The 115,774-nt window shown below is 34.5% G+C and overlaps 2 protein-coding genes across 3 annotated transcripts; one reads left to right on the top strand and one right to left on the bottom strand.

Moving 5' to 3' along the window:
• Positions 1-3,325: 3,325 nt before the first annotated feature.
• Positions 3,326-56,413, bottom strand: LOC117344993 (Golgi integral membrane protein 4-like). 2 transcript variants are annotated; one of them, XM_033907902.1, is made up of 11 exons: positions 43,153-43,236; positions 35,944-36,006; positions 31,375-31,714; positions 30,827-30,860; positions 30,228-30,319; positions 25,357-25,416; positions 21,828-22,121; positions 7,818-7,898; positions 4,788-4,845; positions 4,445-4,588; positions 3,326-3,847 (listed from the first exon to the last, which is right to left on the bottom strand). In XM_033907902.1, the coding sequence occupies exons 2-10, from the start codon at positions 35,988-35,990 to the stop codon at positions 4,452-4,454; spliced, it is 1,143 nt and encodes a 380-aa protein (XP_033763793.1). In that variant the 5' UTR covers positions 35,991-36,006; positions 43,153-43,236; the 3' UTR covers positions 3,326-3,847; positions 4,445-4,451. The 2 variants fall into 2 exon arrangements, with proteins under 2 accessions (XP_033763793.1, XP_033763794.1); XM_033907903.1 differs by lacking the exons at positions 3,326-3,847; positions 4,445-4,588; positions 4,788-4,845; ... (4 more) ...; positions 30,827-30,860; positions 35,944-36,006 and adding exons at positions 34,740-34,811; positions 37,328-37,390; positions 40,562-40,624; ... (3 more) ...; positions 47,315-47,364; positions 56,130-56,413 and having other exon boundaries at positions 31,415-31,714; positions 43,153-43,235.
• Positions 56,414-62,536: 6,123 nt separating this feature from the next.
• LOC117344638 lies at positions 62,537-95,982 on the top strand. The gene is made up of 11 exons (XM_033907465.1): positions 62,537-62,613; positions 78,198-78,473; positions 86,069-86,236; positions 87,292-87,468; positions 88,077-88,201; positions 88,788-88,969; positions 89,988-90,141; positions 90,448-90,513; positions 90,798-92,325; positions 93,282-93,373; positions 93,817-95,982. Exons 2-11 carry the CDS (start codon positions 78,211-78,213, stop codon positions 93,930-93,932), a joined length of 2,871 nt encoding a protein of 956 aa, XP_033763356.1. The 5' UTR covers positions 62,537-62,613; positions 78,198-78,210; the 3' UTR covers positions 93,933-95,982.
• Positions 95,983-115,774: the final 19,792 nt, after the last annotated feature.

The following is a 115,774-nucleotide window of genomic DNA, read 5'->3' as shown; positions in this document are numbered from 1 at the left end:
GTACAAATGTACCTATTAAAATCGTGAAATTAAACCCCCACGGAAGTAACCATGTTTACGGTATGACACCGAGACCTTTTGAGTGAATCAACAAACAAAACATAATATCATTGGTCTATACAGTATTTGGGATCATTATGAAAACAGAATTTAATATGATCAAAGTATTCCACATGAAACAAAAGGAAATCAAGTGTAAACCATCAATATTAAAAATAAACATTTTTCAGACTTAGAATACTAAATACATAAAAATATTAAACTAGCCATATTAAAATAGTGACAATTACAACCTCAAATCCATTTTTTTTCTTTTTTGATTTACACAAGCATGGAAGTTAAATTCCAACTAAATGCATTAGCAGACCGACATTTCCATTTTTAGAAAAAAACACTACAATTTGAAGCAATAAAAAACATTCCCATTCCATCACAACCTCTAAATCTAAATATTGTTAATACACTGTCCCATTTTTTCAAAAGGTGATTAACGTAATCACTTGATAAGTATCACCTTTTGACCAACTAATGGTTAAAAATATGTCAAAATCAAAAATAAATGTTCTAAATTCTCCAATAAACCACTTTAAAAAATATCATTTTGTTTATTTCTTGTACGACATGAAAATAAAAAAAAAAAAGAAGGAAATTACTGCTATGCCACCATCTATGCAAGAAACCTAAATTATTGTATACACTATAGAAAAACTTAATGCTTAAGGAAACTGTATGGAAACAAGCACACCAAATATACCCTACCCACATCTATTATGTTTCTAATAAAACTTGATAGTGTTACATTCTACACAGTACATAACAGGGCAATTCTGCTGTATAGTACAAAAAATTAACACATTAGAGTGATCTTAATAAAATTTCTGAAAGTAACAGTAGCTGCTGCAGAAGTTGAGTATTTCAATTTGTGACAATTCTTCTTAATGAAAAAGGCATTTGGCTTTTCTCTTTTTGAATCTAAAAGGATGTTTAAGTGGTTAGTAATAGCAAATGCAGCTACATAAATATAATAATATATTTTGAGCTTAATACGTGTACAAAGGCTGACATGAACATTTTGATGTACACATATTATATTCTTTATAGTTAGAAACTACAACTTTACAATAAGTTTACAAATGCATGACAAAGCGTTCATAAGAACACAACATATACATTAATCCAGTGATGATTTAAGTCACCCTATCAACATAGCTGGTGTACTAGGATCTAACTGCTTCAAATCTAAATGATCTGGTCACAACAGAAAAAACAAGTGCAATCAATGATTGCGAAAGCTCACCGACGGCAGCAATCACACTATGCATTCATTTTTTTATGTATGTATAAGCATGTCATTTTAAAATTGTATGTCACATAATATCGCTCCTAGACCTCTAATGGATGTATAAACCAAATAAGAAGGGTGTGGACTTACAAGCTTTCCAAAACTAACCCCCAAAATCTTTAAAGTGGGTTTTTGTTTCAAAAAAAGTAAGTCCACTAAATGGTAAAATGCGAAAAAATCACAATTTTTGTCTGCATGATTTTGTCATAACATCACTCATCGACCTCTAATGAATGTATAAACCAATTAAGAAGGGCATGAGGTGTATACTTTTGGACTTACAAACTTTTCAAAAACTGAACCTAAAAACATTAATTCAAAAGTGGGTTTTGGTGCCAAAAAAGTTAAGTCCACAAAATGGTAAAATGCGAAAAAAAATCACAATTTTTTTCTGCATGATTTTGCCATAACATCACTCCTAGACCTCTAATGAATGTATAAACCAAATTAGAAGGGCATGAGGTGTATACTTTTTGACTTAGAAGCTTTCCAAAAACTAACCCCCAAAAAAAGTTTTGGGGTGGGACGCTGACGCCGACGCCGGGGTGACAGCATTAGCTCTCGGTTACTCGTAACCGGTGAGCTGAAAAAACAAACCAAAAAATCACTCAAATCAGGAACCAATAGTAGAAAATAAACATAAACTGTTAAAACATAACAAACAGCAGTAGCAGAAACTTTGTGTAGCACTCGTATTAATAATTAAAACATTTACAGAACAGTGAAGATCACATCCAACTCTCTTTACTCCTTGCATACACAGTTATTGCAGTGGTAATGATAGACACAGAAATAACAGGTGCTTCACTTTACATGTGATTCAGCAGTGTAACAGAAGCATATTATCACTGCATCCAAAAAGGCACAAAAATAATTAGCTATGATGATGTAGATGATATCCCGTCACAGTAGGACCGTACAACTGATGTTATAGATGATATCATCCATCACAGTAGGACCATACAACTGATGTTATAGATAATATCCTCCGTCACAGTAGGACCGTACAACTGATGTTATAGATGATATCCTCCGTCACAGTAGGACCGTACAACTGATGTTATAGATGATATCCTCCGTCACAGTAGGACCATACTGCCAGGCATATTAGATGGTGTTTCTAATTCTTTATAAATCTAATATACTGAAGTATTACAAACATTGCTTCATAGACATTTTTTTGTTTGTTTTATTTACAAGTTTTATATTGTACTGTACACACAAAGTTAACACACAGTATAATACATACACTAGACATATTTGTACTACATTTATCTGACATACTAAAATAACCACAACAATTACATTCTTTCTGCATTTGAACATTTGTGTCAATATTTTTCAATCTTATCACAGATAGACATTAACTTTCTCCAATACACATTTGTACCAGTATATCATACATCACAATGGCGAGAATGAACCCTGATTAGTCTTCATTTTAAACACTCATGTTGGCTTGGTTTCGTCTATATGCCAATAGTCAAACTGTTATTGTTTCTCTCTCGATATCTATTACTATGAAAGATTGCGACAATATGCACACACCACTGTACCATGTAATTATATCTGATTCATATTCCCATGCTCTATGAAAAAAGTCTATGTTAAACTGATCAAATGGTTAAATGTTTTTCAGAACATACATCAAAATAATCCATTATTCAGACATCATTATTTAGACATATTTCTTCAATTTGTTAAATTTACATGATAGACTTACTTACTAACCTATGTATACTGTAGATAGAATATAACTGTCCCAATTAAACTAAGACACACAAAAACTACTAGATTACACTCCTCTCACACAAAACAATTATCTCCCCTTCTATAGAAGAGTTACCTCCCCTCCTACAGGAGTGAGATTCTGTTTACCACCAGTCGGTTTGAGCTAGTGATTGAAAATGATATCATCAAAGTGTGATAGAGAGAAAAAAGGAGTTCTGTACCAACAATGTAGAGACTAGAACTCACTTTTAGCTCTATAGAGCTGTTTTCTCAACGTTTAAATATCACAATCTCGCATTATCTCGGACCTATCAGATTGCATGAGACAAGGGCAGTACATTAGCTTTACTTACTGGTACAATTGTGTATCATTTATATTTTTTCTCTTCGTTGATTGCATGAACATTGGAATAAGAAATGACTTTGATACTAGCATACACACATAGTTCCATAAAACATAATTTACATATAACGGTATCGCTTTCAAATAGAAACAGAATTATAGAATATTCTGGGTTCAGCAGATAAGTACTGAAAACTGATGATATTTTTGCTAATGATGGTTGATAAATCTATTGTATCAGACCAGGAAATATATGGCACCATTTTGACCAGCAACACATTAATGTCAGAAATTAAACATTTTTTTCTTATTTTGGAACAAACATTTTGACCTAAAGATACTGGTGAGTTATGAAGATTATGTATTGTGGTGTTTCTGATCTTCATGAAGTTTTGCCAAGTGTCAATTCCTCCCTGGTGGTCCGGTAATTTCTGTGGAACAAAAATACAGACCATCATGAATAATATTATCTAGTGTATCAAATACAGGCAAGAATGAATATCATTTTCTAGTGTATCATGATCAAATACAGGCGAGTGTGAATATTATTTTCTAGTACTGTATACAGGCGGGTGTGAACATTATTTTCTTGTATGTCATGATAAAATACAGACGAAAATGAATATTATCTTCTAGTGTATCAAATACGGCGAGTGTGAATATTATTTTCAAGCATATCTTGATAAAATACAGGTAAGAATGAATATCATTTTCTAGAATATCAAATACAGGCAAGTGTGAATATTATTTTCTTTTTATGTCATGATCAAATAGAGGCGAGAATAAATGTTATTTTCTAGTATATTAAATACAGGCAAGTGTGAATATTATTTTCTAGTATGTCAAATACTGTACAGCCAATATGAATATTACTCTTACTAGAGTGTCAATCTACATGGCGAAGAATCAAGAAATTGAAACATAATTTGGTGTAAGGTGTTGAAATAAGATAACCACTTATACATGACCATTTTAAGTATCCAATTGATGCTTGATAAAGATGGTAATACCAGTGAGTGTAATTGTACCTGGGTATCACTGGTTGTTGCCGAAGGGCATCTGAGGCTTGTTGGCGAATGGGTCCGGAGCATTGTCCTCTCTGTTCGCTGGTTCATCTTCCTTGTCCTCTCCCTTGTCATTGTAGTCATCCTCATAATCCTCGTCCTTGTTGTCTGTTAAGGTTCAAAACAATATTTTACATAATGACAATATTGTAGGTACTGGTTAGTTTTAAATTAAAACATTGTCCCAACCTGTTGCAGACACCCTACTCAAAGTGAACCTTCTAATAAGGATCACCTGATAAAATACAGCCTGGCCTCAACAATAGACAACCTTCTATACAGTCCGCCAAAAACTCTTTTAACATACCTTCATCTTTTCCATCCTCTTCATCTAAGGCCTTTTTTTCATCCTCGTCTGCATTATCCTGGAATTTTGACAGTTTGAATTACAAACTTTACTTATCACAGCGAGTGTCAATATTATAAATTTTGGCAGATAGTGATAACAATTTGATAAATTCAAAATAACATCAAAATATCTAAATTCTACAAAATGTGTATTGAAAACCATGGAACTGGATACAAGATAATGAAGCGAAAGCTGTTCCATAGAGCGATGTACACATGTGCCTCACTACAATTCACTAGTGCAAATAGTTAACTACACTAAAAATTAAAAGTCTGCCAATAAGGAAAAAAATACATAAAGCTATAATCACTATAATAAATAGGAAATGTTAATAAGAAATGAAGAAAAAACACCACAATAAAACCCACTTAATAGACAGGTAAAGCAACCTTATGTGTACATGTAAAAGGAGATTCCTCAGAACTATGTGTGCATGACATCATCAATTTATGTGGTTTTGTATCTGCTACACATAGCAACATCTTGTAGCACAGTGATTACAATACATAAGTCCAAACGTGTAGACAATTATGTTTGAATGACAGATTTTCGCAATGAAATTTTGTGCAAATTATCTGTCTGAGCATCAGTATTTTCTGACACAATTAGATCTTAAATCTTCCTTTAGTTACAAAATATCGAAAAATTGAGCTTTAAACATTGATGCTTTAAACATCGATTTTGAACACCCGATTTCTCGATACTTGGTAACTGCCTTATTGGTCTCCAAAAAGTATGGCATGTATGTTCTTAAACAAACCTTCGCACATGCACACATGTCGTAACGTCCTTTTATGTAGACGTTCCAGACAAGAATGGACATGTATATGATGCCTACACGCACACATACAAGTAAGGTTGCTTACCGGTAACCTCGTTAATACAAAATGTATCACTTAGAATTAATTATCATTTGTTACAGTATTAATCTAAATGAGAAATTTAAAAGGTGTTTTTTAGAAATGAATGTACAGAGCCATTAACCTGTCATATGTGACCTTCCAGTAAACAAGGTCACATGTGACAGGTCGTCTCTTTATCCAGGTTCATGTAACTAGTAGAGTAAATAACACTGGGAGGGGGAAATACGGTCACATATGAGAGGGAGTCGCTTAATTCAGGTGGTCACGAAGGCAGGTCTGAATATTGAAATGACCGAGAAATCCAACCGAGAAGGAAGCTAATTTAAAGCTTAAATATTGAAATTAACTTTAATTTGTGATCAAAAGTTTAAATATTGAAAACTTTAATTCCTGATCAGTAATATTGAAATTATCTTATTTTATTTGGTTTATCTATTTGATATTTGACGAACATCTTGTATCATCATATTCATATCATAATATTATACTTGCCCTAAGCTTGTACAATCATACCATACACTTGCCCTCTTGATCAAATTACTGTTACAATTCTTAATTAAAATCATTTACAGGCCTTATAAAAAACTGTATTGCTAAAACTATACCATATTAATTCAGAAATATACTGAATGTCGGGCACAAACAGGTCATTTTGAATTTATAGATCATGTATTTATAATTTTCTTTTATTGGTAAGATATTTTAAGGAAAATTTGAACCAGAGCAATATTGAATAGTGCAATAGTTGAATGTATGTAATAATTTAAAACAATACAATTACAACTTAACACAGAGTGAACAACACAACAATACAATGTACATCACAACAAAAATCTAACAAACATTGGGGACAAACCTAAGTGACATATGGATAGTTTCAACAAAGGGCTTGCAAATTGGCTGTATACTAATTAACAAATCCTTAAAGTTACGATAAATATCATCTGTATCTCAGAAAAACTCTGACAAGTACAATTTACCATAGAGTATGAAAAAAGTCTGATAATTAATTACAGAACATAAGAAACCTATACTAGATACGGTACTCAAAGGTTTACTTAATTCACTCTCTCTGGAGAACGAAAATTGTAACCCTCTGAGAATTAGAGGATGTAAAACATCAATTACCGGCCAAAGTGTCATTAACAAAAATCTGTCATTTGTACAAAATTTACAACCAAAACCATCTGTCTGGGACTTTCTGATACAATGGTTTGGTTTGATTTGGTTTGGTTTGGTTTGGTTTGTTTAACGTCCTAATAACAGCCAGGGTCATTTAAGGCTGTACCAGGTTTTGGAGGTGGAGGAAACCCTGAGTACCCAGAGAAAACCACCGGCCAATGGTCAGTACCAGGCAACTGCCCCACGTGGGTTTTGAACTTGCAACCCAATAGGCGGAGGGCTAGTGATAAAGTATCGGGACACCTTAACCACGCGGCCACAGATACAATTGAAATAGTAGTAAACACTATGGATTACAGGATCCAAGTCATTTATGTTGTTATAAATTAATTCTTTGTACAATTTCCCTATTAAGTACCATTCAACATCTAATTCAAAACATACAGCAACATGTCAGACCTTGCTACACAGTGTACTTTTGACAGTTTATACCCCTGTTTTTATCGGTATCTTTAGTAACAGGGACACCATGATCTTACTAGGTACTTGTTTAATCCTTATTGACAAATGTACTGCCGGTATATGTAGTTATTAAACACCATGATGAATTTCAATTTAATACTCAGATTATGAGAAATTATGGAAAAGAGGTGTGGATGGACAGACAGAAGGACAAACAGACAGACAGGCAGTGGCACATATGGAAACACTAAAAAGTTTTAAGTATTTTAGAACTGGAGATAATACTTTTGGAAAAATGTGTTGGTGCAAAGTTGAGAAAAGATCTGTGTCAACTCTTCCTTAAACTCAAATTTTCTGGCTATAATCTCACTGTAAGATGACTGATGGGTAAAAACCTTTAATGCTTGTATACTGAAAGACTTATAAGTAGCAGACTCAGCAATCCTAATGAAAGTGTTAACCACTATTTCAGGAACTTTAAATTTGATTCTTTCTCTGCATAATATTAAGCACCTTTGGATATGTTTACTTAAGGATCTACCTGAAATCGATCATCCACCAATGGATTGACCCCGTTCCAGTGATCTAAGCCTTCATTGTCCTGGCCAACAAATGGATCATTCTGAAATCCAGAAGTATAAAGTAACTCGATGTTACCAGTCTGGTCAAAGTAAGGGAGATAATTCATGCCAGAAAAAGGTGAAATTCTGAAATCCAGAAGTATACAGTAACTCGATGCTACCAGTCTGGTCAAAGTAAAGGAGATAACTCATGCCAGAAAAAGGTGAAATTCTGAAATCCAGAAGTATACAGTAACTTGATGCTACCACTCTAGTCAAAGTAAGGGAGGTAACTCATGCTACAAATGGGTGAAGAATAACTGAATTATGTATATACCTTAAGATTGCAGATTAATGTAAAGCTATGTATACAGTTAAATAAGTAGTAAAGCTAGTCCTATGATAAACAGGCTTAACAGAAATATGTGTACAATCAAATATTGTCAGTCTAAAGTGACATATTATTGGAGAAATTTACTTCCGTTACCTGGGCTGTGGTGGTATGTATACAAAATAACCCTAAGTTTCAGAAATCGCTTTCATGCATCACAATGAATGAATGGCATGTATAAATGTAGCTCATCCAAAAGAATGGCAAATTCATATACAAGTCTTTAATCTTGTTAACTACCTGTATTGGCATTAACTGGAATGATAAAAATATTTAGTTTTTAATGAAATCAATGATCAAAGTTAGCAACATGAAAATTTGACTGTACACTACAGCATCACTTTACATGAAAGATTTGATATAGATGTTCATGCAGATCTCATATTTTTTAACTGACAGCCTTGAAGCTTGTACAGCAAGTGTTAGTCAAGGTAGCAAGGGACTACATGACCCTGGTAATTGTCAACAGATAAAAAGCATTACTAATATATCTATTAACATCCAAGTAGAATAATTACAACACAGCATTTATATATTTCAAATATGTATATACAATATACTAGCTTAGTAGTAAAATTAATGTCTAGCAGTTAATTATATATATATTTCTGGAAGCCTAGTGACAGGACAGGAAATTATAAAACATGCTTTTGAAGAAAACTTTCGCCAAGCCTACACACAAAATCAATCTGATCCACAACCTTCTCTATCAGGGAAATTCACCAAGTCTTCATGCAATTATCATAGCAATTTGATCCACAATATTCTCCAACAAGCAAACATGCAACATATGTGTATGTTCAGAGTTCTGACCAAGTCCTTATGCAAAATCACCAAAACACCAGGTACATGTAGGGTACATGTTTTAGTATGTCCTGTACAAACTCCATATCTAATACTCTATGTATGTATTTAATCTGACATAAATTGCTATTAGATGTACTAGACATGCAATGATTTAATGTATATCTATTCCTTTAACCTTAACCGTGTTCAAGCCATATGTATACATTACATTTTGTAACATAGTTTCAGTCAAAAACAAAAAAAACAAAAAACAAAACTTTTGAAATTAAACCCTAACTATTTACAGGAGTAACAAGTGAATCAAACCAATGGTTACAAAAGTAAGTGATCATTAAAAGTCAACATTAATAAAAAAAAAAAAAGATTATTGAGCCTTAAATTGTTTTATACATGCATGTGTTTGTCATTATAAAACAGATTCATGGAATTTATAACAATTAAAATGTTCCCCATTTCCATCAAAAAACATTATAGATCAAGGAAAATCTTCTTTGGAAAAATTTCCTCTTAAAAGCAAGGTGACCAGAGGTATGTGGAAATTCTGTCATATTTTTAATGTCGTTTTATTTTTTATGTGGGTCCTACCACTACAAACAAGCTTGACTACAATGTAGCATAACTAAAACCTACTTGAAAACAATACAAACGTAACTATACCTACTCGGACACTGTCCTTAAACAACCATAGCCACTGCTACATTAAAACAATATAAACAAAACTATACCTACTCGGACACTGTCTTTAAATGAAAACAGCCAATGATGCGTTAAAACAATACAAACGTAACTATGCCCCAGATAAATCTGGAAGTTTATCGCAATGATTCAAAACAGAGGTCATATGAATGTCATCATTCTAAAAGCAATGGGTGCCAAAAACAAAAACAGTGAAATTGTAATAGGTAAAAACACTTATTTATGTCAGAGCCTTAGTCTAGACGAGTCACAGTAATCTAATACTGTCAGAACCTTAGTCTAGACGAGCCATAGTGATCTAATACTGTCAGAGCCTTAGTCTAGACGAGCCATAGTAATCTAATACTGTCAGAGCCTTAGTCTAGACGAGCCATAGTAATCTAATACTGTCAGAGCCTTAGTCTAGACGAGCCATAGTGATCTAATACTGTCAGAGCCTTAGTCTAGACGAGCCATAGTAATCTAATACTGTCAGAGCCTTAGTCTAGACGAGCCATAGTAATCTAATACTGTCAGAGCCTTAGTCTAGACGAGCCATAGTGATCTAATACTGTCAGAGCCTTAGTCTAGACGAGTCACAGTAATCTAATACTGTCAGAGCCTTAGTCTAGACGAGCCATAGTAATCTAATACTGTCAGAGCCTTAGTCTAGACGAGCCATAGTAATCTAATACTGTCAGAGCCACAGTCTAGACGAGCCATAGTAATCTAATACTGTCAGAGCCACAGTCTAGACGAGCCATAGTAATCTAATACTGTCAGAGCCTTAGTCTAGACGAGTCACAGTAATCTAATACTGTCAGAGCCTTAGTCTAGACGAGCCATAGTAATCTAATACTGTCAGAGCCTTAGTCTAGACGAGCCATAGTAATCTAATAGTCAGAGCCTTAGTCTAGACGAGCCATAGTAATCTAATACTGTCAGAGCCTTAGTCTAGACGAGTCACAGTAATCTAATACTGTCAGAGCCTTAGTCTAGACGAGCCATAGTAAATCTAATACTGTCAGAGCCTTAGTCTAGACGAGACACAGTAATCTAATACTGTCAGAGCCTTAGTCTAGACGAGCCATAGTAAATCTAATACTGTCAGAGCCTTAGTCTAGACGAGACACAGTAATCTAATACTGTCAGGGCCTTAGTCTAGACGAGCCATCGTAAATCTAATACTGTCAGAGCCTTAGTCTAGACGAGCCATAGTAATCTAATACTGTCAGAGCCTTAGTCTAGACGAGCCACAGTAATCTAATACTGTCAGAGCCTTAGTCTAGACGAGCCACAGTAATCTAATACTGTCAGAGCCTTAGTCTAGACGAGCCACAGTAATCTAATACTGTCAGAGCCTTAGTCTAGACGAGCCATAGTAAATCTAATACTGTCAGAGCCTTAGTCTAGACGAGCCATAGTAATCTAATACTGTCAGAGCCACAGTCTAGACGAGCCACAGTAATCTAATACTGTCAGAGCCTTAGTCTAGACGAGCCATAGTAATCTAATACTGTCAGAGCCTTAGTCTAGACGAGCCATAGTAATCTAATACTGTCAGAGCCTTAGTCTAGACGAGCCATAGTAATCTAATACTGTCAGAGTCTTAGTCTAGACGAGCCACAGTAATCTAATACTGTCAGAGTCTTAGTCTAGACGAGCCATAGTAATCTAATACTGTCAGAGCCTTAGTCTAGACGAGCCATAGTAATCTAATACTGTCAGAGCCTTAGTCTAGACGAGCCATAGTAATCTAATACTGTCAGAGCCTTAGTCTAGACGAGCCATAGTGATCTAATACTGTCAGAGTCTTAGTCTAGACGAGCCATAGTAATCTAATACTGTCAGAGCCTTAGTCTAGACGAGCCATAGTAATCTAATACTGTCAGAGCCTTAGTCTAGACGAGCCACAGTAATCTAATACTGTCAGGGCCTTAGTCTAGACAAGCCACAGTAATCTAATACTGTCAGAGCCTTAGTCTAGACGAGCCATAGTGATCTAATACTGTCAGGGCCTTAGTCTAGACGAGCCATAGTAATCTAATACTGTGTCAGAGCCTTAGTCAGGATGGGCCATAGTAATCTAAAACTGTCAGAGTCTTAGTCTAGACAAGCCACAGTAATCTAATACTGTCAGAGCCTTAGTCTAGACGAGCCATAGTGATCTAATACTGTCAGGGCCTTAGTCTAGACGAGCCATAGTAATCTAATACTGTCAGAGCCTTAGTCTAGACGAGCCATAGTAATCTAATACTGTCAGAGCCTTAGTCTAGACGAGCCACAGTAATCTAATACTGTCAGAGCCTTAGTCTGGACAAGCCATAGTAATCTAATACTGTCAGAGCCTTAGTCTAGACGAGCCATAGTAAATCTAATACTGTCAGAGCCTTAGTCTAGACGAGCCATAGTAAATCTAATACTGTCAGAGCCTTAGTCTAGACGAGCCACAGTAATCTAATACTGTCAGAGCCTTAGTCTAGACGAGCCATAGTAATCTAATACTGTCAGAGCCTTAGTCTAGACGAGCCATAGTAAACTAATACTGTCAGAGCCACAGTGTAGACGAACCATAGTAATCTAATACTGTCAGAGCCTTAGTCTAGACGAGCCACAGTGATCTAATACTGTCAGAGCCTTAGTCTAGACGAGCCATAGTAATCTAATACTGTCAGAGCCTTAGTCTAGACGAGCCACAGTAATCTAATACTGTCAGAGCCTTAGTCTAGACGAGCCATAGTAATCTAATACTGTCAGAGCCTTAGTCTAGACGAGCCATAGTAATCTAATACTGTCAGAGCCTTAGTCTAGACGAGCCATAGTAATCTAATACTGTCAGAGCCTTAGTCTAGACGAGCCACAGTAATCTAATACTGTCAGAGCCTTAGTCTACAGCTCATCTTTCCATTTTGAGAACAGAGCTATACCCACACCTCCACATCCTTGCCCTTCACCATAGCTACTTCACATATACAAGCAGGCAGCAACTGACTGAAAATTAACTTACCAAACTTGGATTCGACATAGCAAACAAATTAATGCCAAACTCCTCAAGGTGCATTTCAATACCTGGCCGCACACATGGCACAACTTTCTCAGCCAGTTTTCAGTGCGAACATGAATTTACTGATCCAGACTTCAAATTTGTACTTTTATAAGTATATTTCTGTATTTTTGGAACAGATGGTTCAAAATAATATATTCTGAACAAGCTTAAGCATGCTGGGTATTGCTAATTAAAACATGTCCCCTAGCTCCTGGCCCTCGCTAAAAATAGTAACAGTGACCTCGACCTTGACCTAAAAATCCTGAAACTCGTACTTGATCTGTAGCTACTCATATTGAAGTTATATACTAACTTTCATCAACATACCTTGAAGCACGGCTGAGAAAAGTGTGGATAACCGAGTGGACGGACGTATGGTGATACGGACAAGATCAACTTATGGGGTGAAGTCTTTTGTCTGAGAACTAATATAATGTGGGGTGCAGGGCACAAGTTTTATTTTGATAAGGACATCACATTTAATTTCCATTCATTCCGTCGCTAAAAAAAGCACATGCGCAGCGAGATTTAATGATGAATTATGGGAAAAAAGACAAATTTACATTAAATTTCCTTTCCTATAGGCGACGAAGATTTTTGCACAGAATGAATCGTTAATTCACCCCACAAGTATATCTTAGTGAGTGCGGACGGACGGACAGGGAGGAAACCTGTAGTCCCCCTGGTTTCACTTGTAGGGGACTAATAACTGGAGTTGTTTGAGTTATCATTGATAATGCCCATTATTGACAAATGATTTTAAGTTATGGTGTCAATGACTGCAATCAGTCTCTGAAGAATCCACAAAAAATCTACAGATATTTTAAATTCAGCAGACAATCTGTGTCAAACATGTTCTTGTGTTATATCTAATTGGTGAACCAATAAGAATCAGTTGCTGTTAATTTCTAGTTGTGAGGCAGACTTAATTACAGTTCTTTAATATTGAAGTGAACAACGTACATTACATCCTTTTTTATATCCAGAAATAACTGTGTTCATAAGTCAACTGTCAGTCTGGGTTTTTTTCTAAATGAGCTAATAGAACTGACAGTAGATTTACAAAATGGTGATAAGCTATAGACTAGAGTAATGATTTGACAGAAACTTTTTTTAGTTTCAGTTTACATGTAGTAAAGTAAGTCACACTTTGCATTTCCTTGCAAAAAACTTTTTCAAACACAACTCCAAAATTAAGAAAGACAAATGGAGAATGACAAGCTTTTTTGAAATCTTTTACATATTATCATAATGACTTTTCATGTGTTCTTCTCATCACTAAATCTATCGGTATTGTCAGGTATGTTAAATCATCCAATTTAGTCTCAATATCAGACAGACAATGCGATATATTCTACTTATAGTTATCATTAATCAACAACAAGACATTTGCATTACTTTCACATGATTTTATTACCATAATTTAAATACGATGTTTATTACAAAATGTTTCTAAAGCCCTTTCCCCTGCTAAAAAACTACCCTAACTATAACACTACAGTTTATCCCACTTATTACCAGATTTCTCAATTTCTGGCAAAGTGACCATCTTCGTATCAAGCTGAACTTCATTAATGCCTCATTACTTTACCCTAATAAGCTGTGCAGTAATAAACTCATTTTTGTTAACATTTAAGAGGAAAATCTTATAAAAAAAATTTCCTTGCCCCACGGCAATGATTCACACCTAATTTGTGTTGGAGCTCTGGACTTCTTACCATTAAAAAATTATGTTTAGTCTCCTATCACTTTGTTGCCCTCCAACAGGAATTTGACAATACCTTTGATTTAAAAAACAGGCTCCAAAAACAGGTTAGAGATTAATATGTTGTAGTGTATATCTGGTTAGAGATTAATATGTTGTAGTGTGATATCTGGTTAGAGATTAATATGTTGTATCTGGTTAGAGATTAATATGTTGTAGTGTGATATCTGGTTAGAGATTAATATGTTGTAGTGTTATATCTGGTTAGAGATTGATATGTTGTAGTGTATATCTGGTTAGAGATTAATATGTTGTAGTGTGATATCTGGTTAGAGATTAATATGTTGTAGTGTGATATCTGGTTAGAGATTAATTTGTGGTAGTATGATATCTGGTTAGAGATTAATATGTTGTAGTGTGATATCTGGTTAGAGATTAATTTGTGGTAGTTTGATATCTGGTTAGAGATTAATATGTTGTAGTGTTATATCTGGTTAGAGATTAATATGTGGTAGTTTGATATCTGGTTAGAGATTAATATGTTGTAGTGTATATCTGGTTAGAGATTAATATGTTCTAGTGTTATATCTGGTTAGAGATTAATTTGTGGTAGTTTGATATCTGGTTAGAGATTAATATGTTGTAGTGTGAAAATATCCTTAATGGCTGTGTTTTGGTACAAATGCAAAGACTCTGACTGGCCTGACTACCCAATGATATTGGTCTGTCAGTAACGACTCATTCTGTTTGTCTTGTTAATGACTTTGAACTAGTTAAGCTTAGCCGCTGTTTGCCTGGCCTACAGAAGGTCATGTTTATTGGAAGGCAGGGCTGTATTTTGCAAATTTGAATAAAAAGTTTGACTTAGCAGATTTGATTTCATTCCTAAGCATTTTGCTGTGTTGTCTATGTTAACATGTACATTTCCATCTTGGGCCTCACAGCTCTGCCACTTAGCAGGCGTGATCCATACCAATTAAGTTTGGCTAACATTGCTTCAACCATTCTTAACTAGAAGTCTTCAAAATGAAAATTTAACAGCTGACACCATACAACTCGGCAAACCTGTGGACCACGTTTGACAGAAATTGAGAAACAAATAAGGTGGACTAGACTGTCATATACTAATCTGTAATGTGTTTGAACGATAGAGTGATGGTAAATCAGACACAAATGCAAAAACAAATATCAGTTATAATCGGAAAGGCCTTCCAAACAAATATAATCGGAAAGGCTTTCCAAACAAATATCAGTTATAATCGGAAAGGCTTTCCAAACAAATATCAGTTATAATCGGAAAGGCTTTCCAAACAAATATAATTGGAAAGGCTTTCCAAACAAATATCAGTTATAGTTGGAAAGGCTTTCCAATGTTAAGTCAATCGATGACATAATCAGATGACTTTGTATATTCTAATTTCTAAGTTACTGTGTCATATCATCTTTTTGTAAATTTAACTTAAGTATGCCCAACTTATCTAGGATTCATTTATGAAATATAAGCATGCTAGGTATTGCTAATGCAATACATATACCCTACTGGCCCCGCTAAAAAATAGTAACAGTGACCTTGACCTTGACCTTGACCCAAAAACCCTGAAACTCGCACTTGATTTGCAGCTTCTCATACCAAAGTTACAAATCAACTTTTACCAACATACCTTGAAGCATGGCTGAGAAAAGAGCAGGAAAACTGAGTGGATGGACTGATAGACGGACGGACAGACAGATGGGCAGAAAGTCAGAAACCTATAGTCCTGGTTTCACCGGCAAGCAACTACCAAGTAATAATACAGTTGGAGTCCAATTGATATCTTTATTTTGCACAGTTCTAAATAGGCAATGAAATTTGTTTGATTTAATTACATACCGGTATATCAACTACAGGAAAATATCAATTATGAAAAATCACTATTGATTATCAGATCAATTGATGTTAAACAATTAATTAATCAATTACATTTGATCATCATCCCTTTACTTATACATATATAATTCTACTTTTGGTATGATTATAAACATTATCAAAACACATGGTCATTTTAATCTAATTTAATTTTAATTCATTTTAATATCAAACAACATTCATGGAAGAGGAAATGATACTACAGAAAAAGGTGAAACAGCAAAAAATAAAAAAGAGAAATAATGATACCATGGAAACCAGCTCTTAAAACAAAACATAGATATAGAGGTTAATAACTGTTTTACATCAATAACGAGCCTTTTAAAATACAATGAAAGAAGGTAATAGTAACAGATATATGTATTATTATACCAACGCTACCTAACAGAAATGAGTGCTAATCATGTATGTTCCGAATATAGAGAAAATATTTTTTATTATAAGTTACACAAGTTCAACCACATTTCTACATCAAAGACTATATATAGGTCACTGAGATTACCAGGATATGTAATACCTTATTAGGATTTACCTCACATCACAACAGGATATGTAACACCTTATTAGGATTTACCTGATATCACAATAGGATATGTAACACCTTATTAGGATTTTACCTGATATCACAATAGGATATGTAACACCTTATTAACCTTATTAGGACTTTACCTCATATCACAATAGGATATGTAACACCCTATTAGGATTTTACCTGATATTACAATAGGATATGCAACACCTTATTAGGATTTTACCTCATATTACAATAGGATATGTAACACCTTAATAGGATTTTACCTGATATTACAATATGTCTATAGAGTTGTGATAGAATCTCTAGACTACCTAATTCCCTTGTTATTTAGCTATTATTATAGAATTCCTCAACTCCTGAGATTTAGATGATATGAGCATCCCATAATTAATGAGATCAAATTATACATGCACTTAACAGATATATAGCATCCCGCAAAACTTAAGTTTATATATCATGTCATATTTGATGTCCAATATGGATGTTTATCATTATAAAGCAGCCCACAACAAAGCAATATATCAAATGTCAACATCTATATGATGCTTTAAAGAAAATAATTCTAAACATTTTATCAATAGTTTATGAAAGATTTTCATCAAATAATCGGTAAAAAAATGTCTAAAACTGATTTGAAAATATTTAAGATCTATTTACACCAAGGTAGAGGAGGAACAAAAAGTAACCGTTCTCGCACCAGGGATGGTTAACACATTGGAACATGTGGGTCGCTGTGGGTATAAATCCCAAGCTACAGGACCAGTGTTGTTCTAATATTTCATTAGTATCAAGAAGCTGGGTTCTATGAATCAAAAGATACAAACAGTTCTATATCCTACAAGTGTCTCTGCAAGTAAATCAAAACAAAACCATTCAACATTAAGAAAAAGACATCAATGATAAGATCAACAGAAAAAGACAATTTTGATAAAAGAAAAAGAAAACAAATAAATAAAAATAAAAATTCAGGAAAAAACCCCAAAGAAAATCCCCCAATTCAATTGTTCCTTTCCAATAATCACCTAGGACTAGTACATTATAGGTAATTTTCATGAAAGATACCTTAGTAAGTAAAAGTTTTGGAAAAATATTCATCAATAATTATATAATATCTCCTATGGACAATTTTAAGTTAAGAAATGTTCTGTAAGTTTATAATCATTCACCTAGGACTAGTACATTATAGGTAATTTTCATGAAAGATACCTTAGTAAGTAAAAGTTTTGGAAAAATATTCATCAATAATTATATAATATCTCCTATGGACAATTTTAAGTTAAGAAATGTTCTGTAAGTTTATAATCATAAGATCGAATACTGATGAAACTGGGGCCAGTCTTTCGCTAGGTATCCATCGTACATACAGTTGCTTTTAAATGTCTTACGGACAGTTTATACCTACAGCATCTTATAAATTGATATAATTCCCCCTTACCATGAGCCCTAACTGATGGACTTCGGCCTGGAGAATTGGAATTACCGGTTAACCAACCTGTCCATGAACAAGATCTTAGGAACAGGTTAATTAACCTGTCCATGTATACCTTAGGAACAGGTTAATTAACCTGTCCATGTATACCTTAGGAACAGGTTAATTAACCTGTCCATGTATACCTTAGGAACAGGTTAATTAACCTGTCCATGTATAACTTAGGAACAGGTTAATTAACCTGTCCATGTATACCTTAGGAACAGGTTAATTAACCTGCCCATGTATACCTTAGGAACAGGTTAATTAACCTGTCCATGTATACCTTAGGAACAGGTTAATTAACCTGTCCATGTATACCTTAACAATCCTGCATGGCATCTCTCCAGAAGTGGTTAAAGCCTGATGAATCTAGACTTATTTTGAACAGCATTGAATATGGCTATAGCAACATAATATGTATACATAGAAATCACAAATATATTATCTATCTCCCACATCATGGACTTAATTTGCGACATAGAGAACCAGTGCCAGCTGACTATACAAAACACCAGAAATACCCATGATCATTAACAGCTTTTAAAGCGGTACAAAATATCTTTCTTAAAACCATATTATATACAAATGAATAATAACTACTTTCCCCACATTCACATAAACACGATTTAGACACAGACTTTCTCACAATTACACATAATATGAACCAACTATCAGAGTGAGACATGCTGCTGTAAATTCAAATTTGGAATCACACATTCCAACATTTTCTATCCCAATGGTTCTCACCTATACAAGGAACAGTTTTTACAAATTTGAAGTCACAATAAATGCATATGCCTGACCTTTTTGTATGGTCAAAGAGTCAAATTTTTTACCATAGTTATATACTGATATTTACAATTATATATGACGAAGGTTGTTTTACAGCCAGGCCACTTTTAGGTGTAACATCATGATGTTTATAATTACTGTATAACATGTTTAAACAAACAATTTATTGAATTATTGTTTACAGAGTAGTCTTACGAAGGTCAAACTCTACAGCAATTCAGGACGTATGAAGGTCAAGCGCCAATATACCTTCTGTCTGGCACCAACTTATTTCCAGCTCTTGGTTGGTAACTAGTTTCCAAACATACATGCTGACACACACGCACATTTACACAAGTTCAGACAGCACATTCCATGAACAACTTTAGGTACATCATGGCACTTGAAGCTACCAATTAGGTAACTATGAATAACCCTTTCAACCCTAAGAAACTTTAGTGGACTCTGCCATTCATATATCCTTTGAAGTCCAATATGGTCAGTAGGGTTGAGAGGGATAATATTAATTAATTACAAACAATAAACATCAATAGATATGAAACATGTGCCATTAGTCGACTAGGACATCTGGTTGAGCTAAGAATTTTAAAATACATTCAATGGGCAAGCTGAAGACTTTCCAAAGGGCTGCATATCCCGAGCCAGTCCACAATCATTGTAAGAAAAAAGTCATTGCATAGAAAATCGGTCATTAATGTGCAAGTCTTCAACTGGAGGTTTACTGAGCGATGACCTCCATTATGATTCCTTTAAAAATAAAAACTTGTAAAAAAACCTGTACTTTAACAATATGGCATGCAATACCTGCTTGCATTACCTGTGCATGCTAAACTGGAATGTTGGATATTTAGCTTTAAGCTAGTCACCTCATTTGAATATACATAAAATAATAGAACAAAATCATTAAATTCATAAAAAAACATTAATACTTCTTGGAATAATTTCCATCTGTTGTGATATTCTCTATTATAATATGTGAAATAAAAATTTCAACTTTTGTGACTTAGATTAGTGAATGTTCTCGACAGCTTGTTATGAGCATGACAAGCCTTAAGGAATTAATGATTTTTCAAATTTTTCCTGTTCCTTTTATTACTTATTTTTTAAAGGAGTTTTCTTGTTAGAAAGGTCACTATCTATCTCAGATACACTAAATCAGGTTGTGGCGAAAGTGGAATTTTGGGTCTTGGTTAAGCAATCTGGGCCGTCGGCCTGCAGCCTTTTGACTGTTTGCTTTCCCACTGTGTCGGTGTGATGGAGTGTGGTGTTGATGACGTTCACTGTCACCTAGGTTGGGTGGATCAACATTATCATCTAGTGGAGGAGCAGGTCCCACATTTTTACCTCCCTTCCCTTTTACATCAGGCTCCATCTCCCCAGCCTGGTTGGAATCATGACCCTTGTTCTTATGATGGTAGAGAGTTTTGTCCATCTCATCCGCAATATTGGAATCTGGCTTTTTTGTCTTGTCCACTTTGAGATGACCACCAGGGGGAGCTACCTGGTGTCCTTGTTGTTCTGCATCAAGGAGACGGTTATTCCTATGTCGTTTTTGTTGTTCCAGTCTCTGTAGAGATGAACCAATCAGAAGACTACACCAAGCAGGCAACTGTCGTCAAGCTAGATGTAGCCCTATCAGGCACCTGTTTATTTAATTTCCTATACAGGTTGTAATGCCTACTTCACCTATTGCTCCAGTTTATTTTTAGTACAAAAATAGTTCCCGCTTTTTTTATTTACCATGATATGTTAAGAAACTTTCAACTATTTTGTCCTTAATAAAATTCTGACTTTGACTAATGAAACGGTTAAAATATCCCCTTAATGCCTTAAATGCTCACAGATTTATTCTTTCAATTCTCTTTTATTTTCATAGAAGATTTTTTTTCCATGTTATCAAAGTACAAAGACACATATGACATTGTTAATTGTATTTTCAAAAATTATTTAACCAAATTAAGTTGTAAAGATAAAATATCAATAAAAGAGATCAGAGACAGATGCTGCAATATGATATAAAGTATAAAAGAGTACCAGGCCACTAACCAAGCAGAAATTAGGAGGCAAGTCTGAGAACAGTATGAGAAATAAAACGACAGTAAAGGAAAACATGAATAGATCAAACAGCATGAACAAATACAGGTAACACATAAGTCACAGACAAATTATACAATAAACATGAGGGCTTATCATGAAACAGAAATTTTCTTAGACTGAAAATTAAGATTTAAAAACAAGAAATGTGGAATACATTTTAGTAATATATTCGCATCAATTGTAGTGAAGGACACATGCGCATAACTTACGATTTTGTTCAATTTTTTTCCAATCTCACTCTTGCTGTTTCTAAAATTTTGTTCAAGTTTTTTAATCTCAATCTTCATGACAAATACATTTAATTTTTTAACATTGATACAGAATTTTCTTCAATTCAATTCCATTTTAAATCTTTCTGTTTTCTCTATCAAATAATAAATTAAATAAATGAATCTTGTAATCAATAACAATATCTTTGGTTCATACTTGGAACTCATTATTACAAGGGAAATGCATATGATAAAAACACTATTTACATAACATTTAAACAACCCCAGAGTTCCAATACAAAGGTAACACCACATAATTCACCACACAACTGGATTAGCAACATTGATATCGCCTACCTCTCGGGGAGGTGGAATATTTTGCTGGGGATTGTCCGCTACAATGGGTGGATCAACGTTGTCATTAGCTGGAGGAGCGGGTCCAACGTGATTATCACCCTTCGGGTCCGGCTCCATTTCCCCAGCCTGGTTGGAGTCATGTTTCTTGTTTTGTCCATTTTTATCTCCAAAAGGATTTTTATCCATTTCGCCAGCCATATTGGAATCTGGCTTTTCTATCTTGACATGGTCCCCAGGGGGAGCCACCTGATGTTGTTGTTGTTCTGCGTCCAGAGCAGCGTTATCGTTTACATCCTGTCAGACTCATCTCAGGAACATTTTCAGGCAAGTTTCAGCCAAACAGTACTGGTGGAACTTGAGAAGAAGTTTTAAAATGTGTTCTAAAGATGGTGGTTATGGCGGCCATCTTGGATTCGGACCGACTCGAAAATAACAACACTTGTTCGGGATCATATCAGGATAATTTTCAGGCAAGTTTTCAGCTCAATAGCTCTGGGGGAACTGAGAAGAAGTTTAAAATGTGTTTTTCAAGATGGCCGCCATAGCGGCCATCTTGGATTTCGGATCGGCCCGAAAAATAACAACATTTGGTGGGGATCATCTCAGGATCATTTCTGGTAAGTTTCAGCCCAACAGCACTGGTGGAACTTGAGAAGGAATTTTAAAATGGTTTTTTCAAGATGGCGGGCTGCCACTGGATTTTCGGACCGACCCAAAAATAACAACACTTGGTCGGGATCATATCAGGATCATTTCAGGCAAGTTTCAGCTCAAATAGCACTGGTGGAACTTGAGAAGAAGTTTAAAATGTGTTTTTCAAGATGGCGGTTATGGTGGCCATCTTGGATTTTGGACCGACCCGAAAAATAACAACACTTGGTCGGGATCATATCAGGATCATTTCTGGTAAGTTTCAGCCCAACAGCACTGGTAGAACTTGAGAAGAAGTTTAAAATGTGTTTTTCAAGATGGCGGCTATGGCGGCCATCTTGGATTTCGGACCGACCCGAAAAATAACAACACTTGGTTGGAATCATATCAGGATCATTTCAGGCAAGTTTCAGCTCAATAACACTGGTGGAACTTGAGAAGTTTAAAGTTTAAAATGTGTTTTTCAAGATGGCGGTTATGGCGGCCATCTTGGATTTCGGACCGACCCGAAAAACAACACTTGGTCGGGATCATATCAGGATCATTTCAGGCAAGTTTCAGCCCAACAGCACTGGTGGAACTTGAGAAGAAGTTTAAAATGTGTTTTTCAAGATGGCGGCTATGGCGGCCATCTTGGATTTCGGATCGACCTGAAAAATAACTACACTTGGTGGGGATCATCTCAGGATCATTTCTTGTAAGTTTCAGCCCAACAGCACTGGTAGAACTTGAGAAGAAGTTTAAAATGTGTTTTTCAAGATGGCGGCTATGGCGGCCATCTTGGATTTTGGACCGACCCGAAAAATAACAACACTTGGTCGGGATCATATCAGGATCTTTTCTGGTAAGTTTCAGCCCAACAGCACTAGTAGAACTTGAGAAGAAGTTTAAAATGTGTTTTTCAAGATGGCGGCTATGGCGGCCATCTTGGATTTTGGACCGACCCGAAAAATAACAACATTTGGTCGGGATCATATCAGGATCATTTCAGGCAAGTTTCAGCTCAATAGCTCTGGTGGAACTTGAGAAGAAGTTTAAAATGTGTTTTTCAAGATGGCGGTTATGGCGGCCATCTTGGATTTCGGACCGACCTGAAAAATAACAACACTTGGTCGGGATCATATCAGGATCTTTTCTGGTAAGTTTCAGCCCAACAGCACTGGTAGAACTTGAGAAGAAGTTTAAAATGTGTTTTTCAAGATGGCGGCTATGGCGGCCATCTTGGATTTTGGACCGACCCGAAAAATAACAACACTTGGTCGGGATCATATCAGGATCATTTCAGGCAAGTTTCAGCTCAATAGCACTGGTGGAACTTGAGAAGAAGTTTAAAATGTGTTTTTCAAGATGGCGGTTATGGCGGCCATCTTGGATTTTGGACCGACCCGAAAAATAACAACACTTGGTGGGGATCATCTCAGGATCATTTCTGGCAAGTTTCAGCCCAACAGCACTGGTGGAACTTGAGAAGAAGTTTAAAATGTGTTTTTCAAGATGGCGGCTATGGCGGCCATCTTGGATTTCGGACCGACCCGAAAAATAACAACACTTGGTCGGGATCATATCAGGATCATTTCTGGCAAGTTTCAGCCCAACAGCACTGGTGGAACTTTAGAAGAAGTTTAAAATATGTTTTCAAAATGGCGGCTATGGCGGCCATCTTGGATTTCGGACCGACCCGAAAAATAACAACACTTGGTCAGGACCATCTCAGGATCATTTCTGGCAAGTTTCAGCTTAATCCCACTGGTGGAACTTGAGAAGAAGATTGAAATGTGAAAAGTTTACGGACGGCGGACGGCGGACGGCGCACGGCGCACGGCGGACGGCGGACGGCGGACGACGACGGACGAAGCACGATGGCTATAGGTCATCCTGACCCTTCGGGTCAGATGACCTAATAAAAGAGATCAGAGACAGATGCTGCAATATGATATAAAGTATAAAAGAGTACCAGGCCACTAACCAAGCAGAAATTAGGAGGCAAGTCTGAGAACAGTATGAGAAATAAAACGACAGTAAAGGAAAACATGAACAGTTCAAACAGCATGAACAAATACAGGTAACACGTAAGTCACAGACAAATTATACAATAAACATGAGGGCTTATCATGAAACAGAAATTTTCTTAGACTGAAAATTAAGATTTAAAAACAAGAAATGTGGAATACATTTTAGTAATATATTCGCATCAATTGTAGTGAAGGACACATGCGCATAACTTACGATTTTGTTCAATTTTTTTCCAATCTCACTCTTGCTGTTTCTAAAATTTTGTTCAAGTTTTTTAATCTCAATCTTCATGACAAATACATTTAATTTTTTAACATTGATACAGAATTTTGCTTCAATTCAATTCCATTTTAAATCTTTCTTTTTTCTCTATCAAATAATAAATTAAATAAATGAATCTTGTAATCAATAACAATATCTTTGGTTCATACTTGGAACTCATTATTACAAGGGAAATGCATATGATAAAAACACTATTTACATAACATTTAAACAACCCCATAGTTCCAATACAAAAATAACACCACATAATTCACCACACAACTGGATTAGCAACATTGATATCGCCTACCTCTCGGGGAGGTGGAATATTTTGCTGGGGATTGTCCGCTACAATGGGTGGATCAACGTTGTCATTAGCCGGAGGAGCGGGTCCAACGTGATTATCACCCTTCGGGTCCGGCTCCATTTCCCCAGCCTGGTTGGAGTCATGTTTCTTGTTTTGTCCGTTTTTATCTCCAAAAGGATTTTTATCCATTTCGCCAGCCATATTGGAATCTGGCTTTTCTATCTTGACATGGTCCCCAGGGGGAGCCACCTGATGTTGTTGTTGTTCTGCGTCCAGAGCAGCGTTATCGTTTACATCCTGTTTGATCTTTATCCGACTGGTATCAACCCCTATCTTCTTCAGTTGTCCGTATTGATTCTGTGGGGTAGAGTCACTAATCAAAAACTTTCTAAAAAAATGTTGCCAAAATGCAAGGTATCTTATATGTTCTATCAATGTCCTATAGTAATTAAGGTTCCTGTAAGTATATAGCCCCCAGACCATATATGAATGTTATATACATATGCTATTGCCATCTTTGCAGGCATTTCATCTGAGCAACATGACAATTGCATTTCTTGCAACTTAAAAATATATTACGCAGACATCGAAGATTTAAAATTTCATATTTCAGTAGAATTTCACAATACTTTCGTCTGAGTACAAACAATCCAAGACAAACTGAGAGTAACAGAAATGACTAGAATGACTATAGATCAAGGATAATAGATTAGATGTAGCTAGGACCCATTTGAATATATTATAATCCTTAGATCTTAACGACAGACATTTGTAACCCTGGGCCACGAAGTAATATACGCCATGGAGACAAGATATATATCAAATCTGTCTGAAACTTTTTCAATTTAGTTTTCTGAAATAATATTGGTGATTTATTTTTGTGATTTTGATACTACAGAATCTGAAAATGTTGCCTTTAATCTTAAATGAGGTTACTTAAAATTAAAAATCCTTAAGACTTATTTTGTAAATCTCACATGAACTGAAACCTCCTGTTAGGCCATCTACACCTATCCATCAAATGCAGTATAAAATATTTAACAAGAGGCCCAAGGGCCTTAACGGTCATCTGACTCTAAATTAAAGAACATTATACTATTGTAGTATGTATTCTCTGTAGCAGGTATAGTGGCACTGTTGGCCATGGTGGCCATTTTGGAATTTGGATAAACACGAAATATAGCACTTGATCAAGACTATCTCAGGATCATTTCTGAAGTAAGAGCTGAATCCCACAGGTGAAATTTGAAAAAAAGTTTGAAATAGGTGTTGTTCAGGAAAACCATGATTGCGCAATCATGTTACAAAATGGCTGCCGTGGCAGAGGCAAAAAAATAACAACACTTTGTTGGCTCTGCTTCCTTAACATCCTCACCAATTTCAAGCTCAATCGCACCAGTGGAACTGGAGAAGAAGTTTAAAATGTTTTTCAAGATGGTTGCCATGGCGGCCATCTTGGATTTCTGACTGACCCATAAATAACAACACTTGGCCAGGATCATCTAAAGATCATTTCTGGTATGTTAAAGCTGAATCCCCCTGGTGGAATTTGAGAAGAAGTTTCAAATAGTTCAGGAAAACCATGATTGCGCAATCATGTTACAAAATGGCCACCTTAGCTGCCATGTCAAAGTTTTCACGATGCCGAAAAATAACAACACTTTGTTGACTATCTTTCCTTAACATCCTCACCAACTTCCAGCTCAATCGCACCAGTGGAACTGGAGAAGAAGTTTAAAATGTGTTTTTCAAGATTGTTGCCATGGCGGCCATCTTGGATTTCTGACTGACCTGAAAAATAACAACACTTGGTCAGGACCATCTCAGGATCATTTTTGGTAAGTAAGAACTGAATCCCACTGGTGGAATTTGAGAAGAAGTTTCAAATAGGTGTTGTTCAGAAGAACCGTGATTGCGCAATCATGTAACAAAATGGCCGACGTGGCTGCCATGTCAAAGTTTTTACGAAGCCGAAAAATAACAACACTTTGTTGGCTCTCCCTCCTTAACATCCTCAACAATTTCCAACTCAATGGCACCAGTGGAACTGGAGAAGAAGTTTAAAATGTGTTTTTCAAGATGGTTGCCATGGCGGCCATCTTGAATATCTGACCGACCTGAAAAATAACAACACTTGGTCGGGATCATCTCAGGATCATTTCAGGCAAGTTTCAGCTCAATAGCACTGGTGGAACTCGAGAAGAAGTTTCAAATGTGTTTTCAAAATGGCGGCTGTGGCGGCCATCTTGGATTTCAGACTGACCCAAAAAATAACAACACTTGGTCGGGACCATCCCAGCATCATTTCAGGCAAGTTTCAGTTCAATCCCACTGGTGGAACTTGAGAAGAAGTTTGAAATGTGAAAAGTTTACGCACGGCGGATGGCGAACGGCGAACGGCGGACGGCGCACGACGACGGACGAAACATGATGACTATAGGTCATCCTGACCCTTCGGGTCAGATGACCTAACAAGAAATGCTGTGAAAAATCTTTGTACATTACATCAAATTTATCCAAATATGCATCATTACCCAGGTAAATTTAATTGCAATCCAGATATTCATTGGTCAACTAACAAAAAAAATAATTTTTCTTCATATTAGATGTAGATAATGAAAAATTAATCCTGGTTCTAATGCATGGTGACTATGTAAAATGCCCAGCTTCTAATTATAAAAGAAATACCAAATCAGATGAGGACAAGTGTGAAACCCTGACCAGATTCTAGACATGCATTCCCTATAATATTATAATCATGAGCAAATTCCTGATACCAAATTAAATGTGAATTTCTGATGAGACCCCTGACAATGCCGACATACAGCACCAACCCAGATTAACTCAAGACATTTGTACCAAAGCATGTGAATCCAAGTATACATTCAATATTATTCCTCACCCAGGTTAGACTGAAGCCTAAATACATCATCTTCGCTAGCCAAGGCTTCTGATTACGTTACGTAACGTAATCTGAAGCCTTGGCTAGCGAAGATGAAATACATAAGCTTGTGAATCACCGACTAAATTATTGACATGTGAATCCTGGAGACAAGATCATATGGCATGTGAATCCCTGCTTAAATTAACGCTTTTTCCCTGCTTAAGTTAAAGATATGTGATTCCAAAACTGAACAGACATGTAAATTTCTTACTATATCTGTTCAAAACTTGTGAATACTTCACCAGATTATGAAAATGTGAATCTTTGGCTTGAGTTTATCAACATGTGATCAACTCCTGACCAGAATTATAAACATGTGAATCTCTAATAGACCTATCAACATGTGAATCCATGATCACATTATGGAAATGTGAATCTCGATCTCATCTGATTATTTCAGTCTGAGGTCAGATGATAGACACCGGAATATATAATCAATATCTGACCACGCTACAGGTGTACAAATATTTCACCTGTGTACAGGAAACCTTAGTTAGTAAGATTATACAGACAATTTCTCATTCATATCCGAATCAGATTCTTACCAAAATCTTGCACCTGAACAAAAATGTTTGCTATTTCCAAATTGAATGCTTTATATATCTATAATTCTATAAAGGTAAAAAAACATACACAATAATATTTTTTGATAAATTTATGACATCACGCTGTTGTGTCGACAATGATTATGTTCCCTGTCATTTGTCACTATATCGAGAGAAATACCTGTATGCATTGACAATGTATTTGTAATCATGCTTTTCCAGTAATAAACATGATGTAAGACTAGTGTTTATGTAAACTGCAGCTCCTCAGAATGTGAAACCAGAACTCACCTAGCCTGACCTTTTTGGACTAGGTTTTTTTTTCATTAGCTTTGTTTAAACAGCAAACTTGGTCAAGGGAATTTTATTTTTCAGTTTGTTTATGCAGCACTGATGTTTAATCCCAAAAGAATTTTTATGCAAAATATTAGCACCAAAACACTAAGTGAGTAAATGAAAAACACTGCTGCAGAACTTCTCCACCAAATTTTTGGTGAATGAGAAGAGAGACTGACCGATGGACAAACGAAGGGTAACACTAACTATATATATATCAATCTGACCATTTGTGGAGAGAGACTGTGCTTGAGATATATATGACCTGGGGTTTCTTGTTTGTCATACAAACAATCCTGTATCACTACAATCTTGTAAACCTGGACATATTTTGATAAAATTGTAACCCTGGTTTGTTAATCTTGGTGTTACATGTACATGCAACAGAAATCAAGATACCTAAGTCAGCTAACAGTGGGCCATGTTTATTTTGTTCATGCAAATACTGTAAAATTTAATTTGACAAAATTTTCATTTCCACATTTTTTTTTCTTATAATAAATATGGATCTAGATACAATATGGTAATGATGGATTTTTTTCATGAGCCTTCTATATTACAAAATATATTTATCATCGAAAATATCCTAAATTTGCAGTTAGTAAATTTATAAAATAATGAATTAACTGCTAAAAGTATGAAATTTGCAGTATTTGATAGCAAGAACATAATATGATTGGTTGACTAAGTTAAAAAGCAGGATGTTAAATGAGTAGTATAAGGTTATCAGGTAGGACTGGTTATTACTGTATCGTAAAACAAACGTGAGAAACAAGCAACTACTCCATGCATTACTAATTATGTGTTTAGAATCATGCAACAACATCTCAATAAATGCAGAAATTAAATTAATTTGTCAATTAAATTTCTAATTTTCTTAACAAAAACTCCATTCTGAATCCATCATCAAATTTAGTTTTATCCCTCCGAGTCATTAAAGAATCCCCAAAAAACTTCATGGATACAAGTAGGACTTGTATAGACCACGTCTACATTCCTGTCAAATCATACTGGCTAATAAATTTGAAATTTAACTAAATCCTTCAGGTTAATTTGAAATTCAATTGAAAGATAATGATGTTTTATAAACTTTTGATTTGACTTTTTCACCATTAAAATCTACTACATTAATTTTCAATTTTTTGTTAAATGTCCTTTCATTCATAATATCTTATTTACTTACTTGCTTACAACTCTCTCAACAAAATTCAAACCAGCACAAAATATTAAGATCAAAACAAATAGAAATGGTGATAAATCTAAGGAAATCCACTTTATATTGTATCAATTTCCTGCACAGGGTAAAAACTAAACACGTGACCATGCTATACAACAGGACCTACCTTATCTCCTGCACCCGCATTCAGGTTGGGGGCTTGCACTTGATGTTGTTGTTGTTGCTGTTCCATTAAATTATCTGATATTTTTTTATCACCTGAAAATTTAAACAAATTTTAGAAATTTGATATAATTGATCCTGAACTATTACATTCCGTAGTTTAATTATAAGTTTTCAAAGGTTTAAAATAAGGCATTTCCTTTTTGTTTGTTTGCTGGGTTGATTACCCCGGGTCATTTTCAGGCGGGCCTCCTTGTAGTAGTTGGTGACTTGCTCAGACATTGAACCAAGTATGAGAGGTCCATCGAATCAAACCAGAGCAATAAGAATAAAGTGTCTTGCCCAAGGACACAATCATGACAACACAGATTGACCCATTTCTCAGATTCCCGAGAAACATAAACCGAGTAGAAAGCATTAAACCATAGCCACTAGCCTCAGATCTTCACCTTAGGTTAAATGGCAAGCACTCTTACCAACTGAGCTATCACAGCCCTTCCTTGGCATCTGAGACAATCCGTTATATCTATCAAACTTCCGAGATTAAGTATACCATGAAGGTACTACCTGATATACAAGGTATACATTTGTTAAATATCGTACCTTCAATATTCTGTTGCTGCATTTCCTGTACACCCTGTAAAGATAAGTCAAACATGTTTGTTTCAGATTTCTTATAAAAAGTACAACTTAAGTAACCAATTTTTTTCCACAAGAACACTTTGTAATGTATTTCTCTTTACATATTTGAAGAAATTCAATTTTAATTTTGTAGATTACTGATATTTGATTACAAAATTCTGTATTAATTGTCGTTGTAGTTTCTCACACCAGAGATATCTGTGAAATGACATTTGTATATATTAAAGATATTATCATATTTATCCAGGAATAAACCCCTGCCAACAAATATGCCACCTTCTTCATTTTACAGAATCCTGATCGATCTTAAAATAGTAAGCTAAGAGTGATTATCAAAAAAGCCCTCCTCAAAATTTAATGTAAACTTTTATACACATATGGGAGGGGGCCGATTTGAGGATAAATATGTTATATATTAATTTTAAAACATGTCTACTTTTCTGTAGTGGTGGAAGACTAATAAAAGACTTGGGTGAGTTTGTATTATACTGCAATACCATTTAGTATACCTGATTATGCTGAGCAGGCAAATTGTCGCCTCCTAGATGCTGATTATCACCGACCAAAGGGTTATTAACATTCCCCATAACGAATCCTTGACTTTGCTTGGGTTGCAGGCCCTGGACTGGTTGAAATTGAAGACTTTGCTGGACTTGTTGTCCTGCTACCTGATTAAGTTGTGGTTGTTGCACAACAGCCTGGTTCTGCTGAAGTAGTCCCCTGTTGTTGGGGTTGTCCCCCCTGTTGTTGGGGTTGTCCCCCCTGTTGTTGGGGTTGTCCCCCCTGCTGTTGGGGCTGTCCCCCCTGTTGAGCTTGAGCCAGTTGCAAATTCTGCTGCCTGATCTGTTCCTAATAAACAAAATGAACATAAATATATATTTCAAAATACATATCTTATTAACTTTAAGCAGAATGATGGAAAAAAAAAAGTATAATCAATTTAAAATATTTGTATTAAATCTATCTTAAAATAATAAATCAAGACAGCAAACAGATTTTTTCTTCCAGCAATCTGTATGCATTTTCACAAAATATAAGTAGATTGAAAGAACTAATATATTATTATTACAATCAGGACACTAATTCAAAACTGAGTCAATCTTACTTGACCTAATTCCTTTTTTGTATGATTATTTCAGTTTGATGATCAGATACAAGTTTGTATTCATGCTAATTTATACACAGGATACTGGAAATATACAGGTTTGCATGAGCTCTGATCTACAGATATGAATGCAATATTATATAATGAACTGTTAAAGAATTTACAGTGGGACGGTCTCTGTTTTCAGCACTATGCATTGCTAAACATGTAAGCTTGGATTATATCTGGGCTTGTACATCTATAAAATGCTCATGGCAAAATTACACATGTAGAATGGCTGGCCAAAAGTGTTTGCATTTTTTTGTAAATATGAAGAAGTTTTTGAAATGGATAGAGATTAAAGAACTATCCAATCAATTTTTAGTTACTTGAAGAGAACACACAAAAAATGAAAGAAATCGTATCAGATTAATGTTTTTGCATTCAACTTTCAGTATCATGATAACAATTAAAAGTCTTCATATTAGAATCTATATTTGAAGCAACCAATCAACGAAGTTTTGCAAGCTACAATTAATAAGTGCTACCGGTATACAATTTCACATGCTGCACACAAATTAGTACCATTTAGGCATGTGCAGGCAAAAATATTCTCACCCATGCAAAAGACAAGGTTAAAAAATTATATATAAACAAATGCTATTTTGTAGATAGAAATTTTTATTTTTTTTGTCAGTCTCAAAATATACTTTCGTTTTTAAACTATTATTTATGGTATTGAATAAGTCATGATCAATAAACTGAAATCAATACATGGAGTTCTCAAGACAGTCTCAATTATATTATATAATTATAAAGAATATACTCTAGAGAATTTGGTTTTTAATACAATTTTCTATATCAAAATAAAATACCCCAATGTGAAAGATATACAACAAAGAAAAAACGTCACAAAGAGATATCGAGAAGTAAGGAAAAAATAAAACAAAAAGAAATCACATATAAAACAAAAAACTAAATTTGACAAATTCATTACTTAACACTGCAAAAGAAAACTTGCATATTTCAAGTTTAAATTTATATTCAAAAACACAAAAAGTGATAATTAAGAGACAACTGTAGAGCTGATAGTGTAGTTTATGAAAGATGGATTCCAGCTGATTTTCATCACATTTGTAATCATAAATGACATGCACTTCATATTTTAACATGATAGATTTATATACATTTAAATGCAACAGAGAAGGAGTATGATATGGTGAACTCAAAGACTTTGTTTTTATCTTGATGGGATATAAAAGTTAACCAACACATGATCTCATATCATACAAGGCAACTTTCAAATTCATGATACACTAGTACACAAATCTGGTATTAATGAAAATGTTTGGGAAAGTTTGCCTTTCCCCAAGATTTCAGAATGTTGTCTTTCCCAGGGATGTCAGAATGTTACCTTCCTGAAGATATTTTAGAATGTTGCCTTAAATTCCCCAAGGATTTAATCATTTTGCCTTTCCATAAAGATCTCAAAAGTTTGCCTTTCCCCAAGGATTCAAAATTCTGCCTTTCCATCAGGATTTCAGATTGTTGCCTTTCCATAAAGATCTCAAAATTTTGCCTTTCCCCAAGGATTTTAGATGGATTTTAGAAGGTTGTCTTCCCGAAGTATTTCAGGATTTCAGAATGTTGCCTTTCCCAGGGATGTCAGAATGTTACCTTCCTGAAGATATTTTAGAATGTTGCCTTAAATTCCCCAAGGATTTAATCATTTTGCCTTTCCATAAAGATCTCAAAAGTTTGCCTTTCCCCAAGGATTCAAAATTCTGCCTTTCCATCAGGATTTCAGATTGTTGCCTTTCCATAAAGATCTCAAAATTTTGCCTTTCCCCAAGGATTTTAGATGGATTTTAGAAGGTTGTCTTCCCGAAGTATTTCAGGATTTCAGAATGTTGCCTTTCCCAGGGATGTCAGAATGTTACCTTCCTGAAGATATTTTAGAATGTTGCCTTAAATTCCCCAAGGATTTAATCATTTTGCCTTTCCATAAAGATCTCAAAAGTTTGCCTTTCCCCAAGGATTCAAAATTCTGCCTTTCCATCAGGATTTCAGATTGTTGCCTTTCCATAAAGATCTCAAAATTTTGCCTTTCCCCAAGGAATTAAGATGGATTTTAGAAGGTTGTCTTCCCGAAGTATTTCAGGATTTCAGAATGTTGCCTTCCTCAGGATGAATCATGAATGATGCCTTTCCCCAAGAATTTTAGAATTGTGTCTTTCTCCAAAGATTTCAGAATGTTCCCGTTCCCAAAGGATTTCAGAATGTTCCCTTTCCCAGTGGATTTCAGAATGTTACCTTTCCCCAAGGATTTCAGAATGTTACCGTTCCCCACAGGTTACAGATCGGAATGTTCCATTTCCCATAGGATTTCAGAATGTTACCTTTTTCCCACAGATTTCAGAGTGTTTCCTTTCCCCAAAGATTTCAATGTTTTTAGGTTTAAATCCCATCACCATACTCCTTTTAACCATTCATTAGTCAAACAACTACAGCAACATATTATGGACCCAAACTTAAGTGTGACCAAGACTAATTCTAAACTACACGAACACACATTATTTGTTGTTAAGATGAAAGTACCTATTCATAGAGTTTTCACATACTAGTGGTGTTATGAAAAGAAAACTGTTAATTGATGGCGGGAGACAATTTTCAATGATGATGCAAAATGCTTGGCTTTATTAATTGAAAGAGAATGCTGAAAATCAGAAGGAACCAATCTTTAATCTAGCTGCTAGATAGAAAAAAATAGTGATTAGATCAAAATGGCACCTTTTCTGTTTCGAAGTTTTTCAATCGTTGTTCTAACTGTGCAATAACAGTCTGTTCTGAGAAGAATTTGTCCTGTAAAATAACATTACATGGTAAAGAGGAAGAGAATACTATTTCTATGAATCTGTAATCACTGGTCTCTCCTTCAAACTGCAATTAACCTCACCTATCTGTCTGTGAATAAAAATAAATCTATTACCATTAAAACATTACATATAGCATCTGTGTGTGGATATGTAGTACAACCAACAAATTCAGGTATGTGGTAACAAGCTTCAAGATTCATCAGAATATTCTGAGCTGTGCAAGTGTAGATGAGTTATGTTTGACAGCTGTAGAAAATGCATGAAAAAATGTGCAAAATCTTACTATTTATTGACCAGTTTCTCTTTTCCAAGTTGTGATAATTTATTTGAATTTTCTTTTTTTTTAAGTCACAACAATTTTTATTTGGATTTGCTGTGTCAGTATTAAAATCCAAACATCCAGTTTGATGAATTGAAATTCCAACCCCCACATTGCAGACATTATCTACAGCATGTGTACATGATACATGTAGATATTGACATTGTTATATTTATCAGTCACAGTTATTACGGTAAACCTCCGGTTAGTTCGAACAAAATTAAATAAATATTGATGAACCAGTTCGAATTATTCGAAATTATGCTTCAGAAAATAAGCATGAGTTCGAACTATTCGAGTCGTACCTAAATTGTGGAGTGAAACGATATAGACCTCCAGCTATTCACCACATAACTTCTACAATCTACTACATTCTGAACATAAATAACTCAAAAGAAATATAACTATAAGTTATGAAGCATGACATATTTTTAGATTGATTGGTAAGTTTGTTTTTGTTTTGTTTTTTTTCTCTCTTTTTTTTCTCTTTGAAATAATTATGAAACTGAACATAATAACAGTTTGTTTTAGTACTTCTTTTTGTGTTCCATGTTCCAAATGTCTGTAAATAAAAGCAGTGAATTAAGGAGTACTCAGTTAATCGTTTCACTTAATTGTAGCAAGTTTAATTTCATGCCAACTGCCTATACACCTCGACAACTGCCAACTATCCACACACCATGACAACTGTCTCCAGACAAGTTGTGCATCTAGCAGGCTTACTAATATATGTGCAGCTAATTGTTATATATGTTTTTTGTGAACCTCATGTAAATGCAATGGAAATAGAAAGTAGAACCTGATACTGCTGTATCTGCTGTCGCACAAACTGAAAGTTGTTTTCATACTGGTAGAGTGTTTGCTGAAGAAAATATTTACACAATGTGTACAAAATCTCATTTATTTGACCATTTTTCATCTTATATCACATACTACACAAATAATTTGTATCAAGCATCCTAAAAATGGAAATTCAATGGAGGACAATACATTGTTTTATTTTGATTTAAATTTCAAACAGAAACTTTGCTTCAGACTCACAGTTCTTGAGCAATACCTTGTTCTGGACTGCTGCATGTGTATCAGTTTATTTAACATGCAGTAAGTTTGTCCATGATGTGTGGTACTATATAAGTTTCAGCTCTATAGCACTGGTGGAACTTGAGCCCTTTTTTGTGGATGGGGGCTTACTTGTGGACATGGGATTATTTGGCTTATTTGCAGATGTGTATAAGGAGCTGATAAAAAAATTTCATATATTTCCTGGTCTTGGACTTTAGTAGCTTATCACAAGACTCCAACCAGGACCGTCTCAGGAACACCTTCAAACCACATCATTCGATATATTCCATGTAGCACTGTCATCTCTCCAAACTCAAACTCACACACTTATTATATTAAAATTAAGGCAACAATTTAAGGATTCAAGTGCATATATATACCGCAATGCAAGCACCACAGAACAAGTCAAATAGCTTAAACATGATCTACAGGAAATGTATTAACAGGAAGAAAATCAGTATTGAATTACACAAAGCCAGCCCTACACCAAGATCTTCAAACTAAAAACATTTAAAACTACAACACTAATAATATTCTTCAACAGATCTGTATCATTCATGTTATTATTTTATTTCTCATCTTTTTCTGTTTTTTTTTTTTTTGTTTTTTTTTCAAATCCCATATTAAGTTAAAGCTGAAACACATGTGATGTATGCAGAGAAAAGTATTGTTACTTATTTCATTAAATTTCTGACGATGTCGGTAATTATTTGCAAATTAGTTAATTTAGCAAAATGGCTTCAAAACAACATAATTAAGAGAATAAATAATGTAATTACAGATCCATGAAAGCAACATTGATCATTATCACCATTAAACCATACTAAGAAGACAGGGCTAGCTAGCGCTATTTCCATTTTTCCAAACGGCTGCACTAGTTGGACCGGAGTTGTTCGTTTATGAAATAAATATGGATCTGGTGATTTTATGTTATTTTCAGACGAGCTTTGACAAAGACTTTCAAGGCCTGTATTAACATCTACAGGTCCATAAAGATATGTCTGAAATATTAATTCAGGATGAACCAGTTTGTCCACATAAACGAACAGGCCCCAGGTCTAGATCTAGAGGTGTAACAAAAATCAAGCACCCACACCCAAGGGAGATAACTGAGCTTAAACCTTCATATCAGCATTCTCCTTTTCTAGGTTCCTTTTCATCGCTTGATCTAAATTAAGTTGTTGCTAAGGAAATGCAAAAAAATCAAATTGAAAGTTAGGGAAGATTATATCCATATATTACATGCAAAGTTTCCCATATATCTACTGCAGAGAAACTACAACTACAGATTTTAGTAGTAACAGATTACAAAGAAAGATTTTATAATTAATATAATTGTACATGATGTAGCTCAGATTTTTTCTTTACACAATAAAAAGTTAAAGTAAATCACATACATGGATTAAACACTTTTTTTATGATAAGTCAGTTTTCCAGATGTTTTTTTTCCTGCATATCTCTTTATTTTTTATCCTAAGACACTTCCCAAAGATGATTAATGAAATGACATTACGAGATGAGTCAGTCCAATGAGACAACATGTTTTCATTCTTGGTTCATAAACAGTAAAGAATAAACCTAAGGCGTTGTACAATGAACAATAGGAAGGAATTTTATAACAGAATAACAAAGAACAAAAGGAAAAGGGAAGGACATAGAGATACCATCTCACCTCTAACAATAATACAGGAAATTAGTGGAACATGTCAAAGATAAATATTCAATGATTCATGCTGAAAAAGGAAATATAAAGTAACGTCTACATTGCTTTAGGAAAAAGGTGATCAACAGATCATATTTACATTTCCACTGTGTGTTCTTTATATGAAGGTACTAACAAAATTAGCGTTCATTCCTAGGTGAACAATTAACCTGCCGCGTATGAATACATACAGTACATTGTTGACGGTGCCACGTAGAATGCAGAAGTGTCAATATAAAATCGTGTTTGATTACACATGAAATAATGTTTTATCAACTTTAAAACTTGTTAATAATTGTAAAATTGAAGACAACATTTCAATATTTTTCTTTCATGATGATTAAAATAATGAATTTGTGTGGAACTATATTTTGTGTACTTGTGTACTTGATTACCTTTCCCGCCAAATTGGAACTATCTGTTACGCTGTTACATCGATCATTCAGCTGTTTCGTCACTACGTATAACGAACGTAGAATATTGTTTCTTATGATTTTTTTCAAAGATTACGTTGAAAAATAGTTTTGAAATGTAAATATAAGAAATAATTGTTATTTTTTGTTGTTCACTGGTGTATGAACGGCTTTTTTTGACAGATATTTCAACATGACACGCGTCATTTAAAATATCTGTCAAAAAATGCCGTTCATACACCAGTGAACAACAAAAAATAACAATTATTTCTTAATTGACAGCATGTATATATACAGTGGAACTTCGTTAACTCGAACTCGGATAACCCGAATACCCCGCTTAACTCGAAGTACCTCGCCGGTCCCGGCCGAATTCTCTCTTTATCTTAGTAAAATAAACTCGGATAATTCGAATTCGGATAACTCGAAAAACTCGGATAATACGAAGTAAAAATTTGGTCCCAACAATAAAAATCCTACTTGAAATGTTCGAATAACTCGAAGTATAAGTTTCGTCGATCGGTGGCAAACGCCGACATTTTTTAAGAGCTAAATTCCGTTTGTAATACTGAACATATCGGCACTACTAACCTACATGCTATTATAAGTGTTTCATAAATTCATAAAAGAAATTGTCGGTTGAATCTTATAACAACAAGTCTTGGTGATAAAAAGTACTGCTTTACTTACATCAGGTAATTTCCCAAGGCGGTCGCCGATATCAGTACACACGATAGTCAACAACTCATCTACCCGTTCGCTCAAGCGGAACTAATCTCTGACACACCGGTAGATCTACCCGGCTGATGTTTTTACAGGTGTAGAAATGACACAGTCACCGGCGCCTATTAAATCTTTAAACTGCTGAAACAATAGCGTTATTTCTGCCGAGGTGTTCAGAGTACAACTGTAACGGTCAGTGCTGTCTATAAATCGGGTAAAACGCCAACTCAGTTACAGTAACATTTTATACGCACATGCGCAGCACAACTTCCGGTGCTAATACACATGGAAATGGCGTGGTTATCAATAAAAAGTAAGTAGGCCGATCAAACAGTATTTTATATATGTCCAATAAAAGGTAATGGTTCTGTTACGTTTTGTATGCAATCTGTGTTAAACTTAAACGGTTATTTGTTTTGACATTAATAACTTGTTATTTTGTCGAATTCCGTTTTATCGTTTACCTTTTGTAAACATGACTTGCACATCAGATCGTTATTGAAGTGACTAACTGAAAGAAACTTTATCGTGACTGTATATCGGCAAAACTACACCAAATTACAAGTGACATAACGAAACATTACATATATATTTACATGTATTGACCAGTCTTCACACTAAACTGATGAGCGACAGAGCGAAGTTATAATGATTATATAATGTTGACAAATATTGACCAAACTTTTCACCAAAAAACGATAACTCGCTTAATTCGAACACTCGGATAACTCGAAGTTTTTTCGTGGTCCCGTCGACTTCGAGTTAACGAAGTTCCACTGTACTACTAAGTACCAGTTTCCCCACAAGATAACATTGATTTCAGACAAGAGGACACATGCACTAGAGAAAGCAGGGGAAATTGTGTATGACTATTGCTGAATAAGCTAGTCTGATGACAATCAATCCAATCATCCTTCATTATAAACTCATATACATGTTCAATAGTGTTTTGGATACTGCGGTAGTTCAGATGGCAGCTACCATGTTGGCTGAATGCAACCTTGGGTATGTATATACTTGGGACACTCTTGTGTCCTTGAGCAAGACATTACCCCAACTGCTCTGGATTGCATGCATTTGGGCCTTTTGTATGTCCTTCAGTGAGGAAGCTATACAAAAATACCCTAATGGGTTTCTTAAGGGTGCATATATATATATTCATTATATTAATATCAATATACACTATGTATGTACTCTTTAGTTTTTGCAAGGGGCCCACAGAGCATACATGAATTAAACATTTATGTAGAGACAAAATAATTACTACGTAATATACCCACTCTGCTGAAGGAGGTGGGGGGAGGGTGATACAAAGTTCAACATCTAGAAGCTGCCACCTGGAATTACTATTACCAGCCAGCCAGATCCCAAAGTGTGTGGTTACTGATAAACATGTCGTGTGGTTACTGATAAACATGTATGTATATGAATGAAATGAAGAATTAGGTTTGAAATCAGATTGGAAGGAGTGTCCAGGTAACCCAGGGAAAACAAAGCAAAAATATCTATATCTACACCTTAATGTCCTCAATCTGCTTCTCAAGTCCAGTTCTCTCCCTTACACCTGAACCAACTTGTTTCTGTATACAATAATATATGCTCAATTTTCTTACATTTCACATGTACATGTAATACACACAAGTATGCATGTAGCTTTTGTATTTGTCAAGAAAACGTGTCAAGGAAAATGAATTTAACTGAAATTCTTTTAGTCTTCCTAAGGAAAATGTGTGTATGTGTATAAAGCTGTACTATAGTACTAAGGCAATTCAGTTTTGCAAAATCTAACACCAAAATCCTAAATATTTAGCAATAGAATAATTATTAATGTTTACAATACATCAAAGTTTATACATTATTTCTAATTACTTAAATTGTGGATATCTGTATAGATAGTTATTCAAATATAGATTGGCGAAATAAGCTTAAGATGCATAATGATGTGAACCTGTTAAATTTAATGTTTTGGGGTTACCAGTATGATTACACAAGAAAATGAAATAATTTGTTAATTATACAAAATACATGTACAACAGCATTATCATCTGCTGGCAACTTTGACATTTTCCAAACCAATATTTTTCAGTCCAATAGCTGATATGACCTGTAAATGTGTGAATATGTGACGGGAAGATTTATGCTAATTATGTAGAGTTATTTTGATTGCGAAAATTGAACCTACACGTATTATTTTGATAACAATTTGCATAATCTCGAACTACACACAAAGGTGGATCAATCGTGAAAATTAGCCTCTCACGAAAATGATCACTTTTACAGAATATCTTATTTGATGGTCACACTCGAAAGTATTGTGAGTTACACAATAGTTTGTACTTGAAAACATATGTAGCAAAGGCCCTGCTCACCAAAGGAATGGGTTAAAACTAAAACTAAACCTTAATTTCCTGAATCTGCTGTTCTAGATGGACTCGCTCTGTCTGTTCTAGACCTTGTTGTTTCTACCCGCAGTGAAAAAAGTCATGCAATTTGAATAGTGTATCAATCAGAAAAAGCAGCATCAACACAGATATAGGGTTATGATATACAGGTCTTAGCCTGGAATACAACTTTTGATAAATCTATTATGAGAAACATAGCCACCACCAATAAACAAAATCTTCAAAGATAAACCTGTCCTATGAAAAGATTTTAGAAATTATTAACGACATATTAATGGTTTATGAACTGAAAGAAACTTCGGATCTTCATGATTTTCTACTCAAATTATTACAGCTGAGGTGAAAACTACCTAGCACCAGCTTACATATAGGAAAAGTAAATTAAAGCTTCAATTTCTAAATAAGCTTAAGTATTGGAAAAGTAAACTAAAGCTTCAATTTCTAAATAAGCTTACGAATCGGAAAAGTAAATTAAAGCTTCAATTTCTAAATAAGCTTACGAATCGGAAAAGTAAACTAAAGCTTCAATTTCTAAATAAGCTTACGAATCGGAAAAGTAAATTAAAGCTTCAATTTCTAAATAAGCTTCAGTATCGGAAAAGTAAACTAAAGCTTCAATTTCTAAATAAGCTTACGAATCGGAAAAGTAAATTAGAGCTTCAATTTCTAAATAAACTTAATAATTACATAACGGAAAAGTAAATTAAAGCTTCAATTTCTAAATGAGGATACGCATAGAAAAGTAAATTAAAGCTTTAATTTCTAAATAAAACGTCATCACATTTATGCCAAAGCAAAAATCAATATTCATATAACCATAATAACCATTCTGATGCCTTCAAAATTTAATTGAGTGAACAATTCAATAGCTGGAGATTTTAAATCTATTGAGCTGATACTAGTGGGACTAAAATTTGATGTGAAAACAAAACACTTTAATAAATTACATGTGGTGGGGTGGGTTCAAATTAAAATCACATCGATGGCTCAGTGGGGTTTGAAATAGATTTATTCTGTTGTTGGATGCATGTAATTGATGTGTCTGTACCATTTTATACATGAAAATTGCTTCTATACCAGGGTATATGTACCGTTCACAAGAAAGTGGATATGGGGGAGAGTCATCAAAATTTTTAATTGTTTCTATAGGCGACCGGGTCCCCTAATCTCAAAGTGCCTTAGCTTTCCCCCATCCCATATGTTTTCCTGTAACAGCCCTTACTGAAGATTTATGTAGTTCAATTCACAACTTTCAGACAACACAGTAAAACTATTCGTGATGCCTACACGAATCCAAGGGTTTATAACCCTAGGAATGAAAGTGTGGTTGAACACAACAATAATCTGTATCAGAAGTATATGTTGGCTATTTAAAGACTTCCAGAGACTATTAAATGCTGCAAATATTTTTTTCTGAAGAAAGAAATATCTTAATAAGCAGGATATCGCGTGGAAAGTTTTGGGACATCAAATTTCTTACAATGAAAAAAACTGAATACTGATTTTTTAAATGTACGACCCATACAAATGAAATAACTAGAGGAAAAAAAATGTGTTGACCTTTGAGCTGAAAACAAAAAGTATATATCCTTAATTCAATTTATTTCCTAATCTTTACCAATTAAGAAGCATCTACACACTACTTAATGAAACACCTGGTAAGGTTCACCATATTGGAAAACTCACTGTAAATGTATTGTAATTACCTGGCTTTCCTTGAGCTGCGCTGCCAACTTGTTAATTTGGTCAGTCAGATCTTCTTTATCTCTGCCCAGATTTGCTAATTGATCTGTCAAAATCAGTAGACATTGTTTGTAACACAGTATCCTTAACACATGTTTGTAATTATACAAAACTAATATTAGATATGGATTTCAAAGCAATACATTGTTTGGTGGGTTTATCGCCCCATGAACACCCCAGTTCATATCACGTCCAGGTTTCCTTGTAGAAGCTGGTGGCTACCTCACTGAGCAAAATATGAAAGGCACTTCGATTCCAGAGCAATTAGGGTAAAGTGGCTTGACCAAGAAAACGACGACAGCTTGCCCAAGGGCAAAACCACGACAGCAAAGATCGGTCTGTTCCTCAGCTTTCACGTAGGCAGAGATTCTAACCGAATGCGCTATTGCAGCCCCTTGAAATCAATAAGCCCCTTTTCAAACTTTTCCCAATTTTTTTTCTCAAAATATCAAATGAAGAACACCACACATTATAATAAATCAATTCAACATGAATGCCAAAATTTGACACAAGAATGACAAAAATGTTCATACTTTAGATAAATTAAAATAAAACTATCGAAGTTTTACCCAAAAGTATCAATTTGAAATTTTACCAACACTGATACATTCCAGTATGTATTCTTACCCCTTAAACTGGAGATTTCTAATTCTTTCTCCTGTTTTAGCTGCATGTACTCCTGGTTCCTCTGAACTTCCTGTAGTCTTGTATCTTCTTTGTCTTTCTCTTTCTCCGATTGTAGTCGGCTGTAATCTGCTTGTAAATCATCATGCTGACTCTGTTACAAGGAAAAAATATCAAAATCAGATTCGCGCTATCACAAGGATACAAACACGAACTTATAACAGCATCCTCCCAAAACACACACACATACATTACATGCATGGCATGCATTTCACACACAGGGGAGGCCATCCTTCAATGACCATAGCTGTTGATAGGACGTTAAACAATACAATTTTAACCACATATAATTTGCATTCACTTTATTTTTGCAAATGTCCAATTTATTATACTACTTTGCCTGTACATGTGTATTTATTTAGGAAACAATTTATCTGTGATCATGATCATGAGTACAAACTAAAAAAACTTCCATGTAACCAGTGTTATTGCAGGGGAAGAAAAACCCTGATCCCCAGGCCCGAGGCCATAAGTTCAATCACATGCAATGAACCGTTTTCCAGTTATCATTAATTGCAATGATCTACAACATACAAGTGAAAGTTACTTCTTTTCGAAACTTTTAACGAAATTTTAAACTACATATCTAAAGGCTATCTGTCTGTACCACAATATATGAGTAAGCATTTTATGCACATTTGTCATTTTAAAACACTGATATGAGATAGTACTAAATAAATATACTTTTACATGGTTTAAATATCACTTTTGTATGATGTTGTTTTTTATGGCCCTAATGATCTTTATAGTGTTGAAAGGGGCCAATAAGACTGTTATTAAGCATTGAACTGTAGTTGGCAGTTACGGGCTGATTATGCTAACTGGACAAAGGCAAATCTGATGACGCCGCTAGCACTTCATGGTAAATTTACATTTTAGCCTATAACAACCAACTGAAAGCAGTTCAATGCTTTTATAATTTTGAATTGGACCTGAATGTTTAAACTTCAGGCTATATATAGTTCTGTTGAACAATATAACTTGGCCGACGATTCAGTGATGTTAAAATTAATGAAAACTTCACAAAACTTCCCCTAATTTCAATAAAGGGAATAAATACTAATTGTAATGGGTACCATTACATATGGCCCACAAATATATGCATAGGGACAAAGTAAAAGTGTACATTTAAGTAAAATTGCAACTATTTATTCAAATAATTTTATATGCATTCTCCGCATTTACCACAAAAACAGTCACACTGCCTCCAGAAGCACCTGTCACATTTAACCTAGGTGTAAAATGTCAGCATGCGATCATGTTCAAATACATCTTGACTCGGGAAAAGCCTTACACAGAATCTTATGTTTTATATATTATAACATAATTAGCTGTGAACATTTTCATCCAATTTCGTCTTCGCCACCCTCATGTTTGTTCATGGGTAAATGAATTATGCATGTGCACCATGACCCTAAATGACCACAGCCGTCGATGGGCAGTTATAAACCCATACAAACAAACAAACAAACAAAGATTTCTGGGTACAATATTAGCATGCTAGCACTGCACATACACATACATTACTGACCCAAAGCCTTCATATAACTTACCCCAAAAACTTTAACCTGTCCCAAGCTTATGTTCTTCGAACAGACGAGCTAAAAATACATTTTTGATCCTCAAAACTAGTAAGTGACCTTGTTAATCGACCTTCAGTCCTATCCACTAGGTCCTATAATTATTTCATTTATATCGACCATTGATATATTCAGGCAACTTCATTGATTACAAGAAGTGAAGACGTAGGTTTTTTTTTGGCAATATTTTCCTTTCAAATGGTTGTGCCTTTTAATTAGCTTTTAATTATATATCAATTACCATTCATATCCTAGAACATTTGATGATATCTAATCTAGAACATTTTATGATGTTAGATCTAGAATATTTTATGATGTCAGATCTAGAACATTTTATGATATAAGATCTAGAACATTTTATGATATTAAGATCTAGAACATTTTATGATATAAGATCTAGAACATTTTATGATATAAGATCTAGAACATTTTATGATGTCAGATCTAGAACATTTTATGATATTAAGATCTAGTCTAAGAACATTTTATGATGTCAGATCTAGAACATTTTATGATATTAAGATCTAGTCTAAGAACATTTTATGATGTCAGATCTAGAACATTTTATGATATAAGATCTAGAACATTTTATGATATAAGATCTAGAACATTTTATCATATCTGATCACTTTTGAAATTTATTCAGGAGAAAAGAACATGATATATATCTAGAATCTTATTATGGTTAATTAAAAGTGACCTTGGCCTCTGACCAAGTCTCTACAAAAGGAAGGTTTCTCTTTAATATTTTGGCTCAGTGAATAACAGTATACTGTATAATATATATGTGATTATTTACTGAGGTTACAAGGTTAATGTCAATCAATATTTGGAGTTTTAAATTGAAAGCTTCAAAGACATTAATACTAGTCAGGTGATCTCCAGATTTTGAGCTCTGATCTTGAACAGCTGAAGCTTTTACATGTACACTATGCATAAATATGTACAATTATTACAAGTTAAGTTTGGTTATACAAACGAGGTTAATTTAGCAAGGGTTTAATATTGTGATTTCAATGTTGGTTAACCATATTATATATGTATACCATGGGGGTATTTCCATGAATTTTTCTTTTGCACCTGTCCATATATATGACATACATCACAAATATGTTGCAAAAAAAAAATGTTCAAAGACAAATTTATGGCCTTCACATATTTAGCATAAATTTCCCCCTGGTGTAAATCCACATTAACAGCTAGCATATATATACGGTATATAATTTGCAATTGTGAGACTGTTGTGAAATATAAGCAATAGGAAAGAAATAGGAAAAAGTTAACGCTCCAGCTACTTTTTGTATGTGTAGCCATATTTCTAATGGAAGAAACCCTTACCTTAAGCATTTTATGATGTTGATTTAATGTATTTAATCTGTTAATAAATTCTTTCTGAAAAATAAGAGAAAAATATTATTGACAACGAATACATTATATATATCTATGATACAAACTAATTCAAACGAGGATTAAAACCATCATTTTTAATGCATAATATTACACCAATGGTGTTAAGAACCACTTGAAGCTACATGTACAGTATAGGTAAGATATATCACACATTTATTAAACTCCAATATTATTAAAAGTGCTGTTTTCCAATTACACAGCTTTAAGATTTGACATTTTCACATCTCCAATTACAACATATAACTAGAATTGTCCACCACAGAAATAGTCATTAAATGCAAATATAATATTTCAAAGTCCTACAATTACTGTGTATATATATATATATATATATATGACTCTAACAATTATGGTATTATGGGATAGAATGTTGGAACTTGTTTATATACCTAGATCAGGTAATATAAAGGCTAAATTGTTACATTAACAAAGTAAATATTTTCAAACTCACTTTTTCATTTTCACTCCTCTGTTGCATATCATCTTTAGCTGATGTTAACTCTGAAAAAAATAATATATATATATCAATAAGTTATACCTCAAATATTGAAATAAAATATATATATAAATATTGATAATAAGTTATACCTCAAATATTGAAATGAAAAATATATATATATATCAATAATAAGTTATACCTCAAATATTGATATAAATATATATATCTATATATATCAATAATATGTTATACCTCAAATATTGATATAAAAATATATATATATATATATCAATAATAAGTTATACCTCAAATATTGATATAAAAATATATATATATATATATCAATAATAAGTTATACCTCAAATATTGAAATAACAAGGAGCCGCAAAGCCTGGCATTATCCCCCGCGCCCTGCAGTTGGTATGAAAACCCAAATACATGTATAAATTAAGCTCATTGTAAGAGTTATTAAGGAAACAGTAATTTGGTATTTTTGATTAAGAACCACTTTTTGATTAAGAACATGGTGACAGAAAAAATACCGAAAATGGAAGGTCCGCAATAGCAAAAGGCACAACTAGTCTGATATATTCAGAAAGTTTCAAGGAGCTGCGTTGAACAGTTTTGGAGTTGTAGCCAAGAAACAAAAGGAAACAGTAATTTGGTATTTTTAATTCAGTTTCCATGGTGACAGAAAAAATACCGAAAATGGAAGGTCCCCAATAGCAAAAGGCACAACTAGTCTGATATATACAGAATGCTTCAAGGAGCTGCGTTGAACAGTTATGGAGTTATAGCCCGGAAACAGTAATTTGGTATTTTTGATGAAGTTTCCATGGTGACAGAAAAAATACCAAAAATGGAAGGTCCCCAATAGCAAAAGGCACAACTAGGGCACTAGTCTGATATATACAGTAAGTTTTAAGGAGCTGCTTCGAACATTTTTTGAGTTATAGCCCGGAAACAAAAGGAAACAGTAATTTGGTATTTTTGACTAAGTTTCCATGGTGACAGAAAAAATACCGAAAATGGAAGGTCCGCAATAGCAAAAGGCACAACTAGGGCACTAGTCTGACATATACAGAAAGTTTCAAGGAGCTGCGTTGAACGGTTATGGAGTTATAGCCCAGAAAAGAATCTCGGACGGACGCACGGACGGACGGACGGAGCCCAATTTAATATCCCCCGCAAACGCGTTTCGCGGGGGATAAAAATATATATATAAATATCAATAATAAGTTATACCTCAAATATTATAATAAAAATATAAATATCAATAATAAGTTATACCTCAAATATTGATATAAAAATATATATATAAATATCAATAATAAGTTATATTATACCTCAAATATTAAAATAAAAATATATATATAAATATCCATAATAAGTTATACCTCAAATATTGATATAAAAATATATATATAAATATCAATAATAAGTTATATTATACATCAAATATTAAAATAAAAATATATATATAAATATCCATAATAAGTTATACCTCAAATATTGATATAAAAAAAATATATATATATATCAATAATAAGTTATACCTGAAATATTAAAATAAAAATATATATATAAATATCAATAATAAGTTATAACTCGAATATTGATATAAAAATATATATATATATATATATATATCAATAATAAGTTATACCTCATATATTAAAATAAAAATATATATATAAATATACAAGTGTATCAATAATAAGTTATACCTCATATATTAAAATAATAAAAAAAAAATTCCTAGAAACCTTAACAGTATAATTCTATACATGCATATGTATCTGAAAGATCTATATATCCACATATATGTGTGTACATGTATAATAATCCGTAATGGCATGCACCGGGATGTACATGTCACCATATACATAGTGTATAATCCTATAGAATATATCAGATACATGAAGTTATATAGCTCATTCAAGAATAGATACGTATACGGTACATATAACTTAAAACTGTTATTTGGTTTCAATTGATGGAATATTTTAATAAATCTATTCAGGATATGTACATCTCATTTTGTATACAAGCTACTGTACATCTTTAATTTTCTTCCTTAAATATGATAGTCAAACAGCTGGTTAAGGTTAGCTTAGTTATCAATACATGATGATGTACGTATTGCCAAGGCAAATATATATATGTGCTTCCAGAAAAGTATGCAAACAGAAACTTATTTTAAAACTAAAACCAGCTGACAAAAATTAAAGATGTTTGCAGCAGACTCATTAAATATGCTTGAATTTAATCAAGCACTTACTCTGTGTAACAGACTCTGAGGAAATTATACCCAGGACAAGTAATCTTGAAATATTTTACCGACCATGGCCACAAGTAATTATAATTCCACCAACTTATAATTCTCTAATTATTATATGATATCACACAGAAACTACCAGCAGTATATAGAACACCATTTCTAAATGTTTGATGTCAACTCAGTCCCAATACAAAGTGGATATGGTACATACTCCAAAGATTTTTGGTTTGTTTGGTTTGTTTTTGTTTAACGGCCTATTAACAGCCAGGGTCATTTAAGGACGTGCCAGGTTTTGGAGGTGGAGGAAAATACTCCAAAGAACGAGTACCATATGTACATGCACATACATGTACATGTACATGAAGCTGCAGGAGTTTGTGGGACTACAGTCCCAAAAATCACTGGGATAATATAATCAGTCATGATCAGATGACACCTGGCATTGGAACAGGTTTCATCAATGTTCTTTTACTCAATAAAAAGGAAATTTCTGATCTTAAAATTTTGCATAAGAAATCATGACAAAACTAAGGAATTCCTTTTACTTATGCCCATTAAAGGACATTGATGTACTGGGACAAGCTTTTTTTTCAAAATTAACCAAGCAAGGAACTTTAGTGATGAACTAGAGTAGAAATTATACCAAAGTTTTCAGCAAAAGGTCTTGATCTAAGTTACCATTTGTAAATACCCGGTATATCTGACTGATAAACTGTTATTTAGATTAAAGTTAAGAGTAAACTTTAGAGCTGAGAACCTGTAAAACTTGTTTAAGTAAGATTTCAAAAACGCAAAAATATCAAATCATTCCCTTAAGAGTTATGAATTCAAAATGAATTCAGATAAATAAATTATCAACTTGAAAGAGTAATCATGGATGAAATAAATTATAAGTAGACCAAGTTTAAAATAATATTTGAGCACTGATTACTTCAAGAATTATGGTATGACACCCACAATATTAATGTGTGATTTGCTTTACTAATATAAACAGCAATATCAAATGAATCTACAAATCTATAGGATATACTTACCTGATTGGAATTTTAGAATGACTTATTGCCTAAGGGTCATTGCAATTGAAAATGATCTATTCCTGGCAAATAATGTAGTGGTATATACCATATACTAATACTATACCATACATATATGTATTTTCAGGGTTTATATATATATTTATTACATTTTTACCAGTGAAATATCAAAAATTATTCATTCTATAAAAGTGATATTTTCACTAGAAAAGGAAAATGATCTATTCCTAGCAAATAATGTAGTGGTATATACCATATACTAATACTATACCATACATATATGTATTTTCAGGGTTTATATACAAAAAAGTAAAAATGATACTTATTTAATTAATAAAATGATTTATGGATGAAAAGTATCTTTTATTTTGTTGTGTTTGAATTAAATCAACTTAACGTTTCAATGTGAGTCTGACAGGTGACGATCGACACTACGACATCGAGGACATGTAACAGCTATATAAGATTTATGGTCATTATCATAAAAAAGTAGACCTATTGTCAACCATGAATAATTCGAAGTCCCGCTGTATCGAAGTTTTTCTGCAAGTCGAAGTTTGACTGTATATATATATATAAACTTATATTTTTAGTAATATGATTATATATATTATCCCACCAATGTGATATATTTGGACATATATACACACCTGACAATATACAATAGAGTATCAACATGTTCAATCATGTCATGTATCCCCATTTCTAGCCAAAATTTGATATCAAACACGAGCTCTAACGTTAACTCTATCTAGTCAGATGGATCACGGCATTAAAACGGCCGGGAAACAAGACACGGCATTAAAACGGCCGGGAAACAAGACATGGCATTAAAACGGCCGGGAAACAAGACACAATCTAAATATAATCTTTTATATGAATCTCTATTACATACAAAAGCACAAGCAGAATTCGGTTGTTGAATATATCTCATTACCAGTGATCAGGTTTGACCTTAACATGAGTTGTAAAAACATAAAACTGTCCTTATTGAGATTCCCCAAAAGTTAATTTGTGTATAGTAATATCAGGTACCGAAGGACATCATTCGCTTTGTTTTGTATACGTATGTACATGTACATGTAATTGCTTTGTTTTGTATACGTATGTACATGTACAGGGCTTTTTCTCAATGGTTAGGAATTCGAAGGGGCCATTTTGTCTGATTTAGGGACGAAAATTAATGAATTGAGAAAGATTTGTTCAGCAGTAAACAGCAAATTTTGGGAATTTGGTTTAAATATGAGATGATTTCAACTGGGAATGGGGCCCATTAAAGGCCTCAAAAAGCCCACAGAAAAAACCCTGGTACTTAATTAAATGTATATATATAATGTATATGTATATACAATACATATATATATGGTGCATAAACTGTTACATCATTTCACAGCCTGTAGACACTTTCTCATAGCTGATAAAGTAACATGTTGGCTTGACCTCAAGGCTTTTTTTTTTACTACTTATAATTACCCGGCCAAGCACTACATATATACTGTATAATGTTATACACAGGACGCTAGAACACTATACAGTATATTATAATTAGAGCTAGTTACCTGTCCCTCTGCAGTCATTTGAGTCTTAGTATAAGCTTTATTTAAATCTTTTCGTTACATATATATACATTAGGTACCCTCAATTTTTCTTATATAAATCAACTCATGTCATACTGATAATTAAACAATAAAACTGATCATTTTTCATAGAGATTTCAATGTTTACTGTGGTTTGTATACATACACAGGAAAACGTTATTGTTACACTGCAAGCCATTTGTTATTGCTGATGTCTTTTTCTGTCGTCGTGCACACAAAACGACAGTAAAAGTCAGACAAACAGCATGGCTTCCTAGATCAAAGTGTATCATATACAATACAACATGGAACGTTGCAAAGTAAATATATCCTAGGACAAATATATTGTGGCAAAGTCACAGTTTCAGGGCTTGTATTTGTCTCCTGATGTATATGACTAACTTTTAGCAATTTCAAAAGTCAGCAATATTATGTCAAATAGATATGTCCTTTCTAACCCCCGAGTGAAATATTATTTAGGGAGAAATTAGTTTCTAAAGGGTTCGTATATCTATAGCCCTAAATTCTGGGACAACAAATTAGAAGTGTTTTATTTATAAAACTTGAACAAAATAAGACACTTGTTATATCATAACAGTTTGTATTCTGAATGTTAACTTTATCACTTGATTATACCTAGAAAGTGCCAAGAGGGTATATATTCAGGGTTGGGTCACAAGTCATGATCCAGGACCCAAGGTGAAAATTGTTCACCTGTGACAGCACTAGTACTAACCTGTACAAGTATATGATGAGAGAAGTACTTGAGAACATACATATGAAGTGGAACTGGACTGCAATGAACGCCAGCGACCAGGTAGATCATCTGGTTAGTGTTCTTAGGTTTTGGGTTCGAAACCATGGCCGTGCATTTTTCTCTCTCCTATTACATAATACATATGACGCACTGCCTAACTAAATACCCAAGGAGGTGGTATAGAGTCCCGTGTCAAAGGCTTTATCGAAAGAGCGAAGAATCTAGAGGAACTCGACTTGGATGAACGCCGGCAACTATATGCTTATAGGTAGATCAATTGGTAGAGCATCTGGCTAGTGTTCAGAGGTCCCGGGTTTGAGTCCTGTTCTGGCCGAGCATTTTCCCTCTCCTATTACGCATATATGTCCCAGACAAGGTGCACGTGAGAGATAACAAAAAAACAGCTAAATCTCTGTACAAGGTGAGGAACATGTTTCATAGCATTATATACTGGGTATACTTTCATTCCACAAGGATATATATTCACATACAAAATTTAGCAATTGCAGGTGAGTTACCCAGTAGTCATCTACAAGATTTAGCATCTGTACAAAGGTATACATGCATGCCATAGTGAACAAAGGGCAGTAACTCTGTTCATGAAATGGCAATTTTGCCAAAAATAAGGTGATGCTGCAGTCTGGGGTCGGGTAATTATGCAAACCGATTGTGACAGGTGATACATATACAGTAACCATATATATATGCAGTATGTAATTTGTACCAATACAAATATTGTGAGAATAAATATTTTAGTGCATATGTACTGACCACTTGCAATCAGAATTTTGAACTGCATTCTATAGATACACTGGACATCTAAAGCTACAGAGGTTCTGATCGGATGCAGATGAAGCAGAAAACAGGTATTTTGGTACAGCTTCATTACATACATCAAGAAGTTTTAGTAAGCAGCTTTTATTTAGAATGATACTACTAGCTGGTACCATTATATAGAATTACTTGAGAATGAAATACATGCATAGATCTACTATATATATAGCTAGAGTAGAGTTATAGAGGGACTTTATTCTGGGTCTTTCACTCATGTCAGGAGCCAATATTTGACACCCAGATTATTTTCAATTTCAATCTATTATACATTTCCCAAGCAGACTTTCCTTAAGTCTCAAACATTCAGTGTCCAAGCTTTTCTAAACTTTGATTTTAACTATCTGCAGATGCAAATTGTACTATTCTATCTTTTGATCAAATTAAACAATTTATGATTGTTATTAAAATATAATCTTTTGTCAACATGTCTTTATACCTGGTTTGCATATAGCCAGCGATCATGACCCAAATCTCAAAATAGTAAATTTAAAACATGCTGCAAAATTTCCCAACTTCAGGTCTCATCACGACGCCGGCATAGATATACAAGTGAATTTATTAATCAATGTCTGCATGTGGTCATCACACCTACAAGGCTAGATATATATAGATTTATCCTGCAACTGCCACCTCATTGTCGGGATACACCCAAAGTATATATTTTTGCTGTATAAGTCAGTGACAGGAAACAGCTGTGTTTTGGAATCTTAGCATATGTGTCAATTCGACTGACCTATAGCTGCTTCAAAGTGAAACGTTTAAAAGGCGAACATATTTCTGTCATTTTTGACACTGTTTCACTTCAAAATGATTTTTTTTTTATTGTTGCAGAATAAATAGAATACATGGTCAGTGTCTTAAAATATAAGCTTTATTTTTGGCTCAACACTTTTGTCTTTCTTTACCCTCGCCAAAATACAGCTTATATTTTAAGACACTGACCATGTATTCTCTATATATCCCTGGAATGTAACCATCTAATATGTATACAATGGTACAAATGCAACCATCGGTCAAGCATATATACCATACTTTGCATTTATAATCCTGTTAAAGCTGTTCATCAATGTATTTTCTTGAAGCAGTCTAGTTTTGACCAATATTTGTCACAATTGATTTAAACAACACTTAATACTATAGCCCTGTTACAATAATTAATCATAATCAACAGTATTTACTGCAGTTGCATTATTAAGACTATAGTCTACACTGCAATTTTCTTACTAGGCCTAACGTTAACAGGCCGGGGAAACCCCTAGATCGGCGTATAATACCTCGATCGGCCTATTATACGCCGATTGAGGTATGGATTTGTTACTAAAAATAGCTCAAATCAATTTAAACTCATCTTTTTAAAAATTTCTATCCAAGTCGCATTTATTTAGCCATTAAACGTTATACAAATACAAAAATTAAATTTATTTGAGTGCGAGAAAGAACTGAAAACAGATGTAATACTTCCGGTCTATATGGCCTATGTTACGATGGTAGTGTTACTACGGCGGCATCAAGTTTCTAAGTAGCCACTGCTTCCATTAAACATATTTCAGCAAAATATTATTTATTTTGTCATAAATTCATGCGACTTGGATAGAAAATTTTAAAAAGTTGAGTTTAAATTGATTTGAGCTATTTTTAGTAACAAATCCATACCTCAATTGGCGTATAATAGGCCGATCAAGGTATTATACGCCGATCTAGGGGTTTCCCCCGACCTGGTTAAGTACCAATTTCTAACTGTTCTCTAGATCTATTACACCATTGAAGATCGTGCCTGACTACCTATATAAATTATGCATTTTATAACACAGACAGACTATTTAATATATAGATACTTAGGTTCTAATATAGAAACTACAAATGATGATAAACACTCTATACTACACATGCTATAATTATTGTAGTAGAGGGTGTGTCATCGTAATAATTGTTTCTTGTAGAACAGTAGTAAGACCTGTGGGTTTGATTGTATAAAATTAAATATAAAATCTATTGTTTCATGCAGTTTGATTGTACAAAAACAAATATAAAAACTATTGATATAAGCTTATACGAATACTGGTCCGTGTTATTCAGATCAACATATTAATAGAAAAAGTCCTAAATTCTATATAATTAGCAACGAACTTGACAAGTGTTCCGCTTCGTCACACATGAACGACACTCGTTCTTGCTTCCTCACCTTGACTGTTTACAAAATGGATTTCTACTAGATATATAGCACACTCATGACCGATACCTATGCGAAATACAATAAAAATACAGAACTAATTAATGCGTCACCGAAAAATACATCACGAGAAATAAATCCAAAGAGTAATATTCCTGGGAATATATAGTCTACCTTGCAGTTGTGTACGTAGAGATTCCTGTTCCCTGCGGTACCTTTCTGCAATTCGCTCTGTCGATTTCAGCTTACCGCTTGTATTGTTATAAATATAAATAAAATAGACACCACACAAGAGTGTTGCAGAGACTACAACACCCTTGAGAAGGTTGCCATTCCGTCGACTCATGTTATTCATCTGTGCACAGCACAGATCTGACTGTCACTTCTCAAGATTCCCTGCCAACACGACACGTTTTCATCATCACCATCAAAACAATATGGCGACGTGTCATCGCAATGCATTCTGGGAAAAGTACCTGTACCACTTCCTCAGGTACGACAATTTGACAAATGGCTCCAAGCTACAAGGCGTAGAGAAGCTCTTACACAGAAGTCGATGTAGTTGACTATTTTATGAGAATAATACATGACAACAACTAACGAAACGTTATTTTTGCTATGTTAGGTTGCTGAAAAAATAAAGACCAAAACTCTGTTGTTGTGAAAGCATTGTTAGCTTAAAATTATTGGTAGTAGAAATATACATAAAGGCAGGGACGAACAGATGTGTATCCTGATAAAAGTGTAAGGATTTAGCCAAGAATTTTTCACCTAATCGCAATCATGCACGATTAATCACAATTTATGCTGATACAGACGGTACGCTTATGTGCATCATTCTGTTGTTGTTTGTTTGTTTGTTTTTGTTTTTTTTTACAATTTGTATATGCCCGATGTCTAGCTATAACAGAGCTAGAACATGATGAAAAATAAATCACCTAAGGGCTTCAAGGGTACTTTATAGACAATTTCTTTTACTTATACTCCAGCGATTTGATTTTGAGTGAATATTATCGTGCTTATATTTTCTAATGAAACATCTTGTCTGGAAAAAAACCGTATCGACTGTCTGGTGACAATGACAATGACAATGACAATATTTTATTCTCATAAACATATAAAGTGTAGAGAATTATATACATACAAAATTTGTACAGGACATATGATATAATACATCGATACATTTGTTAAGCAAGAGATTATCTTAAATATTGTTGAGTCGTATACTTATTTCTTTAATTAATTTCACAAGTGATTTCAATTCATCGACTACTACAAAATTAAAAAGTGTATTAAATTTGAATGTACTTGGTCTTTCATAATAGTATCTAGATATATATTTTTTTCTGTTTAATGCTATTTGATGATCGCTACAATTAAATAGATAATGGAATTCGTCTCCTATTTCATTCAGGTTACACAGACTACAGATTCTATTTTCTCTTGGGATGTTATTCCATCTTCCGTATTCGATTGGTAATTTAATGTTACAAGTTCGAAATTTACAATAGGAATTAGCTAGCTTAGGAGGGAGGTCAAGTAGATATTTTTCTAAACTTAAATCATGTTTATAAATTCTGTAATTGGTCCCTTTCGGAGAATTGAAAACGTCATTTTTCCAATTACATATGAACAAATTTCTTAGAGTATGAAAAACAGTATTTTTTAAGCAGCGTATACTAGTAAATTCATGGTTTTCAAAAACATCTAATAAATTACATTCTTCAAAAATATTTTTAATATAGTTAGACCATTGAGTATTATAATGTCTTAAAATTTGGAAAAATTTGTTGCTCAATTTATTATGAGTTGAGACCATCATTTTGGCCCAAAATCCAATCATACGAACTTTTATATTTATACTTAATGGAAACCTTCCCAATTCTCCATATATCACAAAGTTTGGTGTAGATGTTTTTAATCTAAGGATATGTTTACAGAATTTCAAATGCAGACGTTCTAAGAGTTTGGTGTCACAAAACCCCCAAACCTCACAGCCATATAGTATAATCGGTTTGATTGCTTTATCAAAAATATCCATTTTACAATCGATGGACATATTATGATTTATGCATTTTGAAATAGCGCCATACATGGTCCTAAGGCCTTTTTCATATAATTGTTTGATATTCAAATGTGTAAAACCATTTCTAGTGAAACAAGCCCCGAGATATTTAAAATTTTTCACAATTTCTAAATTATTGCCATTATAGGTGAACTGTATATTTCGTGACACCGTTCCTCTCCCAAAAACCATTATCTTAGTCTTGTCAATGTTAACTTTAAGATGCCACAATTTTGAGTAGGTGTGAAATACGTTAAGTTGTGTTTGTAAATCTTCTACTGACTCTGCAAGTAGAATGGTATCATCGGCATACAACATTACATACAACTTGAGATAAACTTGTAGCTCTGACAGATTTCGACTGATATTGGATCAGAGACTTGTATATCCGTCCCTGATTAGATGTAGCGTACATCTGAATGTAAAAATATACAAAATTGAACGTCTTTCAATATAAGATCATATATGCAAAACGGCTGTTTTGTTTCTGTACGACAAACAACTCAACTTAGTGTGTGAGGGAGGCTGAAGGTAATATAAGTGAACAATATTGGGAAGAAATACTCTTTAATGAGAGTTCCTTCCCTTGGACCTATCGTCTAGGGTACTGGATTCTCGCGCGTCTCACGATTTTCGTCTTCCCTTAGATCTAGACCATATGTCGGTATATAAAGGCCAGGAAGCAAAGCAACATCGGAATTGTGCCACTCACGAAAGGAACCAAATTGCTTTCTGACAGCAAGGATAAATCAGAGGCACTTAACAGGCCGTTTCAGTCTGTGTTTACTAGGGAGCCAGACCGGGGTTCGAACCCGGGACCTCCGAACACTAGCCGGGTGCTCTACCAATTGAGCTACCTGGTCGCCGATGATCGACCCGGTCCAGTTCCGCTACATACCAACATTCCTCATACACAAGTACCCTACCACGAGAGACCTTAACATAGAAGTGGGTATGGTAAGCCAAGGTGTCATTTATATTCGTGGAGCAATGTACGTTGATCCAGTATTATACCAAATTAACTAATTGGCTTGCCAAAAAGAGAGTAGCGAAGCTGCTACATGACGTCAATGTTAACAAAGCAAACAGGGTCCTCTATCAGTGCTCAACTAACTGGCACCAGCAGTTACCTATTAATCGCGTATAGTGCGCACTTTTTTTTTCTCCAAAAATGACAAGTGAAAAAATCCACTGCGCACTATACGCAGGTACAAGCCTTTACCGGTCAGATGCATTGGTGTCATGAATGTGATGCGAGATTCGTAAGATTGTTATTTAGATGTTTAATTCATTGAAATTGTATGTATCTACTAGCAATTATGTGGATTTATATGTTAGTCGATCGTGTGCCACACATGTCCCGCACACACTCAATCTCACTTGAGCGAGTTGCCGTATTCAGGTCCAAAAGGATGTACAATGACTCAATTAACATCAAACACAATTTTCATCTGCCGTCAAGCCATCAATACAGGTGATATCCCGTACGACTGGAGTAAGTTACCGTCATCAACCGAGCAACCAGGTCAGTGTCACTAACATGTGTTAGCTGCAAACTTATGGAACACATCACAGGGGCTTGGCACGATTTTCTAAATGATGTTCCACATATATATATATTATAGTACACTCCTGTGAAAGTCAGTCGCTGATTAATTACCACCCATGACATCGTACAATGTAGTCATGTACGACAGGAAGGTAAAGATAGATACAGCCATCCTAGATTTCAGCAAAGTCTTTGATAAGGCTCCCCACTCCAAATTACACTACAACTTAGAGTACTACGGCGTGAACCTACCAACCCTACAATGGACCAAGACCTTCCTGACATCTAGGACGGAGCGCGTAATTGTAGACGGCCAACAGTCATCAGAGTTGAAGTAGAATCCGGAGTCCCACAGGGGGCAGTCCCCCGACCTATATCTCTACGATATCTACTGTACGCCTTTTCGCGGATGTCTGTTTAATTTATCGACCAATACAGTCTCTCAATGACCATCTAGATTTTAAAAAGACCTTAATTCATTGGAAGAATGGGTGGAAACTTGGGGCATGTCCTTCAATGCAGACAATTGCTATATCCTCAGAACATCGAGATCAAGAACCCCAAGTAATAATAACTACCAATTAACAGGCCATATCCGTCGAAGAAAATCCATATCTAGGAGTAACACTACACGATTCCATGAAATGGGATTCCCACGTCCGGAAAGCCTCCAACAAAGCGAACACCACACTAAGCTTTCTAAGATGGAACCTACATGTACGACACTATCCATCATCGCTAAAGCTTTGTGCATACCAGTCGCACGTAAGATCTGTATTGGAGTACAGTTGTACAATCTGTGATTCATACCAACAACATAATATATATCAATGCGCTGGAAAAAGTACAAAGAAGGGCTGCACGATTTATATCATCTGACTATAGACGAGGAAGCAGCCTAACAACGATGATGGAAAACCTGCAAGAGACCCTCGTTTAGCTCTATTTTTAGAATTAGTGGCCATACCTGTAGCTGCCATCCTGTATTCTACAAGTTTGAGAACTCGTGCTAAAAACATTTAGCGGATTCATACAGTTTTCAAACAAAATTTGTTTCATACCCCGATGAAACTAAAAAAAAAAAAATGAAAATGGAAAGTAATTGTCTTCGCTTGTTACGTCATATTTAGCTCGGACCATGTGTCAGCACATTGTTTATGAAATTAACGTTGGTGTGTAATTTAACGGGGTTTGCACAGGGGCTTGTCGCGGATTTCCAACTCATAATAAATATGATATCTATCATACATATACACAGTGTTTGGATTGGAAATTCGCGCCAAGTCCCTGTGGTTATTGCACTGTGTTGATAGTGACAACGTTTTCCATGTTCCTTATTCTACTGTCATTAATAAGGTATTATTACAATTAAATGAATTTATTTTACAACAAGCGCGAAACAATGTACACCACCTTATAATAATCACTTTTATTGGCCCCCGGATGAAAGCGCGCGAATAGTCCTACTGTAGGAGGAATCCGGAATACCAAGATCAATCGACAATATACATGTACGCGAGTTAAGTCAATATTAAGTTAGTGAATGCTGTGTTTCAAACTGATAACTTCCCGTGCGTGTTATAGAAATCTTCTCATTTTTCACGGAGATCGATATCGTAGTATTCTATAGAAATGTTTCCAATAACCACGATTTAACAATATCTGAGATGATTTTAACTTCACATAAAGCTTTGTTTTAACGAGTTCACTCCATCAGTCTTAAATCTACAGCATGATCCTGCATGACTTTGCTGTACTAATTGCTTTATGTCAAGAATAGTGATAGAAAATTTAAACTAAAGCGGGAATAATGATGAAAATACTCCCTAAAGGATAATACAAAACACACAAACGAAAAGTTCCTCCAACTAACTATGGAAATAGATAAATGTATGGGACGAATAATGAAAACTCATCCTTTATCTAGTTCGTCCTTCTAGCCTTAGAAATAATTTACCCTGTCGATTCACTCGGGTTTCCACTTAACTCCCCCGTAAGTCCATTGTTGGTGCTGTGTTTTCCATCCGATGTGGCAATGAAAAGGTATTATCTAAAACAAGTTTAACGTGATGCATACAACAGAATTAATTGCCCTATATAATCTTTTATAACTGATTGTGTTAGAGGCGGTGCAACATTCGTAAATCAATATCGGCACTTTTCAAACAAGTCATCTACCAGACTGATGCGAGTGAACGTCAGAGAAAACTAGTTTTCCGAAGTTAGGTTATGTTATACAACACAGAAACATAGATGTGAGAGATTTGGACGTGCTGCATGATGACCGTATCGGTAAAAAACATCACTTCCAAACACGCAATTTTTAAAACTGCTTAGAGAAGTGATACAGTAATATTGTATAAGAGTTGTGGGACGTTTGTATATATATCTCGAACTTATCACCCAGTTCGACACACCAGGCCGAGGCATATACTGGATACGCCAGAAGATGCCACACAGACCATGGCTTTTACGAGATAAACACTGATTTCAGTTACGATAAGGATGTTTGGATGCATGTTCAGTATTACGGGCATACGCGAGTGTATTCACAAGTTACCTTGGCTGAATGAAAGAAGAAAAAAGTGTTTGTTTTTGTGGATGTTGTGCCTTTAGACTGCTTATAACACTGTAAAATCTCGCCTAATGTACCTCCCACCCTCTGATCACAATGATACCGACGACAGATACAGCGACACTCTGTTAGTTCATTAAATTCCTATGGTAATGATATCAATTAATCACATTTGAGGGACAATTCATTAATGCTGAGGTACAAACGAAACATCTGTACAGCGATACATACCACGATATGGTATATAAATCAGGTAGCGAGAAAACCATGTTTTTGTGTTCGGTGTCTTTGTACATAACCTTTGGTAGTCGTCTACTGCGGTAGAGTGATGTTATAAACAGAGGATAATGGTATGAAGAAACTACATGTGTATTGGATTACGTCATAGTGAATGACATCCTGTTGTTGTTCATGAAGTTAATGGAGATACTACGCTTCTGTTTGACGATTTGAAGCCCAACAGTCAAAGGTAAGTACATAATTGACTAAATATGCATGTGTGATCATTTCATTATCATCAGTTGTGCTTCATGAAGTTTATGGAGATATTACGTTTCTGTATTGCGATTTGAAGCCCAACAGCCAAAAGTACGTGTGATCATTTCAATATCACCAGTTGGAATTCATGAAGTTTATAGAGATACTAAATTTCTGTTTGACGATTTTAAGTCCATCAGACAACAGTAAGTACTGTAAATATACACGTGTGATCATTTTAATGCCGAGTTTTCTGAGATACACACACGCCTTAGCTAGACAGGTGCCAACATGAGGCATACCACTCCTTGGGATCCGTTACCCGTTTAAGAGTTCCTTTTTTCACCCACCAGTTTTGTTGTAAAGCTTATGTTTTCCTATTAAAGTGGTCGCGGACTTTAATGAAACAAATGTAGTTTTGTTTATAGGCCTACACGCAGTTTTATCTCTGGTTTGATGTTTGTTATCTATTTAATTCTTGGCTGACTAACTTTCTCCTTTTCGGACTATCTGTGGTGCTCGATCGCAGGTTTGTTGTTGAGGTGTTGTCTTTCTGTGAATTCATTTACTTTTCCAGAACACCGATTTATTTATGAAGGCACTGCCTCTCGGTTAATTCCGTCACCTTTCCAGAATATCCGTATTTCCCCCGATTATTCTGTTTAATTACCGTTGTTCGGTTAATTTCGTTACTTTTTCCAGAACATCCCCCGTTTACCCGAGATTGTTATTGTCTTTGATTAATTTCATGACTTTTCCCGTGTGTTTACCTGGAGCTGTTGATGTGATTGTTGTTGTCTTTGACACCAGTGGTATTCCTCGGTTTTGTTGTTTTGGTTGTCTTCCTATTGTTTCGCTTGGTTACCTGTCACCGGCTTTGTCCTTTGGATTCATGTTTCGTTTCTATTACTTTGCTTGCGCTTTGTGTTTTTATCTTCCTGTATATGCTTTGATCAATTTGTTGACGCCAGAGGTGGTTTTTCTGTTTTTCTAAATATTGAAGCGAAATCATCTTCGCTATTGTGTAAATCAAAAGTAACGTCATTGCATTGCTATGAATACCTTCTGCGATGATCTAAAGAGTACTTATTTAGGGACACTTTCAGTACAAAAATGAGTCTTCAGCAAAGATTCTAGAGCTTGAACAACTTTGTACATTTCTTTAAATATCGGAAAACAGAAAATAATAAAAAGAGATTTAAGCTATAACTATATAGAAAGAAACTGTCAATGCATTGACGGCTTCCCAACGAACAGTAAGAACAAATCAAACTTAGTTTGGAGTTAACTTGTATAACTAGAAAGAGGAAGGAATTCGCAGCGATTCAAAATAAAAAAACTAATTTTGTTTAGTCAACCTATTGGGATCATTTGGTTTATTTTGATTAACGTCCTATTAACAGCCGGGTCATTGAAACACGTGTCAGTTTTGGAGGTGGATGAAAGCCTGAGTACCAGGAGAAAAACCACAGGCTAACAGTTTGTAAAATTACAATGTGATGTATATTTCGCAATAAGTAGTTTTGATAATATCACATGTCAATTCGTGATGTAGAATGCCCGAATATTTTCCTGTTCTAAATGTCAAGCTACTTCAAACCATTTTGTTATTCGATTTAAATGATGAAGGTAAATGATTAAGCGACATTATAGAGATTTCCTGTAGATATTAACACATGCTTTTACAATGTTACGTTATACCATCAACTGCTCCATGACAAGTTAACATTACACGAAAACATCAAAACTAAATTTATTCAATTAAGATCGTAAACGATTGTCTATCATTACCTATTATGTCATGAAAACAAAATTTGTTTTTGATTAGGTTAGCTCCTATGGATAAATCTTCTGTATGTATTGTTTTTTCAACAAAATGCATACATAAGCTAGTTCTGATAGTTGTAAATCAACAGTAGCGATGCTAGTTTGTTTTTTGGGTGAATTGTCACGTATACATACATGATAATATCAGCCGAGTGTAGTAGCTTGTGACTACCTAACTAACCCACATACGAGAGTCTTGCAACACTGTTTCTTACCCAAAGACACAACCACGGCAGCACATGCTAGGGTAGTCAGTGATTTTAACTTCCCTAATATGGGCAGGTATCACGTGACCTGGGGTTACCAGTCGCTGCTGGTGAAAAAAGATAGCGAATCAACTATGACATGTACACTTCCTATTCAGGGAAGATGAGTATGGTAACAATGAGTAAAGGGAAATTACTTAGTGTGATAGTGAAGTGATCATTACAGATAAATGGCTGCTATCTTTACTTTGCTAGGGAAAAACAAAGCATCTTTGATATACAATGTACAAGTCTCACGTAACGTTTTACCATTATGGACACCGTTTTGTTATTTATTCCCGTTTAGTGATACCACATAAAAGTTTGAATAGATGATATCGTTAGAAGATTAAGTTATAGAAGATATCATTAGAAGATTAAGTTATGGGTGATATCATTAGAAGATTAAGTTATAGATGGTATCATTAGAAGATTAAGTTATGGGTGATATCATTAGAAGATTAAGTTATAGATGGTATCATTAGAAGATTAAGTTATGGGTGATATCATTAGAAGATTAAGTTATAGGTGATATCATTATAAGATTAAGTTATAGGTGATATCATTAGAAGATTAAGTTATAGGTGATATCATCAGAAGATTAAGTTATAGGTGATATCAATTAGAAGATTAAGTTATAGGTGATATCATTAGAATATTAAGTTATAGGTGATATCAGAAGAAGATTAAGTTAGAGGTGATATCAGAAGAAGATTAAGTTAGAGGTGGTATCAGAAGAAGATTAAGTTATAGGTGATATCATTAGAAGATTAAGTTATAGATGATATCATTAGAAGATTAAGTTATAGATGATATCATTAGAAGATTAAGTTATAGATGATATCATTAGAAGATTGAGTTATAGGTGATATCATTAGAAGATTAAGTTATAGGTGATATCATTAGAAGATTAAGTTATAGGTGATATCATTAGAAGATTAAGTTATAGGTAATATCATTAGAAGATTAAGTTATAGGTGATATCATTAGAAGATTAAGTTATAGGTGATATCATTAGAAGATTAAGTTATAGATGATATCAATTAGAAGATTAAGTTATAGGTGATATCATTAGAAGATTAAGTTATGGGTGATATCATTAGAAGATTAAGTTATAGGTGATATCATTAGAAGATAAAGTTATAGGTGATATCATTAGAAGATTAAGTTATAGATGATATCATTAGAAGATTAAGTTATAGGTGATATCATTAGAAGATTAAGTTTTAGGTGATATCATTAGAAGATTAAGTTATGGGTGATATCAATTAGAAGATTAAGTTATAGATGATATCATGAGAAGATTAAGTTATACGTGATATCATTAGAAGATTAAGTTATAGATGATATCATTAGAAGATTAAGTTATAGGTGATATCATTAGAAGATTAAGGTATAGGTGATATCTTTAGAAGATTAAGTTATAGGTGATATCATTAGAAGATTAAGTTATAGGTAATATCATTAGAAGATTAAGTTATAGATGATATCATTAGAAGATTAAGTTATAGATGATATCGTTAGAAGATTAAGTTATAGGTGATATCATTAGAAGATTAAGTTATAGATGATATCATTAGAAGATTAAGTTATAGGTGATATCATTAGAAGATTAAGTTATAGGTGATATCATTAGAATATTAACATATAGATGATATCATTAGAAGATTAAGTTATAGGTGATATCAATAGAAGATTAACATATAGATGATATCATTAGAAGATTAAGTTATAGATGATATCATTAGAAGATTAAGTTATAAGTGATATCATTAGAAGATTAAGTTATAGATGATATCATTAGAAGATTAAGTTATGGGTGATATCATTAGAAGAGTAACATATAGATGATATCATTAGAAGATTAAGTTATAGGTGATATCATTAGAAGATTAAGTTATAGGTAATATCATTAGAAGATTAAGTTATGGGTGATATCATTAGAAGATTAAGTTATAGATGATATCATTAGAAGATTAAGTTATAGAGGATATCATTGGAAGATTAAGTTATAGATGATATCAATTAGAAGATTAAGTTATAGGTGATATCATTAGAAGATTAAGTTATGGGTGATATCATTAGAAGATTAAGTTATAGGTGATATCATTAGAAGATTAAGTTATAGGTGATATCATTAGAAGATTAAGTTATAGGTGATATCATTAGAAGATTAAGTTATAGATGATATCATTAGAAGATTAAGTTATAGGTGATATCATTAGAAGATTAAGTTTTAGGTGATATCATTAGAAGATTAAGTTATAGGTGATATCATTAGAAGATTAAGTTATAGATGATATCAATTAGAAGATTAAGTTATAGATGATATCATTAGAAGATTAAGTTATAGATGATATCGTTAGAAGATTAAGTTATAGGTGATATCATTAGAAGATTAAGTTATAGGTGATATCATTAGAAGATTAAGTTATAGGTGATATCATTAGAAGATTAAGTTATAGATGATATCATTAGAAGATTAAGTTATAGGTGATATCATTAGAAGATTAAGTTATGGTTGATATCATTAGAAGATGAAGTTATACGTGATATCATTAGAAGATTAAGTTATAGGTGATATCAATAGAAGATTAAGTTATAGATGATATCATTAGAAGATGAAGTTATACGTGATATCATTAGAAGATTAAGTTATAGGTGATGCCATTAGAAGATTAAGTTATAGGTGATATCATTAGAAGATTAAGTTATAGGTGATATCATTAGAAGATTAAGTTATAGGTGATATCATTAGAAGATTAAGTTATAGGTGATATCATTAGAAGATTAAGTTACAGGTGATACCATTAGAAGATTAAGTTATAGGTGATATCATTAGAAGATTAAGTTATAGGTGATATCATTAGAAGATTAAGTTATAGGTGATATCATTAGAAGATTAAGTTATGGGTGATATTATTAGAAGATTAAGTTATAAATGATATCATAGGGAAGATTAAGTTATACGTGATATCATTAGAAGATTAAGTTATAGGTGATATCATTAGAAGATTAAGTTATTTGTGATATCATTAGAAAATTAAGTTATAGGTGATATCATTAGAAGATTAAGTTATAGGTGATATCATTAGAAGATTAAGTTATAGGTGATATCATTAGAAGATTAAGTTATAGGTGATATCATTAGAAGATTAAGTTATAGATAATATCATTAGAAGATTAAGTTATAGGTGATATCATTAGATGATTAAGTTATAGGTGATTTCATTAGAAGATTAAGTTATAGGTGATATCATTAGATGATTAAGTTATAGGCGATATCATTAGAAGATTAAGTTATAGGTGATATCATTAGAAGATTAAGTTATAGGTGATATCATTAGAAGATTAAGTTATAGGTGATATCATTAGAAGATTAAGTTATAGATGATATCATTAGAAGATTAAGTTATGGGTGATATCATTAGAAGATTAAGTTATAGATGATATCATTAGAAGATTAAGTTATGGGTGATATCATTAGAAGATTAAGTTATAGGTGATATCATTAGAAGAGTAAGTTATGGGTGATATCATTAGAAGATTAAGTTATGGGTGATATCATTAGAAGAGTAAGTTATGGGTGATATCATTAGAAGATTAAGTTATAGGTGATATCATTAGAAGATTAAGTTATAGGTGATATCATTAGAAGATTAAGTTATGGGTGATATTATTAGAAGATTAAGTTATAAATGATATCATAGGGAAGATTAAGTTATACGTGATATCATTAGAAGATTAAGTTATAGGTGATATCATTAGAAGATTAAGTTATTTGTGATATCATTAGAAAATTAAGTTATAGGTGATATCATTAGAAGATTAAGTTATAGGTGATATCATTAGAAGATTAAGTTATAGAGGATATCATTAGAAGATTAAGTTATAGAGGATATCATTAGAAGATTAAGTTATAGAGGATATCATTAGATTAAGTTATGGGTGATATCATTAGAAGATTAAGTAATGGGTGATATCATTAGAAGATTAAGTTATAGGTGATATCATTAGAAGATTAAGTTATAGGTGATATCATTAGAAGATTAAGTTATAGATAATATCATTAGAAGATTAAGTTATAGGTGATATCATTAGATGATTAAGTTATAGGTGATATCATTAGAAGATTAAGTTATAGGTGATATCATTAGATGATTAAGTTATAGGTGATATCATTAGAAGATTAAGTTATAGGTGATATCATTAGAAGATTAAGTTATAGGTGATATCATTAGAAGATTAAGTTATAGGTGATATCATTAGAAGATTAAGTTATAGATGATATCATTAGAAGATTAAGTTATGGGTGATATCATTAGAAGATTAAGTTATAGATGATATCATTAGAAGATTAAGTTATGGGTGATATCATTAGAAGATTAAGTTATAGGTGATATCATTAGAAGAGTAAGTTATGGGTGATATCATTAGAAGATTAAGTTATGGGTGATATCATTAGAAGAGTAAGTTATGGGTGATATCATTAGAAGATTAAGTTATGGGTGATATCATTAGAAGATGAAGTTATGGGTGATATCATTAGAAGATTAAGTTATGGGTGATATCATTCGAAGATTAAGTTATAGGTGATATCATTAGAAGATTAAGTTATAGGTGATATCATTAGAAGATTAAGTTATAGGTGATATCATTAGAAGATTAAGTTATAGGTGATATCATTAGAAGAGTAAGTTATGGGTGATATCATTATAAGATTAAGTTATAGGTGATATCATTAGAAGATTAAGTTATAGGTGATATCATTAGAAGATTAAGTTATAGGTGATATCATTAGAAGATTAAGTTATAGGTGGTATCATTAGAAGAGTAAGTTATGGGTGTTATCATTAGAAGATTAAGTTATAGATGATATCATTAGAAGATTACGTAATAGGTGATATCATTAGAAGATTAAGTTATAGGTGCTATCATTAGAAGATTAAGTTATAGGTGATATCATTAGAAGATTAAGTTATGGGTGATATCATTAGAAGATTAAGTTATAGATGATATCATTAGAAGATTACGTAATAGGTGATATCATTAGAAGATTAAGTTATGGGTGATATCATTAGGAGATTAAGTTATAGGTGATATCATTAGAAGATTAAGTTATAGGTGATATCATTAGAAGATTAAGTTATAGATGATATCATTAGAAGATTAAGTTATAGGTGATATCATTAGAAGATTAAGTTATAGGTGATATCATTAGAAGATTAAGTTATAGGTGATATCATTAGAAGATTAAGTTATGGGTGATATCATTAGAAGATTAAGTTATGGGTGATATCATTAGAAGATTAAGTTATAGGTGATATCATTAGAAGATTAAGTTATAGGTGATATCATTAGAAGATTAAGTTATGGGTGATATCATTAGAAGATTAAGTTATGGGTGATATCATTAGAAGATTAAGTTATAGGTGATATCATTAGAAGATTAAGTTATAGATGATATCATTAGAAGATTAGTTATGGGTGATATCATTAGAAGATTAAGTTATAGGTGATATCATTAGAAGATTAAGTTATGGGTGATATCATTAGTAAGTTATAGGTGATATCATTAGAAGATTAAGTTATAGGTGATATCATTAGAAGATTAAGTTATACGTGATATCATTAGAAGATTAAGTTATAGATGATATCATTAGAAGATTAAGTTATAGGTGATATCATTAGAAGATTAAGTTATAGGTGATATCATTAGAAGATTAAGTTATAGATGATATCATTAGAAGATTAAGTGATAGGTGATATCATTAGAAGATTAAGTTATAGGTGATATCATTAGAAGATTAAGTTATAGGTGATATCATTAGAAGATTAAGTTATAGATGATATCATTAGAAGATTATGTTATAGGTGATATCATTAGAAGATTAAGTTATAGGTGATATCATTAGAAGATTAAGTTATAGGTGATATCATTAGAAGATTAAGTTATAGAGGATATCATTAGAAGATTAAGTTATAGAGGATATCATTAGAAGATTAAGTTATAGAGGATATCATTAGATTAAGTTATGGGTGATATCATTAGAAGATTAAGTAATGGGTGATATCATTAGAAGATTAAGTTATAGGTGATATCATTAGAAGATTAAGTTATAGGTGATATCATTAGAAGATTAAGTTATAGATAATATCATTAGAAGATTAAGTTATAGATAATATCATTAGAAGATGAAGTTATGGGTGATATCATTAGAAGATTAAGTTATGGGTGATATCATTCGAAGATTAAGTTATAGGTGATATCATTAGAAGATTAAGTTATAGGTGATATCATTAGAAGATTAAGTTATAGGTGATATCATTAGAAGATTAAGTTATAGGTGATATCATTAGAAGAGTAAGTTATGGGTGATATCATTAGAAGATTAAGTTATAGGTGATATCATTAGAAGATTAAGTTATAGGTGATATCATTAGAAGATTAAGTTATAGGTGATATCATTAGAAGATTAAGTTATAGGTGGTATCATTAGAAGAGTAAGTTATGGGTGTTATCATTAGAAGATTAAGTTATAGATGATATCATTAGAAGATTACGTAATAGGTGATATCATTAGAAGATTAAGTTATAGGTGCTATCATTAGAAGATTAAGTTATAGGTGATATCATTAGAAGATTAAGTTATGGGTGATATCATTAGAAGATTAAGTTATAGATGATATCATTAGAAGATTACGTAATAGGTGATATCATTAGAAGATTAAGTTATGGGTGATATCATTAGGAGATTAAGTTATAGGTGATATCATTAGAAGATTAAGTTATAGGTGATATCATTAGAAGATTAAGTTATAGATGATATCATTAGAAGATTAAGTTATAGGTGATATCATTAGAAGATTAAGTTATAGGTGATATCATTAGAAGATTAAGTTATAGATGATATCATTAGAAGATTAAGTTATGGGTGATATCATTAGAAGATTAAGTTATGGGTGATATCATTAGAAGATTAAGTTATAGGTGATATCATTAGAAGATTAAGTTATAGGTGATATCATTAGAAGATTAAGTTATGGGTGATATCATTAGAAGATTAAGTTATGGGTGATATCATTAGAAGATTAAGTTATAGGTGATATCATTAGAAGATTAAGTTATAGATGATATCATTAGAAGATTAGTTATGGGTGATATCATTAGAAGATTAAGTTATAGGTGATATCATTAGAAGATTAAGTTATGGGTGATATCATTAGTAAGTTATAGGTGATATCATTAGAAGATTAAGTTATAGGTGATATCATTAGAAGATTAAGTTATAGGTGATATCATTAGAAGATTAAGTTATAGATGATATCATTAGAAGATTAAGTTATAGGTGATATCATTAGAAGATTAAGTTATAGGTGATATCATTAGAAGATTAAGTTATAGATGATATCATTAGAAGATTAAGTGATAGGTGATATCATTAGAAGATTAAGTTATAGGTGATATCATTAGAAGATTAAGTTATAGGTGATATCATTAGAAGATTAAGTTATAGATGATATCATTAGAAGATTATGTTATAGGTGATATCATTAGAAGATTAAGTTATAGGTGATATCATTAGAAGATTAAGTTATAGGTGATATCATTAGAAGATTAAGGTATAGGTGATATCATTAGAAGATTAAGTTATAGATGATATCATTAGAAGATTACGTTATGATGATATCATTAGAAGATTAAGTTATGGGTGATATCATTAGAAGATTACGTTATAGGTGATATCATGAGAAGATTAGGTTATAGGTGATATCATTAGAAGATTAAGTTATAGGTGATATCATTAGAAGATTAAGTTATAGGTGATATCATTAGAAGATTAAGTTATAGGTGATATCATTAGAAGATTAAGTTATTGGTGATATCATTAGATGATTAAGTTATAGGTGATATCATTATAAGATTAAGTTATAGATGATATCAATTAGAAGATTAAGTTATAGGTGATATCATTATAAGATTAAGTTATAGGTGATATTATTAGAAGATTAAGTTATAGGTGATATTATTAGAAGATTAAGTTATAGGTGATATCATTAGAAGATTAAGTTATGGGTGATATCATTAGAAGATTACGTTATGGGTGATATCATTATAAGATTAAGTTATAGGTGATATTATTAGAAGATTAAGTTATAGGTGATATCATTATAAGATTAAGTTATAGGTGATATTATTAGAAGATTAAGTTATAGGTGATATTATTATAAGATTAAGTTATAGGTGATATCATTAGATGATTAAGTTATGGGTGATATCATTAGAAGATTAAGTTATGGGTGATATCATTAGAAGATTTAGTTATAGATGATATCAATGAGTTGATTAAGCTATACAATTGTGTTTAGGTGATATCATCTATTTAAACTTCTGAGTGATGTCACTTAAATGACCAGTGCTGGTACTTAAGCGTCTAAGTGATATGACCTATTCAGGCTTCAAATGTTATCGACTAAGTGACACCACTTAGTCGATTAAGGGACATCAATTAGTCACCATTCGAATAAGTGATAACACAAAGGGCGGATAAATACAATGGAGCAAAACAGCGCCTTATATAACATGGCCAGCGAGATACTTCCTTATTGCATTTTATCACTTTGTACAAAATATCAGGGTCGATTTTAAAGAGCCATAGTCTTCATGGTAGACTTGGACGATGGTTTGTCATTGTGAGGAAATATTATAGATAATCTGCATTTGATATTTTTGAAGAATCGGCATATAACAAGAATGTAATAAGAGACTAGGTATTGTCCAGAATCCTTTGCAAAGCTAACAATACTGATATAATCCGAGTAATTTTGTATCGAGATTTCTGATTGGTCAGCTGAATACCATGATCTGTGTTTTCATCGTGTTTGGCTGTAAAACTGTTATCTTTCACAAGTGAAAATACCAGCAATGTGGATTATAACTAATCATTAAAATATTTATTTCATGTTTCAAAGGAAAATGTAATAAAAATATATATTACCGGACAAAATGTATACTTATCATAATTTACGGTTTGAGCGTCCGCCTTTCGGCCTTTCGTTGGACGAGTGAAAACAAAGAACTTCTGTAGAGAGGACTACTAACTTCGCTTTGTGTTACAACTACTGTCTCCCGTACAGTTTCATGGTACCAGATGTTACACTTTCCCGGGGCTCACAACAGTTATATCGATTTAAACTAACCATGTTTTGATAAACGATCTTTGATGTCAACCCATAAAACAACAATATCGATAAAAACAATGAAAATCATTTCTGTAATTCAATGTGGCTATTCTTTTTATAATTTAAATTCATTTCAGGTCTAAACTAGCATTGTGACACAACGTATAAGGCGCTTTCATCTTTTGCTTGTTGGTGTTTTCTTCGTGTGTCTGGCGTAAGTTGACATACAAATCAGAGAATTACTATCAACAACTATCCTACTTGTTCTTTTCACCAACCATAACTACATTTTGTAGTTTGGATTTCTTATTTCAGATACAACTTATCACTTTGTTTATTTGCCAATTCTTACCATTTTAATTTTGTAAAATGGCAGTTCTTTTATTTTATCATGTAAAACAAATTTTATCTTTTGATGTTTCACCAGTTATCCTTAAACTTTTTGCACCATGCCATCTTGTGCTCTATCACAAGATCCTTTGAAATAATGTTCATGTATGTGTACTGGAATAATTAATAGGACTTAAATTTAGATTCTGTTTCAGCTGGCGTACCTCTGTAAGTGTCTGTTAGTGGGATATATATATATATATAACCATTAGCTGGTAAACATGGTGATGTGTTTTATAGATATCAACATGCGTGCTGCTGGGCCCGAGTTCCACTGATGTGAGATTTTTTCCGGGTCGTATCTTTCTACTGGTGTGGTGTATGTACAGTATCCTTTCGTATATTGAGACGGTATGGGTTTTCCATCACCATGTTATTAGGCCTGTTGTAATAACAACATTTCAAATATTTTGACGTAAAACATGAAACAGGTGATTCCCTCTGTGTTCGTGTAGATCAGTTAATCTCTTATCAACAACAAAACGTCTGAAATCCGCATAGAAAAAAATAAGTTAAGGAATTACATTAGGTTCAATGATGAAATCAAATCACTGTTTGAAATGGTTATTCCACCAGGTGAATAAATATAACGGATTCTAAATCATACGGATAACTCGTCATAACCTTGTCGCACTGGAGTAGTGATGATTTAGCGTGTCTACTTCGTTTGTTTACTGAGAACATATGATTCAAAATTCGTTATATATACTTATATACGAAAATACGAAAAAATGGCTTTGAACAGTTGATATTCATAATTTGAATTAGTAACAAAATAACACATTGATGAATTTTGATGATACCGGAAAGAATTGATGAAATTAACTCATTGTAGAGAGAATGCTATGGTTGTGTTTATAAATATTAGACAATAAGATTTCTCATTGGTGTCTCATTTATGCCTCAGAAATTCAAACTTACTTAGATATTTACATAACCAACCTAAAGAAAACATTCCAGAATATTGTTTTGTCGGATTTGATTTTGTGTATAACGTGACTTTGACAGACACGTGTGTTTTGATATAAACTAGGCTTTCTCTATCTCGCAGAAGAAAATTATGCGTTATTCTTACAAAAGTGTAATTGTATAGGAGAAACTGTAAAGTAAAGTGATTATTATAATCCAGGAAGGAGGTTGCGTGAGGTTGAAATGACACGGACAGACAGAATCGAGATCAATCCTATACAATCTAGGTAATGCGTCACAGGACAGAGAATGACAGTAGTAAGCACAGAGTCGACGGTGACATTTCATCATCAGTCACGTGACCAGGCAATTACCAAATAATTATCTATACTTATAAAACATATAAACTGCTAAAATGGACAGTGATTAATGTAGGTCACAGACAGTTACATTTGGTGCCAGCTACGACTATTGTTAGCTTGACGATGGATTAGAGCCATGTTTACTTCGAAGAAATTCATAAAAACAAAAACGGTTAGAATTCTGACATATTGGTATATATGGCTGCAAAATCTTCATATGAAAATTCATCACACTTGACTATTCGTTTGGTTGTTATACCGGTTGAGAAGAAAATGTTAAGAGTGGCTGTTGTTGGCATTCAACTGACAACACTTTAAGGTTTATTTTACACTAGCCTACCTTCGCGTGAGTAAACCTTTCCTGTGTTCATTTTGTGACGGGATACCATGATCTCACAGGCCAGTCCATAATTAGAAGCCAAAATGATCGTCTCGGCGTTAACCAGTTTATAAACAACCTTTTTAGAAGGCGAAAGAACAATGATATATCAGCAACGACAGCCAAATAGAACATAATTATTCACCGTTACGGACTGGATATACTGGCTAATCATTGCGGAATGGAAAAGTGTTTCGTTAGGGATAACCAGCATGTTTGCTCACAATCTATGGAGCAGAACGCGTATGAAACGTTAGGATTTTCCATTGATGTTTCTCGAAGGTGGGTAAATGTTGTTACTGATCTCCATACAGATTAGTTATTTCCGGTTATTTTGCTTTTTAGTATCTCCTCTGTTGTTTTGCTGAATCTTCTGAATGATGTCGCCTCTTTACCTATTCGTGCGTTGTCTCATACTTTGGCGTCTCCCTCAGCTTTTTAATCACTTGTTGATGTCACCTCGTTAACTGTTCGCGCTTTGTCTCATACTTTGGCGTCTCCTCGGTTCCACTTTGACTGACGTATTGCTGTCTTCTCAGTTCTTGCAGTAATGTTGTTTAGGAAGTTATTGTTTGATTTATGATATTTATAACGACTTCAATTTGAGAGTAAAATGGCATGGAATACAGCTTTTTTAATGCCGTGGTGTAGGATGTTATTGTTTTGATTTGAGGTATTTATATCAACTTTAATTATAGGTGATTTTGTAATTATAAGGTTGTTGTGTTTTCTATACAAACAATGTTTTACTTTAGAAAATTTATATTTTGACTAACCCCACAATGGTTAACTCTATAAAACTTAAATTAAGGAAATTGGGTCAGGCGTTGTAAGCATTAAATACACGAACTCCCAATTATTGGCCCTCACTGTTTTCTGAACAGCAGATTCAGTCTGCTTACCTCATGTGGCAAGTGAATGCTATATACCTATTGGGTTTGCACGTCAAAACACATTTGTTTCACACTCGTAGTTTGTACTGAAACTGAAGACGTTTGCTGTGTAAACCATAGCTTGATTGGATATAAGCCAACACAGCTTGCCAGATACCAATCTTTCTATGCCCCGTTTGACAAGTTTATTTCAATTTAAGTATTGCGAATATAGACGTCTCTGTTTGCTCTGAAAGGATCTGTTTAAGTGAAACTATATTCAGATTTACTGGTGAAGTTTATTTGCAGTTACCTTTTGCTATTCATTGTACCACTTACCGTCATATCCCTCACTCAATTCTTCTTTTTAGCCGATATGTGGCCATTTTGAGTTGTGACGATTGTTATCGATATTTCTGTAGAAGATCTTCATAGATCTTTCTCAAATTTCATAGGTAGGTTCCTCCTGGCCCCTAGTTGTGCATGACCAATTCTGAGACTGATCGGGAAACAAAAGTGGCCATTAGATAGTTTTAAGTTTTGACAGTTGAAGTTTGGTATCGCTATTTCTCTTAAAGTTCCTCTTGTATTAATTGCAGTTTGTTATTATTAATTCTCAGAGTGTGAAGGATATCGATTTCAGTTAAGTAGAAAAGAGGAAGATGAGAAAGTAGTGAAAAGACAAGTCTTACATAGATCCAATAAAGATCATTTAATTATATAGGCCAATATCCCTATGCTATCTCTTGACCTTTTGCTATGGTAACTCTGTTGATATCCATCCTTATAATAGGATATTAAACAAGTTAACAAGTATTTCCGTTTTTTATACAGTTTCTGCGAATGCTTTTAATACATGTGTCTTAATTTTCTGCAGTGGCAATTTATTACTCTATTGAGTTGGAATGGTTAAATATACTCAATGCCGTATGTTATGGTACTTGATTAACAGCTATTAACTGGATAAACGTGACATTGACCTCAACATAAGGTCATTAGGCCTAGCTATCTCAATCCCAGATGGACACCGTCTGATTGTCCGGCACCTGATACAACAGCTATTATTTGTCAGGCACTGTATCACGTGCATTTTATATGTAATCATGTATTGTAGTTAGATGCATTGTTCTCCGTAAGTGAGTGTCCGTCTGTTTATTCACAATCTTTTATACAACGCCTTGTAGCTCATGGACGATGCAGATTATGTACTTCGTATAATTTGATTTGATGAAATTAGATTGTGTACTCTGTGTTTAAATATTGACGTTTCAGTACATGTAAATGACTGATAATCAATAAGCGACCTTCGCGCTAGCGGTCACTCTCAGAAAACCTAGCGCTTTTTACACAAAAGATTATCAATATTATACGAATTGTCGCAATAATTTATAATCTTTCTTATTGGGCAGGTAGTCTGACAGTATGGCAGGCAATGGTGCTGGAATGAGCTTTGGAACAACAGACTTCCGGGAGAATTACAGACTGACAGACATGGATGACTCGCAGCGAAATCCGTCGTCGGACCGGAACGGTGTACATTGTCCGAATCAGAGTTCCGGTTCGAACAGGAAATATTCAGTGTACAGAAAATCACCATTGGACGTGGTCTTGACGGAGTTTTCCGACTCCACCACACTTCATGGTCTTCGCTACATCGCCATGAGTGACGCGTTCTTCCTCAGACGGTATGTATGCTCTCTTAACATTAAATCCCATGCTAATTATATTAGTATATATATATATTAGTTTATATTTGACAATGGCGATAATTTTTATTATAAAAATGCTATAGGGAAGATTTTTCATTCTCTTTTGGATAAAAATCTAATAAAACATGATAATGTATGACAATTTCAATGAGTAAAAGAAATATTGCATTAGTAACTGAAGTGAATAGAGATTTGCAAAAGCGCAAAATTACCGTATTGAGGGGATATCGAACTATATGTATTATATAAATATATTGTAAAATTGTAGGATTGATTAAAGCGAATTGAAGTAAAAGTACATGAACATCTCGACATGTGAACAAAAATATGGCTTTGCTTCAAAATAAAATAAAAACGAGATCAAAATTATAACAAAAGAAATATTACCACAAAGATTCCTGGAAGATTACAGACTTCTCGTTTATCATTTGTTTGGTACATCTGAGTTGTCCATTTTAGTTACCCGGCTGATGTAGACGAGTTTGTACTTATCTGTCCATGGGTATAATCATACATTTTTAATCCATATTGCCAACAATCTTTTGGTTATTTAAAGAAAACACAGCATCTATTCATGTATGAAATTGAATGACTTTGCAAGGTTTGATAACCCGTTCTTACGGTCTTACATCGTACACCTCCGTAACCAAACTTCACTGATAGCGAACTTTAATTAATATGTGCTGCCATTAACATTTGCTGAAACATTAATACTTCGGCTTGTATATAGGACCCTTATGCTATTGACTCAAAGTTCATTCACGTAGGGTGGATGCTATTCTTCAGTGGAACCAAAAAATCATTTCGCCAGTGGACTTTGGATAACAAACTACTACAAAAAGGTGACAGTATTACAGAACCAGGCCCCTCTATAATTTGAACATCGAGTATTCCAGTGGCTTTATTACGATGGTTGGCATGGGATGGACTTCAGCTATCACTAAATAGAACGATGAAGTTTTGAGAAGATATTAAAAAATAATGAAAATAGGGAATGACACGACAATTAGTTTCCTAATTCATGGGACTCGCGTGTACATAATTTGATTATAAAGAATGGTTTAATACACATTTATTGCCTAAAAACCGGTTCAATGGAAATTGAGAAATACTAAGGAAAAGTTGGCAAAGGAGGGATCCATGACGGCATCCAGAACATACGAGCTTACGACTATCGACTAAGTTAGATATAGGAAAAGAGAAAAAAGATGTTTATTATGTAACTTAATATGTAGGTAACTTTTTTTAGAAATCGGAAACGGCCGGCATTCTAGGCTGAATGTACCCCTTGAAAATAGAATATTTAGATATTGTATATCATAAGAAGTTAATAACGTTATAAGTTATTTTCACTGAAACTAACGTTATCCTCTCATACTTGATGCTAATATGTTAGTTAATAGCAACATTTTACAGCAGGCATTCCCCAATATATTTGAAAAACATACTTATGTTGCTTTTTGCAAGCTCCACAAGCTGAAATATGGGACGTGACGGTTTTCTTTCTTCGACAACAACATAAATGTTTTGAAAGCACGATCACCGTTGATAAGTAAAACAGATAATGCTGTCTTTTGTTTATTTGCTTATTTATCGCCCTTGTGCAATTTTGAGTCGGGACCCTCTTGTAGTAGTTGATGACTACCTTACAGAACAACATACGGAAGCGCCGTCGCCATCCAGAGCAATCAGTGTAAAGTGTTTTTTTCGTAAGGACACGACCACAAGCTCAGACCGGTCCGTTTCTCAGCTTTCCGAGAGGCGCAAACCGACTGGGTTAGGGAGCATGGAACCAAGCAACTTGGAACTGCACACGATGTTACTTGGCCGGCGCTCTAAGTGACTGAGATGTCGCAGCCCCTAGTCTCTTATTAGTGACAATTTAATGCTGAAAAAGCGTTCGTTCTTCTTGGACTTCTCAGTGATGCAGGGGATCAAAAGTGTGTGAATCCAGAAATGAAGGCTGATAATGATAACTTTAAGAGAAATATGTGTATTTTATCACAAGTATCATATTTGCTTATAATAAATCCAATATGTACACGTTGATGGAGGATGATGGGTGGTGATTCACATTCGTGTACCTGATATCCTATTCCCGGTAGAATAAGGTAATTGCACAAATCTTGTCGAGTTCTCGTAGACTGATTTCCCTATAGACATATTGTAGTTACCAATTTTGTACGATCCTTGGTAAATAGATATATTGACATAGCCTGAGACATTACTCACGATTCGTGCAATTGAAAATCCTGATGAAGGCTGAGCTCAATACTATCAAATGGCTAAACAAAGGAATAAAAACGAAGTAATATTGATTGACTTACCTAACAATGGCTTTGGTCAATAATGTTATGAAATCCATTAACAGTCCTAGCCGTACCTGTATCACGAAATCGTCAGTATATCCCTGTCATGATATTTGTAAGGATTGTCCATACCTTATATAAATGGATATGTTTGATGTTCTCCATAGTGAATGATATCTGTTGAGTAATTTTCATTGTCAAGTCAATAGTCAAAAAAACTATATTCAATTGCTGACACTTCCGTCCTTATCGGTTGGAAAGACATGAACAACAATTACCGATTACATTTAAATAACAAAAAAGACAACATGCTGTTTGTGATTTGGAAATGCGATGATGTTCGAAAAACAAACAAATAATAGAAAATACCGACACGTAAAGGAGATATTATCACTCAAAATCGATGGACACTTGGCAAATTGATTTACACATATAATTAAAACAGTACCAGGAGAAGCTCACGCGTTCCAGTAGGGAAAGCGCCTTCGTTTTTTTCTCTATGACATACGCCATATACCGTGTTAAAACCAGGCCAAAAACTGTCACAGCTATAATATGTCTTACGGAAGCATCGGAGGAAAACTCAAAAAGGTAAACACACCAATAGATCGCGTGACATTTCCCTCCATTTCGATCTCTTTAGCAGTAGGAAAGGTCAAAAGGTTGAAAATCTATCTCATTCTGTAGAAATTTTCCGAAACAAAAGGTTTCTTTGACTCAACCTACTTATTTACGACCGATACCACGCAGACAGCTTTAAATGCTTTCTCGTAAAGATAAAACTGATTGCTTCTCAAGTTCTGCTCGACAGGTGTTATTATTAAGTCAGATAAAAAAAGAGCATTAAGTACGAAATAGTTTACAACCAAGTGCAGTGACTCATCTTCTAGTCACACTTACATACTTTTACAATGAAAGCAAATAGTTCACACTATTACATACTTTTACAATGAAAGCAAATAGTTCACACTATTACACACTTTTACCATTAAAGCAAACAGTTCACACTATTATACAAACCTTTACAATGAAACCAAATAGTTCACACTATTACATACTTTTACCATGAAAGCAAATAGTTCACACTATTACATACTTTTACCATGAAAGCAAATAGTTCACACTATTATATAATTTACACTGAAATCAAATAATTCACACTATCACATACCCTTACCATGAAAGCAAATAGTTCACCCTATTACATACTTTTACAATGAAAGCAAACAGTTCACATTATTACATAATTTACACTATTACATACTTTTACCATTAAAGCAAATAGTTCACACTATTACATACTTTTACCATTAAAGCAAACAGTTCACACTATTATACAAACCTTTACAATGAAATCAAATAGTTCACCCTATTACATACTTTTACAATGAAAGCAAACAGTTCACATTATTACATAATTTACACTATTACATACTCTTACCATGAAAGCAAATAGTTCACACTATTACATACTTTTACCATGAAAGCAAATAGTTCACACTATCACATAATTTTACAATCAACGCAAAAGAGTTCAAATTCTTACAAATTTTAAAATCAAAACAGAACTGATCACACTATTACGTGTTTTTACGATCAATGCTAAACAGTTAAATAAGTACTAAGTTGTTTTACATATTGAAAATTTCCTTTATTTATTTCAATATCGTATTTTATCTTAGTTTAAGAGACAATTATGACTAATTTTAGAGTAAATTTCCTAAAATGACAATAATAATTAATGAAGTAAAGAGGATGTCAAGAAAATTGTAATTAAATATGAGAAATTCCATATTAAAGAATACAGCCGGTGCAGACTGATATAGTTACTGCAAGTGATCTTTTGATGAGACCTGTTTTTTTTATAACCAAATAGCAATGATGATTACTATACAGCATGTTTTAGTAGGGTAGATAGGATACCACTCTATACAAATTCAAACTATACAACATGTTTTAATAGGGTAGATAGGATACCACTCTATATAAATTCAAACTATACAGCATGTTTTAATAGGGTAGATAGGATACCACTCTATACAAATACAAAAACCATTGTGGTTTAATGTGATCAAAATATCCTTCCTCACTGGACATTTAACGATTGGGGCTAAGATTCAGTTTTCTATAACGTTAAATAGAAGTTTGACGGCCTGTGGATTACAGGAGTGTGTCCGCATTAAGAACCACTCAAGTTTAAGATAGTGTCTGGCAACTGTTCAGCAGATCAGAGCATTCTCCAGTAGCTACTACATAATGTACAGGTTTGTGGGGTTGTTTGTTTTTATAAATGAACTCAATGTGTGATGGCCATGTGCAGTGATGATTAAACAAACTGTTACGACATTGTATGTGTTTGATTTGAGCAGTAAGTCTACATCAAATTACGATGTTTGCATATCGTTTTATCTTTGAGGAACATACATGTGTTAATTGAAAATCATCACAAAATTATCTCTGCTTTAGATATTTTTGATGATGATAGTATGTGGACTTCATATGTACGAAACGTTGGCTATGTATCTCACAATGCAACACGCACGTTTGTATACAAGATCAAAATTATGAATTCATAGCGAATAGTTCATTGTATTTTCAGGTAAGGCAAGGCGAACTGTTTATTGTTCAGGTGCATCGAGAATAATGCGCACATCCTCATACCGACGCACTCGGACCTCTTCGAATGTCACTCCCGCCACGTGACCTCGGATGTGACGATGAAGCTTCCGTTTCGTAACTAGGGAACTATTTTTCAAAACAACATTACGTTTTCTGCAATGAGTGGTAATACTGACAGGAAATTATTTCTCATACATGTCAATCTTAATGCTGCTAACTGTGTTTTTGCTTTTAAATTCATTATGACGGTTTAGAAAAATAAATGGTTTTCCAGGGAACAAAATGTATACTTTTTTGACATATACCTGACGTCCTCATTCCTTCTAACATAGAAACTTTAAGTTTTCTTACTGAAGTGACATAAACAATAAATCAACTTTTATTCTGACTCGGCTACAATCAGTGTGACTAATAGAGGTTTACCCAACAGATAATGACTGGCTGTAATTGAAGGTAGCTGGAGACAACACGACATGGGATCTGGCTATGACCGATAAATCCAGCACATTATGGTGTAACTACGAGCTTCTGGAATACAATTCAGTAGCTATATATCCATGATTCACATAACAGAGTAACAAGTTTAAAGCGGTGATTCAGCCTCTGGTAGCCATTATCAGAATGTCTAGTCACACCAATCCTACGCTCATGTTTAATTTGTATTGCCGTATAGCCAATCACGTTTGTGGGTATAGTATTTTTACTATTTCGCGGGCCATTGACGTGGTCGCGAAAATGTGATCCGCGAAATAATAAGACGTTATATTACATCGTCATTAGCACTCCCGATCAAGGTTGTGTCCTTGAGCAATAACCTTTACCTTGATTGCTCTGGATTGCATACAACGGGCCTCCTGTATGTTGTTCTGTGAGGCAGTCACCAGCTGTTACAACGAGATCCCGCCTCAAAATAACCCTGGTTGTTCACGGGGTTATAAACACAGCAAACCAAACAACCAACAAACAAACCCTTCAATTCAATGTTATTTTGACAATTATTTGTACAGAACAGATTAAATGCTAAAAATGACAGTTGATAAAATTATTTAAATTGTACATGTTTAAAATATATCATGGTCATACATACTTGTGTTTATAGGTGCAATTAGTGATTAAACGCGCTGAACCATCCTGGTGTTTGAATGCTCAGCATGGCATAGGAAAAATATATGGAAAACATTAAGAACAAGCAAGTGTCTGCAGAGAAAAGAATAGAGAAACCCAAACAAGGCGTTGTTAATGAAAATCGTGAATTTTTATCCTGCGAAAACAACCGGATATTCTTTTGTGATTTTGCCCTGTTTAGTTGAAATTGATGTTTCGCCATGAACAGCGTTATATCATAATGCATGACTTGCATTAGGATGTCATGTGTTCACATATAGGGATTATAGACCGTACGTTTGTCATTGAGAACAACTAAATGAATTCGACATATACATATAATAATGAGAGCAGTTTCCCGAGAGACTCACATGGATGAAAAGAATCACTTTTTGTAACATTTTATATAATAATAATAGTTAATGAATTTACACAAAGACCCGTAACGTGTAGGATTTACTTATTTCTGTGAATTATAAACCCATAATTCATATGGAAATTTTGATTCAGAGAAATTAAATTCGTGATTAGTATCTAGTTTCAGATTACAGATACATGTATACCATACACAGTTTGATCCATAAGCACGATTCGACGGATGGTCTTTATACGGACTGAGTTTGTTTTGATTTCCATTGTTTTCTTCCGTGATGAAGTTTTCTTCATTGTTTTGTATCCATTGGATTAAGTAATAAATGTGTATTTGAAGGTGCTATTCACTTGTCTTTGCACAGTGATAAGATATTTGGTAAATTTAGGCCACAAAGTCTGTATGTTAATTTTATTTTCTCAAACTGACATAGGTTCGTAACGTTTTGGAGGTGGATACATGTACATGTGTATGGTATGACAATAACAGAGAATAGCAATATTCAAACCAAACCGTAATTTGAACTAAAAGTCATCAAAACGAGGGCAGTATACGAATAAAATATAGATTTTCATTTAAAACATCCAAGAATAAGACCAGGTGCCATTGAAGAGAAAGCGTCTTCATCGACGACACCCGCCATACAAATCTAGGTCAAATCAGGGTAAAGACAAAACCTGACACAATCTGACAAAGAGACCACTAGGCATATCATCAAACATCACATACATTATTGTGTAACGTTGGGTTGTGCTCCAATGGTATTGGTCACGAGTATAATTATTTATTTAAATTATTATGAATGAGTATGCTTAATTAGAAATTTATATATTCCAAATTATTATTGTACATACCCAAATCTGACAAAAATGAAAGGTTTAGTTTCTCTATGTAATGTTCGTGTGCTCTCAAATGTTAGAAAGTTTGTTGAAAGACTTGAAAAAAATTAATAGATTGTAAGATATTTGATGTGTCAGCCATGTATAAAATTTGCTGTTTATGTTTGACCTCTTGTAATACACAATGACTTTATATATAATGTGTGTGTCTGAGTTATCAATAAAAATCTGAATCTGGAAAATCTTATACATTGTACTATAGAGGAGGTCATTATGTTTAACTTTTTGTTACAAGTTTTTATCGTACTTCATTATTTCTAATCCTTCTAGGTTGGTTTGGTTTCTGCTTGTCCTGGTGTGTTCTGGTGTGATGACTTTCCAGATAGTCGACAGAATTATGTATTACTATGAAAACCCGGTCAATGTCAACGTCAAGGTCAACTACAACCAGTCGCTGTATTTCCCTGCGGTCACTCTGTGTAACCAAAACACATTCAGGTAAAGTCAGATTCATGGTCAAAGACAACCAGTCATTGCACTTACCTACTGTAACCCTATGCTACCAAAATACATTAAGGTAAAGTCAGGTTCTAGTCAGCTACAAGCAGTGTAGTCAGGTAAGGTCAGGTTCAAACTAAAACAAAAAACAAAAAAGACAAGCAGTCGCTTTACTTCCACTCGGTGTAAATAAAATAGATTTCAGGTAAGGCCAGGTTCAAGGCCAAATACGACTAGTCCCTTTTGTCAGCCTTTGTAGCAAAACACCTTCATATGCAAGGTATAACAAATAAAGCTAAATTGTAGAGATACTACTAGTTCACTATATACTTCAAATGTCCAGAATATTTATAAATATTTTTACCGACAATACCATAGCCATCTTACCTCGTCATTAGAATTGATATATCAAATGCTTTTATAGTAGTAAATAGTATTTATCAACAAAATTCTATACCATTCACCAATGTAATGGAAGTCTTACCGTGATACAGGTTTATACGATGATATGAATTAAGATATTGTCTTCATTGGCTGACAGTTGATATTGTATCTTAAATTACAAAGTTGCAGTTAACAAGTTAGTTTTAAAATTTATTCATTTTCCCTTTTTGAGCATGTTGGCAATTCAGTTAATGTATCAACAAATTGGCCAGAAGTCATACACAATTGAAAATAATCAGTCTACTTATTGTTATCGTGTGTAAAATGGCAGCAACCTGTGAACATTGTTTAAAGGTTAAGTGTATAAACTCGCATGCATCGTGCGGGAATACTACACTCGTAAATTGACGCTTGATTTATGTAAAGAATAAACCTCGTCAGATTTGTGGAAGAAATCCTCACTCTGCGGGTAAGATATCTCGGCAGACGGAAGGTAATCCTCGCTGATACCTGACGAAGATGGTAATTTATAAATGGAAATATGACGAACTATAAGATGCACTTTCTCGACAGAGGAAAACATATCATAACAAATTTGTTTTTTAAGTTATGATAACTAGCTGCTAAATGAGATTGCAAATCATACTAATTATTGACATGTTTATTTTAAGAGCTACGGCCGCGACAGACCAGGAGTTATACCGACTGATCGAGACTGTGTACAAAAAATCCCTCAAAAGTTTCAATGTATCCGAGCTAGATGTGTACAACGCCTCCCACCTTGCGATCAGTGAATTATTTTGGCTTACAGGACACAAGAAGAACAACCTCATTGTCAAGCAAGTATCGCCGGCCTAGTGAGAATATACATATCAGAAATATCAAAATGACTTTTGTCAATCCTGAGGAGTAATTGCTGCTTAAGTATACTGTTAAAGGTTTTTTTCTCTCCGATTCAAATTTTAACGGTTAACCAAACATTTTGGGGAACTTTCAGATTTGAAATGGCCATAATTTGATTCAAGATACAGTTTCATGAAGCTAAGAGTGCTTAAGGCAGTTGGGACTTGACCAAATTTGATATGCACACCAAGTCAGGTAGGAGCCTGACAAAAATGTGCTAGCTCAATTTGGTTCTTTTGTTCACAATATAATTCTCGTAATAAGTTAAAATTTGAACCACTTGAAATTAAACTTGACAGAATGAAAGTGATTTAAATGCACAGATTTTTTTTAGTGCAAAATGTATGTTCAATGTTGTTGAATCGTAGCTGATAATACCAGCTTGTCGTGTAGGTAATTATAATATATGTATAACGAGTCAAAATACATTCCACCTTAAACAATGAAATAGTTAATTTCGGTTCGCAATCAGTAACATACCTGCTAACAGCACACATAAAATGACCGAATTATCAAAACATTTTAGTAATTGATTTTAATTTTTTTTATATAGATGTACTTGGGGTGATTTACCTTGTGGTCCGGAAAATTTCACAACTGTACTTACAGACCATGGGCTCTGCTATACGTTCAACTCTAATACAGACCCTTCCTCAGTTCTGATAACGTCATCTTCAGGTATGTTTCCAATACTTCATACCAACATACTTCTGGTAGATTTACCAGTACGTGCAATGATGAATTATTTGGGACTGCAGGTGGTAGACACTGCTGGTAGACATTAGTCCACGATGTTTGCCATAACCTGCACTCCACGTATTAATCTTCTTTTGATCAGCAGCACGGTTCAGAATATGTATGATATTGAAAACAATAAAAAATATTAAATTATGGAACACATTAAATTATGGGAATATTGCACCTCAGCCACCAGATTGCGACATTTTTTTTGAACTATTTTGAATGCTTCTCGAAGCCTTGGGACCTTACATAGGCGAAATGTCTTCATGTCAATTCAGGTAAATTTCAGGTCAGATTGACCTGAAAAGATAAGAAAAGTCAATTAATTAAAGAATTTAGGTCAAATTTACCTGAAGACATTTTGCCTGCGCAGCATCACTAACGAATCATAGAAGAACGAAACAGATGTATAAAAGAGTTTATTGTTTTGGCTCCAAAATAACTTAATTGCAATTTGTATTGAAATGTAATACTACTTATTTGTGTCTTTTGTACAATGTGTTTAATCGATACACCGTTACAGGGTCCGATGCAGGCCTCCGCTTGCTGTTGAATGTTGAACAGTACGAATACATGCCTGGTCCCAGTAGCGCAGCAGGCGTCAAGGTCCTCGCGCACGGACAGCAAGATTTGGCCCGGGTCAGAGAACTTGGTATCTCCGTCCCCACTGGCACACATGCTTTTATTGGACTTCAAGTCATAGCAGTAAGTCGGGTTAACAACCTTTACGATACAAGTTATCTTCAATAAAAAATGAATCCATTTCTAGTTGACGAGATTTATCGGCAGCGTAATTTTCTATCATAACTTACCGTATAGTTACTAAATTTCACGGGGGTAATCTATTAATTAATATCATGTTATGAAATTTCGCGCAACACTCCTTGTAAACATTCTGCTGTTGTAATTGTTTTCATTGTGACTGGCCCCGTGGTGAAATCCCGTAGGGCCAGTCACAAAAAGTTACTTTAGTCGCACTTTGATTTTTAATTGTTTTGTTTGGATTTGGGAGGGTGATCTTGACATTATTTACAACGTTTTGCCTAAGTTTGTATAAGAAATTTGATTAATATTTCAAATCACGTATACATATGGTGACACAAAGCAAGGATAAGTCATGTATATCTCTGCACGATGTCAAAAAAAACTCTATATAATTTTGTACAATGACGAGTATATAGAGTATATATAATTTGAGCGTAACTTTTCGGTGACTACGCTGTCACTGTCATGAGTATATATCAAAGCCAGTGTTGGATTTGAGCGTAGCGTTTTATTGACTACACTATCACCTTCATCAGACAAATGACCAGTAATAAACTTTGGTATATATCACAATCAGTGTATGTTTTGAGGGTAACCAGCGTACAGTGAACTCGACAGTTCAGATCTGACAAATGACCCGAGCTTCAATGTGTATCAGAGTGCAGTAAACTCGACAGTTCAGAGTAATGACTCGTGGAGTAACCAAAACGTCACGCTAAAATCCTACATTGTTATTTACTAAAGGCCATAAACGTAATTACATAAGTAAGGTATACATATCAAAATAATATCAACATGCATTAGTCGAAATTTTAATACTAAATATTTCGTATGAACTTAGGATTTCCAACCCTGGTAGTTCCCTAATGATACTGCGGAAGTAACAATAGTTAAACATTTGTAAACATTTGTTAAGCAAATGTACGTATCTTACAATCTAAACTATTTCAATCCATAGCTTGAGAACCTACCTCCTCCACATGGACAGTGTAGTGAGAAGGGTCTGGCCTACTTTGACTATTATACATTCGACTCCTGTCGCCTGGAATGTTTAATGACATATATTGCCGGAAAGTGTGGTTGTCGTGACTTCTACATGCCAAGCATCGATAGTAAGTTACCTTCAAACCACTCTATTGAATCAATTGACTTTCATTGAGTCAGAGTACCCCTTCATGTAAGAACAGAAAAAATGAACTGCTACCCCCATAGAATAAATTTGAGATATGAGATATTATAATTTCTCTTAATGCTTATAAAAATTTGGTTCTACCAGAACATTATGAAATGGTAGTTTGTACCGGTGTAATGGTGTTTGTTTGCTTTGTCAAGATTACGTTTTTGTATAGATTTGCGAAGTAACTTGTGTATATTTATAATGCATATGACGCTCATAGATGTTTTTCTTCTCCTTTCAGACAGGCCGAGAATATGTTCCCTGAAAGAGTATTTTAGTTGCTTTCTGCCAGCCAAACAGGAATATTGTAAGATACATTACCTCATATTAATATATTAGCAGCTTTTACATTCACATAACTCAGCAAACGTCACTGGGAACTTTATCATTGCAAATGTGAATCATATACATGTTACACTTGGCTAATGTATTTCAACTGTTTTTAAAAAATAATTTTACAATATGCAAATCAATATAAACACAAGTGTTGTTTACAGTAATCACCAGTAAATACAAAATGATACAATTCTGTCTATCGCCACATACATTAGGCATGTCATATCTTATTTATATGCTTCCATTTTTCGTTAGTGCTGTCGGTACAAACAGGAAGTCAGCAGTGCACATGCCCCACTTCCTGTAAAACACTTATGTTTGATCCCACTTTGTCATATGCTACCACTTCCCGTCATGCAGTGGACAAGATTCTGGACAAGGTCATCACTTCAGAGATGACCGATGAGCTAACGCGAGCAAGGGAGATAACCAATCGCATGGAGAAGGAAAAGTTGGAGAAATTCCAAACCGTTGTGCTCGCCGTAAATGACTCATTAACATCAGTGAAAACACTGCTTTACAACGACATGAGAAAGCGAATTTCAAAACAGGTAGAAATTGTGGAAAAAGTATCTGAAAAAATGATGAGTGCCTGGCGAAAGAAAGATTTCCTTTATAGGTATCAGGAATACAACATCAGACGAAACTTTATACGAGTAAGGGACGCAATGGAAGAAAGGACATTAAACCTTCTCTGTATTGGTTTCCACGAGTTTGTCTTTGTTACGGAGACGTATCTCAAGGATTTAGTTTCAGATGCATTTGAGAGCAATTTGGATAGACGAATAATTCTTTATACCATTATAGGTGCTAAAATACAGGATCGCATGGAAACTGCCAAGCGAGCTCTCTCTAATTATACAGAACTATACGAGGCATACAGAACGGGAACCCCCTTGTTTCGGTATAAATTTTTAAGGGTGCCTAGAACACATAATGTCATGATGGTACCCAAAATACTTCTTAATGCTTCTCTTACCCATAATGCTTACGCTAGGTTATACGGTCCACGCCTGAGGGATGATATCGAGGCTATCATTGGTAGTTTGCTTGAATACCTCGAGTTTCTACAAGAAGTGATGCAAACGAACAGTCTTAATATCACAAGAATGGTCTCCATCAGCGGAGAATATGTAGACGCTTGCGAGAGGTTCTATCATAGCAAGAGTGTGTTTTACTACGAAAGTATAGAGAGACCTTTAAGAGTGGTTATAAGCCGACAAGACAACTTTAAGAAAACAAAAACACACTTTATGGCGACGATCCAGAGCATAACGGACAATTTGTTGCAATTGAAGGATTCTCTTGAAAATTTGTCAAACTCAACTCTACATGTTCTTTCGGATCTAGTTGATCGGGCTGTCAATTACTTCGAGGACGCATCCATAAGAAAGCTCGATGTTGCGAGAATGGCGCAAGTGGAAAAGGTACATACTGCATCTGTAAATTTAAAGATGTTTTTCCAAGAGGTCAGGAATCGCGGCCATGCAATATACGATGGCTGGACTGCCTTGATTCCAGTAGGAAAGTCCATCTGGAAAACGATTTTAGAAGATGAGGAAATGATGGAGTATTATATATACAGAAATATGACCAGTTTCTTGGAAAACAGTACAGATGTTTCCTATGAACTTGAAAATAGCTATACTTTACATCGAGACACAAATGATATACGGTTTATAGTGGGTCTAAAGGACAACCTTTTCCATAGTTCGATGGATCAGATGCAGGAACATCTGTCTAACTACGTGATGTCAACCAAAGTGGACCATAATGTTATCATGTAAGTTCATCACTGATGGGTAGGTCCTTACTACATTGATATGTTTTAAAGGTGCTTCATATAAGTTTATTAGTGTTAAGTGTTTGGGAGTATGATCATGTAGGTATAGAACATGTTGAAGCGATCTGTGTATCGGAATGAGGTTTTTCGAGGTTTCACGGGCGAAAGTATGTTTAAAGGCATGGGAGTGACTGCTTTTGGAAGTTCATCGGAGTGTATGTTTTAAAGTTCCGGGAGGTGAGGTATAATTGGAAGGTTTTAATCGGGGAGTGAAATATGTTTTGAAAGTTTCATCGAGGAGTTAAGTATGTTTTAAAGGTTTCACTGGGGAGTGGAGTATAATTGGAAGGTTCAATCGGGGAGTGAAGTATGTTTGAAAGGTTTCACTGGGGAGTGGAGTATAATTGGAAGGTTCATCGGGGAGTGAAGTATGTTTGAAAGGTTCCACTAAGGATAGAATTCTGTATGTTTGGATGGCTGATCCGGTATGTTCATCGGGAAGTGAGGTATTTTTCAAAGGTTTCACCGGTGAGTGGTGTATGTTTTAAATGTCGAAATTCATCAGACAGTGAAATTTGCAGAAAATAAACATAAATCTTATTAGTACAAATATCAGGTAGGTAACAGGTAAGCCATGAGGTTATACTAATATTGCAGTGGTCATTCCGAGTTCATGTTATCTGATGACGTTTAAGGCATGTAGTCTCCGAGCTGTATGCAATCCTCGATAAAGAAAAAAATTAAAGCTGGCAGGATTGTTAAAAAAAAAACAAAAAAACACCAATTCATGAACTTCCTCATAGGTTGAGAGGAGAACACTAAAATCCATCCGACAGCTGATAGTTCAGTAATTGGCTAACACGATTTCTTGTTTTGCAAAATAATGATTAGCACTATGTGAATATTTTCTTTATCTAACCTTTGTACCATACATTAGCTATATATATTTATTTCAGGGACAATTACCTAGAGTTGGATATATATTATAGAGAAATGAATTACGAAGAGATCCGACAACAAAGGGCTTACGATATTTTCTCATTATTATGTAAGTGTGACATCAACTCCAACATTTCTTCTGGTCATTGTATATGATGTTTACTGAGCGTTCACTATGCATGGTATCGTGTCTTAATATCTATTTTTACTAAGTATGACATATAGTCCTGGTGGTCAATCCATGATAATCCTTGTTATCTCTTTTTCTTGAAAAGTACCTGAATGACATTTATCATTAATAAGTAGGTTGCCCTTGGTCCGTTGTCGTGCATTGAATTTTGATTTGATTGGAAATCTATATGGCAAACTGATGGATGTTTTAAATTTTGACTGTTGATGTTTGTTATCACAATTTCTCAAAAGAAAACAACAACAAAAATGCGTATTTTTCACAAAGGTTCCCCTCTGTATCTAATTGTGAATATTGAATTTTGACACTATTGAGAAGACAAAATGGCGGAGAGGTTGTTATTATGTTATGTTATGTTTCAGGCGATATTGGCGGATCAATGGGACTTTTTGTGGGAGCTAGCGTGATGACCATGTTTGAAATCCTGGACCTCTTTATCAATCACTCAGCAGAACGCTTACTGAGGTCAAAACGTTAACCAATCAGAGAAATGGATATATTTAGATACGAGATAAGATGAGTCCATTTGAATGTTATGTCTAAATACTAGCATTTGCATATGTTCGGATAACAAATGTAACATGTTTCATTTTTAGAAAATCTGTAGACTACCTAATTATTCACTAGAATCGGGTACCATGGAAACGTAAACAATGATATGGATGGTGGAAGCTTGCGGCCATTAAACTTTATTTATGTTTATCTTAGGTTTTACTACACATTCTATTTTACTGGTAAAATTATTTCTTACTTTTTTATCAATATTTATATGAAATCATTTAAAAAGACGTAATACAACATTGCAATCATAGGTTATATAAAGTTGCTACATTTCCTACAGAGAGTATGGTCGATTTAAAACAAGTTTAACTATTTTTATATTTTATACAAAAAAGGTTTCTTGATTCACCAGCCCATGGATGTTTGATCTTCTCTTTTCATGTTTTAAATTCAATTGCATCCTGACGGAATCCTATTGAACTCGGCCTAAGTCTTAAAAGTAATCATTGTAGAACACTGTTTTCATTATTGTATTTTTTTTTTTTTTTTTTTTTTTACATTTGTTGGTGTTAATAGGATATATTTGTTTACAGTGGACGAGATTTCATGGATTTTGTGACAAGTAGTGACTAAACTGCCGGCTATGTTTTTTCCGTATTAGGTTGGTATACAAACTTACAAAGACATATCTTCAATGGCCTCGTGAATTATAAAGCTATTGATGAAAGATATTTCTTTTTCACATGAATTAAAAATGTCAAATGTGATGACTCAATATAGGATTAAGGTTTCTGTCTTAATTTTGTTTTATATACACATGCAAATGACGAGGTAACAAATTAGTATGTATGTGAAGCAGAACTAGCCTGAACGCCAGTGCACGTTGACAGGGAGCTGAAATGGTTAGAGCGTCCATCTAGAGTCTGGAGGTCCTGAGTTCGAGTTCTGGTTTGGTCGTTGCATGTTCCTCTCTTGTTACCTACATGTTTGCACCCAACTGAATGTCCATAAAAGATGGTATAGGGTCTTGTAAGTTTTTTTGGTACAAGACAAAACCGTTTGGAGTTCGGAGTTCCGTGAATAGTCCATTTTTGTTATTTTTATTGGTTAAGTATAAAAAATTGAAACCGGTGTTGCACTCTTGTATGAGAGTTCGATGGACTACGTATGGGTTATGTATAGGTGTTGTACTATGGTATGGGAGTTCCAAGGACTCCGTATGGGTTATGTACCGGTGTTGTAGTATGGTATGGGAGTGCCAAGGACTCCGTATGGGTTATGTACTCGGTGTTGTAGTATGGCATGGGAGTTCCAAGGACTCCGTAAGGGTTATGAACCGGTGTTGTAGTATGGTATGGGAGTTCCAAGGACAACGTATGGGTTATGTATAGGTGTTGTACTATGGTATGGGAGTTCCAAGGACTCCGGAAGGGTTATGTATAGGTGTTGTAGTATGGCATGGAAGTTCCAAGGACTACGTAAGGGTTATGTACTCGGTGTTGTACTACGGTATGGGAGTTCCCGGGACTACGTAAGGTTAATGTACCGGTGTTGTAGTACCATATTGGAGTTCCAAGGACTCCGTAAGGGTTATGTGTAGGTGTTGTAGTATGGTATGGGAGTTCTCGGTGCTACGTATGGGGTATGCACATTGTACCAGAGTTGTACTACAGTATGGGTTATGTGTCTTGAAACCCTCGAGTGTAACTCATTTATTGTTCTGACTGAAAATGAAATATCGGTATGCATGTGTAATGAGAAAGTGTGTACATGTCTGGTTATGGGGCTGGCAGGGAAGACTCTAGATATAGTCATCGCTGTCAGTCTCATACTTGTGAGGTTCAAAGCTTTTCACGAACCTGTGTATTTCTAATTCATCAACAAATATACTTTTCAATGTCAATAACATGGAATGTCCAGTTAAATCAATATAGTGTGTACAAAATCTTTTAGGAGATCATCATACCCAAATATGTACATCGAAAATATTTTCAAGTATGTCAATAAAAAAAATTATCACAACTAAATTCTGGACACAAGTTGTTTTATCGTTAGATCTTGACAGAAACCCTTAAGGATTTTGGCATCAGTTGTTCAAAAGACGATTAAAGTCAATTCTGGTAAAATTATCATTATTAAAATAATAAGAGTATAGCGCTCGTACCTGCCTAATTTGGAAGAATACATACACTCTTGTTTTTCAGTAAAGTAGAAATGAGATTTTCACTAATGAAGTGATTAAGTTAATCACCTATTGAACATCTGAGCACTGATCTTGATAGTGAATGTCATTTTAGGTCAACGGGTCCAAAGTCGAAGGACAAGTGAGTTCATGTCAGCGATGTGGCGAGGTGGCCGTCGATATTCCCTAAAAACTAGTCATGGGCGACTGAGTTTTACAAAATTTGGTCTGAAGCATCCTTGGTTAAAAGGGAACCAATTTTGTATAAACGGTAGACCTGGCACCTGAGGTCAATAAGTGAAATATATCAATTTGTTTTCTCTGTATGAATGAAGGGATTTATTCCAAATTTGGTCTAAAGCGTTCTTGGTTGAAAGGGGACCAATTTTCTTTAAATGGTGGGACTTGTCCTAGGTGTCTAAGGAGCGGGCTCAATAGGAAGTTTATAGCACATTCTTCTGTAGGAATGAAAGAATAGGGTCCAAATTTGGTCTTCTCGACCAAGTTACGTGCATTGTACTTGACACTACGATGGATCAGTTTGAGGCCAATCTCTATCTGTCTTTGTACACTGTTTTCAGAAGGCATGGACTGGTGTAAAATGGAAAGTATAACATTCATTGAAGCACTTAAATTGTAACACTGTAATATTGCAAAGTGCACTACTGCATTTTGATTTATTTTATCCAAAAGTATACAGTAACTAGTCTAAATCCTTTAATGTGAAAAAAATTCAACAGATTCACAAAATGTTGCCCTTAAAATAAACCCCTAGCAATTAAATATATAATGATGAAGGAAACAGCCCAGAGCCGAAGTATCAAACCAAGAGTTACTGAATTTATGCTCTCAAACATCCTAGCCTAGCCTAGACTGGCTTGTGAAAAATGAAGCTTCCTGTTGGCTGTCAGAGTCGTCTCCCCTGAGACACAAGTGTAGTGCGTTATTTCCCATATCGTCCATGCTGTCAACGTCTACAACAGGCTGATTGGAGGAAACAGGTTTAATCCCATCGTCTACGAAATGATAATACTGCCAAGAATTGTATGGATAGGCCGGTTCACTATATTAGGATCCATTAAAAACAATAATGTATCAACTAGTAAAATACAAATATCAAAGCTTTCTGACTTAAATTGAACAAAAATAAACTATTTCATTATTCCAATATCAAAATCCATTAAAAAAATCAATCTTCGCAAATAACTTTTTATTTCTATAATTTAACCATTACATACTGACAGGATCAGAGACAATCATAAGGAAGATATTTACCAAGCCCAAGGAACAGGTTGATTGATTTTACACTTTCGTGGAGAGCAGCCACATGAAGTGGAGTCAGACCCTTACTGGTTTTTGCCTCACGGTCCACAGAGGGCTATAATAGAAATTGAAACTTATATGTAATACTGTCATCGCATACTTAGAGTAACTAGATATCCACTTCGTACCTCAAAATACAAAAATGTCAATGAATTCAGAAAGATCACTAACACTAATTTTAGAAGGCGATACCAGAAGTTTAAAGCAATTGAACCCAAACCATACAAGCAAGATAAATCTATGCGTCATCTAAGAAGTTCCATTTACTAGTAATAGTGAGATATAGCCCAGAAAACGTTCTATTTGATGTAGGTTAAAGGTCAAACTAAATTAAGAGTGACCTACTTTGGGTACATTACACAACTAATGTCTAACTAGCCTAATTAAACCCATGCCTTAAATATGAAGTACCAGTAACCAGTAGTGCAGGATAAAGAGCCCGGACATTTCTTTTCGTTGATGTAGGTCAAAGTCAAAATGTAGGTCAAAATGACCAATATTTGGTACATGATACACCGCTTCAGCTAAGTGAGTCATTCCTCCGAACCCGGATAAACTATTTCTTTGATGTAGGTCAAAAGTCAATGTAAGACTATTCTTTTCCCTACTTTTCCTTCTTTATCTTTTTGATCATTAGGGAGCAAATCCTACAAGTGAAATCTAAGACAGATCTAGGAACTTTATATGAACAAGAAATAGCATCACTAAATTATAACTTCAAAAATATAAGATGCCGGCTGTCGGCCGTTTTTTTCAAATCAAACACAAAATTGAATGAACAAAACTAGGGGCCAAGATAACCTACATATCAAGATTGAGAAATCTCCTTCTAATACATCTTAAGAAACAGGAATAACAGGTATTATTTATGTACAGATGGAAAGACCACAGACCATGGACAAAGAGCGATTTGAATAGTCCATTATGTAAGGATGGTGGGCTAAAAAATTATCATTTGTGTTTCTATATCAAATATATCAGATTATAAAACATATCATGTGTTTCTATATCAGATATATCTGTTTATTAAACATAACATGTGTTTTTATATCAAATATATCATATTATAAAACATATTATCTGTTTCTATATCAAATACATCTGATTATAAAACATACATGAAGTGTTATTGCTCTGAAGGTTAAAGGGACAATTTAGTCAAGCATGCTTTTCATATTTCAAGCAGAATCGATAAGATGGTGTGTATTCAAATAAAAGAACCCGCAGTTAATAGTTATCTTAATGCCAGAAAAAGCACTTGGTACATGACATTGTACAAATTTTCCACCAAATTTTCGAAGTTAATTTTTCTAATTTATAACTAAACTATGAAAATCTTACTTAGACGTTAAATTGACAATTCTGTTGGGCATGACGACAGACTTGAATGGTGTAACTTCGTGTTTCAAACAAGTTCCGCAAATATTTATATATTCATTTATTGCAAAAATTAAAATAATGCACCTGTATTAAATGGCAATAATCACAGTTTGGTACCTACTGAGCTCAGGGAGCTGATCCCTGTAGTATGTACCACCATGGGTACTTTTGGTACATTTTAAGTCCAGCCTTCCGTCATAACCATGGCGATACACGTTAGTCTGACCTATATCCCAAGTAACTTCAACGGCATCTCGGTCAGTATCCAGAATGAAGTTGATTGTAGAAATCAGGGTTAGTTATGACCTAGCTTAATTTGCTTAATTTTCCATCATCTCATATCAAATAAATGAAATAAATAAACACTGCTAATATGACAAAGAAAGTGAAGTCAAGACTTGTTTGATGCCTGTTGATGTGCCTAAATGTTCAGTTGACACCACCATGACTCTCATTGGAGATTTTTAGTAAACACATATTTGACTTAGATTTGTATGGTGGGTGTCGTTAATGGAGAAGACGCTTACTCTTCCGGAACACTGTTTCTATTATCCTTGTACTCGGGAATCTCTATGAAAGTCTATATTTTTGTTTAAATTTTGCCCAAATATGATTGATTTTGAGTTTGAATCATGCTTTCATTATCATTTCGGTATCCCTCTGTTGCTCTTGAAATCATAAATTTGGTTATTTATTTTATTGTTGATCAATAATGCAATTATGTGCTACCAAATAATACCCAATACTACAAATAGTGGTCGTTCAATCCATCATAGAGAGCAATGGAGAATATACACGCGTTTGTCAATGTTCACTGGTTAGTGAATGCTGTGTAGCATCCCATGCATATTATAGAAATCTTCTCATTTACACGGAAATCGATATCGTAGTATTCTCTAAATGTTTCCAATAACCACGATAGATACCAATATCTGAGCGGATTTAACTTCACACATTAGCTTCGTTTTAACGAGTTTTACACCACCAGTCTTTACAGCATGGCCCTGTGCGCCTATATAAAATATGATTATATATAAATTATATAAGATATCTTCATTCTTTATAAACGCTAAGATACTAACAAAACATACTGTACATCACTACATACCACGATATGGTATAGACAGACAGACATCCTTTATTTTCTCTAAAACAGAGATTTACAGTAACAGTTGTATGTCATTTGTTTTACATCTCAAGTAGGTTGCTCATTTCATATATCATATTATGTACATAGTTTGTAATGTTTAACATCAGAGTCGACCATCTTTCGTCATCGAGTATGATATTGTTCTTGCTACCCAGAATAAAGTTACATTTCTGATGGTCTTCCAGATTATCAAAGAAGATATATTCATCAATATCTAAAGAATTAACGAAATAGCCAAATATCTTGTCTCGACTATTAAATAGACCTGGACATTGTACAAGGAAGTGAACGGATATGTTTTCAATACGCTTTCCACACAATGTACACGTGACTGACTCTTTTTACTAAGAACCCACATGGGGCTAGGGCCATGTCCACGGTGAATAGAAGAATAAGTTCTTAATGGCACTGAAGCCTCATTATCACCAAGCCATCTTATGTGGTAAAAGTCATGCACAACTCGTTTACAGAAGGAACTCCATGATGCGCGAGAAGGGCGAAAACTTTCAAATACATAGTCGAATAGACTTGCTGATATGCCAAATTTTGAAGTAAAGGTAAACAAGTCGTGTATAAAACTTTAGGACTTAGTAGTTTTCCACTAAATATAAACGTGCATAGCCTAACGACAAAAAGCATTTTCCAGACAAACGTATTGCTTGATTAGCATAGTTTATTCCAAAACATGAGCTTTTCCCGTTCAACTTCTCCACAAATGTCAGTAAGTCCAATTCTGCGGGTAGTAACTAAAGATGGCGACGTTTCCTCGACTCCTTGGCATCTTCGTGCCGCATGTCTTTGTGTAATGAAGAGTTCCCCTCGCGATTTCGATGTTGGGGCTCTCCAGAGTTCTGAACCATACAGAATTCTCTATTGAACAATGGATTCGATAAGCTTGGAACTAATAAGTGGATTAATGCCACCATCGTGAATCCCAATACTTATCAGCGCGTTTAAAGATCGCCTTCCCTTTGTGCATGAACTTTTAATATATTCATCACATTGCAGACCCGAGGTAAGCGTGATTCCTGCTTATTCCTTGTGAGAAACCCAGGCGATTGATTGTTCACCCAGTTAGCACTCGATTTTCGGAACAATTTTTCTACGACTATTGTGGAACCGTAATAAGGAACTTTTAGCTGGATTGTAGTTCAATCTCCATTTGCACGAGAACTCAAACACTATGTTTGTTTTGTTTTTGTTTTGTTTTTGTTTTTTTTGTTTAACGTCCTATTAACAGCCAGGGCTATTTAAGGACGTGCCAGGTTTTGGAGGTGGAGGAAAGCCGGAGTAAACGGAGAAAACCCACTGGCCTACGGTCAGTACCTGGCAACTGCCCAACGTAGGTTTCGAACTCGCAACCCAGAGGTGAAGGGCTAGTGTTAAAGTGTCGGGACATATTAACCACTCGGCCACAGCGGCCCCCTTCAAACACTATGTCAAGTAGACGGTGGATATTTCCAATTGAACAAGAAAGTAATCATGTATCATCGGATAGAAGCACAGTCGGTATGTGGATATCATGGATGTGTAGACCAAGACGAACGCCTTGCCTGACCTTGTACGGATGTCCCTTTTTAACTTCGTACAGAACACATGCTGACACGTCCTCAAAAGAAGTATCTAGTATGCGCGAGATTTTACCATTAAAACCTAAGTGATACAACTTATATAAGAGACCGTTGACCCAGACGCTATTGAACGCCTTTGCGTTGTCTAGGAATGCGGCGTAAACGCTTGTGTCTAAGTTCACGGTGGTGGAGTACCACTTCTCTTACTGTGAACGCCGCTGTAATGATCCCACAGTTTGTCTCCGAAAACTTTGCTGTAATCTGTGTGGGAAGCATAATTTTTCACATACCTTTGAAATTCTTCGATATAACACATTTTTCAAAAAGAACGGGAGAGCAATATCTCTAAAATTGTTCATATTTAGTTTGTCCTTCTCCCAACCTTTGAATAGGGTTATAACAATTCCGTGTCTAAACGATGGCAGATAACTTTCGATTTGAATTACATAGTTAAATATTTCTGTTATTAGCTTTTACAAAAACATATCGGCGTATAGGATATGCTCCACCACAACTTAATCAGCTCCAACTTTACAATTTTTCATGTCCTTAATGCTGCAGACGTCCTCAGTAGTGATGGGTTTCCGACATATTGTGTTTCCATTTTGGTATGATTCATTGCGTAAACGATTTATTCCATTATCAATTTCATGCTTGTGATCGTCATCGAAGTGGGGCTTGTATGAGATTTTTGCGAGCTCTCTAAAATGTGATGTCAATACATTGCGATTTACATCAGGGTCATGAGATATTACATCGTGCACTTTGATTTCTAATGTTTCTGAACTTATTATTTTTCTGGCACGAATTGCGTGGTAAAAAGTACCGGTGTCGATTTCCACCACCGCTTGTTAATCTTGAAATTGGATCTGTTAATAATCTTCATGGACCTTGTCAAGTTCCCGTCTGAAATCTCGTTTAAAGTATTCGTACTCACGATAAGATTGGAAGTGGATTCCACGTGATCAACCATCTTTCATCCACAACCAACGTTTTTCACGCATAATTTTGTGGAAGTTTTTCACCTGTCCGCTTTTCAAATATGGTTTCAGAAAGGGTCGATATTTCTTGTTTGGTAAGGTATTCTTTGCTGTCTTGTGTACGACTTCAACGATGACATCTACCCTACTTTGTAGTGCAGCAACACTAGTAGTCTCTGTATTCCTGTCAATAAGTGTGTGTAACGTGCTAGAAACACGCGATGCATAACTCGATATTTGTATATCTGTGCTTTTTTTCCAGTTCACAGCATACGCATTGTATTCATGAGCGGGAAAAAGTGCTGGTGCTCGATATTGCACAAGTATGGCTAGATGATCGGAAACACAAATGTGGATGTTCCGCCGTTGGACCACGACTGCGAGTTGGCCGAAATCATTTCATTGTTAATAATGATTTTTGTCTAATATGCGACCTCGATCGTTTGGTCTAGAGTGATTTTTATCTCCAAACCGCTTACCGATTTGGGCGTTGAAATCCCCAACGATATTAACATGACCCTGGTGTGAGAATCGCTCATATAGGTATGATATATGCTCTAGTGGTTCTTTATACACTTTCAATGATACGTTGGTAGATGGTATTAGAGTTCCTATTACAAAGACATGTGACCTGTCATTTAGATGTATAGAACAGCATATTACTCTGTTGCTGCATTCATTTGAGATCGGACAGACGTTTAGCTGTTTACGCCATAGTATAGCTAAACCTCCAAATCCTCGATTAGACCGTCTGTTTTCGGGTTCTATTGGAATACGTCTATCACTTACACCGTAGGCGTTAAAGTTTGAGTCGATGCTGTGTATAAAGTTCATTTGTTCCGGAAGAAGCCAGTGTTCTGTAACAACAGCGATGTCTGTCTCTTTGAGGAGCTCAGAGAGCAATGGCGTACCAAACCTGATACCCCGAATATTCCAGCATATTAATGTGAATATTCCGTAGAGGAAAACCAAATATGCACATGGGAATGACGATTTCATCAACATGATGATTGATTGGAACGCGACGAGCCGTCGAATCGATTCCGGTATTTCCATTCCCGTACGATAACGTTTTCGGGCCAGAAAGAGGGATCAGTTGCCTTGACAAAGTCACTTCAACGTTTAGCCTAGCGGTATAAGTAGGTTCTTCTCCATCCCAGTATTTAATTATTTTCATGCATGTTACTTAATACCTCCTTTTGCTGCGAAGTCGACGATTTAGCTTATGACCTCCTCCTCAGAAGCGTTAGCGGTAATTCTGGACATAAAAATTCATATTTCCCGCGTTTCAGAGAATAGCGGCAAATATTTGTCCTAAAGGTTCGCGTGCATACGTGTCGGTCGTATAGATCGGGGAGTACATGCAGTTTGTATTGACCAATGGGATCGTTTCAGAAGTATGGGCCGTGGTAAGGTGGTCTTGTAAGTCATTATAGCTTTCGGTCAGCACGGGAACGCACCTTCTAAATTTCAACTAGTTTCACGTACAAGATTTACTAGCTTTACATATGGATTCGGAAGGAATGGAGCGACCAGCATTATCACAGAGCGATATGTTGAGTAGCTTAGAGCGGATGATGACGTCAAAATGGAGGGTTTTAAGCAAGAAATCAGGGAAACTCAGAGACAGATAGCAGAAACTCAAATTTCACTTTTTTGGCTGAAGTATCAATTTAAGAAAAAAGGAAATGATGAGGAATTTAAAGTAAACGCGAAAGTCACCAACGAACTGCAAAAAGCGCATTAGGCTTTACAGGAGAATTCTTCATATAATTGCACGTGGACAGGGCCAGTATAATGATGGCATAAGGTATGGAAATTATAAAACATAGACAAAAAATAATTAAGATGGCCGACTCCTCCTACCACACAGGTTGGGAAATTGTGGAGGAGTATGAGACAAATGCATTAGCCGAAGACTCTGAAGACAAGAAACGGATCACGAGAGCGGAAGCCAGAAAAATAAGAACTTTAAAGTTTGCAAAGCAGAAGCGTTTTTTCCCCTACAGCGCCCCTGGGAGACAACACGTTCAGTCTTTACCAGTGGAAACGACCACGAGGAGTTAAACACGAGCAGGCGACCCGGATTGTGTTTCGAATGTGGAAAGCCCGGTCATTGAAGGATGGGTTGAATGCAGAAATAAGATAAGTATATTTTTTTGTTTTTGGTGTGGAAGCATGTGTGTCCGTGAGAGACATATTCATATCGTTTGATGAACTGGGTAGTACGTATACGCCACGTGGTTTTGTTGTACCCGGTCCTGGTTCGGTGAACAAATTTATTACCATAGTAGGGTCAAAAGATGAAAGGTCAAACTCTGAAGTCAAATCACCGGTAGGAATGTTGCGTAATGCCTTGCATGAATGGGAGAGTATAGAGTCATGTCAATGGATGTTATACGCGATGGTTACAAGTTGTTTTCAGTACCAGATAGCGTTGTTTTAGGTAACAATAAATCTGCGAGGGATAATGCGAGTTTTGTATTGCAAGAGATAGATGCGTTGTTTTCAAAAGGCTGTATACCAAAAGTTGACAGTGTCCCAAAGGTGGTTAACCAATTGACTGTGGCTGGTAACAAGGAAAAGTTACGTCTTGTATTGGATTGTAGGCATGCGAATCTTTGTTTAAGTACTGATGTAGGTTTGAGGATTAAGTGGTAACGTTGGACTTGTTTAAGGCATGCTATTGGGTATTTACGTTCGATCTCAAATCAGCTTATCACCATATTTTTCCGGACCATAGGACTTTTTTAGGGTTTTCATGGGTGATCAGCGGCGAGCGAAGATACTTTGTTTTCAATGTATTACCATTTGATCTTTCAACTGCTGGATATACTTTTACAAAGTTGACACGAGTGTTTGTAAAGCACTGGCGTTCGCAGGGAAATAGAGTAATAATGTATCTAGACAATGGTATTGGAGGTAATGCTACAGCAGCTGAGGCTAGCGCGGTAGTGGTTCGGTAAGGGCAGATTTGAGGCGATTCGGTTTCCTAACAGCAGGGCAAAAATGTAGTTGGGTTCCGAGTCAAGATGCCGTATGGTTAGGTGTGCGTTTGTCATTTTCAAAGGGGAAGGTTTTTGTACCCGACAATAAGGTTGAAAGGCTGAGGTCGTCGTTACTCACGTTGTTGGATAGTGTATCTCATGTGAAAGGTAGAGTGAGAGCGAGTCAGTTAGCTAGACTGATTGGTCAGATAATCACTATGAAAGTAGCTATGGGCCCAGTGGTCAGAATGATGACACGGCAAATGTACGCATGTGTGATTATGAAAGCAAGTTGGGACTCTGGTATATCTTTGACAAAGGATGCTTTAGACGAAATGCTATTCTGGTATTCTAAAGTAGAGAGTTTGAATGGTGCGCCTATAGACAAGTCGTACACGCACGATTTCGTGATTTATAGTGATGCTTCAGACACAGGTTATGGGGGTATATAGTCCATGTAGACGGTAGCGAGGCTCTGGGTCAATAGACAGAGTCCGAGAGTAGAGAAAGCTCAACTTGGAGAGAGTTGGGAGCTATACTTCGAATGTTATTACATTTCGATGTTTGCCTGGTTGGGCGGCGCCTGGTAGGGCACACAATGTTGTGGTGTACTGATAGCCAGAATGTGGCGACAATATTGTCAAATGGTAGTAAAGTGGCTACGTTGAATGATAAGACGGTAATGATAAGAGAACTGTGTTGAAACAAAGGGCTATACGTTAGTTTAGTACCGGCGTGGGTACCAAGGGCAGATAACCGATTGGCGGATTTGTACAGTAGAGTATCAGACAACGATGATTTGTCTGTTCAGAACTAAATATTAAATTACCTTAATGGGAAAGGGGGCGAATTTACTGTCGACAGATGCGCGAGTAACAGAATACAGTGTATTTAATTCGAGTAGTTGGTGCCCAGGTACAGCAGGAATAGACGGTTCGAGTCCGGCATGGGCTGGACAAAACAATTGGCTGGTTTCACCACCTGTTTTGATACCGAAGGTTATCAACAAGATGATAGCGGAGAAGGCCATGGGTACTCTGATAGTACAATATTGGACTTCAGTCCCTTCCTGATCGTTAATTGCTCCAAGGGGATATAAATATGCACTCTTTGTAAAGGAGCATAAGATGTTTTTGAGGGTAGTGTGCTAGCTGGGAAGGGAAGCCTAAATGGAGTATTTGGTAAGAACGGGGGACCATATGCATGGTAGCTTTAAGGCTGAGGTTTTGATTCAAACTTGATTTGTTTTTTCAGGTGTCGGGCTTCACGCAAGCATAGATCAAGCGGTGAAGCGGGCAGGGCAACAAACAAGTCGGACGGAGGGTTTGATTACAAAAATAGCGGGATACAACGCCAAAGAGTGATGCAACAATCATTAAATAGTACAGCGCCTTTAGACGATGGGAGCATTCGTGAAACAAGATGGCGGTTGTCCCCTCCCGACACAACCTATTTCTGTGGCGTTATATTTGACGCACATTTTGGATACGGGTGGATCGAGCAGTGTAGTCACATCAACATTTTACGGGATAAAATAGGCGCATTCGATTAACGGTTTCGACGACCCTACAGAGAGCTGTTTCGTAAAAAAAATTGATGGAGGCCGCTAAACGTCAAGCACGAGCTCCAAGGAAAAGAAAAGACTGTGTCCTCTGACATATGCTGATTAAGATGTGTAATATCCATAAGGACTCTAGTGACATTTAAGATACAATGATAGTTTTGTTTTTCGCAGCTTTTCTGAGGTTCAATGAGTTGAGTGCGTTGCGTTGCGGGGATGATTCATTTCATGAGTCGTGTGTTAGGTTGGCGATTAGGTAAAAGTAAGACTGGCCAATATCGACTGTGTGACGAGATTCTAATAGCGAATGGTAAGACGGCGGCGTGTCCTTATTTCATGTAACAGAAGAGCAGAAGTAGGATATAAGGGTTTCTTTTTCAAACTATTGGTTCGTGGGAAGAGTGGTTGTAAGTCAGTGGCAAAAAAATTTAATTAAGTTACACTAGAGTTAGGGAATGCGTTGTCAAAAGGTTGGCCGAGGTAGCCGAAGGATTGGATTTAGATCTGCATTCCTTAAGGGCTGGAGGAGCCACTGAGGCGGCCAATACTGGTGTCAATGATAGGTGTTGGAAAAGGCACGGGATATGGAGAAGTGATGCGTCAAAGGACGCTACGTGGTCGATTTGCTACAACGTAGGTTGCAGGTCACAGAGCATTTAGGGTTATAATTATTAGTTATTATTTATCTACAATATCCCGTTCTTTTACATCTAAGGCCGAGCAGCTAATCGCATATATTGAGTTTGTTGTTATTATGCACGTATCTAGTATATAGAGGACCTCGAATTCCCCGCGTTTCGGAGAATAGCGGGAATATTTGTCCTTTAGGTTCGCGTGTATACGTGTCGGTCGTATAGATCGGGGAGTATGTGTAGTTTGTATTGATCAACGGGATCGTTTCAGAAGTACGGGCCGTGGTAAGGGGGTCTTGTTCATTGTAGGATAAGTATTTTTGTGGTGCTGTTTATTCGTTTTCAAGTAAGTCGTATCGGGTTATTTTTTAGCATGCGTGGTGGTCGTGGTTGTACTTGATGTTTAGAAATCCTAGCAAAAATAAACCTTAAGTATATAGGTCTGGTGCACCTCCTGTATTGTTTCCATAATGATGTTTTTTTCAGGTTGGGTGGCAGGCTTGGTTTTACAGGGCAATCACGGTCTGAGAGAGGGAGTTGGTTGAGTGTGGGTTTGATGTATACGCATTTAGAATTGATATTTTAAAAATTAAATGCCAACTCAGTCGTTCCAAAGCCGAGCAGCTAATCGCATACATTGAGTTTGTTGTTATTATGCACGTATCGAGTATATAGAGGACGATTCCTACTCCGCTGTTTACGCTTTACACCACGGAACTCATATGTAGTTTCTTTGCGACCATTTCTGACACCAAGTTGTTGTTGTGTTTTGAAGCCATGAATAGTTACGTTTCGCCCTCTATTTCCACCCGCTGGTCCATGTAGTATGTACCACCTAGGGAGGATTTGGTACATTTTCAGTCCAGTCTTCCGTCATAACCATGACGATACACGTTAGTCTGACCTATATTCCATGTAACTTCAACAGCATCTCGGTCAGTAGCCAGGCTGAAGTTGACTTTAGAAATCACCTTGCCCATCCCATCTATTAATCAAAAGATAAGTAACATACATATCTGAAGTCCCAGTATTAATTATGACCTAGCTGAATTTGCTTAATTTTCCCTTTATCTCATATATAATTAATGAAATCAATAACTTGTAAAGCCTGCCATTGTGACAAAGAAAGTGAACTCAAAACTTGTTTGATGCCTGTTGATGTGCCTAGATGTTCCGTTGTCACCACCATGACTCTCATTGGAGATTTTGAGTAAACCCATATTTGACCTAGATTTGTATGGTGGGTGTCGTCAATGAAGAAGACGCTTACTCTTCCGGAGCACTGTTTCTATTATCCTTGTACTCGGAAATCTCTATGAAAGTCTATATTTTTGTTTACAATTTGCCCACTTTTGATTGATTTTGAATTTGAATCATGCTTTCATTATTTTTTTTTTATTATTTTTTTATTTTCAAAAGCATTTGATAATAAAGACATATACATGTTATATCCACTCACATACAAGTATACAATTCATTCCATTATCATTCCCATCCTTCATCAAAATCATCATCTTTCTCGTTAATCGTCTATTATTTGTTTAATATTAACTAGAGCATATCATCATCATCATTATTCATCATCATCACATTCAACATTTTCACAATCATCATCATCATCATCATGATCATCACATTCAACATTTTCACAATCATCATCATCATCATCATCATCATCATCATCGTCATCATCATGCTTTCATTATTATTTCGGTATCCTTTGTTGCTCTTGAAATCAGAAATGATATAGTTATTTCTTTTATTGTTGATCAGCAATGCAATGATGTGCTACCAAATATTACCCAATACTACAAATAGTGGTCATTCAATCCACCATAGAGAGCAATGGAGAATATACGCGCGTTTGCCAAGTTTCACTGGTTATTGAATGCTGTGTTTTAAGCTGATAACATCCCGTGCATATTATAGAAATCTTCTCATTACACGGAAATCGATATCGTAGTATTCTCTAAATGTTTCCAATAACCACGATAAATACCAATATCTGAGCGGATTTAACTTCACACATTAGCTTCGTTTTAACGAGTTTTACACCGTCAGTCTTTACAGCGTGACCCTGTACGCCTATATAATATATGATTATATATAAATTATAAATCTTCATTCTTTATAAACCCTAGACACTAACAAAACAAACTGTACAGCGATACATACCACAATATGATATATCAATTAAGTAATGAGAAACGTCATGTTTGATCTCTTTGTGCGTAACCTTTGGAAGTTTTCTACGGCGTGAGTATGTCATTGTAACCAATGGATAATGATATGAAGAAAATGCATCTATATTTGATTACGTCATTGTGAATGGTATCCCATTGTGGTTCATGCCGTCGATTTCTGTTTTACGATTTGAAGCCCAGAAGTCAAAGTAAGTATACTGTAATTTACTGAATATGCATGTGTGGTAATCTAGTTTATTATCAGTTGTGATTGATGTTATTATACAACTTTCTGTTTGACGATGTGAAGCCCAACAGTGAGTACTGTAACTGGCCGGTGATAAACAAATGAGCCGACCAGATAAGCCGGATATTTGTAGTATCCAAAATAAAATAAAAGCGATACATTTATATATATACATATATCATAAATAATGTTAAAAAAAAGAATATAAAAGTGTATAGGAATGGAAGGATTGTGTAAACAAAAGAATTATTGTGAACGTGCGATGAGTGAAAGCTCTCCCGCGAGAAGACAGTAGATGTCAATGTAGGGGATTAATTAAAAAAAATATTTTATTTTATTTTATTCATTTTTTTGAAAAAGGTACTATAAATAATAACAGTGTGATCATTCAATACCGAGATAAGGTTTCGAGAGATACATAGATGCCTACGTTAGACATCATGAGGTATACCAGTCATTCGTGTATGTTATCCTTTTTAAAGTTCAATGTTCCATCCACCAGTTTTGTTGTTTTGTTTTCCCATTACATTGGTCGCTGACTTTAATGAAACAAATGTGTTTTTTAGCTCCACATGCAGTTTTATCTCTGGTTTTGCTGTTTGTTATCTAGTAAATTCTTGGCCAGTTACCTTTCTCCTTTTTGGAATATTTGTAGTGCTCGCAGGTTTATTGTCGAGGTATTGACAATGTCTGTGAATTGATTTACTTTTTCAGAACACCGATTTATTTATTAAGGCACTGCCTTTTGGTTAATTCCGTGACATTTCCAGAACACCCTTGTTTATCTGGAGTTGATTAATTAGGTGACTCTTTCAAGAACACCTATGTTTATCTGGAGTTGATTAATTTGGTGACTCTTTCAAGAACACCTATGTTTATCTGGAGTTGTTATTGAGATTCGATTGCTACTGGTTTTAGCTCGTCTCTTCGGAGAAGAGGGGGGCTTATGTTGTCACGTCGGCGTTGGCTTTTCAAATATTAAGTTTTTGGTAAAAGTGTTGAAAGACCTAGTTATTTATGGCAATATGGTCCCTGTGGGGTTAAACTATCCCCTGCCGGAGTTAAACTAAACGATTGTTTTGGGAAAAAATAAGATTTTTCAAATTTTTGGACTTCTGCGTTAACCTTTTGGTGCAAGTGTTGAAAGGTTTTAATACATCACTTTTTAATTGTACTAGGGTGCTAATATTTGGCAATAGCGTCCCTCTTGAGTAAGATTATTCTTTCCTGGAGTAAAACTTAAAAAAAGAAGGTTTTTTCTATTGAAAGCTGCTTTTTTAATATTTGGACTTAGAACAGTTTTGCGTTAAGTTTATGTTGCGAGTGTTGAAAGACATAGTAATACATGGTAATAGGCTCCATGTGGGGGTTAAACTATCCCTTGCCGGAGTTAAACAAAACATTTTTTTTTGGGGGGGGGGGGGGGGGTGGACCCCAGCTTTTTCTATTTTTTGTGTGTGCAAGTGTTAAAAGCTATTAACACACCACTTTGTAATTGTACTACTAGGATGCTGATATCTGGTAAAAGAGTCCCTCTGGAGTAACGCCATCCCTTCTTGGAGAGAAAAAAAAATAACAACGTGAAAATGCTCACATTAGAGGAGACAGCTCTCATTAGGATAACATTTTATCAAAAAATGAAAGAAATAGGTCCAAAAGCAATTATTTAATATATTCATTCAATCTACAACAGTATAGCTTGTCTTCCGAATGTTTGGCAATAAATAATTTACATATATATATAAATTGGTATGGTTTTGAAAATTGCATGAATACACAATACACAAACTGATCAAGTAAACAATATAGATATTATTAATACAAATTGCGAAACCATACCATTAATATATTTCAATTATTTATTGACAAACATTTGCGAGATGAGCTATGCTGTTCTCCAACAGGTCTTGTTGATTAGTTTGGTTACTTTTTTCAGAGCCCTCGTGTTTACCTGGAGTTGTTGTTGAGAATGCTATTGTCTTTGATTAATTTGTTGGCTTTTTCCAGAACATCCGTTTTTACCCGGATTGGTTGTAGAGATTGCTATTGTTTTTGATTAATTTGGTGACTTTTTTCCAAAACACCTTTGTTTTTCAGGAGTTGTTATTGAGATTCCTGCTATCTTTGATTGAATTGGTGACTTTTTCCAGATCATCCGTGTGAACCCGGAGTTGTTAATTGAGATTGCTACTGTCTTTGATTAATTTTTGACTGGGTATTCCTCGGTTTTGGTTGACTTCTCTTCCTATTGTTTCGCTTACCCGTCATCTGCTTTGTTCTTTGAATTCATGTTTCATTTATATTACTTTGATTGCGCTTTCTTTTGTGCTTTCTTGTCTTACCTTTCTGTTATACTAAATATTGTGGTGAACAAATCTTCTTTATTATCTTAATCAAAAGTTATTTAATCGCATTATCATGAATACCTTCTGCAATAATCTAACGAGTGACACTTTCAGTACAACAATTGGTCTTCTAGAGCTTGAACAACTTTATGATTTCCTTAAATTTCAGAAAACAAATAGCAAAACGATCAAACGAGAGTTAAGCTATGGATTATATTTTAAAGAAACTGTAGGCGCAGAGGCGGCTTCCCAACTAATTACTAGAATACATTAAACTTTGGCTGGGGTTAACTTGTGTAACAAGAACGGGAACGGAATCTTTAATAAGACCCGCCCTCGCAGCTTTTCAGAATAATTTTGTTTAATCAAACTGCATGGGTCAAAGCAATACAAATCTGTTTGTTATCTTTCAAAATGAGTTTTCTATCGGTTTGGTTGTTTTCTATTGCAAACATCTTCATTAATATGTCTTCATAGGTTCAGGCTTCTCAACCATCGTTTAAAGGGGGTTATCAAATCTAATAGTTCGACTATGGACTTTAATTTGTAAAATGTTGGAATATTACACTTTGATTGATGTGAATTGAGCACCAAGAAGTTCTGATAATACCAAACGTCAATTCGTGACGGAGAATGCTTACATATATTCCTGTCCTAAATGTCAAACTACTTCAAACCATTTTGTTATTTGAGTTAAATGATCAAGTAAACGACTAGGTGACATTACAGAGTTTTTTTTCTGTATATATCAACAAATGCTTCATAACGTTACGTGATATCAATCAATTGCTCTATGACAAGTTAACATTACATGAATACATAAAAACTATTATAACCCTTTTATGTCAAGAAAGCAAAATTGGTTTTGGATTAGATTAACCCCGATGTATAAATCCTCTGTCAGTATGTTTTGTCAACAAGATACATAACATCATCCAGTTCTGATACTTGTAAATCAACAGTAGCTATGATAACTTGTTTGTTAATTGTCATCTCTACAGATATGGCAATATAAGATGAGTGTAGTAGTGGGTGGCTACCTCAAAATGGCGCTCCATAAAACATGGATAACTTGATATTTCAACATTGCAATCCATCACTTTGTACACACAATTAGGGTCGATTTCAAATTGCCATAACCTTCATAGCAGACTTGGACCATGTTTTTTTGTAAGGAAATATTGTAGATCCTCTGCATTTGATATCTTATCACATTGTGTTATATGCCGATTCTTCAAAAGGACTAGGTATGGTCCAGAATCCTTTGTAAAAGCTAACAATACTGACATGATCCGAGTAATTTTGTATCGAGATTTCTGATTGGTCAGCTGAATACAATGATCTGTGTTTTCATCGTGTTTGGCTGTAAAAGTGTTACCCTTCACAAGTGACAATATCAGCAGTGTGAGTTTTATTGATATGATATTTATTTCATATTTCAATGGGAAAATGTAATAAGAATCGATACTACAGGACATACATACAACATGTATAACTTATTATTGACGAGTTTAGCGTCCGCTATTGCGGCCTTTCGGCCTTTCAGTGGACGAGTAAAATAAACTCAAAGGACTTATGTAGAGAGGAACACTAATTTCGCTTTGTGAAACAAGTACTGTTTCAACTGTTTCACATACATTATCCTTGTACCAGACACTTTCCCTGGGCCTACAACAGTTATATCGATTTAAAGTTAATTTATTTTCTAATAAACGACCTTTGATGTCAACCCATATAACAACAACGCCGATAAAAACAATGGAAATCAATTATGTAATTCAATACGTACTTCTATTCTTTTTAATTTTGCAATAATAATAATTCAAATTCCATTCACCTGTTAACTGTTTTTTCTTATTATAGCAGTATACGTGTATATATACCATATACATGTAACACAAAGCATAAGACGTTTTTATCTTTTGCTTGTTGGAATAGTCGTCGTGTACCTGGTGTAATTAACGTTGACATACAAATCAGCTAATTATTATTCAAACCTATTTCTCCTTTTAATAAACAATGACTAGTTTTGGGGTTTCATATATCATATACAACTTATCGTTTTTGTTATTTGCCAATTCTAATCATTTCAATATAGTAAAATGGCAATGCTTTTATTTTATCTTGCAAAGCATATTTTGATGTTTCTCCAATTTTCCTCAAAGTTTTGTACACATTTTGTGCATAAATGTGACTGTAACATGCTAGAATGTTGCGCTATCACCCGAGTTGCCCACTTGTGAAGTATGTACAGTATCCTTTCGTATATTGAGACGGTATGGATTTTCCATCACAATTTTATTAGGCCTGCTGTAATAACAACATATAAAATGCTCTGACGTAAAGCATGAGGTGGTTCCCTCTGTATTCCGATAGATCAGTTAATCTCTTTTCAACAACAAAACGCCGAAATTCCCATTGGGAAAAATAAATTGAGGAATTACCTAGCTCAGGTTAAGAAGGAAATCCTGTTTGAATTGGTTATTCAATCTGATGTATATTTATAAGGGATTCTGAATAATATGGGTGACTCGTCGAAACCTTGTCGCACGTGAATAGTGATGGTTTTGCGTGTCTTCTTCGTTTGTATATTTACTGAGACCACATGATTCGGAATCCGTTGGTCATATTGTTTCACAACTGACATGGTGCGTGATAAAATCGTAACATTGTGTTATTGATTTTTATTTACACACAGTGGTGTGTAACCACTTTCACAGCCTCCAATTAGTCATTGGTGACCTCCAACAATTCTATCAATAAAATAAACAAACGCAATGATTGTCCAACTTATATTTCATCTTGCTAAAATTGTATGATTTACAAATATAGTAAAAATGATATTAGATACTCTCTTTAGCTAATTTTCAAATTCAGAAAAAAATTGAGCTTTCACTAACTCGAGTTAGATAAACATGATCAACAACCGTCATTTGTTCGGGAACCTCTATCTATAAGGTAGAATATCAAATTCAAACAATAAAAAATTTCTTTCCTTAACCTTAGGGAATTCCTCATCTTAATTTTCCAATAGGAAAGCAATTCAGGATTTAAAATTGGAATTCTTAGTTAAGGAGCTTTCCTTCCTACATAATATTGCCGAACCTTTGACCTGATGATATCGCTATATCACCTAAAGGGGTTGGTTAGGTAGAACTTTTGTTAGTAGTGAAAGTTCAATTTTGAGCAGAAACCGACAGGCGGCCATTTGATAATTTGAAAAAAAAAAATCGATATACAGTTTCAATTTTTGACATTTGAAGTTTGTTATCGCTATT

This window comes from Pecten maximus, chromosome 16, assembly GCF_902652985.1.
Source record: "Pecten maximus chromosome 16, xPecMax1.1, whole genome shotgun sequence".
In the NCBI taxonomy this organism is placed as follows: domain Eukaryota; kingdom Metazoa; phylum Mollusca; class Bivalvia; order Pectinida; family Pectinidae; genus Pecten; species Pecten maximus.
The sequence above is the reverse complement of the archived record's forward strand: the minus strand, read 5'-3'. Positions and strand labels throughout refer to the sequence as shown.

What these genes read in the sequence shown, in the direction of transcription:
- LOC117344993 (XM_033907902.1), bottom strand. Translation starts at nt 35,990, where the DNA reads ATGAAAACAACTTTCAGTTTGTGCGACAGCAGATACAGCAGTATCAG. An exon ending in AGCAGATACAGCAGTATCAG is followed by an intron (nt 31,715 to 35,943) that starts GTTCTACTTTCT and finishes TTTGTTTATTAG; the next exon opens with GAACAGATCAGGCAGCAGAA. An exon ending in TGGTGGATGATCGATTTCAG is followed by an intron (nt 4,846 to 7,817) that starts GTAGATCCTTAA and finishes TCAAAATTCCAG; the next exon opens with GATAATGCAGACGAGGATGA.
- LOC117344638 (XM_033907465.1), top strand. Translation starts at nt 78,211, where the DNA reads ATGGCAGGCAATGGTGCTGGAATGAGCTTTGGAACAACAGACTTCCGG. An exon ending in TTGGACTTCAAGTCATAGCA is followed by an intron (nt 88,970 to 89,987) that starts GTAAGTCGGGTT and finishes TTCAATCCATAG; the next exon opens with CTTGAGAACCTACCTCCTCC. An exon ending in CGATATTTTCTCATTATTAT is followed by an intron (nt 93,374 to 93,816) that starts GTAAGTGTGACA and finishes GTTATGTTTCAG; the next exon opens with GCGATATTGGCGGATCAATG.